Here is a 119,896-nt window from a genome sequence, read left to right as displayed (position 1 = left end):
AAGCAGTTGGCAGGGTTCAGACATCAATCCTGGTCTCCTCACTGTTGGAGCCATTTTAAAAGGCCAGCAGGTAGGTGAGAAACAGCAGTGCAAACCGCAGACAGATGCCTTCACTTCCCTCTTGTCTAATGCATAGGTTGGGACTTTTACAGGCCTTGTAAAAATGGCTCAAACTGTATTGAAGCAGTTTTTCCTCAGTGCCTGCTTCACACATCTCCAACAAATGGAATTTTCAATTCGTCAGGAACTTTACCTTGAGCCCAGATGTATTTGCCTGCTTTGAACCACAGGGCAATGAGCTGACAATCAGAAAACAATGGGGCCACCTTCAAACCAGTACAAAGGGTAAAGAGGACATGGACACATACTGGACTTTATAATCAAACTACACCCAGTAGAACTTTGGTTCAATTCAAAGGTCAAATGCTTTTTTGTCAAGGATTTCATATGCAGTAAAGCATGCTGGGAGTCCCACGTTCGATTAATTAATGTTTCTGAATGTTTCTTGAATCTAGGCTGCTCCCCTTGCTGAACTCAGAAAGGGATGCATTTTACAGTTACCTGTGATTGTCTTTTAAATCCAGTCAGATGAACGAGTATGTGATTATGTAAGAGAATGGAAGATTCTCATATTCTCATATCTTCTCATTGTCATCATTTTACGAGTTATCCAAATGTTCTTAAAACAGCCCTAAAAACAACAAAGATTTTTCTTACCCAGTTGACATATTCAAAAACAACCTATGAATGAATCATCCAATGAATAGCAAGCTTTTATACAATTTAATCATCCATCAGTGAGTTTACAGGGAACAATACTTTCTCGGGCTAAGGTCACGTAATGTATCAAATAAAAGTGTCACATCTCATTCTATTTCAGTTTGTATGGCCCCACAAGTACTCGGGTGTAGTTAAGTTTATTGAAATACACTGAGGTGACATTACAGGAGATTTTCCATTCTATCCACGTTTCTCATTGCTCCCTTGAGGGCATGCATATGTAACAGCTTGTGACTTGCATTTTCAATGTACGTAGGGGAAGATTTGACTGCTTATTGTATTGCTTGCATTACACCCCAGTGCTGAATAAATGTGCTTTTGGATTTGATTAATAGTCTCACAGCATACCATGTATTGATGAACAGCAGAACGTTCAACAAATAATGAGCTGTGCGGCCATTTTATGGGACGATAATCAGTCATATCAAGTTGCATCTGTGACACATATGGGACACCTCTATGTAGAGGGGTTTTTAAAGGCTACATAAGCATTGTGTAACATTCAAGATGTCTGCATTATGCTTATAGACTGTAGATTATGTTTATGAATTGGTAAAGCATGGCCCTTTCTCATTTTCTTATTGACTTATGTCATGCACTGGCCACTCTAAGCTAAGGATGAGGCATTTACTAACAGGATAACAGCAAGCGTAACAATTGATTTTTAGCTCTGTAACTTTCAATCAAATGGTGCTTTTAATTTGCATATTTATGAGCTCCCTAGCTTATATGCTGCTCTTGCTATTAACAAATTGGTAGGACAATGATGGAGCTGGAAGGTGACGCTGTGGCTACTTATGGGGCAGCCTGTAGCCATGTGGTTAAGGTACCTGAGTGGGACCCGGAAAGTTGGCGGTTCAAGCCCCGGTGTAGCCATGATAAGATCTGCACAGCTGTTGGTCCCTTGAGCAAACCCCGCATTGCTCCAGGGGGGATTGTCCCCTGCTCAGTCTAATCAACTGTATGTTGCTCTGGATAAAAGTGTAAGCTGAATAACTGTATTATTAATAATGCATTCCAATTACCTAGCCACACATGATCTCAGCAGCTCTTCCCAAATGCAGTGCTAATGTGCTCTATTCTCTATTCCATTTAGGATAGAGCAATCAGCCATTCTGCATCTACAGCCCAAACTGCATCTAGTTTGTTACTTTATTGCCACGCCACTCATACTGCATATCTTCCACTGAGTATGTTTTCATCGTTGTCAGACCCGAGATAGCATCTAGTGATATTATATCATAAAATGGCTCGGCGAGCACCTGCGACCTTGCTTGGTCAATACAAGTTTTGAAAGATAAATTTAAATATAAACATATAAATAAATGACTTGCTCCTGTTTTTGGAGCGTATGAAAAATTGTATCCTGTCATAAACAAATTTAAGGCGCAAACAAATGCCGGTAGTGCTTGTTTTGAAGTGTCCAATTGAATTTTGGAGTGTGCAAACCGGTGCTCTAGCCCAAGGTGTCATCTCACCCACAGGGAAACACTTGGAGTTCCTGGGCAATACGCTCGGCAATGGCTCTACTGCTTGCTGTGATCAGCCTGCGAGACATCAGGTCAAACGGGCCACCTGGAACACAAGCACAGGCGTGCACCAAAGCTTATCACAGTGCAAATCTTGGGGTTAAGGTCTGCTGTTTTTTTACCCTTTTGTGAAAGTGAGTACCCTCAAAAGAACTAACAAACTATCATTTATAGCCAAAGTAGAGGTGAAGTTCTTTGGCATGCGATCCAAATTATATGGCACCATGTGGTGTTTGGCTTACTGTCATATCGCAAGCTCACAAAACCATAGTAATACATGACACTGTGTAGGCAAACTGGTGAAGCTCTGTGGTTTGGGTGTGCCGTGGTCATGTCATCATGTGTGTATCGGAAGGAATCACCCAACCTCCCAATTTTTCCTGTGGTGTAACAAATGTCCCTCCCATTTTCCTCCATCCCTCACTCCAAATTGACTCTATAGAGCCATAATAATGACAGACAAATGGATTTCAAATCTGAAAATTGCTAAGGCTTGATGAATCATGGACCACTGGCGTTCTATTTTCTTGGTGATGTTTATAAACTGCACTAGCGGAGGCAGGAGCAGAGTGGCAGTACCTCCTGACTGGGTTATATTTGTACAACCACATGAATCACCAAACAGAGCCATTGCATTAAGCAGTGGCGTTTCTTAAAAGGATACAGACTCCAACATGTCTAAAACTTCAACACTCATTGCACACTGATATGGCACATTATTGTAGACAGCACTGTTGCAATCCTGTTGTTATATGATATAGGTATATATCAAATACCGCAGCTAAACTGGTATATGTGCAGTGATGTCAGTTATAATATACTGTACGACATTCAGTCGTAATGAGCAGTCATATCTCCAGAACAATTTACTCAGTCTCATCACGATACTTGAATTTGTAGCACTGATTCTATACATAAAAAATAAAATGAGAATTTGAACCATGTATCCAAAGTATGTATTTGGTCTCATAGTACATCTGAATACTTGTATGTAATAATAAAGACGTTTTCTTGTGTGCAAAAGTGTCTTTGGTATTTTTTGCACACTGCAATGGAATACCAATGATTTTCAGAATCCAGGATTTCATGCTCGAATATCTCGTTTAAGCTTCTGGGTATGAAGCTCCACAAAAGAACAGATTTTTTTTCTGCAACCACACAACTAGGCATCCATAGTGATAGCTGTATAGAGCACACCACCTCAAATTCACAAGTTAGCTTGTTATCTAAACCAAGCAGGTAAAATAATTTGTGAAATCAGGTGTTGTAGCGCACAGTTGAATGCCTGCAGACACTGTGGCCCGCATTTGAGTAGCGCTGCAATAAACCTATGATTTCAGTTCAAACTATGATACATTTTCCTGGCAATTAACAATAAACCACAGAAATGTTCCCAGAAATAATGAAATTTGTTAGCGCATTCTGAGTTAGAGGGGACTCTTTAAATATCTCTTCAACTGTGGTCTGAATTGGTAATAATAATTGTTTATGGATGACATTTCATTTCTGTTTATCCATGGGTGACTGTCTGAAGAAATGTATCGTTTTATTTCTGTGGATTTAGATGGGGTTAGACACATCGTGTTTCAGTGATATTTTTAAATCAATGTGAGGCATCCAAATCCCAAGCAAGCCCCTCTTGGACTTTGTCTCCTGAGCTGCACAGCAAATCCCTCAGTTTCAGGAACCTTTTTGGATGAGCCATCTTTGTCTTGACTCAATATACAGTATTCTGTCACATTGTAGTTCGATTTGGAATGCAGTACGTTTCTGAATCTGGCCTGCTAGGCTTACGTGGTTTTATGTTCTAGTTGTCAGTTAAGTTAATGTCAGTGATTTGATATACAGTACATGACCAGCCTGAGTTGGCCACACATCAGTTAAGAGCTGAGAAGGCATTTTCATAAGGAAATACACTTTTAATCTGGTATTTTTGACCATTCATAATATTTAAATAGTTACTGTCTAGGAACATAGCCAAGGCACCAAAACACACGACAGCCTGCTGTTTCATCATATTGTGGCGAACAGTATTTGGTCATCTCTATTCGAGGAGCTGGCTGAGTGGTCATGGCCACAGTCTATGAAATCATTTCTAAAAAAAAGTCTAAAATAGCCTTTTTCACGTTTTCTCAGAAATTGGCAGCTTTTTATTTATTTATTTTCATGTTCTGCCAGGAAGATAACCCCATTTCTCTTCTCATCAACTTGTAGTCAGTCCCATGCATCAAGTACCGGCTCATCATTGCTGAGTGGTTTGTACTTTCCTGAGTGACCTAATGGCTTATAGTAAAAATAATATCTATTCTCCTGTGCTTTGAGGCACAGAATTGAGATAGCAATATGAGCAGGGTACCTTATAGTTTTGTGGGCTGTAACGAGATTAACATTTCATTATTGTTCTTGTGAAAATAATTATATAAAAATAGCAGTTACCTCTTGAGGAGGTGGCACAGGGAACAAGTTGATGCACAGTTAGACATGTGAAAAGCCCTACAGTTAATTCATCGTGAGAAGGTAATCGATTATGTAACCCATGACTTTTGAAACCAAATAGCATCCTTGTCCAAACTCTGGGTTAGCATACTTGCAGGGCAATGACACGCTCAATCAATTGGGCAGCTGTAAACATGACATATTCAGCGGTCTGCAGCTGATGTCCGATAGCACTGTCAGGCTACTATTGGTTTGTGTTCACTTTCACGGCACAATTCTGCATTATAGGGACTAAAGCAAAATCTTTGATTTGTGTTGCCTTTGTTAATGGGGCGGTAGAAAAGAATCATAGGTCATTTAAGTCTGGACAATGCCCGCTCGCATGTTGGAATCAGCAGGACGAGAACACTTTAGAGTTATGAGGCCAGGTGGTAAACTCTGAGTCACCAAGGATGTGCTCCCAGATGCTATTTGTATTCAAATCACTGATCCTGCGGCAGCTCCCATAAAACTCTTAATCTAGCCTAGCACAGAGTGTAGGAGCGATATCCAAATGACTGCCACATAAATCAGTCTTGGGCTCTTTGAGTAGACTTTGGAGAAGTCTGTGCAGGTCCCTCTGAATGCTCAGCTTAAGAAACGCACCATCATTTTAAACATATAATAATTCAATACAAGGGGAATTCATTGATTTAGAATACTCTTTACATTACCGTTGCTTTTTAAATGGATTCCTCAATCCTTAAAATCGTCTATGATTGAATTCTGTTATTACTGTTATTTACCATTGTTTTTGGGCCGCAGTTTCACTCATCTGCGCATGCTCATTTGTGTCCTTGATCACATGCACAACGAAGAAAACACAGGGTAAATTACGTGCCTTGGCAGATGAACCAATGAAAAACGCTTGGGTGCAAAGAGGGCGCAAAGATGTTAAAACAACATCTACATATATCTTTGTCTGTGTGCTAGAGAGAAAAAAAAAAAAAAGTAAATAATATGGAGCATAGATTGAACATCAGTATATGAGCGGAAATATTTTTAATTTGCTGTCAAACATGAATGGAGTCCAATGGGAAAATAGACTTTTTGAGCAAAAATATAGGTATGACCATGGGGTGACCTCATATCAATTGGTGAAACTAATAGCTTGAAAGCTAGCCCCTTGACCCAAAAATGCCTGAATCCTCAGTGCCTGCACACTCGCTCCACAGCATTGAGCATCCATTTGGGAGGGTGGTTAAGTTAACACAGTGCGAATATACGGGAAGGTCGACAATGTTATGAATGTTAAAATGTAAAACTGGTGAAAACATAGGGGGAGAAAATGGGGATTGTTAGCTCCAGGTAAATACTTAGTTGATTACCCTCACTTTATTATACATTTCTCTGGATAAGGGCATTTGACAAATGCCTATAATGTAATGTAACGGTGTGAAATTGGCTTGGGAGAGAAGCTAACAACTCAAGATGGGCATGGGTTTTTCAAGAGGGGCATGGGTTTTCGACAGAGCCATGAAGTAGGTGGCAGTGTGTCTGCACCAATCTACTTTGTATCCGTTGGATTGTTAGCTTTGTTATATGTATGTTTGGTTGTCTGTTTCCTGTGCGTAATCATTAAACACCCTTGCACTGAAGTGCTACTTTGAAGCTGTGGTATCTGTTGAAGATTTAGAATTTGTGCCTATGGATCCTCACCCTAGGTGTGGGTGTGACACGTTCCTACATCTTTCTGTAGTAGTACAAGTTGCCTTTTGAGATGGAAATACTTCAACAAAGGAAGTACTGTTTGTCTGCACCAACAAAGTGAGAGAGGGTCCAGTTCCACTTATGTGCTGACGGCCTGCGTCATCCCATATAGTTTCAGCTACACATACTCTTCAACCCTTAGCTACATCAGGGTCGGGCTAAACCAGGCTTCAGTATTGACATACTGTGTTTGTTGTGTTCACTGTGGCTCTTTGAGGGCTTTTATTTAAAAGTGTGATCCAGTCATGTGTAAGTAAGAGCTGACTGAGACCTAGTAAGAGCCTTTTCAGTTTTCAATTCAGGGCAGATAGCTTTTGATAATTGAATTCTGCTGGTGTGAGAAATTTTAGAGGGAACTTCAACCATTTTACTTTTACAATTTTAATATTACAACTTAAGTAGGTTTAAGTAGCAATATATGAAATGCTCTTAGCAACACTTGTTTGTGCCAGTTTAATAGAAGCCAACATTTCTCAGTTACAGTACACAGATATAAATTGTAGTCACTACTATCAACTGGTAATAACTTCTAAAAACAATCCTCTGTCAATGAACAGCATTGCATTTGTTACACATTAGTACCATTGTAATAACCCAGATAAAGCCACCACTGAGAACAGAAGGCTATTATCAGTTTCTTTGTTTTCTAGTGCTTTCTACCAAGAGTTATCGGTCACAGCAATAACTGCTCTTCAATTCAGTTTAAAATGACTTTCCATTACCCTGCAGGTAAGAATCATCCGTTACTGTGTGTTTTTAATATTCCTTCAATGTGCAACTGAGCATGTAATTTATAATATGTGTAAATCCAAATAATTCATGTTTTCTTTATTGTGCTTTTTCCAGACATAATTTACTATGCTCCCATGAGAGATTTTAGCACGTCCCTTTCAAAAAAGGTGAAAAGGTGATGCAAAGATGATTTATTGCCCCACTATTCCTGACTGTGGGCTGGCAGACACATTTGGACATATTCCAAATGATCCCATGGAATTAATTTTATTATTAAAATCACACAATGTTTTGGTACAAAGTGTTAGTCCACTTAGTTAATTGAGAGAGAGAGAGAGAGAGAGAGAGAGAGAGAAGGGGTACATTCTTCTTTAGTTAATGGATCTTATGAGTCAGTGCAGTGGCACAGAGATGTCACTCACAGCTGGGTGTGAATTGTTCAATGTGGTACTGTAGCTTCTTGGCCTGTTTGAAGGCAAAAACACACTTCAGAGTCAGTGACTTTATAATGTGAACAGGAGACATTTGATCTATTTTAAAGCACTAAATTATTGAGAAAAGACATACCTTGAATGCAGTTGCCTAAAGAGATTGTAAGTAATTCAATAATATTTGCATGTAAAATGATCTTATATTACGCACTGTAATGCAGATAGAAAAATTAGTGTAGCTCACTTACCACTATTCCATAGAACAGTGATTTTCTATAAGCTATACATGCTGCTCCTAACATACCTCAATCACCCCTCTCCTGCCTCATGTCCTATTGATAGAATAAAAAAGGGTTTCACAAAAATGAAGGCATTTACACAAATATTTTAGAATTCAGATACTGAAGTTTCAATCCACTGTTTAAATGGGTTATTAGTTGATGGCTGCCCAGTTACCATTAATTTGAAGATTTCAAACATTTTCATTTAAAAACGCAAGTATGCATAACAAAAAGTATATCAGTTATCTTTTCCCTATTCATCTATTAAGCCAAATGAAGAGAGGCCATTCAAAAACAATTCTATTCCAAGATTCTTTATGCATCAGGCACCTCCTCTGTTAACTTGGAATAATTAGGCTATTAAAGCGGAGGTTTTTATGTTCCAGTCTGTGCACAGCCGCATTATAAGCACCTGAGTGGACACATTCCCCGGTCCCCTGTGCCTTCAAATCAAAACAACGGCGGTGAAATGACAGAGATGTGACCGCTTCATCGACGCGAGAGTGCGCTGCAACTTCAACACATTGCATCTGTAAACTGTTTAGACAAAGTCAGTGTCTCAGAAATATATTAGCAATAAGACAGCAATAAGGTTTGATTTCTGTACCTTCAACAGGATTGCTTACTTCTCATTCAAGTCCTTGCTCTGTCAGCTCCACTGTCATTTGTATAATGTCACCGCTTGCTCATTGTCAATTTCATCCTTATGTTTCCTGTGTACTTTTTGGTACCCTTGTAAAGTGAATGTTTCTTCACTGACAATGAAGAGGTGTTGCAGAAGAGGGCCAACCTACTGGACAGACAATAGTACGATAGGGTAGATTTATTCTGCATTGACCTTTGGGACAACACTGCTTCTTCTGTTAAAATATTAAAGGCTTTCTGGGCTTAATAAACTTGTCTGGCATTCTTTAAAGGGATGTGCTTGCTGTTTATTTCATGTATATGCCAATACTGTATTGACCTTTATTAGACCATGTTCTTGCATATTACTACACATGGAGAATGAGCTCAAGAAAATGGCTATTGACTGACTGTCCTTGTGAAGCTATTTCTTGTACATTCTATATCTAAATATACATACAGACATTATAGCGCTCACTATACACTCAGTGAGCATTTTATTAGCCACTTATTATTGGTATTCTGCTGCTGTAGCCTATCCATTTAAGAGGTTTGGTGCACTGTGTGTTCAGAGATGTTCTTCTGCATACCACTGTTGTAATGTGTCGTTATTTGCGTTGCTGTCACCTTCCAGTCTGGCCTTTCTCCACTGACCTCTCTCCACTGACCTCTCACAAGGCGTTTTTGCCCGCAGAGCTGCTGCTCACTGGCTCTCAAAGACTGTTGTGTGTGAAAATGCCAGGAGATCAGCAGTTTCTGAGATATTCAAACTACCTCTCTGGCACAAACAATCATTCCATGGTCAAAGTCACTTAGATCACATTTCTTCCCCATTCTGACATTTGGTGGGAAAAATAGCTGAACCTATTTTTATAAATGTTGGATGCTTTTATGCATTTAGTTGCTGCCACCTGATTGGCACAACCAGTCATTTCACAACCAATCCCAATGGCATTTTGCAGGTCTACTACAAAGCCAACAGGTTTGCCAACTACTGATTTTGGTATAGCTACGTTGCACCATTTCTGTGTTATGGATATCCCTAAAAAATAAAAAATTCTGCCTTTTTTGCACAAAAAGAATAAATCCAACGTATCTCAACACAAAATCTCGACATTATGTCGTTAAGTAAGTGTAAACATGTGCTATTTCTAATGATATTACATTTAAATTTTGACGATGAATTGTCCATAGACTTAACATGGGGAGACACAATGCTAACATAGATCATACTAAACGAAAATGAGGCTGTTATGTTCAGCAAAGTTATCGTGTGCAGGTAGTAACGTTAGCTAGATGACATTACATAGCATACGGACAGTAGGCTGGCAGTAGGCAGTCTCACTGACTGTCCAAAGTGGCAAGCATTCAATTTGTGAAAACGTGTCGGATACAGTAAAATGAGGGCGGCCAAAAAGACATCAGCTAGGTCAGGGATATGGGATATTTCATTACATTACACAAGAAAACGTGTAATATCTTGCTAGCAAGATGTAACCTAATATGTAAATATCCTGTTGGCAAACAATGGGCGTCTCCTTAAGATTTGACTGGAGAAATGCGTTTCAGAGAGCAGAATTATACATTTTAAAAAGTGTTCACTGAGTGTATATTTAATGCTGTATCTGTAAAATGGCAATTGCTAGTTAAATGAAAATGAAATAATAATTGCCAGTTTCTTCCTTCAGCCGTCATCCAAGTCATGAGAGTTACGGTCCATTACAGTTCATTATGATATATTATTCTACAATAAGGTTAGGGCTCTCATAAAATCATTGTGCAGGACCTTGCTGTGATGACTCGGATGGTACTTATAATGTCATGGGTAAGGCATTACAGTGGTGTAATTGTCCATGGGTCATTACACACAAAACAACTTGGCTCTCCTCACAAATACGATCAGAAGGATGAATACTTTGTGTGGACATGGCTTGGCATCATTTTGACTGGATCCTCAGAGCGACCTCCTATTCCTAATTTTGTGTATGTGTGTGCACATGTGTGTATGTGTGTGTGTGTGTGTGTGTGTGTGAGAGAGAGAGAGAGAGAGAGAGGTGAGGGGGTGAGCAACAGAAATATGCAGCAGACAGCATGCTTAATTAACAATGAAGACTGGAGGAGATAACTTCTCTGCATGGATGCATGGTTGTCGTCAATATGGTGAAAAGGGCTTCCAAAATTATGTTTATTGCACAGACGATAACTTCCTGTGTGTCAAAGTGCTGTGCTTGATTAAATCGCAAATTGAATTGTGTGAATAGTTTATCAACCTCTCAGCTACTGCACTATGTCTTTGGTCAATGGTCACTATTTAACTGATAGTCATGATTTGAGCCCAGGCAATATTCTATTTTGAGTGCAGTCAGGCAGACAATATCACACACCCCCAAATGCTCACATCCAGTTTAAATTCCTGATGACTGATAAAATCTCCTCGACAGCCACAGTGCCTCATTCTGCTTCTGCTTGTCAGTATTTAATTGGACTAATTATTTGCTCCACTGACGAGTCCTATTACTTCTGAATGTCAGGGGCCATAGCTTTTTAAAATAGATTAATTTGGGAAAACAGGAATTTAGGAACATCCTCTGATTAACATGTTGTGCCTCTAACTAAAACCATGCCACACTGCTGTGACACAGCTGTTCCACTGGCAAAACAATTCACATCTTTCCTTCAACCTTGAGAAGCCCTGCAATATAGAATGGTCATTGTCATGGGGGTGTACTTTACTTCGTATTACTTAGCTTGGAAATATATGGTCAATATAAACTGTACCCCAGACACAGCACTAACACAACAAAATGCCTGAGTGTATCCATAAAGCAGCCAGGACCCGATGAAACACAGTCCATAATGTGTGTGTAACAGATCATCCGGCAGAGGGGAATTTTGCATGTCCTCTGAACAACCAAGGATGACCTAACTAGTCTGTGATTTAATGAGAACTTACCACACTCACATACCACACACCAATGTTAGTGTCAGCACTGGAGACAGCTCTATATACTGTATGTAACTGCTATGAAGTCCAGTAGCTGAGCACTGCTATTGCGCCCTTGGGCATGGTACAGCACAATTCCCATTGTGAAGTGGTCCAGCTAAATCCCAGTAGCAAGAAAAGATTAAATAGAAAGTTGTTCTGTAAAACAATCTATGCAAGCGTACACTGTCTTCATTCATAAGGTACAGAGACAGGATTGAACATTTAAAAACTTAGTATGACATCCAAACTAGGTATATACTTGTCTGAAGGTTGTGGAACAACATTTGTATTTGTAATTCCAGCACAGTATGATGACTCTTGGATTATTTGGCTTTCAAGTTTTGAGTAAGAGTAGATAAGATAGGGAAAAGATGAGAGAATACATGATCTCATGATTGGTTGTGGTTGAGGCAAGTTTCCCCCTCATCACTGTAAAGTGCTTTGACTCAATTCCAGTTGTTACAATATGACTCAAAAAGTGTACAAGATACAGATAGCAGCAGAGCTACTGGAAAAAGTGAAAATGAAAAGAAGGAGGCAGCTTGGAGTGCCTGCTGAAACACTGCATGTGATAGAAAAGAACATTTTGACAAATAATTTATGCGTAGCTGTGATATGTGCTGATTCACTGTGTGATACCTGCGTGCTGCCATATTGTTTACCATAGTTCGATGTGGTTGGGGCCATCCAAACTTTATTGACATGTCTTGGTCTTCAGACTGATGAAGCATATGTTCTTAGCAAATTATAATTTTATAATGATAATTTTTAAAGATTTGTTTTCTTTAACCAAACAATTAAAAATTGGAATTAAAATACCAGGTTTCATTTAAAATAAGCAGTGCAGAAATAAGAACTTTCCGCCACAGGAGGAGGAACTGAACAGTAGCCTATAGGCTATTGAGTTCTGAAAGCAAAACCAATGGTCCATATGTGAATAGATTTGGTTTGTGTGTGTTTGGTTTTGTCAATTAAAAAAATAAAAAACCTTATAGAACATCACAGCATGATGACTGTTGGATTAGGTAGCTTTCAAGTTGTCATTTAGAGTGGATAAGATAGGGAAAATATGCTATTATTAGAGAAGACATGATCACATGACCACAACAACAAAATGCTTTAAATTTAAATAGCCTTCACATTCAGACTAATAATATTCATATACTAAATATAGTAAGGTAGTATTTGGAAAGTAGCAAGATGGATGTATAATTCTTTGTAAAAACAATATGGAAAAAATATAGGCTACTTTAAAAGTATGAGGTCAGGGATAGGCTCCATACTGTAACGTTACATTCCCTTCAATAACAAAATGATAACTACAAAACCTTATTTCATAACACAATGTTTCACTGACAAACATGTGGCTAACTGCATGAGGCTAATGCTTTTGTTCTGCAGAAGTATGAATTGTATTGTATCCTACAGATCATCTTGTATATACAAAAGAGGAGCTACGAAATGTCTGAGGTGGCTGATGTCAAAAACATGCAAGGACCCGCTAGATCATTTCCCTGAATTAGGTCTGCGTATTGTGGTGTTCATGAAAATTCTATTTCTACTTTCTAACGTTGGAGATGTGGCTACTTAAGAAAAGGAATTATATTCCCTTGACATAAAGTTTGATATATGATATAGGCCTCTTGGCACAGGCACCGTCAATGATAGGGAGTAGCTACATTAAAGAAAGTAGCATTCATTGCATAGCGTCCAGTCGCGTTGAGGAAGAGGGAGGGGAATCAGACAACTTGCACAAGGAAAGCTAAAGGCTATAAGCAAGAGGACACGTAGCTTACACTTGTACATTGTCTCCGGAAATGGGATGCATCTCCAATGGCTTGCAAAAACTTGATATAAGCTTATTGTTATTTAGGTAATTGTTTTTCATGATATGCAAGAGTTCGTCGAGGAGTAGCCTAAGCTATTCTTAACACTGAGCGGATCAAGATCGGAAAGACAACTTCGGGTAAATATGACGTTAAAAAGCGAAAACGCGATCAGATGAGCCTATAGCTATGTCAGTCTATTCTTTTAGTTTCAGTGGATTTTTACAATATATCATGCATTCGTATTGTTGTTCAATTTCTATCGCTTATTTGTGAAAATGACTCACTAACGGTCACGTCCTATCCAGTACGTAGCTAGTTGAGTGCGGCTTGGCATGTTTTGTTATTTTCTTGTCCCAGCCCTTTCTCAAAGTGGAGGCTGTCAGTGCCACGTTTAAAATTGCGTATGCGCTGGACTGAATAGGAGACACCGACGACTTTTAATAATTTAGGACGTTTCAGAACCGCTATAAGAAAGCAAAAGTTAAAAGGAGGAACACCGTAGTTCATTAGCGTTTCTGCTGTACATTTGGAATAAATAACGTCAATAACCAGGGCATTTCTCTTTCGGGGAGTGCACGGCTTTTTAGTTTACCGAGAAAACTTGACAGTCAGGAGCGCCCAAGCTCCTCGCACAAGAATGTTGGACTGAATGCTCAGGAATGGCATCGGCGGTTTTCGAAGGCACGTCGCTGGTGAACATGTTTGTCAAAGATTGTTGGGTGAACGGGATCCGGCGGCTGATTATCAGCCAGCGAGGCGAAGAAGAGGAGTTCTTTGAAATCAGGACCGAGTGGTCGGACAGAAACATTTTATACCTGCACCGGAGTTATTCTGATTTGGGAAGGTTGTTCAAGAGGCTTGTGGAATCGTTTCCCGAGGACAGAAGAGACCTCACGAAGTCACCCCTGATTGAAGGTTTGTGCATGTGTTATAGTATGTATCAATATGCTCAGAATATTGAATATCTTAATTTTGTGGTCAATCCATGATGGCACGTGCAACCAAAGTCAGCAACTTGGAACTCATGCATTGATAAAGCAGGTTTGAGTTCGAGAAATGTAGTGTTCTGATTACCACCTTATAATTAATGCACTAAATATATAACATTATATTATTAATTACATGTCTATAACACGTAATATTATTGGTTAATCTGTTAACTTTAATCTGTAATTTACCTTACAGGGGTGTCATTTATTACAGTGTGTGTTGCCTATTGAATAGGCGATTAAAATCAGAATTTCTATGACGTCAATTTAGGTCAAATATTGCAGGTCATAGTCTCCTATCAAACATAGGTCCATCTTAATTCAGTTCAAAATGTTCACACGATTTTAAATACAAGATTTTATACATAGGCTATCCTTACTATTTTTCAGTAGGCCTAATCAGATTTTATGAGCTAAGACTTTTTATTATTTATTTAGGCATATTTTTAAGATACTTCGAAAACAAAAAGAACGATAAAAACCAAGACTTTATTTTGTAGGTCCTCTTCAATGCCCATAACACGATGGCTATTCAGCTGCTTTGGATTTGGCTTTATGTTTTCCACTGACGACAAAACATCTCACAATAACATTAGCTTACCTCTATTCTATTCCGGTATAGCGTGTATTTATAGTTCAGAGAGTTCCAGTCAAAAGTTGAGAGAACTTCTGCAGAAGGATAGTATGTCGCCCTCTGTCGCATTATTACGGAACTTCAGAGCTGTACACGTCCAATTCCGGCTTTAATCTCCTTTCAAAAACGCTCTGATGGCATGGTGATAATGCTCGGTTTGATACAGTATAGCTTCCGCAAATTCTTTTAGGACGGATTACGCCCCTTATATGGAAACAACAAAAGGAAAAATAAAATGCTTAATGTTTTTTTCACACTGTGGCACTGGTTTCCTGATTTGAAGGATGACAGCTCAGACTAATTGCTGTTTTGTAGTGAGTAATTTATTTTGTTATCATCCCAGAACATCCCAGTCCATATTTGAGCACATACTGTCCTGCAAGTCAAGCCTTTGACTAATGACCTATCTTTGTTACCTACACAAAAGAAAAATACTAGAGAGGTTTTGTAATTCTTGCTCAAGTTGAAGAATATAACAATTAATGTGGTCATCTGTTCTACACCATGGCATTTGAAAGTGTCCCCAAAAACTGCTGTATCACGTTCATTTCATATATTCACTCATGGTAAAAATGTACTGAAGCTCAATTGGCAGCAAATATAACGGAATATTAGCAACATCATATAGGCTAAATATATAGGATATCTGCTTTATCTGAGTAAAGAGAAATATTGAATGTACTTAACAATACAGTAAAAAGTACTGAGATCTCAGTATTCAGATTTTCCTTTGATAAATGACACATTTGATCCCTCTTCTTACAGAGTTACATTAACACATTGTACCCTGTAGCTATGGTTTAATTCAGTAGGCAGTGAATTGCTGCTGGGTTTGTCCAGGTTTTAGTGTCAGCATGCATTCCATGCAGACTCCTATAACATGGCCCACAGGAAATATTGTCCTGAGGTCCATATGTGTACTTATTCAGTAGGTCTGTGTTCAGAGCTCAGCTAATAAAAGCAGTTACTATAAGATTATGATTTAGGGGTAAAAGGGCAGCATGATACTTAGTCTACTTTAGGGTTACACATGCTTTCTTTTTTTTTACATCAGTGTTGGCATAGCCACTGACTAGCAGGAATTCCTTATCTTGAAATGTGCAACAAATGCAACAGCTTCAAGCGTTCTCTGCTCCAAACAATACAGTCAAAGCTGTTTCCATGCAGCTAAACACCATGCTAGCTAATGGGAGTGACACAAGCAAGGAAGCAGCAGTCGTTTCTGGCTGCATGTCTGGTGTCTTGATACACCTCATCTGCCTTGTGGATTGTGCCACGAGTCTGTTTAATAGTTTAAGATACTGATTGAAATATGGATTTAGCTCTTGCCCCTACTTGGTCCAGGGTGGCAATAGCTTATGTCCTTCTTGTCTGTTTGTGTCTGTTTTTTCTCCCTCATGGATAATGGATAAAATATATAATTTACACACAGTAATGATGAGATAAAATGAGATAAAAATGAGATAAAAAAGTTAGTGGATGAAGATTTGCTGTTTTCTTGCCTCTGCTTTTGGGGCAGCTTGTTTTTCCTGTTTCTGTGCAGTACCAAGGAAACGGGACAGTTTGGAACTGATGTCATTTGGTGAGGCCAACACATCAGTTTGGATTAAAGACCCAGCGTAAATTTAGCTCCCTTCCCTCCTCAGTGGTACGCCCTCTTGGCGGGTGAGCTGAGAATGAACATCAGCTGAACGTTCACTGAGTGGTTTTACTGCTGAGCTGGAGGATAACAAGTTTGTAAGCCACAAACATACTGTAACTATGAAACAGACGCATAGGAAAGGCTCAAGATAAATTTGATAAGCTATTTGCATAGCAGATACCTTCTCCCACGTATTGCATCATATGTCATACAGACAAATTCTAATAAAGCACCTATTTTGGTAAATGAGCATAAATTTACCCCAGGGAGTTAAACATTGAGACTGATTGGAGGTAGAAAATTGCTGGAGTATTTGTGTTGTTCGTGTTGGCTTTGTAGTGACAGTATGTGTTGTTAGAGCAGGCTTATGCATCAGTAGATGACTAACGGCAGGAACATGCCTGCTATTCGTTTTACAAGCATTGAAAAACATTCCGAGGCACCATCTGTGCAATTGATTGATGTGAATCGATGCAACCCACTGAATATGAAATCATATTATTTAGGGATGCACCGATCGATCAGCTTATCACTGGAATCGGCTCAATACGTTGTTATGACATTGTATTGTGCAACCTGAACTTGAACAAGACATACACAGAATGTGAAGAAAATGCAAGCTAAAGCAAAAAAATGATATTCCCTTTACATTCAACAGTGTATTGCCCAAGCACAAGTATGAAGTGGCATTCAGGGACACCAACTGATTTATCTTTTTTGTATCAATGAAAATCAAATGTGCAGCCTTTTATTATTAAACATTTAACATTAAACAGCCATTTTCTGTGTTGAAATCCAGGGGTTTATGACAAGTAACTCAGCACATTCAGTGGAGCGAACAACCCAGCTTTTTAACTGATAAGATTTTCGATCTCCTTTAGTCCTGGGGTTATTTAGTCTGCGTATGATAATGTTGATACAATCGGCGTTTTCCCATTTGCTGTATTTAGATTTTTTTTAAGTAGCAAGGACAAGTAGCAATCTTCATTGACAGTGTCTATGCATTGCCATATGACCTGTTGTGTAGTAGGGAAAATGCATTGACGCCACTGTGCTGCTAGATTAACAAGGGTCAGATAATACGATGTTACTGTACTGCTGAGACGATACTAAAAGGAACTAGATGTATTTGAAAGTCTTTCAGTAAAACAGTGTGTCCATCGATCATGTTTATGATAAACAGGGTAAATACAATTCTTTCACTTTTACTATTACTGTGTAACTGCCTGGGTTAAATGCTCCTCCTGTACAAGACATTAATGTAGGATTTGATCAATTTGCTTGTACTATAGTTATTAGGGGGTAACTCTTATCCGCAAGGCCTATCTATGTCACTGCAACTTTTGCATTTGAAATAAATCCTTTCAAATATGGAAACAACATTGGTATTGACAGATCAGACTTCAGAACTGGCCTATACATTCTCCATTGGTGTACCCCTAATGCCAGGGTTAATGAATAAATAATTCAAGGTTCTTTCTACAAAGAGTTGATTTATTAAAACATACTCACAATCACTGAAAGGTAGAACACAATGGGCTTTAATAGCATGACATATTAATAATTTAGGATACATTTTTTGATTGCCTCATTTGCAGTACCAAAGGACAGAACAATGCCTGGAATTTATGATAGTTTGTAGAGATCTGCTGATGGCCTTTTTGGAAATGTATAAGTTGGTCGCTCTATAGCTATGATAAACATTGATATCCTTTGTTTAGTCGTTACCAGGAATAAGAGACTTCTTTAGGATAACTGGAGGTCAGAATGAGATAGCCCTGAATTTCACCTGAAAAATCTGGGCTAAAACCACTGAGATGCTATTTTATCCTTGGGCAGAATGCGATTTAGATAGATAATAAAGCTATGCTAATTCAATGCATTCGAATGTTATTTTAGATTTTAAGCATTTACAATCGATCAGCTTATCACTGGAATCGGCTCAATACGTTGTTATGACATTGTATTGTGCAACCTGAACTTGAACAAGACATACACAGAATGTGAAGAAAATGCAAGCTAAAGCAAAAAAATTATATTCCCTTTACATTCAACAGTGTATTGCCCAAGCACAAGTATGAAGTGGCATTCAGGGACACCAACTGATTTATCTTTTTTGTATCAATGAAAATCAAATGTGCAGCCTTTTATTATTAAACATTTAACATTAAACAGCCATTTTCTGTGTTGAAATCCAGGGGTTTATGACAAGTAACTCAGCACATTCAGTGGAGCGAACAACCCAGCTTTTTAACTGATAAGATTTTCGATCTCCTTTAGTCCTGGGGTTATTTAGTCTGCGTATGATAATGTTGATACAATCGGCGTTTTCCCATTTGCTGTATTTAGATTTTTGTAAGTAGCAAGGACAAGTAGCAATCTTCATTGACAGTGTCTATGCATTGCCATATGACCTGTTGTGTAGTAGTGTGGTCGCTCTATAGCTATGATAAACATTGATATCCTTTGTTTAGTCGTTACCAGGAATAAGAGACTTCTTTAGGATAACTGGAGGTCAGAATGAGATAGCCCTGAATTTCACCTGAAAAATCTGGGCTAAAACCACTGAGATGCTATTTTATCCTTGGGCAGAATGCGATTTAGATAGATAATAAAGCTATGCTAATTCAATGCATTCGAATGTTATTTTAGATTTTAAGCATTTACATGGCTTTTTGACAAATTGCACTCACTGACCAAGTTTGTTGTTGTCCTGCTCTCCACCACCACAGGGAGAATAATTGGTTGGAGGAAGTCTGTATCTAACAGCTCATAGCTCAGAGTTGGGCGTGGTGCCATGGTAATTGTAAACTAATTTGTGGTATTGCTTAATCGCTTCTGAACTAATTACGCCAGGGACTGGGAATGTCTGACATTTCCTCTTAGATAAATGATTTTTCTCGTAATGAAAGTAAAGGTCTGGACTGATTCGAAACCGATTCACGAAGGACTAGAGCGTGATTGAAGAAAGTAATCAATGGTGAAGAAATTTGTGTAGTGGCAAGGAAATACACAGGGCTGCACTTGAAATTCAGCTCACAAGATCTGAGTTACTGGAGCCTGGGACTTCAGCTGAAATGTGTTAATCAAATACCAGACATCAGAGAAATGAAGTGCCACTGTAATGTGTGCAAATCTCTGTAATAACATGCATATACTCAAATCTGATGGCGGATTTCCAGATCTGAAATGATGTAGCCACACCAAAAATGCTCAGAGGCCTTCTTAAATTAATAAGAATACCAGGAATTGGCAGGTGAACGATGGTGCTGTCCCTTTCATGTAGGACTGTAGTACCACTGTAGTATATTCATAAAAGTCTAGAAAACAATATCTGCAACATTAAATATTAGTAACTACACCTGTAGGTTTATCTTCAAAAACTGAAGGTGTTTTTACTGTATGTATGACTGTTTACAGAACATGATGGTAGAGCATGATTGTATTATTCTTTAAGACTATGGGCCAGATTTACGTACATTAAAGTCGTAGTGCAAAAGGCGGCAATTGCATGAAATTTAGTCAATTCAATGGAATACATAAACAGCCACCCTTTATTTGTGCGATCCACCTTTAAATATGTATGCATTAAAGAGAGAAGCTCACCTTGCGATAACTCGCCTAGATCACACGCATACTGCGGTCCTAGCCCTGTGTGTCAGTTTGATACATATGATGCATGTTTCCTGGGCAGAATGCGTTATATGTGCTGAAAATCTTGAAATCATCGCAAAAGGCCCTATGTTTCCTTTGCAGTGTTACACTTCAATAATTTAAGGCTAGATACTACTTGAAAACACTTTATAGTGGAAGATGAAGTGACACCCCTAGGCAGTTTGGCAAGCTATTTTTGTGTATTTGTTAGCATGATATTCATTGTGTGCATTGATTACATCATTTTGTGTGTATAGCTTGTGCGTTTGTTTTCTTTAAAGGTACAATAGGTAAGATTTCTGTGTTAAAACATTGTTACAAACCAAATCCCTTCCTATCATTGAAAAAGACTCACTGACATATTGACTCACCCTCTGCCTGTGTTTATATTCCTGAAATTCGGATTTCAAAATATGCAGTTGATGGCCCGACATTATATGACTGTACAATAATTCATGCTCATTGGTTGAAAATTGGTTCTAATTGCCACAGCTAATGCTGTTTCAACATCAGCGGGTTTACAGAGAAGGGGGAGGGATAAACAGTGTTGTGGTTTGGAGATGTTTGTTGCTGCTATTCCTCTCCTGACTGTTAGAAGTCCGAAATTACCTATTGTACCTTTAATGTACCAGTGGAACTGTGGCCTTCTGTGCAACTCATTAGAGCCACACATTCCACGAACAGCTCATGCGCATGCGGTGACGCGTCCGTTCTTCACATTTGTCATGCAGGTGACAGGAGTTAGCCGATGTGCAGCTAAACATTGACTCTATATTGGTTTACATCAATCATTAACCAAGTGTGCAGTCTGTCCAGTGTGCACAGTGACATGGAGCTGTCTGGTCCATTAGCAGAGATGACCGTTGAGATACATGCTGTGGCAATAGTGTAATGACCTCTGAATCATTTGGAGATTTGTTTTTCTTGCACAGTCACTTGCATCTTTGTACTTGCACCCACGTATGGTTTCATACAGTGCCCCAGCTCTACCTCACCCATGATTTTTTCACAAGAAAATGCAGTAATGTACAGGATGGAACCCAACTACTGTATAGTCTTGGACCAGGAGCCCCATAGACTGTATTGCAGTGTTGGCTGTATTGCTGCCCCGGGATGGGAGATTTTCAGTTGGCTGGGATGATAGTCCCTAATCAAGTGGGCACCTCCAAGTCCACCTGTTAAGCCACCCATGAGTCTCTGTCTCATGTCTGTGTGAGCCAAATTTGGAATTTGTAATGTGTTAATTGGTAGCAGACATTGCAAATATTTTGGTGTTATTGTGAAAAAAGGCAATATTGTACGGAGTGGTGCCACGGTGATGCTTGGCTAAGGCCTTGATGCAGGCATCAGTTCGATGCAGTTGCACACCGAGGACCAGGGTCCTGCCAAAGACACATGAGGGGGCATAATTGGCGAGGGACTCTGCAGGGAGGATTGCTGCATACAACAACACCCTGATCGCCTCGGAATCACGGTATGGGGCTTGAGACAATGCGGCTTGAAGAAGGCGTGTTGATCTACTTCTGGCTGCTGGGGGATGGGGTCGTAGAGGTGTTTCCCCAACTAACATAAGCGATTGAAACCCCATGAAACAAAAATGGGGGGGAAATCAGAAACTAATTAAAAAAATATATTGTATTGGCTCAAGCAGGCACAACTCAACTTGTTTCTCTAAAACATCCATCTTGTTTCTTAATAAAAAATAATAATAAAGTAAACAGAACATACACAAAACACAGCACACAGACAAAATAAATGACCTACCGTACTAACTAGCTACATAGTAAACGTTGTCGCTGTCATGCATCCATATCATATAGCTACTGATACAAAAAGTCCTACATGCAGCCAGCCTACTAAGAACATTAAACCACTGGATCAATCTACGTGAAAAGATTTTGCACCTGACTACTTTCGTTTCTAGTCTGCTCACTGATTTAAACAAAGTATAGACAATACCATCAAACTAATAATTACAAGTCCATGGATGCTGAAGGTCTACTATACTGTAAATTAACATAAATAACTTTTATTGTTCAATTGTCTGATTTACTGACAGAACACCTCGATCATAAAAAAAGCACCTCTCCATCATCATTCGTTAAGATTGTGGGGAATTTCTCAATTCCCCTAGACCAGCACTATGGTATCCCAGCTGAAGACTGGCTTATACTAACATTCGGTTTATACTTCATAAATGAAGTATATTTGAAATTAGACAACAACCATCGTCAATTTCGGGCAACATTATAATGTTCATGAACATTCTGCAATTTCATTTGAGCGACTGAGTATTAACCAGCCTTAACCCCTTAAGTAATTTATCGCATCTTTTCTTGACTGAAGAAAAATAAAAAGACTGCCTGGCTGTGCTAGTTGTACTCCTGCAAGGCTCAGTCTTGCTTGCTAGTGAAATGTGGTAAACTATACTGCTTTATATAACCACAAAACATTTAAATGATGTATATTTGGAGTTCACACATCATCAGTTCATCGAAAAACATTGGTGAAAAAACATTACTTTCATGGTGCTAAAACACAGATTTGTTAACTCTTGATTAAGTTTTCAAATCGTCCTGCCACTCACTCATAAGAAGCAGGTTGCTAAAATAAAATGAAGTACATGAAAACAAACCCATAATTTTTGCGCAAATGCAACTATACAAAATCCCCATATTTCAACATGACAGCACGTTAGTTTGTGCCCCGGTCTAGCCTGTTGTATAAATTATTCAACTAATCTTACAACCAAATATATATATGAAGTTAAGGAAACTCAATTAAATTAGAAACAACCCTACTATATGAAACACATGTTTCCTTTAGCACCCTGGATCCAGGAGATGTAATTCGTTTTGTCATTAAATTATGTAATTTCTCCTCCACCACTGCCACCCATTGTAATCTAATGAGGCTTGATAAATCAGCCTTGCTGTCTAGCTCAGACATTGGCCAAGCGGGTTGAAATATGGTTCCGTGTGGGCTTTGGTTACATTAGAGAACATGACCTTACCACTGCAACAGAAATGCATACAGCATTTTCAGCAGTTATTTGGGGAAGTTTATTTTGTGAAATGATGTGCTTTGTTGCTCAACCATAGCTTTGGTTGCTTCTGCTTCTCCTTTGGTGGAAATATAGTAAGCCTAGTAAGGTTCAGTGTAGTTTATATTCAATTTTCATATTCAGTGAATGTCAGAAAAGGCCATAACCAAATTAACTGAGTAACATTTTTCAGTGGATACAGGACTTAGCTACCAATGAATGCAATAAATGCAAGTATTTTATTGATATTGATACCAAGTGTTTCACATATATGAAAATAATGGCTTATTCCTTTTTTGTGTACTTAGAATGGAGCTTTTAGCCATGCAACCAAATGCAACCTATTGAGGAAAAAGCGCATTACAATGCAGGGTTTCTGTAAGATGCTAGTGTGTTGGGCCTTGTTAAATCGAGCTCTTTATTAAGACCAGAAGCTGGCCGTTCTGAAACCGTAGTCTGTTATCTGCTTCCCTGAAATACAGGAAATGAAAAATGATAATATTTTTTGATAAGCTAAAGTGGTGTGAGTACTTTTTATCATTTGAGATCAGTTTGACTACATTAGTTCTCTCTCTTCAAGATGCTATTATATGGTGAAACAGCTAACTCTTTAATGCTTTTTAAAAGGCATTGAACAGAAGAAAGGTCAGGACACATTGTGAAAGAAAAGGTTGTTTTGTTGCAGACCTTCCTGTTATGCCCTCTTTTTTCTTGCAACACTGTTTTTTTTTTTTTTTTTCAATTATTGCTGCCATGAATTTAGCTCTATTACTTTGACCTTTGCTGGAGACCTTTGGACCCAGATAGAAACAGCATTAATGACCAGTGATGGCTGAGTGCCATGCTATAGTGTGAAGAGTGACTACCTCTCTCTCTGGCTTTGTGTAGCACAAAGATATGTTCATGGTCTCATAGTCTGCATTTTGGAACAAAGGCTTTGTGTCACAAGGTATTTGAAGTCATGATATTTATGACCTTTTTGAATTGCTTGAAAGCTTTTGATGTTGATGTAAAAAAGGCTGTCTTTTGAAGGCTGTTGACTATAGGCAATTGACAAAAATGTTTCAGGAAGATGGATTTGTTCTTGTGTAAGATAAGGACTGTTGAATGTTAAATAAATTGAAATAGGCAAACAACAAGAATAGATTGATTTCTGGTTTGTGCACGTATGGTTCCACAGGATTGGTGAAGATTAAAGAAGCCAATGACACTGAAGTCAGGCTGAATGAAGTGGAGAGACTGCTGAAAAATGCTATCAACATGCCCTGGAAGGTGGGTGCCTCAGCTGTACTTTTCATATTTGTATAAAGACACAAACACAGAGGCATACCCACACAGGCCCTCTCACACACACCTGCACACGCTCACACACAGGTATACTCACACACATGTACAAGCATAAACGCACTTGGATTATTCTGTATTATACAGACAGTTTGGTTACAGTCCTGGATGGACACACATTGACTACTGTACATTCTGTGTCTGCATAGCGTTTAAGTAGTTTGAAAGAAAAGGTGCAGTGATTTTTCTTTTTAGTCCAAGACAAAAATTATGCCAATAAAGTATACCTTAAAAAGAACATGCACTCTGCACATTGCATTCTGTGTATTCTCTAACCATGTACAGCATGTATGCATTAAAGTCTGTTATAAACATAATTCTTTTACTGTGATATCCTTTTGTGGTGCTTAGTTTTCCAGGTCGGAGGTGGTTCTGACGTTTTTTGAGAGATCACCATTGGATCAGGTGCTAAAAAACAACAATGTTCACAAGATCCAGCCATGCTTCCAGAGTCCAGTGAAGATATCAGGCATGTTCAAGCTCTGTTTGCCTCTGTCTTTACATTATCATTCTAAAATGTACCAACATACATGTTACAGAAATAACAAGTGCACTGCATATAAACAGTGCTGTAATTACTACATGGTGAAACCCTGACTCTGAGCTTTGACCAGGTATGAATTGATTGATTACAAACAGAGAAAATACAATATTAAAGCAGGAAAAAGACAAAGTGACCTCAAACTTTTGAACGCTAGTATATGTATAGAATAATTGTATTTCAGTTGCATTCTCTCGTATATGTAAAACATATACGAGAGCACAATAAATAAACAGCATGTGTATGTAATAGACCTGTATAGAATACACCTAAGGAAATAACAAAAGGTCAGTTTGATATACACTCAGTGAGCACTTTATTAGGTAGACCTGTACACCAGCATGTAATGCAAATAATCAGCCAATCATGTGGCAGCAGCTCAATGCATAAAAGCAAAAAGACATGGTCAAGAGGTCCAGTGACTTTGACCGTATAATGATTTTTGGTGCCAGACAGGGTGGTTTGAGTATCTCAGAAAAGATATGCTGGGATTGTCATGTACAACAGTCTCTATAGTTTGCAAAGAATGGTGCGAAAAACAAAAAACATCCAGTGAGCAGCAGTTCTGCGGGCAAAGACGCATTGTTAATGAGAGAGGTCAGAAGAGAAGGGCCAGACTGGTCAAAGCTGACAGGAAGGTGACAGTAATGCAAATAACCACACATTACAACAGTGGTATGCAGAAGACAATACACAATGTGGAAAACCAATAATAATAATAAAAAAGTATAATAAAGTGCTCAGTGAGTGTATATATACTGTATACGCTGTAGTGTATAAATGCAGTGTGTTATTTATGCTGAAGGATTCTGAATGTTATCTGTTCATTCGTGTTGGCTTTCCAGTAGTATGGTTAGCATTCGCATTGCCTTTTACAATGGAGTGATTACATTATATGTAGATATTGGCTGTATAAATCTGTATAATGTATAATATATGATATGTATTATGTATAATCTCTGGATTTCACATGTGTTTTCACAGAGATCATGAGATCAAACGGCTTCTGTCTGGCTAACACTGAGACCATTGTATATGATGAAAGTCTGCCACATGAAAAAGAGAGACCCTCATCCACAGACTCAGCTGAACACGTGTAAGTTATGTGTACCTCTCCGCCATTATGAGTGAGTGATTTGATAGCTGCTCATGAATATACAAAATTATTTGTTAAAGAGAAATGTTATCCTGGACATTGCACATACTTTTCTGTAGCTGATTTTACACTATACCCTCAGTTATTTATATTTCATTTCGAATTTTGAACCACATTAGATACTTGACTTTGCTCAAATATACAACCGTGGTTTCCAACTGGGTTTCTGAACATACAACTCCCGGGTTCTAGCTGTGTTGTCAATACACCATGCTGCTCATCCAATCTGCTGCTCATGTTTTTTTCTGTTCCTTTCATTCAAATTAATTGATGTAGATTTTGCCTGAAAATCCTGATGACATTTAATACTTCAGGAATACAACATAAAATGGCATGTTGTGTGTGGTTGGCATTCATGGAATTCAGTGTGAACCCAGGGTCCCCTCGTTTGCAGGAAGTGGCTCAGAGCTGCATTTCCTTCCCTGGGTGTGAACAGGAAGTCAGGGGGAGCACTCACAGTGCATTCTCAAAAGAAATTCAGAATGTCACCGATGCTTCATGGCATCTCACTGTTGTTTGTTTAGGCCTTTTCGTGCTATGAATTCTGCTATTCAAGAGTGTCTTGATAATTTGGTGCTTTTCACTTGTTTTTAGTTAATATGTCAGACAGTGAATGCCATTTTAGGCTCAGGTTTCTGTGTCCAATGTAGTCAGTACATTTCTGTATTGTTTCTCCACAGATTTGAAAATGGCGATGAGTTTCTAACTGAGCCCAACAACAGTGATGATGACCCAGAGGCCTATGTAACCAACTTGTCTTATTACCACCTCGTACCCTTTGAGACAGACATCTTGGAGTGAGGGCCACACCCTCACCTGCATAGAAAAAGGTCCAGCTGTGCACATGCTCAGTCCAGCTGCCGATCCCAGCTGCTATACCTTGCCAACCTTGCTGCCATTGCGTTGCTTGCCATTCGGGGGTTGTAGCTAGAGGGTGGAGAGGCATTCTGGACATCCAGGGCTGTGTGGAGATTGTAGTCTGTGACACCAACCCTGAGTCACTAAGCTCTGCCTATCCTCTCAACAATACGGATGAGTCCCCAACATCTTTTTCTCCATAGCCAACGTGCCTCATCTGGTCATCGACTCATGCAAACATACATAGACGTGCACACACACAAGCATGTATGGAAAGCAGTGCCAATGTTATCATCTGGAACAAAACCAGTGGCCTCACATTGCCTTTGGGCCAGTCACTGGCTTCTTGTTGAATACGTTTGGGCAAATGAAGGGGCAGGATGTAGCCTTGTACTGTAGCTCTTTACCGCATCATGACTTCAGGCTCCAGTGTGTGTTTCTGTTAATCTGCTCTTCAAGTGCCTATTTGCAGTATCAGTTTAGACATGGGTGGGAGAACATACTGGGTGAGTCACTTGCTTACCTGTTTTGTTTCAACAAAAATTTTATATTTGGTTTAATGTAAAAAAAAACTACCTGGGTTTGTTTTGTGCACCAATTAATTATAGTTCACATTTTATTTAATGTGATGCCTCCTACAATGACAAAAAAAAAGCTTTGTAGCGCAAATTGGAGAAGGGATTATTAGAAATGTAGTACATCAAGTGATCCCACACTGTTGGGTCTGTCTTCCTCTGGATTCTCCTTTCTGTCTTGAAAATGTAATACAGTATGTTCCGGCGGAGTGTGTGGGATCCCAAATGCTGTTGGGAGTGTGGGTTGATCCTCCAGAGGGACAAAATCCTAAAACCTATATCCACCAGTGCCAAGTACCACCAACATGGTGTGAACGAATATCAGAACAGCGTTGGGATATCTGGCTTCTCACAATAATCCCGTCAGTCCTGTTTTCACTTGCAGCACAAAAAACATTCCCTGTCCAGCCTGGGAATTCTCTACACAAGAGTGCCAATAACAAGAGATTTCTTGGGTTCCTGTCTGTCAGGTGACTCAAGGCGGTGCTGTTCTACTTCGCCGTCTTGCAAATAGAGAAGACTAATTCACACACAGAAAAAAAACTTCTGAATCGGAATGCTCAATTTAAAGCCAAAAAAATGCGCTGCCTTATTCTGATAAGTATTATGTGAGATTTTTGTTTTCTTGTGAAAGCCCTGCTTCTTCTACATCTATAGTGGGAGCTGAATGGGAATTTAGCTTTTGTGAGAACTGGCTGATTATGCAAAAGCTTCCTTTAAGGCTTTGGCCAAGAAAGCTGTCTGCAGTGCCAGTGTAGGGTCGATACACATACCCCAGTTCTATAAGGACAAGCTGCTTCTTTATCTGTGGAAAGCACATGTCCATTTTGGCTGGCAAATGAGTACATAGGTAAATTGTTTCATTTGCAAAAAAAACTAAAAGCGAGCTTTTCGGTATGTGAATGCAATAATGACAAGTACAATTGTCAGTGTGATTGGGGCGGTTCAGTCCATTTTTGGTTTGTCCGTGTCCTTCGACCATAAAATTTAAACGAGTATGACGTGTTTTCTGTAACCACATTACGGATTCAGCAGCACAATGCTACAATGGTATGGAAATGTATTGAATAAACAAATGATAATTCCAAGAATATGTTTACATAGTTACAGAGTTAAGGACAAAGGACAATATGGGCAGGTTGAATATAAGCCCTGCTGATTAATACAAGAAATTAAAAGATGATGAAGTATTAGTTGGACAGCCACATGGCCCATCTGACATGGCAGTTTGTGGTGGGTTGAGGCAGGTTCTTACTGGACTATTGTGACTTATTTTTCATTGAAAGATTCTTGGTGGTTGAGGCCTACACAAAGCGTCTGCTCAAAGTCTGTACCCCAACTGCCGTTTTTGCTCCATTTCTGTGCTGAGCGGGGCTTCCTTCTGAAGAAACCGCCTCTATCAAAGCAATGTACACTCAGAAACTTGGCACTGGACCCCCTTGCCTGTCCTCGCTTAGTCTGTTTAGTAAAGCAGTCATGTCTATTCCTCACTCATGAGAAAGAGCTGCTCTCTTTCCATGTGAAAACATTCCTGTTTTTTCCACAGATTACTCCTTCCTTTTTGGCAGGCGACTGAGAAGAGAATCAAGAGGCTCCCAGTATATGTGTTAAAGTGTTATTTGAAAAATCCATTTGGGTAACTTGTGTGGAATTGAAATTAAATACTGTCTGTTGTCTTCATGTTCTGCGGTTGAAGGTGATATCCCAGTGGAAATTTCCTGAGGATCCCTAGACATGCTGCTAAATTCTGCTTGAAGAATTAGGTCTTTTTCAAGTTTCTCTATCCACTGTTACTGTCAGCTAGTCATGCCAAAGGTCACACTGACACACGCCAGTTTTCAGATACGACTTTGATTTTCAATATAAAATACATTATAATCAAAGTCAAACCTGACTTCTGGTAGTGTATATCGGTGTGACTTATCAAACTGAAATCCAGCACAATGGATTTAGATGTTGAGCCCTAGACCACACAAGCTTACAGTTATTAATAGGTTAATAGAATAAATGGACTGAAATGAGATTTTATACTAAAATTGTAATTTAATATAATGTCAAAGATATTTATTTTTGTAGTTACCTTACTGATGACTTCAAAACAAAAAGCCTTTATCTTCTAAGACGACGTTGTCTAGAATCAATGTTTCTGCGCCAGAAACATTGCATTGCAAGCTTGTTGCAATATTCGGTAATTTAAGGGATGACTGTGTGTAGACAGAATGGACTTTGACACGTACCATTTTAACACACTGTATGACAGACATGTAAAGCATTTCAGTTCAGTATTATTACTTGTATAAATACAACTGCTCAATAATTTTGTGAACCATTAGTGTGTAACATATCTATTAAAAGTACATTCTAATAAAACAAATGCTTGTTGTCGTATCATTGAATCCTCCCTCAACTGCTCAGATATGCCACAGTATTCTAAATATTTGAACCATTTTATAGGCATTCAAGCAATGCCAGAACTAGTAGCTAGAAAATGGTTTTAAATTCCTCTACTTCTTGTTTGTGTCCTGTGTCACTAAATCACTCACAATCAGAAAGAAATCAAATTGGAGCTATGGTAGAACTCTTCCATTAGTCACTCTGTAGGCAGGTTAGAATGGTGTTGAATTAAGTGATTTCTCATTTATCAAAAATATGTGAATAAAACACAACCGAAACCCTACCTTTAATAAAATGCTTTTCGGTTAGATGGAACAGTTGAATATTATTAAGAGCTACATGATCCTGTTAAGGCAATACTGCCATCTTGTGGTTAATTATATTATGTAAAACTGAGAAATTCAATTTCCAGCGCTTCTTACTCTGTGACAGGTTAAGCCAGGGGTGTCAAAGTAAATTTCCAGGGGGCCACAATGTCTACAGGCCTTTGTGGTTTCGTTTCAATCAGCTGCCAATTAAGGCCTTAAGAACAATGTGTGATGACTCTTTTGCTTATAACTGATGCTGAGAACACCCCCATAAACCAGCAAGACACTGTGGCCCTCCAGGACTAGAGTTTGACACGAGTGGGTTAAGCAGTTAATTAAAACTGCCAGCTTATTGTGAGACTCTTTGTCCATTGAGGATCTTACACACACACACACACACACACACACACACACACACACAGAGGTGCGCACACACACTTGCACACACAGGAACAATATAATGTACAAAACATAAGAAACACATTTTCAAAAAGGATTCATTGTCCTGATGTTTTAAAAGGAAGTTTGTTATGATGAAACCAAATCACACAGTATGCAAAATGTTACTTTAATGATGTGATTGGAATGATCCTTCAATTAAAAAAAATGCAATTTATCTTTCTCAGTAGGCCACAGAAAACTAAATTGCTATTATGCCTGATCCAGTTATTTTCTCAATTTAAAAATAAATAAATAAATGAATCAACCCATCATAAGTATTCATGTACTGAACAAATGTCAGCAAATAACAGCATTGTACAGCATCTCTATTACTATACTATGCTAGAGCAGGTTTCTTCTACGTATGTTTATTGGTACACAGGCATTTTAGGAATGAAAGAGATTAAGTAATGCAATCAATGACATTTATGAAATAACAACATTAAAATCTCATGTTCACACCACCTGGCTCAGTGATTCAGCTTTTGACATGCATCCATCCCTCTATGCTGTATTTTCAATGCTGCATCTATGTTGTCTTTCCTCCTTTTGCACACGTCTTTTCACTTCAATTAAAAGGCAATCATTTATTATTTAAAATGATTTCATCAATGCAATTTACGAGTAGGATTCCAGAATGCCTCTCCACCCTCCAGCTACAACCCCGAATGGCAATTTGAAAACATCCCAGTAAAGATATCCAGAGATTTTTTTGTTACTCAGACTAATAATTTAGGGCAGTACAGTTAACTCATTTACCTGGTTCTTGGATGTAATGTAAAAACAAAAACCAGTAAACCCTGTGGCTTGCTAGGGCAAGCAAAACCCTGCTTAAGGATGTAACAGCAGTATTATAAGTGACCACAGAGATGACCACCAAAGCTTTGAAGGTCTCCTGGCAACCGGGTCCTTACTGCAGCCATCTCGGGTGACTGCTCCGACATTGGCATGAATGAAACAGGGAGGCCGTTCAGTTTGACTGCTTTGTAGGCATTGATTCAGGTTACTTCGATTGATGCACTAGTGTTAGCAGATATGTTAAGGAGGTTGGGCCATTTTTTTGTATGAATAATTTCTCTGTTGACGTCCAATGGTCCTAATCCTTCAATTGTTAAATAATTACTTCATACTGTAATGGGGGCACGTACAAATTCACCACTGCGTACCGCTATGCCTACAACACAGTATGCCTAGGTAGCCTATGATAAACGAGCATAAGCTGATACCGTTATATGGATTAACTTTGGCGACAATTAATGACGCCATTCTATTATGGAAGGTTATTGAGGCGTCATTTTCGTAATTTCTTATACAATGCATTTCAAACTTAATTAATGTATCTAGTCGATAACTTTTTATTATAAGCTGAATGGCCTCTTTCCTGATTTTAAAATTGTCTTCCTGTTAAACGTTTTTCGGCGCATGCTCACGGCGGTTGCTTTTACTTTCTGTATTTCCTGCTTGGTGTTTCCACTCGGAAAGATGGCAGAAGTGAAATCCACATTGGTTTGTGCAGGTAGCGTTCGCTGGGACTTTTATTATTTTTTATTTCTGTCAGTTTATTCCCGAGCCATCAACTGTACGTCCTGTGTGTCCGTACATGTATCTTTCTGCTGTTCATTCATTGTATTGCCTTTGTGTTCGGCTGGTATTTCACGAGGTTGAATGCTGTCTAGCTCGCGAGCTAGCCAGTAATTGCAGAACCTAGCTAGCTGGCAAGCTAAGGTTTTTTTGTTAACTTATATCTTAAATAATTGACAATGCGTGCAACTTGAATATTTATCACACGTTTGTCTTTTAATGCAGTGATTTTGTTAAGCTCAGCGGTCTTTGCATTGGTTGAAGATCTCGATGACACGTAAGTGAACAATACTGAATTGTTACTATAACGTTAAATTGTGGCTAATAAGATTTACTGTTTAATTGTCTGTCCTTTCATGGCTTCTGTGCTATACTGAGATTAGTATTAACAGCATGCGTTTTGTTTTATTTATCCAATACAAGCAGGGAATGTTAAACTATTGCCTACAACTTGTGTAGAGCACCTCCATGCCCTTCATCCCGCTTGTCACTAACAATTTTTTTATTTGCAACCCTGAGCTATATAATAAATTCCTTGTATTAATTCAGGCTCAAATGTATACTGATTGAAACAGAAACTTATGTATATGGTGTCACAGCTTCAAACATCAGTACACACTCATTGTACATCATTAAAGTCCACAGTGGTCAATTAATAAGTTTTATTTTTATTAATTTGATTTCTTCTCTGATAAAGTGAAGCGGAGCCATTTTTTTTTTGTCAGTTTACTTTCATCATTATCAAATAATATAAATATAAAAAATGTGTCTTTAGACTGTGCCAATAAAAAGGCTTTTCAACTTGTTTTCACTGGTGGTAACTTGGTAACAATCAGCAAGTGTTACAGTAAATTTACTCTGCATGAGCAATACTAATACAATGTTTTCTTCTCACTTCATATTTCCAAATTTAAGCCATTATTTAACATAATATTTTTCCATTGCAGGTTTAAGGATAGCAGGATGGATGACGTGTGGCTAGTGGATGTAAGTACTGTACACTTATTGATGACCCAGCTATCTGGATAAGCACACCGCGCATTTACTCCGGCCCTGTAGTTCAGTTCATCCCAAACGGAAGTGACTGCTGGCTGCTCTGTGTGTTTAGGATAAGAGAAGTCATGCATACCGCGTTTATTCCCTGTCATAGACTAGGCGCTTTGCAAAGCCAGCTGTCCAGTTGGCACTGATAACAGTTTAGACTGATGTCTGCCTGGGTGAGCCGGCCTGACCAATACAAAGAAGTAGACTGGCAGGTGAACAGACAGACAGACATGCATGACAGGCTGATGGCTAAATGGGCACTCAAGGATCAAAGTGGGCTGGAACCAATAAATATGTAGATTCATGTAGTGCAGAGACCTGCAGATTTACTGAAAGACCCTACAGATACACAAACATAGTCTATGGCGACACAGACAAGATGGATATTCCGACTACAGTGAAAGCTGTTTCCGTTCAGTGCGAGTTGGTTATGTGTTGCAGTTCTATGCACCTTGGTGCGGATACTGCAAGAAGCTGGAGCCTGTGTGGCAGGAAGTGGGGGCAGAGCTGAAGGGATCTGGATCACCTGTTCGCGTGGGCAAGATCGACGCGACTGCCTTCGCTGGTAAGTCTTTGTTTAACACAATGGCAACATTTCTGTTCTTCCAGAGGAAGAGGATAAGTAACAATAGGGAATACGTTCCTTGGGTGGTTTCTTTCCAGAATTCATTAAATTATTTTTTTATTTGTAGGCTTGCAGGATTCATTTTTTTAATTTGAAACAAATGTTCAAGTATCTTATGTTAAAGACGTAACCCTGCAGTTTTGCTTGAACATAAACATGCATTTATATAATTTGCTATGGAATGGGGGGCCGGTTAGGCTCGCAGGAGTATCTGTAACATTCTCAGTTGTTTTAAGAAGTAGCTACTTAAGAATTTAAGATTATGGACATCTTAAGGTGTCTAGTCATGACTGTCACAGGATTGCGTATGTCTAAAATACAGTTACTGGGTATGGCTTGCAGTAACTGATGGCATTAGTGGGACTGATTTGGTTAAATTGGTATAATTCTCTCTAATAGGTAATTGAGAATTGGCTTTAGTTTTGGCTAGGGAGTTGTGAAGTTCTGCTTGTGGGAGATTTTCCTGTGCAAATCCTTTAATTGTACTTTCTGTGAGATAACAAGGTTAATTTTTATCTTGGACAACATTGCATTGGATCATCCTGTTTTTTGTCTTCTGTAATTCTAAATCCTCTCAAGTCAACCTAAGTGCTAGGTAAAGCTCCACCTCCAAGACCCTGAGAGACGTTCTGTCTTTCTAGCACCTCTGTGCCTGACACAGAATATGGTTCACATAGAAGCAACTTAACACATTCTTACATTTTTTGCCTTCAATAAATCCACTAAGTGGAATATTAAATATTTAGGGTTTTTACTGTGATTAATCTTGAGTGTAAACAATGGTCAAATGGAGCACAAATGGAAAATGCTTTCCATGGTTATTTGCCTAGTGTTAGGGAACACCTTCACAGTCCATTGAGTCCACTTGTCTCATGATAATAATTTCTGTGCATCTTAATCCAAGATCATTTCACTTTATTGCTGCTGAACTTTCAGGCAAAAGGCTGAGCAATTGGCATGAAACCCTATAACAGTGAGAACACTAAGTATTCAAAATGTGTAATGTTCTGGGAGTTACAATCCTTCAGGGACAACCAAATATTACAGAATTATATCTCAGTCTTATTTGGCTGTTAAATGTAATCTGTTAGATATAAGCAGAATATTACAGATACTAGGATGGCTAAGCATGAAGAAAAAACATTGACAATTCTGAGGTTTATACACAATGAATGTGTCAAATTTCTACTTTTCCTCATTTCTAGGTGTTGCCTCAGAGTTTGGAGTGAGGGGCTACCCAACAATAAAACTGTAAGTATTTATACATTAGCTGTAAGAATATGATTATTTTAAAATAAATAATCACCGGTGGTGGCGACAAAACTGGTCACAAGATTTAATTTGGGTCATGTTGGCTTGTTGTATCGATTCCTTTTTTAATTATGAGAATAAATTCAAACTAACATCAGTGAGAGACTACTTGTATGGTTCTATGTTTGTGCTACGCAGTTTGTTGCCTGTTATTTGTTGCTGTTCTGTTGATGTTATTAAGCCCTGTTAAACCTGAGTATTATGCAATAGCCTGCACATATGTGGTTTAATAACCTGGTCTCTGTGGATGCTTGCACCTTGCAGCTCTGGGATTTAAGTGTTAAAGCTAAATGGGAAGTGAAATAGAGATCTAATTTCATTTGCAATAATAATAATAATTATTATTATTACAGGACAACTTGGAGCATAATACATCTCAAATGTATTATTCATTGTACATCGCTCTGGATAAGAATGTCTGCTAAATGCCTTGTAATGTAAAAATAACAAATAAGCAGTACAAAATAAAACTTAAGATAGTACTAGATGCCGTAGACATTGAAATTCCACAAAAGCTATATACCTTTCTTCAGAAAGGTTATCATATCAAGTGTTTTATTGTCGCTCTGACTAAACCCTGACTGAAAAGATGGGACACAATGTTCTGCCATGAAGTCATTAGTTGTTATGGTCTAATTCCGTAGTTGTAACCAGATCATTTTTGCATCACTGTGCTCAACACTTGACAGGTGTTGAATAATACCGGTGTGGTTCATAAAGTATTGTCATGGGGTAATTGAGTAATAAAGCCTTTGAGAAAGGCTTCCATTTTCATCCTGGTTCATCAAAATAGACCGCTTGTGTACTGCTGTAACCCGAGACAACAGTCCTTGATGGATTTGTAAGCCACGAGGGTCTACCTGTAACGACAGCAACGGCAGCAGTAGCACAGGGCACCCCTTCCCTTAGGGAACCGCTGACCCTAACTGTCTTTTAATTCTCGCTGTTGAATGGGAAAAAAAAACACAGACACGTGTCATATGTCATAGTTGCATTACATTACAGGCATTTGGCAGATGCTCTTATCCAGAGCGACGTACAATGGCGTGCAAATCGAACCCAGGGACAAGTGTGATGAGGACCCTAGAGGAAAGTACGATTCCAAGTCCTAGCATGACCACATAAATACAATTTGAGCCCTTGAAGAATACAACTACAAACTAGCATACCAAGGCTGCCAAGGCCAAATGGAAAAAACACTGGCTTGCCCCACTAATTGGGCACTGTGTAACTGCACAGAGCCCTATTCTGCCTCACGGTTAGCTTTTTGGCAACTACTGTCAGACCAAGACTACCAATTTTGCACCTTTTGGTGAACGACAAACATTTTGTGGCAAATGAGTCATGAGGAAAACTTGTACCCAGGTATGTTTCCAGTGGTTTGGAGGAGGAAGGATGCCATCCGTTTCAGTTACAGTGCAATTAGAAAATACCCTTTGATTCAAATTCCTATTCTACTTCTTTTTCCTTCCGTCTCTCTCCCTTTGCTGACATAGATTAAAGGGGGAGCTAACCTACAACTACAAAGGGCCCAGGACCAAGGATGACATCATTGAGTTTGCCAACAGAGTAGCAGGGTAAGGGAGTTTGTTTTAAGTGACTGGTTTGTTTCTTTTTCCAAAGGACTGTCCAGTTATTTGCTTCTCTTTCTTCAGTTATACCATCAGTCTTTCCCTACATCTCTTCACCTTGGGACATTCGGCTTCCCTTTTCATTTTGGGAACACAGTACAAGTTTAGTGTGCACAGATGACTCTCGTGAATCAAACTTTGTACTACTATAAAAGTGATTGAAAAGAGAGCTTTGCCCAAATAAATTGTTAGTGTATTTTATTGATCCTTGATAAAAAGTCCCTCAATTGATCCCTTGGGTTAAAAAAACAAATGTTTCTGTGGTTTTTAGATACCTTATTTGCGGTGTTCTGCATCAAAAACATGGCTCTTGTCACAGCGGATCCTTGATAAAATCCCTCAATTGATCCCTCGGGCTAAAAAACAAAGGTGTCTGTGGTTTTTAGATACCTTACTTGCTGTGCTCTGCATCACAGATGAGAAGGAATGGTTATAAAATACGCTTTCTTTTTCTGATCCATTTAGTTAAAGAGCATACTGCTTTAGACCTGTGTCATTTAAAAATGTAGCGGGGGCAATTGTTCAATAGGCTACAGGTTTGCTCGCTATCTTGGTTTTCTAATGAATATCAAGGTATCTAAACCTGCTATCTACTGCTTAAACACTAGTCTGACCAGCTAGCTATCTGTCAAGCTAGCTGTTAGCTACATACCATTATCCAACTGTTACTTAAATGCAATACTGCCCTCCTTGTTCAGTTTTGCTTTTTTATTCTTTCAATTGAATACTGCACTAGAGAAGAAACTTTCTAAAACGGCTGAAAGATTCTGAACAACAGAAAGTTTCTTAGGTGTAGTATTAAGTACGACAACTTTTTAGAGGTCGATGAAGAGGCTAAATGTTGTTGCTTTGCCTTCTCTGTTGGTGTACTTGGGCTTGAAACTTGGGACTAGTGTCTTCATCAAAATCACACATTAAATTGCATTCTTCATGAAAGTCATCAAAACAATTGCTTGAGCTAGCCATGTATCATAGGCAATAATACTGGCAAGTTACAATTGCTGGAGAAATATGGCTACTGCAAGCAGTTCTTCTGATGACTTTTATTCTTAATTTAATTTGTAATGTAAATGTATTGTCTTGTCTTAAAGCAGTAGAGACAGCAAATGTTTAGACGTTTTGAACACTAGCATATTAATTCACACATTCTGAAATGTTCTATGTAAATAGATATAGAGTTCCTGGGCCTTGTGCTTGGCCCTGAGAATTTCTGTGTGTTTCTTTGTTTCCTTTCTGCCAACAGAAAAGGAGACAGAAATGCTTGGATAAAATCTATTTTATTTGGCTCCATGGTGGTGGTATTGCAAATTTTCTTTGGAAATGTTTTTCTGTTAAACCGACATCTGCAGTATTTTTGATCTTGCATTTAGTGATATGAAATATCACGATATAATATAGTATAATGTAATATAGCCTATATCACATGAAAACGGAATGTGAAAAGTCTTTGAGCATTTGATTTGCCACCTGTAGTACACTGTTAGTAATAGTAATAATAATTATGATGAAAAAACAAGGCATTTATTACAAATAATGAAATCAAACCTCTTAAAAGTGAGTTTTCAGCTTGCTTTTAATTTTCTTTTTTGGTGCCTCCATAATGTCACTGGTGTTAAGGGAACATAATCTGTTAAAGTGTATATTGTTCTTGAGTCTATTCGTGCATTACAAACCAATAATAAGACTTTTAAATATCAATTATAAAACTCTGTGAGAGCCAATGCAGAGAGGGGAGTTTAGGAGAATGTAGCCTATGGTCTCTCTAGTTCGTCTTCTGAAAGTGCCATTTTGAACTAAATTCAGTTCAGTGGGTTTTTTTGTTTTGAGAATCCGAATCCTTAAAGCCGGATATTACACTTGTCAAGCCTACTACTGTGGTCATGAAATCATGTCTTAAGCTCTCTGCATAGGCCTGTGAAAGGCGCAGTCTGTGTCTTTCTGTGACTGAAAAATGAAAGCCAGACGCGGGAACTCCTTGGAAATGTTGTTTTTAGTGAGAATGCAGTCATTTACTGTAGCTATTTTTCTTTTGTAGTTTATTTGTTACTTAAAAAAGGAGATTTGAGTGGATCGATAATTCCGAACAACAGGACTAGAAGTTGTTATTCTTAACTAGCTTTTTGTAATTGCAGTTTTCAGACAAGGCAGGAAATTTTAGGATTGTTAATAAAGGGAGATTACAATGGCTAAGATGCTGTCTCCCGTGCATTCAAAAACAAGTATGTATAGGATGAAAAGAGCATGCCATTCCTACTAGCTGGCATATTTATTGAGTCATCCATGGTGCCTTCTGTTCAGTGCAAACCCTCTTACATTTACAACAGTAAGGCAGTTTTTAATGAATAAGTAATTAGTCATAATGATATAATTTAAATGGTCATTCCTTACTTGTACGTATTGTTGTTGCTATATAATTTCTCTTAATCTGTTTGAATGAAATACACGGGCTCGTTACAGGCAATTGATTGTTGGATTGTAGCAAATTAAATTTGCTTAGACTTGTTACTCATTCTTTAAAAACTGTTCCTAATCCCTTAGCTAGTCTTTAGGAATAGTCAGTAAGATATGCTGTGTTGAATTGGATATTTTCTTTGCAAAAACCATTCGGATGGCATTATGTAGTACATTTACTTTCACATTGGTAATTTGGTATTTCAATTAAAACTTAAATTATCTGCACAGCCAACTGTTGACATTTTGAATGCTCATCAGAATTTACATTTCTGAATATAATAAATAACTGACAATTATATGCTCATTGCTCATGCATTAGACCAAGAGAATGCCATCATCTAAAGAATGCACTGATTATGTGCAAATACTGGAAAGAAAGAAGTTGTTTAATTTGTATCAAAACCGTAAAACATTTTCTCCAGGTGAAATTAGGTCACTGCCAGACGAGGAAGAGGTTCTGCTCTCCGTCTGGTCGTCCAGACGTGCACGTTCCATAAAGTCCATTAGCAGGCCGCTAATTCGGTCTCACCCTTCCTCCGGCTTATCCCAGGCAGTGTTCGGGGAATTAGAGGGCTTACGCTGAATTCCAGCCCCCTGGCTTTGAGCCCCGGTTAGGGTCTGCTTCGACAGGGCAGGGGGGTTGACTGAATCACAGTGGGTGAGAATTTGGATGAAAGCGTCTGCTAGATAAAATGTCATGTACAGATGATGATGATGCAGGAATAATGACAGCTTTATCACAGTTTAATCTTGTTCCTCGCTTTTTCATTACCATTCATCCCGCTAGAGCCCCCCTCCCCCTTACACACACACACACACACACACACACACACATACACGCATTTCATATTTCACCATACTAATCAGGTCATTAGTGTACCACATCAATATCTCCTGCTTCTCTGAGTTCATTACTCCATTTTCTGTGGTGTAAGTGATTAAATACTGAGCATTTTCATGTACATTTTTCTTATTTTTATTTCTTATCTTTGTTTTTTCATATATATATTTTTTTTTACATGAGTGTGTATTTCTCCCTGCATTTTGACACCTGTATGTGCCTTGAGTAAATAAATGCATGCTCTGTAACGTGTGCCCGAAACTCAGTACTGCATATCACCCCCAACGGTTCAACTGGATTCCAATGTTGACACTGAAAAGATGATTGCTGATGAGGGTGAAGTAGGATTAGATGGGATGGAGTGAACATAAATCCTGTGGAAATCTGTACTGTCCTTGAGGCTTTCAGCAAAGGCAGCCTTTCCCCCATAGAGCACTTCCAGCCCTGTAACTGTCCACTTCTGGGCAATCCCGCTCTCTGAAATGCCGTTTCTGCCTGGAAAATGTACAAGATTTATTACTCGACCTGACTTCAATTTGTCTCAAGCTGGTGGGTGAAAGTGCTCCGTTTGCCTTGATGTTCTCAGTGTCTCCACTAGATGGTGCTGGGTTTGTACAAATCGCTCCGCACTGTCTGTCTCCAGGCAAAGGCATCTCAAGTGTTTGACGAACATCATGTCTTCCAGTTTTCACTCTTCCCAAGATTACGCCGTTCGGTTGGTCGTTCTTTAGATAAGAAACGGTCTCATGCCATGCACAATAAATCGGCTGTTTTCAACAATCTGAGCTACACATATTTCATTTAAAGGACACAGAGGAACAGAATAGAACCCTCGTCAGAGATTTCTTTTGTGTGCGTTTTCTTTATAGGCCAGCAGTCCGATCTCTCCCAAGCAAGCAGATGTTTGACCATGTCATGAGACGACACAACATACTTTTTGTTTATGTTGGCCGGGACTCACCCCTCAAGGTATGCAGCTGCAGCTTCTGGAACATTCAGTAGGTCAATTAAAACACAGGAGTACGATTGATACGTACACGATTGTTAAGAGATTACTGTCTACCGTTTTAACTACAGTACACCTCCTTCATATGCTGCTTTATCACGGGTTTGATGTGCTCCAGAATGTCTGTTGTGCCACAGTGCTTCTCTACCAATGTGGTGCTGGTTACAGCATTGTGTGAGCTTTGACTGTTTGTCAAGCAATGACCCATAAGAAGAAGGGCTGAAATATAATGCTGGTTTGTTCTTGTAGTTGTGTAATAAAAGTATACGCTGTTGGGCACTAAAAAAAGAGCCAATTTGTGTTCTCTGACAGTCGAGCAAACAGCCGCTACACGGTCTATGTGCCGGGAGAACCTTTTTAGATTAGATTATGGCCGTATTTAGAGTTTTATTACATTATATTAGGCAGGGATTCACATTCAGGGCAAGAAAGGGATTTAACATCGCATTAAAGGGAGGAAGCGATGTGTGAAGGTGTGGGATTGTGAAAAACCTTTTTGTAATTTTAAATACCTGCTTCTGGGATCACCTCGGGCCCAACAATCTCTTTTTTTTTTTTTTTTTTCATTCGGCATTTTGTTGCAAGTCTAATGCGGAATCTGAAAATGGGAAAATGTGTTCTCTCTCCCAGGGGCTGTTCTGTGTCTACATCGTAGGATGTAGGATCAAATGTACTTTTCAACTGATCACAGACTAATTCTGACTGGCGCATGTGTAAGAACATGGTGGTCTTTTTCATCTTGAATATTTCAGGGATGGATTAGTCTTGATCTCAACTTAATGTTAATGTAACACTAACAGTGGGTGAGCGTCATCCTAGCTTATTGCCGGGTCATCTTGCTTATGTTTGCTAGTATTCCTTTGCTCTTCTCTGCATATGCATGGTGTAGAGTAGGGCTGCCACACCCTGTTCCTGGAGATCTACCATCCTGTAGGTTTTCACTCCAACCTTCCGGACAGTAGATCTGCAGGAACAGGGTTGGGCAGCCCTGCCGTGGTGTCGACATTAGCTTGCGAGTGTGTAGAAGGGAAATAAGCTGCAAGACATTTCAGACAGATTTCATTTGTTTTTCCATTGCTTCATTCTGACCCACTTGTCTGAATTTGAGAGGTGTTGAGTGAGGAATGGAACAGCCGAGACCTGACCTCGCTCAACGCTCTCCCTCTTACCCTTCCAGGAGAAGTACATGGAGGTGGCCTCTGAACTCATAGTCTACACCTACTTCTTCGCTGCTTCTGAGGATGTCTTGCCGAAGGTGAGGTCAAGCGCTCTGAATTCATTACTGCCAAGGTGCTTTCCCCTAAGGTGACCTGGAAGAGGAAGGCGGGCTCTCATCTTTCTCCTCTTAACATTTCTTTTCATAACTGACCTTCATCTTCCGCGAAGAGAAAAGGGACCTTTTTGAAAAGAACAGATTTGACTTTAGTTGACATTCGACATTAGGAGCCTTGGTGAGCAGAGATGGAAGATGACAAATCTGTAAATGAATGTCGAGTGTGAGTGAGTATTTCTGAATTTAGGCAATTAAATACTGATGTTTTGCTGAGAAGCATATTGTAAAAAAAGAATTATACCCTCCTGGTAATGTATGTGTCAGTGTTTAGAAGCATTCATTTGTTTTTTTGTGTTCTGTTTGTCACATAACTGAGCTCAGTTTTTCAAAGGGTAAGAAATCCAATAATGTGCTTTGTCAAGGTTGTGTGAATGTTTTATTTTTTTTCTTTATGAAGTGCTATTCTTTCTTTTTTTTTCTTGTTTTCACAGCCACAGATGTCAGGAGAGAATATATTAACAGCAAGGGTTCTTGGCAACATTTTTCACAACATTTTCTATTGGCTAAAGCAAACACTATTGAACGTTTGTATCTTTGGTGAAACAGTTTCTCTCACAAATATATTAGTTCCTAATTAAGGTCAGGAACTCACACTTTTGTTGTAAAAGCTTGCCTGCTGTCATTTGGTCAATACTTCACTATAAAAGCTATCAGCATGGATAGAGTCAGGAAAATACAGTGGAGGTTTAGCCATTTTAAAATGAAACGTTGTGGAATGTGATATTACCATTGATCCGTTTAAAGGTCATTGATAAGGACTTGCTTTAAAGCATCTAAAATGTCATCAGCAGTGGGAAAAGCTGAACGCTTTATCAACCCCTTCCACTCAGAAACGTGCTTGATTCGTTCACTGATACCTCGCAGGTAACTCAGATTTTTGGGACAGAATCTTCTTTACTGATTGCTTTGGGGGAGGGAAAATAAATTGATCCTTCTCAGGCATGGGAGCCACACAACTTGATTGTGCCAAGACACTGACGGCTGTTGATTTGAACTCACAATTTGGCCGCCTACGGTTTGCTGATTGAACAACTGTAAACCCAGTGATCACGCATGACGGTCCAGAATTCATGCCAGCAATGGAGGGCTGGGTACAATTTTGATAGGGAGGTTTTGGGGTTTGACTGGAACAAATGGTGCAAACCAGAGGCCTCAATAAGGTACTCTACTGGTTACAATTTGCCACAGTGTCCTTTTCCTCTCACTACAGACTATTGTCAATGAAATGAAGTTGGCACGCTGGTCTGAATGGCAAGTTTTTCTGGCCAGTTGTCTCAGAATTGTTTGAATTGCCTGAAATTGCATGTTATCCTAGTCAAACCTCCCAAAGTAGAACACCCGTCTGTTTTTCTGGACTGAAGTATTATTCAGAACTTCTGTGGAAGACTAGTTCTTAATTTTTCTTGTTTTTTTTTTTCCCGAAATGGCCAATTTGATATTTTCATATTTTTTAATAACATTTTTAAAGGCTTATTTTGAATGGCTAAGTGCTTTTTTTACGCTCATCCCACAGCTGCGACCGGCTCGGTGCATTAATTTGTGGGAAATATATTGCGTGTGTTCTCTGAAACGCGTGCCGCCAGCCTCTGTTTCTCACCCAGTGCACCATCCAATCTGTGCAGTCATCATGCCGGCAAAAAGCGAGACTGATGCAGCCGGTTATTAACGCTTCGTTTATGGGTTGAATCAGCAGTGATTTAGCCACAGATATTTCCAGCTTGGTAATTTTGACAAGTTGATCGTTTTTTCCCCCAACTAAAGGCTAAACATGTATTTATTGAATGATTTATGTGCTTTCAGGAAGTTACAATACCTGAGCTTCCAGCAGTTGTCGTCTTCAAGGATGGCGCCTACTTTACTTATGATGGTGAGTGAGTGGTTTGATTTAATCTAATTTGTGCTGTAGTGATTGCTTGGATGTGGTAAGCTATTCAGAAGAGCTATTCAGAGTTCTGAAGGATACAATATTATAGGAATATTTGCCATAGGCGCAGCATTTATTGTATCTTGGTTGTTTAATTGTGTACATTAATTTCCGGTGTGGTACACTTGCAGAAAAGAGTGTGCCTGCACATGAATTTGTACTTTTCCATTCATTGTGTTCTTGTTGATGCTGCTGAAGAGTGCTGACACCTCTCAAGAGGCAAAATTGCATTTGTGACCTTTCTGACATTTCAATAAATGACAATCAATGGAAAAATAAGTCCGTTAAACTTTCTTGGACCGTTTTATTCAGTTCAGAGATTTTGCCCTTCATGTTTTCTTATCCGAATTCTTCACTGTAGAATGCATTTTCAAGTTGTGGGCATTAACAACTTGAAAAGCATGCCGTTTCTTTTCTCCCTCTTTTGTTGTGTACTTATTTATTTTTTAATCCCTAGACGAGAACAGTTCTCTCTCATGGCTCACTACATACTGCTCTTGTGTCCTTATACAGGGTTGGCCTGTAGCGTAGTGGTTAAGGTGAATGACTGGGACATGCAATGTCGGTGGTTCTAATCCCGGTGTAGCCACAATAAGATCCACACAGCCGTTGGGCCCTTAACCCTGCATTGCTCCAGGGGAGAATTGTCTCCTGCTTAGTCTAATCAACTGTACGTCGCTCTGGATAAGAGCGTCCGCCAAATGCCAATAATGTAATGTAATGTAATGTAATACAGTACAGTTTATAACTCCTTGGCCATTGTTGTGGCTTCACTCTTTATGGGCACATTGGCTGAATAACATAAAGCAGTAATGTGGGTTTAGCAGGCTGGCCATCAGCGCATTTCAGAGAAGCCATGTTGACCAACTTCAGAGGTTGGTCAAATTCAAAGTCAGTTTCTGTGGTGTTACTGGGTTGAGCATTGGTGAAAACCAGTCCTTATGTCTGGAGAGTCTTCCCACCAAAGGTGAAATTGTCAAGAGTCCATCCCCAGAACTTAGATTCAGTGCTCATATTTAAGTCCAGTTGAGACCAGACCTGTGGCTCAACCAGACATTAAGACTAAGCAGGAGACAGTCCTCCCTTGGAGCGATGCAGGGTTAAGGGCCTTGCTCAAGGGCCCAATGGCTGTGTGGATCTTATTGTGGCTACACCGGGATTAGAACCACCGACCTTGCATATTCCAGTCATTTGCCTTAACTACTACGCTACAGGCCGCCCACATACTGGAGCATGGGTTGAATGATCTGGCTTGAGATGCCGAATGATCCATGGAAGATCACGTGAGAACTGGGCAGTGGCTTGCTCTTTGCGTGAGAAAGGGATATTAACCAAGCTGCTTCTTTTGTGGGGAAAAAACCCCCAAGAGCCTAAGTACTCTGGTCCCAAAACGGTAGAAAGTATATAATAGTCAATTAATAGCTGCATGACATTTATAGTCCTAGCTTTTTAACATTCTTGGACGGCATGGAAGCATTGTTAACATATAGAACAAATGTGTCTTTGTTGCAAGCTCCTGATAAGACGTTTTCCTGGGAGGTCAATCCATTCCCAGAGATAATGCTTGGATGGCCACAGATATGGAGAGAAAGTTCTGGCAAACATTTCTACAGTCCGTCAGTCCCGACCTAGCACAAGAAAGGCACACACCAGCTTGGGCAGCAATTTCAGTGGGGCGACACTTGCCGGAATACGAACTGCCCTTTACACTGTGCCATTTGAGCGACCAAGTAACGGTGTGACAGCAAAGTCATTATTCGCCTGTACCTCCCCGCAAGAGTCTGGCTGAGTCTAGCGCATGAGCACCAGCGTGAACTCCCTCTTATCACCCTGAACATCGCCTCTCCAGACCCACCTGTGAGCCAGGCGGTAGTGGAAGGAGAGGGCGTCCAGGCAGAGTGCCATCGTGAAGGGGCTCCAGTAATGGGAGTTCGAGACGCGGGGGGAGCGGTGCAACACGCGTAGCACAAACTCCAGCATGCCTCCCTCCACAAGCCGGGGCGCATCAGCCTGCTCCACCTGCCCGTTGCGGAAGAGGACCTTCCCCTTCCAGAAGCCGCGAAGAGAGACGTCCCGGCAGCAGACCCGCACCACGAACACGGCGCTCTCCGCGGAGTCTTCCAGAACCCGGATGCGCAGCGTGTCCGGCCCTTTACGCGCCGCCATGGCGACCGGGGGGAGGGGAGGGAGGACGAGCGATTGGAGAATGGGTGGTGTTGGGGGAGTCTGAAGTGGGGCTGGTTGCAAGTCGGTTTAATCAAGCTGTACTGAATCACACTGGAGTATTTTATTTCTGCATTTACTTGGCACAGCTGCTGTTGTTGTCAAAGGAAATGACTGCAAACCTGTTTTTTATTTCTCATAAAGAAGAGGAAAATAGAAGAGTGATTGTTAAATGTACATTTCTTAAAACAATTGATACACATTTATAGATCAAAAAAAGTAGCAGACCGATAACATAAAATGTACCGTTAAAGTTGCCTTTCAAACAACCAATAATACTGTGGGATACGCCGTTGAGAATTATTCTTCATATTACAGTCCTTAATAGCTGCTTGATAAATGCATGACCAGGCATCTGTAAGACTAGTTTTAGTTTTGAACTTGCAATATTGTACAATATACCTCCCAAATTTCCAAGTGCCTTTCAGCACTAGAGCTGTGTAGGTGGAAATAATTAATAAGAGGCGATTTACAAACCAGTTTTGTTTATGCGGTACTGCATCAAGTCTAACTGGCTGTCACACTGCCCAGAGCATTGCATGATTACTGTACCTGTATTCAGTTGAAGATGTCAGCTAGAAGCAAGATTGTCCTGTAGTAATCCCAGGGCTGTCTCATGTCCCTCTCAGAACTGTGAGAGCGACTGAATCGGGCTAAACATCCATCGGTGGAAGAATATGAGCCTGGCATTTGCATGCGGTAGTCGCCCAGAGGGAACAAAGTCATAAAAAGCCCATTAAATAGAGAGGAGAGTGAAAAGGGAGCTTGATAAAAAAAGTTGAAGTGCTGCGACATGGCTATGCTTCCTGTTGCTCCACTTTCCATAATGTGTCTCTGCACTTGGGGCTCAAACCCCTATCGCCTTCCCTCCAGAGCTCAGTGGTATTAGACGGTAGCGTGGAATAGTGGTAGGAGAAGCAGACCCGTTAAGAGAATAATTCCAGGTGGTTCCACAGGTTTATGTCTTGGGTAATTTCACTGCTGGGGTACAATAAATGCGCAACACCACATGCTCCTCTAATCTATCATATCATATTTGTGTTTTATCACATTTATTTTACTTTGATTACTACAACTTTCTCTATTCAGTTCATGCAATTGCTGTACGGATATGATTGTACTTCTCATTACATTACATTCTCCATCCTATTTCATGACTGTAGTGCTACAGTACTGTGCAGAAGTCTTTGGTAGTATTTTATAATAATGATAAAGAGCGGTAAACAGTTAAACTAAATCAAATCAATATTTTAATCAACAAAGACCTACAATGCAGAGTTGCCAGAAAGAATGACCTTAACACAAAATTAAGTGTCTGAAGTATGCAAAAGAAAACACTGAGAAGCCTGAAGTCTTTTGGAACAATGTGCTTTGGACTTACAAAACCAAAAGTGAACTTTTTGGCCACCACCAAAGAAGGTTGAAGGGTGAAGCCTTTGTAGAGAAGAACACCTTGCCAACTGTGAAGGGTCCATTATGCTTTGGGGCTGTGTGGCAGCTGGGGGTACAGGTAATATTGTGCGAGTGGAGAATGGAGTGAAGAATGGAGGCCACCAAATATCGAGAAATTCTGGAAGCTAATGTTCAAAAGTCTGTCCAGACATTGACGTTGACAATGATCCGAAGCATACCTTGAAATCAACCATGAAGTTCCTCCAGGAAAGACAAATGAAGGTTTTGGAATGGCCACCACAGTCCCCAGACTTGAATATTACTGAAAATCTGTGGAGAGATCTCAAACATGCCATACATGCAGATAGGCCGAAGAATATTTCTGAGCTAGAGGTGTTCTACCAGGAAGAATGGGGGAAAATTCCAAAAGCAAGAATTGAAAGACTCCTAGCTGGCCACAGGAAACATTTGCAAGCTGTTATAGTTGCCCAAGGAGTTACAAAGTACTAACTGACAGGGTTCCCAAACGTATGCACAGGGCCTTTTTCCTCTTTTATTGTTTTGAAACTTTAATAAAATATAATAAAATATAAAAATAAAATATAATCTCAATGTAATCTTTAAAATGGGAAGAAACACATCATGTTTAACGTTGTACCATTTAGAGGTCAGTTTCGCTTCTGTTCACGTAGATATTAATTGTAAAATGCTTTTTGACCAGGGGTGCCCACATTTTTGCACACTACTGTATGTGCAGAGCATGCACTCAGCTATCTGATGTACATGGATTAGAAAGATCAGCTGTTAAGCGGAGCAGAGAAATAAAATTAAAAACCTTGTGTATTCCCATCTTGTATAAACATCTTTTTAAAATGTACTATGATATACCAGTGAGCTTGACTCTCTGACAAAATGGAGTAGCCCAGGTGGCGTAAATTCAACGTGACACAATATTGTCAAGCTTGGGTTGTTTTGCAACCCGCTGCAAGAAGATGCAAAGTACATTACGGCGAAACCTTCTCTGAGATTCAGGTGCTTTGTGAAAATTATGCCTCATTGGCCCTTGAAATGCATCTACTCCAGGTTTGTAAAGGTCATGCATTTTCCAGATTAAAATTTCTATTCAGAATATAATTATTTAGATTTTGTTCCATTTGCAGCTCACTGCACCCAGCATGGGGAAAAGCAAATGAATGGCAAACGTGAAGGGGGGTGTTTTGAAAACTGCTCCAATTTGACCAACAACATTTTTGTCTCCTTTCTGGATACCTTTGCTTTGAGTTTTTTAATTCATATGCAGTCAGATTATCTGTGAGGTTATTTGCTATACTGCATGTTTTCTGTATTTGGGCATCAATCAAAGGTTATAGGCACAAAAGGACTGGTCTGAACAGATCTATTTTTGATTTTCCACTTGCTGTTCTTTGTGAAACAAATTCAAAAGGTTTTTCAGAGATCACGCTGAACTCTGCAGGACTGTAAGGACAATAGGCCAGGGGCTAGTGAGTCAGCAGGGGGCTGTTCAGAAACAACTTTGCCCTTTTCTAATGAATACTTACAACACTGCGCAGAGTGTAATTTGTCCTAGAACCTCAAACTTTACTAACACTGGGAGAAACCATTTGTCCCACGTCTTGACAAACAAGAGGAAAAAACCTCAAAAGGGATATTGTGGAAATCTGCAGTTGTGCAAGGCTTTACTGTATTTTTGCAATTTTAGGCATGCTGCCTATTGACATTGGCTCCTTGAAGGCTATTATTCCTTAAAGGCACGACCGGTACGGCTATTCATTGATCAAATGAACCAAAGCACCTGCTGTCCAGAGTCATTTCGCAGAGGTGGTGTTTGAGTTGGCAACCGAACCCCCGTCTGTGTAACGATCAATGTTTCCTTCCACTTTACATTTCACAAGGCAAATTCAGCGCTCTACCGCTGAGAGACATTTTTTGCATCCTGCCCTGATAAGGCAGAATATTGAACCGCATGGGGTGGATTAAAAGGTAATAAGATAGCCCCAGGTCTAATTTGGTTTTATGGGATCCACCCGGCTTATTCACCCAGGTGTCGTGTGCTGTTATTTGTACCTCACCAAAGGAAAGCCTGCTAGCAGCGAGCATGACTATACATCGTGGAATACGCTGTAGACATTGAAATCCAGCCTGTTTTTATTTTTATTCCTGTAATAAAGTGTAATTGTTTTTCCGTAACCGGAATACAAATGTTATGTCTGCTAGTCACTAGGTCTGCAATGGAAGGCTTTTGATGTAAGTGGCATGCAGATTAATTTGCCTGGGTAAATTGAATAAATGTCCTTGCATATTGTATAAAATAACAAAATAACTTTTGTTCATTATGTTAGTAAGTAGGCCGACAATGCACGCACACACACATACATGCATGCGCGCACACACGCGCGCACAAACGCACACACACACGCACACACATACACAGTGTATACGGTCTGCTTATACTCATCCTGAATTCTGTTCCTCTCACATTTTGCAGGAAAAATTTGGAAAGTCACTGCCTTCCTATCTGCTCATGCCTTGTTTGTGGAGCTCTCTGCTCTCAATGTTTCATTGTTTTGCAGAATTACAGTGAATGATATCGCAGCCCGCAGCAAGGCTAAATGAGTTTCGGTGGCTCCTAATTGAACCTCCACGCAGCAAGAAGAGCATTTAGTAGCACTTCAAATTTGCATATCGCAACCATTAGAAACTGCAGTGGCAGACGATAACCGAACATAATTGCTCTTAATGTACTTCCTCCAACATAACTTGTTGATTGAACAGAAAGGCGTGATTGTTGAGCGCACGAGAAGCATCTTTCATCTGCTATAAGAAAATGAATAGATTAAGTCAATTTTTACACTTGTATATAATGGTTTCGCGCTCCTTGCATACTCATTTCCAAGGAGTGATTAAGCATGACTTCCTGCTGTATTGTAAATAAGTGTAACCTCTTGAGCTGCTGTGTGGCTCGTTCTGTAAAGGCCCCATATTGCAGTGTGTGGCTGAGCCCCGCGATCTCTGATAGAATCTGGACCGTTCCAGTTCCGACTGGCTGTTCACTCCATAGGGCAGAGATCGGAAATTCGTGGGCTGAGAACTGCTGGTTTTCCACCCTCCCGTTACCTGAAATTTAGCTGTGAAGACAGTCTGATCTTGCATGAACTTGGCGACAGATTGTTAATCCAATGTTCAGAATTATTTTGGGAATTGGACACATTCAGCGCCCTGTTGTGCGGCAAGTTTATGAAAACACGAAGAACACAACTGCATATACTTAGGGCTGCACAGCTGAGACGCTCTGTAGTCCAGGTACGGAACACAAGGCTAATGCAGGTGTGCTGCGAGAACAACCTGGCCTGATAAACAGCGATGGCTGGGCAGTTACCGAGTGGCCGGGCACAAAGCGGTGATCTTTCTGTCGGCTCTGACTGCTTAACAGGTGCGCCTCCTCTCTCAAATTAATGCGGGAACAGGCCCCCCCCCCCCCCCTCCGGGGCGCTCTCTCTGCCAGCGTGCGCCCCCCCTCCCGCGCAGGCAGCCGAACAAGTGTTCTCTCCTCGCCTCTTGCGCCAAGCCGGGTTCACCACAAAGCCGTGGTCGCAAGCTTCTGAGCTGGCGGAGACAGAAGGGAAGGAGACGGAGCGGCCCGAGAAGGCGGCAAGGCCGTGTCAACGAGCGCTGTTCACAGCTCGCCGTCTGTGACTTCCACAAGCTTTCCAGTCCGTGCGAGGAGCCCAAAGCGCCCGGTGTTGACATCCGTAGTTCGTATTCAGGAATGTAAAAGCCGGAATGATGTTCTGATGTGAAGTTTGAAGCTACATGGCCACCCATTCCAGATGAAGTCGAAATCTGTTGAAATCTCCTCACAACCAATGTCCTTTGTTACCCTCGTCCTTTGTCTATGATAAGTACAGCATAGAGAATGGGTTTTGATACAGGAGTCAAGCATTTCTAAAAATGGTACATGATTTTTTAAAAACTGAACATCTTATTTGTTTGCCTCTTGTTGTCGGTTCTTCCAGATAACCTTGAGTGGTTACATAAATTCTCATAGATTCCATAGTAACCAAGCTGCGGTTTCAGTTAGTCATCGGATGCCCTCCAAGAATGCTTTTAAAAAGAAAAAAGGCTTTTGTGTTTCAAGGACGGAAAGCATGTTTTTTTTTTTTTTTTTTTTTTTAGTTTGCTTGTCATGCGTAATACCCCAAATTCACTTTCTGTCCCCAAAGGAACTATAAACATTTGTAGAAATGTCTCTCCTCTTTAACAGAATGCATTGGAGGTTGTTCTGGTTCAGTAATTTTTCATGCTTCTCCGAAAGGGATCCTTTTGTGAGGAATTTCTGAATACGTTTCACATGGTGATTTCGGTTAGAAAATTAAGAGATTTATTAAGCTAAGATAAGCAACACAGAATTGAATGCACAATAATTATGTGTAGCTTTATTTAAATTAAGCATACATGTATGGATGAAGCAATGCAAGAACTGCATGGGTAGAGTCCTGAAGGCTTTTTAGTCCTATATATAGTACATATTTTTCATAGATACATGCACACGCACACGCACACGCACACACAAACATATACATACACATACCACATACACATACTTTGCAAGGTAAATCATCATCTTTAGGATGTTCGCTTTTTACTGTCTATAACACTGGGAAAATAAATGCATTTGTATCACATACTGTATTTTGTTTTTCAGAATACCAAGATTCCTCTCTCTCCAGCTGGATAAATAAGGAACGCTTCCTTGGCTATCTCCAGATCGATGGATTCGTTTTGTACGAACTAGGAGAGACAGGTACAATGTGGCTCATCATATTTGAAAGCACATGACCACAGCGCTGTCTCTTTAACGGATCAGGTAACGCAGTATCACAATCCGGTAACTTCCGCAACACAAAGCCTCGGCAATGAAGGTCATTTGGAAATGTTCATAACTTTGAAAGTGATAAGAAAGTACACCAAGTTTAGGAGCATTAATTAACCGGAATTATATCCTTATTTGAAATGAATTGCTCTCGGTTTGTAGCTATAACGCTTAAAGATAATAGCCAGTAATAAAACTGGCAGTAATTCAGATCTCAGTAGAGTGTTAATTATCTTTACTGCGTTGACATTCCGAGCAAGTTTTTTTTTTTGCGCCCCGCTATCATAAAACACTTAGCGTTGCCGCTGCTTCTTTTCGCCCAGCGGTCAACAGCTCAACAGTTGTTTCAGTAGTCCCAGGATGACCCATCATGCACAGGTCAACAATTCAACAATTTCAATGAGTTCTGGCAAACCCGGTGTGCGTGACTGGCCAGCAGGGGTTGCTGTTGCGCAATGGGACTTTGGTCTAAAGTGCAGCATGCAAGTCCATTTACGTCTTCTAGGTTCAAAAGGGCTCGGCTTAATTAATTAATAGGTGCGTCTCGGGCGTAACTTGCAATACACCAATCAGTAGGTCAGCTTCCATTCCCTTTAAAGCCGACTGCCATGTTGGTCTCACCTATGTATGCACATTACCGTCTTAATATTGTGCCGTTAGAATGGCAATGAAACCGCAACATCAGTTAAGACCAGGTTTTGGCTGGTCAGAAAGCAAATGCTTTCAGCTGCATCAAAATACACTGACCATTAACATGACTACACCTCAATTTAAGACCACCCGGCCCACACAAGTGCATGGCTATCTACTATTTTACAAGTGTAGGCACTGAATCATGAAATGCCATGGCCAGCACTATCCTTACATTTTTGCTTTGGTGTTATAGGAGTCAAATGAGGTGTAATTCTGTGTTCTATTTGCGTACACTACAAGATTTGTGCCACACCAATCTGGAAATCTAAGGTTTTACTGTACATTAAGGTACCTTGGTAACCATAGCCACGGCTAGTCTGTGGGGAAATTGGTAGGTTTAAATTGTGGTGCAAATGAACAGTGGAGCCATGTACAATTGCAGTACCTACCTGGGAGCTCTGTTATGCTGTGTTTCTCTTGGAAGTGAACAGAACTATAAATGGAAGCACTACAGCAAATGTGGTTTAAACAGGCCTGAGAATTAAAAAATTGTCTTGCAAAAGTCAGTCTCTTCACAAAAATGGTTTAGCAAAGAAACCAGTCAACCTGAGCAATGGAAATGTGGCTCTGGCTTCAGCCTTCCACTACCAGGATAGGTCCAGGGCACTTTTCTCTGTCAAGAGCACTGGTCAAGTGCTTTCTATGTTACCCACGCAATTTTGTAGAGCATGTGCGTGAATCTCTGTGTGGTTATTTTTTTCACGTCCTTGTTCCTTAGTAAGATTACATTACATTAATGGCATTTGGCAGACGCTCTTATCCAGAGCGACGTACAGTTGATTAGACTAAGCAGGAGACAATCCTCCCCTGGGGCAATGCAGGGTTAAGGGCCTTGCTCAAGGACCCAACGGTTGTGCGGATCTTATTGTGGCTACACCGGGATTAGGACCACTGACCTTGCGTTTCCCAGTCCCAGTGTCCCAGTCATTTACCTTAACCACTACGCTACAGGCCGCCCCATAAGATAATTTTGTCGATAATTATAAATCACTTTGTTTAACAAGTGTACAACACTTACCAAATTTGGCCACAGTGAAACCTAGCACGTCCATTTTAATGCACTTGCAGGTTTTGAGCATCTAAGCATTGTTACTGATTACTCAGAAATTCACACGGTTCCTGTCACAGTGGCAGAGCAGAACGTGCATGAACCGCTTCTATATCAACTCTTAATTATGTATTCAAACAAATACTGTACTTCTAATTTATGCCATACATTGCTGCAAGTCAATTTATGGTGTATTATTTATGTGTCAGTGGTGCGAGTCGCACTGCGTTTTTGCACGCTAGGAGAGAGCGTCAGTCACAGCTCATGGGGGAGGGAACCGAAGAACAAAATGATGTTGGTACAAATGAATGTACACTCGCAGCTCTCAGGATATGTTTAACAAGCGACGCCCTAGTTGCCCTGACATTACCATCAAAGCCCTGCTGCATTGTGTCATTAGCAGAGCACATCAAGGCAGGAATAAACATTCTGCTCTCCGTGAACGTCTGAAAACGAAGCGCCTCATTTCTACCACTAGGAGGCAGACCGTGCCACTCAAAGTTCCCGCACATGCCTAGAACGGAGCCCGAATAGGCCCCTGAATAGATTTAGACAGATTTATTTAAAAGTTATTCCGTCCACATAAGTTTGTTACACAGCGGGCGTTTAAACCTCCCAGAGAGTGTGAACTGGATTTCGTGTCTGCTTTTTGCTTTTTTTATTTCCCCCCTGAAAAAGGCTGATGTAGTTAGAAGGGAAGAGTGATTAATTCATTGTGCCGTAATTCCCCTTTGAGGTTTATTTTCTCTTGATAGGCGAGATGTTCCTTGAAGCCATTTATCTCTTTGCTCTCTCCCTTCTCTCCTTGTGCCAGTTAAAAAGGAAAAGGCTTTGTAATGCATTTCCTTTACAACAGGCAAATTGGTGGCGATGGCAGTTGTCGATGAGAAGAACCTGACGGAAGACAGCATCAGGTATAAAGAACGTTTAAAACCGCAGCTCGTCTTTTAAACAAATTAGAAACAAGAGCGGCTCGTGGGAAACTATTGCTCGCGCGATTATGGCTTTCTGCAGCCTCCAGCTGCGGCTCGTTTACTAAATTTCAGAGCTGAATGATTTACAGCGATTGCACACAATCTGGTCAACTTCGTTTTAATAATTAAGTCTTTATTTAGGCTGTGGATGTATGTTCTGCATTGCTCATCATGTCCCTCAAGGCTGTGTACTTAACTTATTGCTGATGTTGTCTCCTGTCCTCAAAGGTTAAAGACGTTGGTTCAGAGAGTGTCAACTGAGTACAGAGATCATTTTACCAGGTGAGCTCATTTTTTGCCAGTTTTACCACACAGGGTGCATTGTATGCTAATGTTGCTACACAGTAGTTGACACACTGGTTTTACTACATACAGTACATTACAGTGTATGACTAATGTTGCTATACAACATGTCACGACACATAGTATATTACAGGCTTATGTTGTTGCATGCCACATGAAACACCAATTTTCCCCACACACGTGACACGCCGATTTTTCCACATAGAAGTGCTTTAGAGTGCATTGCAACATTTAAAGCTGATTTGTATAAAGATGGAAAAGCTAAAGACTAAAGGAAACTGAAAATAATTACTTCAGTATGGGGTAGAGATACTCGCACAATACCGTAATTATTGTCATTGACCTTGCCATCTATGGGTATACAGTGAGTCTTGGGACAAAGGCAATTTTTTGACTTGCCTCTGTACTCGTAATTTAGGATTTGTAATCAAACGATTTGCATGTGGTTGAAGTGCTGTGTTTATTAATGAACATTTTGGTTTCAGCAAATGGCAGCACTTTATACGTGGTACCCGGCTTCACAGGTCTCATTAGTCAGGTGCTTCAGTCACTTCCTTAGTGCAGGTATAAGAGAGCTTTCAGTGTCTAGTCTTGACTCTGGGCTTTTAGTTGCCTTTGGTGTTTGGAACCAGGGGATAAGAGGTTGTGCCTATGAAAGTCAAGAGCCATTATGAGCCTGAGAAATAATATGATAAAAATAACTTTAATTGTATAGCACTTTTCGAGCATACAGCACAAAGTGCTTTATAGCAGTGAAAAACAAATACCTTAAAAATAGACACAGTGCCATGAGAGACAACACATTACTAAAAAGCAAATAAAAATATGAAATCAATAATTTTATAAAACAAATAAAATTTCTAAAGACAAAATGGACAGAAAAAAACCTGAGTATAATAAATCAAAAACATAGCTTCTATGTAATTCAATTTCATATAGACACCCCACAGAACAGCAGAGGGGAAAAAGGAAATACTATCCCAAAGCCCCCTGATAGCACATGAGGTAAACGACTCCCCAGTGGGGAGAAAAACCCTCAAACAGTGGCAAGAAAAAACTCCCTGATGGGAACAAATCCTGAGAGGAACCCGGCTATAGGGGGATACCCATCCTCTGCGGGCCTAAATATTGAGTTGTCCGCATAGAAAAAGAAAGCACTCGGTTAAGCTCAGTAATTGCCATGAATTCTTGCCTTACTGATGAAAACTCCAAACACCTGTCCGACAAGTCAGACAAACTCCTCAGGAGGCAGGTGTGAGGGTGTCAGAAGACGTTTGCAGAGGACTACAGGCTACACTGCAAGATGCAAACCACTAATTAGCCCCAAAAACACGATGACCAGGTTACTGTTTGCTGAGAAGTACCTAAAAGTACCAGCAGAGTTGTGGACAGATGAGACCAAGGTTGATGTCAAGCGTGATGTCAAGAGCAATGTGGAGGCCAAATGCCCAAGATCCATCAAGAGCAACCACTCCCCCTTCTTCTATCAAGCATGGCAGTTGGGGTGTTCGGGCATGTTTGTTTGACTGCCACAGGTGTTGGCTGACATGCCTTTATTGACATTGTAAGTGAATTCTGAAGTGAACACGACCATCTTAATAATAATCTGCTCAGGTACCAAATGTCTCCAAACTTATTGGACAGTGCTTTATTCCACATCAAGACAATGATCCCAAACATGCACCTGTGCTCTGTTCTTAATGATGTTCCAAAGGGTTTATTTTGGTAAGCCTATTGTTTGATCTCCATCTCTGATTTTGTTTTATTATTTCTCAGCCTCCTAATGGCTGCCTTGACTTTCATTGGCACAACTCTGGTCCTCATGTTGACAAACACAAATAAGAGACTCCAAAGGCAATCAAAAAGCCTAGAATCAAGGCTAGATACTGAAAGCTCTCTTATAACTGCACCAAGGAAGCAACTGAACACACCTGACTAATCAGAAACATCTGTGAAGCCATTTGTTCCAGATATTATAAAAAGTGCTGTCATTTCTACATGGTGAAATCAAAATGTCTAAGAATACTCTTTAATAAAAACATTTTTTACTTTTTTATTTTTTAATATAACCAGTAAATTAAATTGTAATGTAAATTGTTTATTTACAGATCTAAAATTGAGTACAGAGCCAAATCAAGTCTTTGCACCAAGACTTGAAAATGTATAATGAGTATAATGATGTGGGATGCATATACCATATCAGGAATATGCATCCCACATCATTATACTGTAAAACTACCAGAATCCTTCAATGTTTGAACATTGTTGTGTTTCCAATTTTTTTTTGATGTATGGTGATTATGGTACAGGGTACTTATGGTATCTCTCTGAACCATCCCGGGTATCGCAGATTTTGGTCATTTGATCATACGCTTAAACTTTTCTAATGTGAGATGATGGAAGGAGGCAGGGAGGAACAGTGAGAGAGGAAGGTAATGTAAAGAGAGTAATGACTGCACACAAGACAATCCATCTCTCTCTTGCTCACACACAAACACGCATGCAAACCGCCTCAGGGTGACTTTACCAACGAGAGAGCCTTGGGGCCGGCTCTTCATCACTCCTCGCCCAGACCACGCAACGGGTTTTTTTAAACGAGCCTTATTTGTCAACAGCAGCACCGGGTCAACACTTGCACTTCTGTCTTTATTCCGTGCGTCAGCCTAAGAATGAGGCAGGGTTCACGAGCCCGGACAATGTCTTTTGGTTTGAAAAACGCCCCAGGCTGTCTCATAAACTAGGTTTGGATTCACAGTGGCACTGACTGGTTTCCACAGTGGCCGGATTGACACTGGACTTGGAGGGGCTTAATGCATTTTGTATTTACTGAATATAAAATGGTGCAGACCAAAATCAAATGCATTGTGGGTAACTCCGGTGGGGGAAAAATGTTCCCATTTTGATGAATGTTTACCTATGAGTGCGGTGTCGCTCCTGAAAGGCCTATAATCAAAGTCTTTCATAACTGCAGAAGAGTGGTGATAATATCTAAATCTGCCGAAGTTGATTGCGGCCGACGTCTGTTTGTGCTTTTGACTCCGCGCTGGAGTGCGTGGAATCGTAATGTGCCGAGGGTCTTGCTGGCTTGATCCTGTGCCATTGGAAGACGCCTCTTCCCAGGGACCATCCTGAGCCCATCTCAGCCCTTCGGATTTCCCACAATGCACCGCGGCTCCTGCTATTCTGCCCCAGCACAATGCAATACAATGAGTCTAAAATTGAATTTCTTCTCTGCCTTATCATGCGGGGGAAATCTCATGGCATTTTTCAGAACAGGAAGAAAGGGAGCGTTTCTATGAGGGTTGCCAGTAAGCTATGGGGGCTTGAAGCACAATGACAGCAACAGCTTTGTCTCAGATGGCAAAGGGGAAAAGATGGGAACAATTAAGTAATTTTTACTTTGAACTGTGAAGAAAGAGGTAGCTGTTAGATAGGACGTATGGTCTGATTGCCAATTCATCCAGCGCAGAGCAGAGCTGACCCGATTTGGCCGAATTGCCGAACCTGAAGTGGACAAGGAACTACAGTGCGTTCCGGGGTTGTGTACCTGACATTGCAAAGACAAATTTTCACAACTCTCACAACTCCTTGTACAACCTCATGTTAGTTTAGGTTTCATTGCCTCAGAGGAAGACAAATACACATCGTCCATTGGGTAGTAAACGTAGTTCTCCAAAAACCTGGGATGAACGTTTTTGAGTAGTCAAATGCTGAATACCTTACCTGGGGTTGTGTGACAGAAACAAAACTGTCTTTTACTTTAATAAAGCCACCCAAGCCTTTAATATCATCATAAATATTAATAGCAATAAAATCAGCCATTGCCTAATGAACTTCATGTTGTAGCATCAATGTCACATGACTTATTTGATCAAAAAAAATGATTTCAACATTGACATTATTGATGAATTGATGAGTTTTAGGTGCTTTTATTACTGATGTATAGAAAAATGTTTTGCATTTATATCATAGTCCTGTAGCATGATGTATTGAGTAGTGGTTTTGGTTCTATCTCTCCAGGGACATTCAGTTCGGCCACATGGATGGTAATGACTACATCAACGGCCTCATTATGGGGTGAGTGTGTCCGGATTCTCTCCAGCTGCCATTTATCTCACCCCTTCCCCAGGCTGTATGAACAGCAGTCGCAAGAAAAGCAAAGTTTGCTTTCTGTTGGCCTCGCGAAAAGAAACGCGCCATCCGCACAAGCCGTTAAGATGCAGTTCTGTAGATTCTCCGGCCAGCTGGACAGCTCCTGTTTTTCACTAGCCTCGTCACAGTTAGCAGCTGTAGCTCACGGCATCTGAAAAGAGGGACACAAAGTTGAACTTCGTTCTGTGTGTTCTCAAACAGGGGCTAATGGCCTTGGTGTGAAATCTTCCTGCAGCTTTTCAAATGAACAGGGGAGCCATCTCCCTAATGACCTGCTCATCCAGCAAAAGTCTGGTGTCAGGCTGTTTTGCTTCCATGCATGGCAGCCCCCATGCTTGGACCCATGCTTTTTAATTAGAAGTGTCCCCAGGCCTTGTGCCCTCGGAAGGCAGCAAGTGTGCAAACCCTCGGTCCCTGAAGGCGTGTGTGTGTGTGTGTGTGTGTGTGTGTGTGTGTGTGTGTGTGTGTGTGTGTGTGTGTGTGTGTGTGTGTGTGTGCGCGTGTGCTCATGCCTGTGTGTGTGTGTGCACATGCCTGTGTGTGTGTGTGTGCACATGCCTGTGTGTGTGTGTGTGCGTGTGCGTGTGCGTGTGCGTGTGCGTGTGCGTGTGTGTGTGTGTGTGTGTGTGTATATAAGCAAGCGAGAGAGATATTTGTGTTGCAGTGTGGGCTTTCTGGACCACGTCTGGTCAAACTGCTGAGAATAAATTGCCTGCTACAGAGCAACTCCAAGCTAGTCAGTGTCCTCTGTTAATTCAGTCCCTCGGGAAATAAAAATAAAACTGAAGCCATTTTCCTGAACTCATTTTATCATGGAGATTATTCACTGCACTTGTGGTGGGGGCATCGCTGCCTTGTAGCTTATAGTTCATGCTGTTCAATCTAAAGATGGAAAAAGACTAACCTAAAAAAACAAAAGTGTAACCTAATTCAAAAGCATAAATATCTGTGCATTTAGGACAAGCCCACCTCCGCTGGGTCTTTTCAATACCAAGGATAATTTATCACCACAAACACAATCGTATAAATAGCAAAAGTGAATGTTAACGGAGCAATTAATCTATGCAAAATATAAAATGATACGAATATAACCATTATGGTCTGCATTAAGGGAATGTTTTAGTATTCATTTTATGTACAAGCAGGCAAATTAGCATGCTCAGTCAGTTAACCCTTGACTCTTATATTTTATATGTTGTAAAATGCAAAGCAAGTCATGAAACATGATGGCATGTTTTATTAGAAACACATTTGCATTCTGTAGCTAATGGATGAAAAGCCAACCATTTATTTCAGCAGGAGTATGAATTTATTTTTAGAAAGTTTCATATTTCAGTCCTGCTGGGCCTTCATTAAAAATAATAGGCTTAGCACAATGTTAAAAATGATGACATGTAAGCATGAAAATATTGTTATTCTAATTTTGCTTATAATTGTCAAGCTTCAACTTATCCTGTGTCATTCAAAATGTATACAGCATTTTCATGATGTATCCTATAGAAATATGGATTTGTTAAGATTGTAGTAGTTTAATCAGTCTGGGCGGATTAAACTTTTAAAAAGGACACAAGCTTTCTTTTTCTGTCTTAAGTCCTACAATATTTTAGTCATAGATCAATCTCATTAACTGGTTATAAACCACAACTGCTGATGTGGTAGATAGTCTCATTTAAATAAAAAATAAACTTGGGACATAGATTTAAATCCAAACCCTCCTTTAAAATGGCTTTTATTCTAGATTAATCAGCTCTTTATTTGGCCCGAAATCTTGATGTACTTTAACGACCAAATAGCCCATTATCAGCCAATTCTGGTCTAGGACAGAGCAGTTAGGCAGTGCTGCACTCTGTCTGATAGTTGACAGCAGTAATTTGTAAAGGTCTACTCAAATGTTAACAGAATGCTCCTTCAATTCCCTCCACAAATATGACTGCAGCACACTGTTTGCATAAAGATAAGAGGTTGTGATCTGAAAGACCATCTTAGTCTGTTCACCTGGGATGCCTTGAACACCTTGCAAAGGAGAAATGAGGTGATGGTCTGATTCCCTGAAGTCACTGCTGTTGTTCAGTTTGATTGTCGAAACTAAATATTAACTATTATATTGGCTATTCTTTTGAGATGTGTCTGGATGATATTGCAGTATACTATTGTACTATTGTAGTGGTGATTGTGTATAATGCCTTGACCTTGTGGCAGAGTGGGGATCTATAGTGCCAGAGGTGCTGCTGATTATTTTTGTATTTATTTGACATACAGCTATTGTGCAGAGCAACTAACAAGGCTGTTGAGAGAAAGATAAATGCCTGTACAGCGCATGTCATAAGGGCAAACGAGTACAGCAAGGTCGAGGTAGGGAGGATGTTGTTGCCCTTGGAGTTGTTTGTTAGATTCGTTTTGGTGCTGTCGGAACAGTTGGTTTTTGAGTTGCCACGGCTGAGACTGTAAGGCATTTGGTTCCCTAATGATAAAATCGGATGAAATGTTGAATTGATGCAAGGCTCCCGACTTTTAATTGTTGAGTAATGCAGAGCAAAGGATACTGTGGCAATCCGGGGCCCATTCATATTCCCAAATGAGATCCATATATAATCATTGCTATCTGGGCTGTCATTGCAATCCATGTAAATTGAATGAAGAGGCAGTTATGGCTGCTCTAACTTTAGCTTTTGTTCCCTCTGATGGAGATACACAAAAACAAACTTTAATAGTATTGACCAAACCAGTTTAGAATGGTTGAAACCTGTTTATAAAATGGCTAGGGGCTGTCCCCATTTGTTGTTGTATAAATTCAGTAGTTTATTCAGATGGAATATATTCCATCTCTTTGAAAAGGCCTTTTAGCTTGCTAGTTAGCCTGCTTAACTCATAGCTAACTAATATTTAACTTATTTACTTTTTACCAGCGTATGAAAATGTTTTTGCAGCAATCATTTTAAGTTTAACTAGATTGTATTGCAAATTAAATAGGTTTGACTAGCCTGCAGCTTCTGGTTTACCTTAGCTGTTTAAATGGCCATTTTTATCGTGCTAGCTAAGTAAATCAGATTGCAAATGGGAAGATTTAAATATTTATTTTTTGTGCAAGTTCTGAAGGATAGATTTACAATGCTTTCACACACAATTGTTTTAAGTTCAATGTGATTCAATAAACATTAAATACATTTAGGTACATTACTGTAGATGCATTTTTGATATAATAAACAAGCTATTGTTATGGTGCTTTCATACTTTACATTTCACTGAATGTTGTTTCAAGTTATATACCCTCAACATGTACATACAAGCTTGGTAGGTAGCAAAAGATTTTGTGGCTAATCCTATATTGTATATATGTACCATCACCATGATTACCATAAACGGTGCTGCTTTATTCAGTGAATTGGAACATGGCCAAGAAAAAGTGTCCAGGTCAGTATGTTGGGTGCAGTTCCAATTATTCAGCCTTTTTTGGATCCAGTGGAATCCTTAATTACAGTTTGTATAATTGATTACACTAATGAACGGGACTAAACTGCTGTGTTGTGATAATACGGGAACAAGCCTATACAGTCTATGCATCTTAAAAGTTTCACGTGTATGATTTGCACAACATTTAAATGTTGCCACAACATTTCAGTGTCTAAGCAGTGCTGGTCTGAAATAATGTTCTGGAACATTCTAATTTCCCAGTGAAGTTGCAGTGCCCTCCTTCATCATTTTGAACACATCCAATGAGCAGTACTTCCTGCCCAGTGGGCCGTTGGAGACTATGGATCAGCTGCTCAGCTTCATCAACAGTGTGCTGGATGGAACTGCTCAGGTCAGGTCTTCTTCTGTTTGCAATTTTTTCACGTACTGTGAAGTTAATTTATGCTTTGATTTCTTGAGGTATTTGATGATTTGCAGATTAAACTTTAGAAAGAAATTAAGTAAACCTTTTTGGAGGAAGGCCCTTTTTGCCCCTGCAAGAACAGCTAAAATTGAATTAAAGGACAGTTCTTCAGTGTTTTTTTGTGTGCGTGTTTGCATGTGCTTGTGTGTGTACGTGTATGTGTATATACACAGTTTTTGCGCTGTCAGGCAAATCTAAAACATCCGAAGCATATTCAAAACAAGTCTCCCTCAGATCTAAAGCTTGGGTTATTTTAGCTTCCCGATAACATAATGGTCACACCGAATAAACAATTGACCATTCTCTGAACATCACTGCCAGCAGACAGTCGCTTGTCGGTTTTATAAATGAACATGAATTTGAAAGCCGTGTCCTGGAGTGAACGGAGAGGACGTGGCCTCTTTTCAGAAAAAGCTAACGCCTGTTCTCCTTTCATGAGTAGGCCCAGGGAGGGGACAGCATATTTCAGCGTGTCAGAAGACTGGCTTACGACGCAAAATCCACAGTGATGGTGAGTGCGCCCTCCGACTCCCAACGATTCGGCCGCAGCCGTAACCGCCAGCAAATCACCTCAGATCTCGCATCGCCCCCTCGTTCATACATATAAGAAAACGCCTTGGTTCCGGCCTCACGCCCGGACGCTTTTCATTTTCCAAACCTTGCGGTCAGGACGGCGGTCCGGAGCGTCTCCCGGGAAGGGTGATAAAGGGAGGATGGCCGTGGTCCGGCCGGCGCCTTCCTGGCCGAACGCGTGTTTGTCATAACAAAAGGAGCGGCGGCGTGGGCGCACGTGAGTCATGTGGAAACGCCACCCGTCCTTACCTCATCCTGCCGATCGGGCCTGCAATTACCATCAATCTCAGCCGTCGTCTGGAGGGCGGGCGCGAACCCCCCCCCCCCCCCCCCCCCACGCTCTCCGCTCTCTCGCTGACTGCTAATGCGGGCGTGCCGCTGACAGGACCCGCTGCATATTCCAGCGACTCACGCTTTTGTCTGAGCCGCTCTGCGGCACGTACGACGCGGGTAGCGGGAAATAACCGCCGATATAAACGCATGCAACAGCGCTGTGGGTACTGAGACCGGCTAACATGAACTGAGACCGGCTAACATGAAATGAAGAACCCCCCCCCCCCAAAAAAAAAAAAAAACGGAAGCCGTGTGCTGAATGTGAAAAATTTGTATTGGAAAGCTGTTAGATTATTCTTCGCTCTACAAAACACGGGGAGACAAAAGGCGCTTTCTCATTTCCTCCATCACAGGAAGACCCGGAGGAATACAGGAGGGGAAAGCACTTCACTGCAGCAGAGAGAGGCTGCTTGTGTCCTGCTTTCACACCCGGCTTAAACACCAGGGAATAAAGCTACTCTTACTATTCTTGAGGAAAATGCACTAGACCAAAAAATGTCGAAATTCAGTCGCATGTAAAAAGGCTGAACACGTCCACCCGGTTGCTAGCTTGGTTAGCAACAGCGCATTGCTGATGATACCTACAAATATATAATTCATGCAAAAGATGTTGGATGTGTCGCTCCGTGATAAGCAAGTAAACAACTGCAAACGCTACCAGAAAAATAGCCCTTTGTGAAGTCCGTTCTTCCAAAGGAGACCCCTCGAGACCACCTTTTCTAGCCAACATGAAAGGAGCTACAGGAGACCTGGAAAAGCCATATGCTAATTGCTTTCACCTTCTCACCTACCCTACCCCTGCCTTTTATTCATGGCAGACCATTCTCTTCCCATTTCATGAGTGTGAATATAGGATAACGTACAGAGCGGTAAGTTCCAGGCATACGGGACCAGGTGGGTACGGTGTGAATAAAAACTTGAAATGAACAGGACTGTGGCAAGATATGTAAAGGCACCTAGGCGGGTACAATCTGGGGAAATAACATTAATTATCAGTTTTATAAGGCTGAGAAGGCAGTTACTGATTCCATCAGTTGTTCTGATGGATAAATGCAGATGGCCATGTGATAAAATGTCTGGTTTAACTGCGTGGTACTGTACTATTCTGACTGACTTTGGAAAGGTGCACCTTTGAGACACATTCCCAATACCTGTGTTTATTTGTCATGCCTCCGTGAATGAATAAGTGAACAAGCTATTTGGGAATTCCTTTTTCATGCTGAAGCCCACACAAAAAAACGAAACCGTTTCTCATTCTTTTTAGTGGCTGTTACATTAGCTTTTTAAAACACAAGGAGAAATTAATATAGTCAATAAAAAATGCATCTGAGGTGAAGAGTCATCAAATGGTATCCCTACGGGATGCTTTGGAGCATTATTTTAATTATTTTAATTTGTTATTTAGCTGACGCTTTTTATCCAAAGCAATTTTCAGTTGATTAGACTAAACAAGGGACCCTGGAGCAATGCAGAGTTAAGGGCCTTGCTCAAGGGCTCAACAGCTGTGCAGTTCTTATCGTGGCTACACCTGGGCGTGAATCACCAACCTCATGTACCTTAGCCAGTGGGCTACAGGCTGCCCATAATATCTTCGACTGCAATTGGCTAGCACAGGTGCCCAGGTTGAATGTATTTCCAGGCACACCTGGAAAGGAGCACCCACTGGTCTCTCCTCTCGCCCCCCGCAGTCGGTGTTCCAGACCTCCCCGGTGCTGGGCTGCTTCCTGTTCGGCCTCCCGCTGGGCGTGATCAGCCTCATGTGCTACGGCATCTGCACGGCCGAGACGGACGATGGCGCTGAAGACCTGGAGCCGCTCAAGAGGGAGGGCCTGACGGACGAGGAGGATGATGACGAAGGCCAGAGGCAGCCCATGGAGCTGGAGGGCCCGGGGGGCGAGGGCGAGGGCGAGCCGCAGGAGGAGAAGTCCCTCGTTGACAAGAAAGCCGATTAACGCAGGAGTTCGCTGTTAGAACGGGCTTAAATTCAGTAACGTGACTTCAAAATATCAGTGCTTTCCCAGTTCCCCCCCCCCCCCCCCCCCCCCTGTAGTCTCTTCCCCAACCCCTACCCAACCCCCTCGTTCAGTTTAGCTTTTTATTTCCTTAACTTTTACTTTGGGATCGGTTATATCATTAACCAGGCAGGGCCGAGCTGACTGCCACCTCATGGCCACGAGGAGGAAAAGGAAGCAACGAAAATGAGGAACAGGCTTTGAGAAAGAGTAGGACTCTCTCTGAGGAGCTCGTTCCTAGTCGTGCTTCACCGTGATCTGTGGGGTCTTTGTTGGAGTTTCCACTGGAGAGCATTGCAGCTAGCGAAGGTCCCAGATCGCACCATTTATTCCGAGCAGAGGTGTCTTCAGGAAGTGCTTCACCTTTGAATTAATGAAGCTTCCTCGCAGGGTGTTTGACACTCCACCCGGGTCCTGCTGAGTTGCTATTTTATTGTCCTCGTGGAATCCGAAGAATTCTCTGGCTGAAGATCAGGGCTATATTTCGATATAGACGCCTTGTGAAAGCGGTTATTGTGTGAAGCTCTCAAGGCCAAACAACGTAATCTGTGGTCACGGTTGTATTTTGTAATTGTATTTTTATTTATTTGTATTATTATTTTTGTCAGTCAGGCCTAGTTGAATATTGTGTTAAGTCACCCATGCAGAAACTATGTTCTATTTATTTTTCTTGGAAGCTAATGAATCAAACGCTTAAAAATACTGAGGCAGCCAGTTACAAACAGGAAGGCTTTTGTAAGGGTTTAGTACAGTGTCTGCAAATGATTTCTGCTGTAGTTTGCAGGGGTTCCAGGTTATGAGGACCAACCCAAGATGACTGAGGATGATGAAAATATAAAACAAATTAAACTTTCCCAGGTTACAAAATGCACTGAATTCCAAGGCCAAGTTGCTGCATACAAGTTTGAGTTGTAGGTTATTATAAGTACTACTTTATAAAAACAAAAAGGAAAAATAGCAAGCACATTGCAATAAATATATTGCACAAATATTTCGTATCGTTGCTGGTTTTCTGAATCTCATTCTGTGGTTCTTGCGTAATAAAATAATTTTTGGATAAAAGACTGTTAGTCAATTAACTACCAGACAGTGTTTGCAGTTAATCAAACTGATGAATACCTATTTTCAACTGTGAAAGCCTTGCATCTGGACATTGTAGTGTCCTGCCTTTGGCTTATGGCAAACCTACTTTTCAGTATGAAAAATAATATTGGCAGTTTATAAGTTTGAAATAAAGGTTATCCTTGTTCCCCTGTTACATAGACCAATTTGTCCAGCAAACACAAGGCTAATATTTTTCCTCTTGACATCCCTCCTCAGCATATTCTCACCTTCCCTTATCTCTCATTTTTGCTGACTTCTCTGTTGCTTTTACTCTCCTACCGTCACTGTCCCTACGGAAAGAAAAAAACTTTTTCCACTGTAACAAATTTATCGAGCGCTAGGCATTTTATTTCCTTTCAATTTATTTGGTTTTACCTTGGGCATGTCAGGTCTTTTGTGTCTAGTGCCTTGAATGTCTCCGTCTGACCTTTAGAATTGGAAAAGACAAGAGAAACTGAGTTGGGAGTTTTGGATACACTGAATTTAAATGACTTGGCAAGTTCTCGTTTGCGCTGCTTTCCAATGGCTGATATCACAGATGGTGATATCTCAAGCATTTACTGTTAAGACAGGAAGTTGACTACCACAGATACATTCCTATCACAGAAAATGAAGTTCATTTTAATTTGATTTGTTCATCAAAATTCATCATGAATTTTATTTGTTCATCATATTTGTTTTGGTTTCAATAAAGAATAATCAGTGTGAATTGTAAGCTTCAGAAATGTGACCCAAATGTACTATTTAAAGCTGAAATTTGTTTTAAACATTTACAGGAATGGCAGCTCTGTGAAAAAAGAGAGCAGGGTTTTCCAAGTAACACAGCTGAGCCCATTTCTTCAGTTCTGATAAGATGCGGACGCATGAATATGCTCAATTTCCTAGCAAAGTAATTTTACAGATGAATTACTCTACAAAATGAAATACTATTGTTACATCTCTTTTAGGAACCTTTCATAGCATAGAGGCATTTCTTGCAGCTTGTAAAAGGTAATTCATAGCTCATTTAACTCATTTAAGTGCAAATGAATCTAAGTATGGGAAATGAGGAAGAACCATGAACTAGCTAAATTGGCTTGGAACATTATTAACGTTAAATATGAAATGTGACATTGGCAAGTGAATGTGATTTGGTTTATGTACTAATTGCTTTGATTTAGAATAAGAATCACTCTGCCACAAACTTTCAATTTGTGGCAGAGTGATTTCTTTCACTGGTCTAAGAAACCTTTGGGCCAGCTAGTCTATCTTGTGGTATGTTTATTTTCTACAGGTTATAGTACTGTGCTGTATTACCAGGTAAGTTGCATACACTTACAGCAAGTGGTTCAGCGGTTAAAAAGTCAGTCAAATAAGAAAGCTATGCGTAAGGTAAAGGGACACACAATAGTGAAAATATGAGTAAACTTAGTAGAATTGGTTTTATAATATTAATGGGGCAAAGCATTTGAATTATTTTGACATTAGACATGGTCACTTCCTTCTGTCCCATTCTTAGGTCTTCATTCTCCCCAATTTTGTTTGTGGACAGTGGTGTGCACAGTACAGTAATTTTGAAATGTGACTACCATGTGTACTAAACTGGCATGCAATTTTGTGGGATAGATTTAGTGTGCCGTTTTGGGAGTTCTGATATGAGAACACATATTTGGAGGTCAGCTTGAATGCATGTACTGTAAATCATGCTATTTATCCTTGCTGGCTACAATTTCATGAAAGATAATCACATGCCTTCACTGACTGGCAAAAACAGTATATAGCTTTGGATCAGGCATAAGTGCATTGGAAAATGGAACATTCCACTCTGAAGCTAAAAGGTTCCACATTAATTTACCTTGATACCTTCATTAATTACCTTGCTAAATTGAAAACTTGCATTCATGCATAATTCCAAACTTCCTGCCGTAATTTGCAATTATGTTGATGTAATTAAAAGTTAAAAGGAAAGGTATATGTAGGTATTTACAGTGCGGTCTGTAAGTATTTTGACAGTGGTACAGTTTCTGTTCTTTTGGCTCTGTACTCCAGCACATTGGATTTTAAATAACGGTGATCCTTGTAGGAATTGGATCCCTTTTTATTAAATTTTTTCCATAGGTTTTCCATAGGTTTATACATAGTCCCTCCATTTTAGGGGACCGAAAGTAATTGGACAATTTTCTTTTCCACTGTTTCTGATTCGTCAGGCGTATTCAGTCACTTCCATTGTGCAGGTATAAGAAAGCTTTCAGTATCTAGTCTTGTTTCTCAATTTTTGATTGCCTTTGGAGCTAGAAATAAGAATAAACAGACATGCGTCAACCAATATGCTTACAAAAACGTTTGGAACATCTTTGAGAAGACAGAGCTGGTAATCACAAAGGACATGGTGGGCCAAGGAAGACATAAAGTTGATAGACAAGTTCAGTGACTACTGTCTGCAGAAGACTAGCTAATCATTGGTAATGTAAGTGCTGATAGCAGCATCAGATTGACAGAAGCATCTTATCACTCAAATTAAATCAAATGCCTCCAAACTCATTGGACGGTGCTTCATCCCACAGCAAGGATGTGATCCCAAACATACACCAGTGCTCTTAATTATTTTCCTGAGAGTTTGTTTCGGTAAGCCTATTGTTTAGCTGATGTCTCTGTTTTTTTCCGTATCATTTCTCTGCCTCATAATGGCTTCCTTGACTTTCATTGGCACAACTGTGGCCCTTTTACAAATGCCCATATCTAGAATCAAGACTCGATATTAAAAGCTTTCTTATACCTTTACTCAAGAAGCAATTGAGTACACTTGACAAATCAGAAAGAGCCGTCTAATTATTGCCCTAAAATGGAGGGACTATATGTATAAAAAGGGGTGTAATTCCTACACCAATGACCAAATATGGCTGTAAATACCAAATTAAAGTCTGCAGTTTGACCTCATATTCATATTATTTTATATTCAAAACCAGTATGCTGGAGTACAGAGCAAAAAAACACAAAATGTACCACTGTCCAAATACACTGCACAGTACTGTAAGTACTCTCTCCATTTAGTAATGAAGTACTTTCAAGGTAATTCAAGTTTAGCAGCAAAATTACTAATAATGGAAATAAATTAAATGAATGGTAATTCAACATTTATTTTACAGAGAACATGGTGTTATATCAAGATCAATATTCAATCAAAGCTCAACAAAACCAAATAAATTGAACTCACTTAGGACATAAATCATCATACGCAATACTTTAGGGCCATGATTTGGCTTTATTTAAAACCTGGTGGATTTATCTGGGTGTCATGGGTAAGGCTTCACCCCCCATATAGCCATGTACATACAGTATATTTTGCTTCTCTTTATAGCTAGCCCTGCCCATTGTACAAATATAAATTTCCACCTCAGTCATGAGCCCACATTAAAGTGGAGACATTGCCAATGATAAAAATAGGAAGTAGCAAGGGTTTACATGTTGCAATAAATGTCTCTAAGTAAAATGTGAAATTCTCAATTAAAGCACAAAGCCGGAATTTAATGGGTTGTCTTCAGAGAAATGCCCTAGTGTTACAATGCATATACTAAAATGGCTAAATTGTAGACTGTTGTTGTGGTCAGCCAGCTGGCTTGCCATGGAAGTCGATGCACACCCACTGCTGACAGTGATGGCCGGGGCTCTCTCATATAATTCCTTCATGGGTAAAACCACAAAGGCCAGTGTGCTGCTACATGCATATACATCTGTTTTACATTTGGTAGCATGCTTCTCTTTGTCTCCACCCAAACTAAAAAAAAAGTAGTGTATATATAAGAGCAGCAGAAGGATTTCAGGCTTGTAAACGGAGGAGACCAGAGAAAAAGTTAATAGAGACAATACAATGTTCTAGCAGTTCAGCAGAAAGTTTCATATTTAAAGAAGCACTGTCACCCTTTTTTTGGATTTAATGCTTAAGTTATGTGTGTGCCGCCAGTGTAGCCGTTTCCTTGATATGGGGCAAAACATATCAAAACAAACACGTCCAGTGAGTCACAGATAATGTGTCACAAAACATAATGCATCGCACCCTGCTGTGTATGATGCTGCATAGCCACAGACCGGTCAGAGTGCCCATGCTAACCCCAGTCCACTGTCAAAAGCACTTACAATAGGCACGTGAGTGTTGGAACTAGACCTTGGAGCAATGGAAGTAAACTGCCTGGTCCATTGACTCCCGTTTTCTTTTACATCATGTCAATGGTCGGATACGTGTTTGCCGTTTACCTGGGGAAGAGATGGCACCGGGATGCATTGTGGGAAGAAGACAAGCCGGTGGAGGTGCGTGTGATGCTCTGGGCAATGTTCTGCTGGGAAACGCTGGGTCCCGACTTTCATGTGAATGTCAATTTGACACGCGCCACCAACCTAAACGTGATTGCAGACCAGGTACACCCCTTCATGGCAACAGTATTCCCCAATGGCAGTGGCATCTTTCAGCCGGTTAATGTGCCCTACCAAACTGCAGAAATTGTTCGGAAATGGTTTGAGGAACATGAGTTCAAGATGGTGCATCCAAATTCCCCAGATCTCAATCTAATCTAGAAACAACTAGTCCAATCCATGGCAGCTCCACCTCGCAACTTACAGGTTTTAAAGGATCTGCTGCTAATCTCTTCGTACCAGATACCACAGGGCACCTTCAGAAGTCTTGTAGAATCCATGCCTAGGCGATTCTGCAGCATGCAGACGACTGCATATTAGGTAGGTGGTCATAATGTTTTGCTCATTGGTGTATATGAATTATTAAATATACCACTTAGTGCTGTAAGGGCAATAAAGGACGCAAGTGCACATTGTCCCCATGGATAGTGAGGAAGATGGTAAGGAAACAAACTCTGGAAGGGTTGCATGAAGACAACCCTTACCGAGCACAATAATCAAAACCAAGCATCTAGAGTTTGCCTAACCTCATCGGAATTATGACTGTTCTGTTTTTTTTTTTTTTTTTTTTTTTTTTTTTTTTTTTTTTGCATGACCATTTCATGTTCATTCAGACCATTGATCCCATGAATCATGTCTTTATTCCATCATAAATGCTGCTCATTACTACAAATAGTCCAATCTCCATATCCACTGAAGAAGTGAAACGCTACCATCCCTGGGCAATGCTAATGCCAATTGTGTACTCATGCCGGTCTGTCGGCCATCGTTAGCACTGTTATGGTCCAGATTCAAAACCAGAAGGTGGATGGTGTGTTGTGTGTTCAGAGATGCTCTTCTGCATACCACTGTTGTAACATGGTTATTTCAGTTACTGTTGTCTTCCTGTGTGCTTGAACCAGTCTGGCCATTCTCCTCTGACCTCACTCATTAATAAGGCATTTTCGCCTACAGAACTGCCGCTCTCTGGGTGTTGTTTTTTGAAATTCTCTGTAAACTCTAGAGACTGGAGTGCCTGAAAATCCCAGGAGTTTCAAAAATCCCAGGAGTTTCAAAGATACTCAAACCACCCCGTCTGGCAACAACAATCCTTCCATTTTTTCCCCATTCTGTTTGATTTTAACAATAACTGAACCGCTTGACCATGTCTGCATGCTTTTATGCATTAAGTTGCTGCCACATGATTGGTGGATAAGATATATCCATGAATGAGCTAGTGAACAGGTGTACATAATGATGTATTCTTTTACTTGAATTTAACTGAAATAGTTACGTTAAGTGTGTGAAATACCTTGATAGCAGGAAATTACCAGTGTATACCCAGATGTTTTTTAAGGTGAAATTGTTAGGCCTTGTCAGTTCGGTGTGCCTTTTTTCTTTTGAAATGAAGAACAAAAGAGTGTAATTTTATCTTGGATTGTTTTTTTTGTTTTTTTGTTATTGCTTCTGTGTGTATTCTAGACACAACAAATGCTTGTTTGTCAGCATTTAGCCACAACAATATTCTTTCCAAACACGTCCTGGAGTGCTCCAATTCAATGCTTAGCAGAGCCAGATTAAGTGTGTGCCAATACCCTCTGTTTATTTTCTGCCACAATAGTTACAAGTCTCAGGTGATGGGATCCTCTGGCCTTGAGCCATCCTCCTACCTCTTTTTATAAGAGTCAAAGCTGGCATGAATCCTTTGCCAGCTTTTAAAATTCAGAATTACATACAGACACAAACCTTATGTGGATATGGAATTTTGATGGTTCACTGAGTACACCTCTGCTTTAAAAATACAGTATAGATGGTATTTGTCTGTCCTCTTGCCACAGTTATGTCTCTGCCAACTTGTTACTGTTATGTACAGTCCATTTCTTTATAAGTACTGTACACAGGGAAGGAAATATTTTGTAAGGTTCATGAATTGGCATTAACTAATCTAGTTGGATTATTTAATTATTGTTGGATAAATACATTTATTAAGCATTAACGTTTAGTTAGTTAATGCATTTGTTACCAACTAACTAATGTATTTGTTATATGAATATTTACACATTAGCAAACCATAAGAATTTATAATTAGTTAACCCCTTAAGTATCACCCCTTTTCTTGACACAACCTTAGAAATTACATACCTAAAATAAAATGATTACTATACTTGAACCCTTTTGACTACAGGCATAATCTCTTCTAAAAGGTAACTCTTTGGGGTTTGTTCTTCCAAGAGTCAGAATTACTCCAGATATTCCTAAAACAAATTTGCAGAGGCTTTGGCTGGATACAGATTATTGTAGCTGTGGCTGGTGCACTTAGAAACACAACAGAGCCAAGTCACAATACTGGACAAATCCTGTTTCAAATTTGAGGACAATATCAAGAAAAATGCGCATGTTGTAATATATGCTTCACTTATTAGTTAACCACTTATTCTAGAGTTCATGCTGCTCTCCATCAAGTCATGCTGTAGTGTGTAAGTGAAGATTCAGCAAACTTTAATACTTAACCATTGTTTCTTCTGGACAGGCATAAGACTTATGATAGCAGTGCAGTATATATGCCTTTTGTTGTAAGACACCATGTTGTTTCATGCATTATACACCGTTAGAAACATAATGTCATTAGCTAAAATTCTTTTTAGTCATCACTCATAAAATGCCTATAGTCGGTTCTCCCTTTCTGTCACTCACACCCTAATTGTTTCAGTTTCCCTTGTCTTCTTACTAATCTACTAAATTTAGATCAGGATTGGGTAACACATTCTAACCATGTGTTCATGTTTCCTTACGTTTCTTGTGCATGTCATTTACTAATTTACTAACGCTAGGGCAGGATAGGTTTATTACTAATGATTACTAATTACCTTGTTAACTTGTCAATCCTCCACACCTGATTTCCATTCTCATGCTGCTCTCAAGCTAATTGTCTACACCTGTCTACACCTGCATTTAATGCTCAGTTTCATGTCATGTCTTGGTGAAATTTTTGCCTCCTGTTCGTCAGTGCATCTCTTGAGCGGTTATACCAAGCCATTGTCTACCCGTTACGATCCAGGCCTGTTTACTGACCAAAGATTATTGACTTCTGTTTTGTTGACCATTGCCTGCCTGTACCCGAACTTTGCCTGCTGTCTTTGTGCTTTTGCCCCGCGGAGCAGACTTCGGTCTTGACTCTTGCGCCGTCATCGACCCTGAGCCTGCCTACCGTCCACCTGTACTTCTGCCTCGCTGACAGCTTTCCTGGCTACTGGACCTTTTGCATGGTGTACCGATAATGAGACTGCCATCTCCCTCGGTACTGTACTTTGGTTTTGGCTGGATTTTACTTGTATGAACATTGCTTGTTTTTTTTACTACGCTCACTGGATATTCCCTGAATAAAGCCCTGATGGGACTTTATTACACCCCTGTTTCTGAGTCGTGCATTTTGGGGGCAACCCCCCACGCACCCGTCTCATTTTCTCTGCAACTACATTACAAATACTGGTCCGAGACAGTTGTACATGAACTCATTGTATTCGAGAGAGCCTATACCAAACATGTATAATTTATTTTTTAGTACTTTTGTAGCAGTATACAATGGCAAAACGACAACAATGATAATTCCTCCAGAGATATTCTAAGTAGAAAATGGACATTCTATCAATGAGTTAGCACATTTTTAGAATGATAAATTATTATGCATTTGGTCCACTGGACACTTGTGAAAAGGACACTGACATTACCTTATTTCTTTGCTAAAGAAATGGCATCTTAAAATAGGTTATACAGATAGAACCATGAATTTTAACATCTTCAAACAGCATATCCTGTTACCATAATGATTGAAAATTGTGCCCTGAAAAAAGGAATGAATGCAAAAAAGCCTAGCCCTGTTGAGACTTAAGGGGATTACCATTAACAAATACATTAACTGACTTTTTCATTTCAATATTAATTTATTAAATTAAGGAATATGAAGTTAACTTGCTCGTGAGGTCTAACAGTTAACGTTATACTTACAGCAAGGTGTTCTAATTTGTGATATGAACATTTTCCTTTTGTGCCCAGGCTGACTTACAGTACTGTACCCGGAGTGTTCACCCCTGAGGATGGTCACACACATGTAGGCGTCGCTGAGGGCTATTTTTGGGACGACAACCTGATTGTTAAAACAGCTCAGAAATCTGCTTTCACAGCTCAGGGACCCAGATATTTCATTATATGCGGATAAGCGCACATAAAAGTATTATGGATTCTGCTGGCAGTATTTAAGCTTCTGCGCTCTCACACACACATGCACATGTTCGCATGCATGGGCTGAGAGCTTATCAACTCCTCGTTCCTCCTCGTCTCATACTGCCGATAAACTACAGGGTTTAATATGCTCGACAGTTTAAGATGCTACAAATCTTTGCCTTCTGCTAGGTAATGGCTAGCAGTGAGGAGGGTGGTTGTACTAAAGACTAACCTCGATGACGCACGGCGGCATGGAAACACGCCCTGGTGATCTGCGAGTCTCTAGACGCTTTCATCTCACATCAGTGTCGGCACGGATGGCCCAGGGCACATGCACCTGTACGTGTGGCAGCGAATGCTTGCATCTCCCAGACCGGCTCTTACATTGATAGTCATTCCACAATACGCCATAAGCACTAGCTCAACACGCCTTGACGTTTTGAAGCATCTGGCACAGTTAACATGCGACGCAACTAAAAAAAAAACATGCCTCTCTCCATGCGCCTCTAATTATTCTGTTGTTAAGGTTCAATTATCCAACCCATTATACAACTGTTCTTATCATGTCTTATTGCTGAAATCACCTAATGGAAAACTGTAAATAACTAGGGGGGGCATAACCTTATCTCCTCTTTGGCATTGTTCAAGAAAATGTGACATTCGAATTGTCACTTCTTTTTCTCAGTAATTTGGAGAATAATGACATCTTGCCTTCACTCTGTTGAAGCATCCTCGGGTAATCAGCTCCTAGACAATGTGTGCAGTGCCATGCACTTATCCTCCATATACTCCATAGCTGCATATATTGGGTGATAAGAGATGCTCCATTTCAAGAGCTTTTTAATTGGACATGGCAACCCTTTAAATAGAAACAGCGTCTTGAGTCATGATTGTCATTCTGAGGTCTTTGTTTCCAGATTGTAAGAGCTTACATTAACAGGTACACTGGGAAGCAAATGCGTATGAGTAGATAGATGTGAAAGGTCAGAATATAAAAATGTGCTACAGTTACAGTTAATCCACCTGTTAATACTCAGATTATCTCCTCAGATAAGATCAAATACTGATGAAAGCTGCTCAGAGCCCATATGTTAAATTATAAACCCAATGTTAAACTATCATTAAGGTCCACAACTGGACATTTATAGATGAAAGGTTTGATGTTTTCCCACAGCTAGGTTCCCCCACACTACAGTTTTTCATTAAATCCATTTTCTGCCTAGAAGCTCAAAAGAACATTTCTCCTGTGTGGAGATTTAGCCCAGAGGATGTGAATAGATACCACAGAGCATTTGTACTTGAGCTTTTAACAGCCAGGTTGGCAAAAGCCACTTCCTGCCACATTTACCACTCATGAGAAGCCATCTAGTGAACATGCGGCTCCAATACAAGCTTGGTGGGCCTGCAGTTACTAGGGAAAGGCACATCCAAGAGCGAGAGGTGAAAAGCACTCTTATGCGTGCTGTGTGGCCAAGTCCTGAAATCTGTCCCAGAAGAGAGGCTCCACAATGTGAGCCCTACTGGAATCGCAAGGTCCTGGATGATCAACCCCCCCGCCCAAACAATCATGCTTAGTTACTGGGTACATTTGTCACTGTCTCCAATAAAGAGTTACCATTCCTGCTTGTGAATTTTCTGCCTGGATGTTTGTATCAATCAGCAGGAAGCTGAAAAGCACGAGAGGTGAAGACAATGGAGCAAATGTTTTATACCTGTTGGGAGATCTATTTATGTGTCCGTAATAAAAGCCTTCATGGAAGACATTGGAGAGTAAGGTGAATTGCCTACAGGAGTACACAACGAAATTGATTCTTCAAGTATGAAATGGCCTGCCATCATCAATAAGTTTCCCATTTCTTCTCCTTCAAGACAACTGCCATTGGCTGTTACATTCAAGCCACTTCACTGACCCATGCCCAAGGGTGTAAGTAAAAGAGATAAAGGAACAGAACTGTGAAACACTGCAATGGTTTATGAGAGTGTCACATTTTTAGCAGCTTGCCTCACAATTTATTGCCTGTTTACAGCCCGAAATCTGAAGAACAAAGTTAACTTGTTTCTGGTGCAAAAACGTAAGAAGAAATCCGACCATCATTTAGAGAGCATTGACTCCTGTTTCCGTTACAGAGCAGGTAATGCGAATCTGTCATTTCAGATGCGTGCAGTTGTTTATTTTCAGTCTGAAAAGGCCACTGGTTTGGTGTATCGCACCATATTATTCATGGAAATGGAAAGATGATTTATGTGTCTGAGGTGATTAATATGGAGCTGGGATGTCTGTTCGGTAATCGCTCAGCGGGAGAAACCAAATTAATTCACAATAAAAGTGCACATTACAATCAGCTCAGCCGTTGATTTATTCCTCCACCCAATCTCCTTTGCCCGGGCCATTTGTCTTTCTTTTCACAATTAGACAGCCTTATTCTGGAGTTCATCCTGCTCTCCATCAAGTCATGCTATAGTGTGTAAGTGAAGATTCAGCAAACTTTATTAGTTAACCATTGTTTCTTTGGACAGGCGTAAGACTTACGATAGCAGTGCAGTATATATTCTTAGTTTTATAAAGGACCTCGTTAAAATATTGTATTATTTACTGTAAATTGCTCAGAAATTGCACAACCAGGTCATTCTCTTCATTAGTCAAAATCTATTCATTACACAAGCACAAAAATGCACAGCCTTTGACTGATCTTAGTAAATCACAGATTGAGTACAGCTGCAGTTTTGAGTGAAGATCTTTCTCTGATTTGGCTTAACCATACTGGCCTCAACCGCCCACCGTAGGAGATCATAAAAGCCCTCTTTTAATTTTATTACAAGCTTATGATGCTAAGAGAAAATCTCCGTGCCAGTTTACTGTTGCATCTGCTCTTTCAAAAACAGATTTTCTGAGAAAATGTAATCCAAAGCTGTGAAAAACATGATTTTACATAATGGGCAGATGACCATGAGTGACTGCTCGCTGAGTGTTCTAGCTCTCTGACCATGATTTCCAGACTCAAAGCAGAAAAGATCTCTCTACAGCTTTCCTAAAGTCAGTTCTTATTTAGTACATGCAGTAATCTGAACAAATACACACACTTATGTTACCTATGAATTTCTAATGTCAAAAAGTGAACTTGGCAAAATCTATTGGAAAAATAGTCTTTTGTGATTGGATGTGCTAAAGAAAAATAAATGTTTTTCTTTAGCACATGCTGATTACTTAAAATGCACACACTTTAATCTTTATCCTGCCAATATATGCATCGTTATACACCATTGTATAAAGTAGCTTCATATAGAAGGTTTTATGTCTGCTCTATAAACTGCTGCTCACAATGCCTTATACTAATGTACTAGTAATGGCTTTTACAGAGCAATAATATGTTAATTATGCCTCTATATTTTGGCAAAAGGATGAATTAACAAATTCCAGATGTCAAACTAAGTTCTTTGGAGTTTGATACAGAGCTGTCAAGCAGTTGATAGGCACGCAATCTTCACTTTCGTCTGAAATGTTTTCCTTGCGAGTGAACAGAGTATTTCTTGCCAGAGCTTAAGAAATGTATTCCACACCAGGTAAGCCTCACTGATCATTTTACAGAGATTCCATCACAGATCGGCCTGCTAATCCAGAAACAACCTGCAGAATGTTTCAGCATTGATGGCCGTCTTAGCATTGCACTCTTTTGAAAAAAATGTCTGCCCTGCCGAATGTTTTCATTTATTTTTTCAGTTCCCTCCTGTGGAGGGTAATAGACATATTTCCCTTTCTGTTTGGGTTACGTTGTTTAAATTGTTTATGAACTGAAATATATTTGCTCATTACATTGTTTTTCCCAAAGGTGTTCTCATACATTCTACAAACAGATAAAAGAGATTCACCTGTAGAGATTGCCTTACAATGATAAAGGAATTAAGGATGACTTAAATGGATGACCCGCAGAAAAAAGAGAGACAATCCTCCCATTTGTGAAGGAACCTGTGCCCGGAGTGACTATTTCACAACCGATGATTGAGCGTGTATGTTTGAATTAGGCTAAAATACAGCATAGTCTTGCCACTTCCTATGCAACAGTGTCCTTACAAAAAGCTAGCAGAAGTCACACTTCAATATTATTATTTCCCCTCTGTCCATGTCACACAATCCTGTTAGACAGTGTTCCAAAGTGTCAAACACTTTTTGTTCAGGCTTTTTATCCGAGCTGGCTGGCTTGGCCCAAGTGACCTACATAAGTATCACCGAAGCGAACTGCCTTACTTTTGTATTTGAGAGTTATCAGGGTGATTCATACACATAGAAATAGCACTGCCTTCGTAGGATCCTCAATTCTGGGCAATGGGCAATGATTGGGCAATGACTGGTCATTATTTCTCTATAATGGGCATGATACAATAGCTGTTCTGATTGCATCCCTCAGCATATTTTGTTTCCGTAAATAATTATGCATTCTGAGGTTTCCTGAAAAATTTCATATAATTTGGCCTTATGGAGCCAATGCAAATTTATATTTTGCCAAAAGCACCCCCTTCAGGCCATATTATGTGTGCCTCTGCACGCTTTTCCACAATATGGGTATTGATTATCTCCTCAATCATGCCACAATCATGCCACAATGCCACAATCCAAGATTGGGCAATAAAAAATAGAGTCATAAAAAACAGCACAAAAAACTGCACAAAAGTTTTCTGACACAGTAGATTGTCTGAGCCTGGGCCTGGGTAGATTTCCCCCCTACTCCACCTCATACTTTGTTTTTCCCTCTACAACCACTCCGCCCAGCACGAGCAGTTGCCTAGTAGTGAATAAAAAGAGTAACTCCGTTCTGCAGGTTGTGTTGAGTCTGGGAGGTAAATTGATGTTTCATTGTTTTACACTCATTGGGGGTCTGTAATATTGTGTAAATCACCAGCAATATGTGATAATGTTTACAGTGTTAACTCGCAAGCAAACGATGCAACTTTGGCTGAAGCACTGTGAACTAGCTCAGCCGTCGCTATTCAGCCCACAACTGTGTCATCGTTATTGCCAACGTCAGCAAATGGACATTAAATATTTTTGCATTCATTAGCCGTCTCCTACACTTCCATGCGTGCATTCTTTTACGAGCACCATTCATGGTCACTTCAAAAAGTGTCAGTTGCATGGGTGTCATACATAATAAATTTATAGCCATACCAGACGTGCCTGCTGAATTCCGAGCATTGGGAAAGGGGTGAAAATAGCAAAGGTGGAAAAAAATTAATAATGATAAGAATAATAATGCGAAAAAACATTAGGGGTCCCTAAAACATCCCTGATGTTTGCCCCCTAATAATCCTAGCAAAAACAATACAGGCCCTACACTTCCCTAGTGCTTAGCCTCCAAATGAGGAAGTTGATCATGCTAGGGGAATAACTGATAGAAATTGATTCTTTTACATGGCACACTAGCCACAAAACCATCAAAAACACTGTCATGTGTACACAAATGTGTTATACGTATATATGGTCCAAAATACCTACTATGTGTATATACACTGACACTTTCAGTCAGCCATTCGATATAAAACTAATAAAACAGTCCTGGCATAATCTTGCTCTTAAAATTCAAGCCATGTCTTCTCTTCCTATTTTTATAAAAATGCGGTTTTGTTTTTGCACAAGTCATGTGTGTGATTAAGGTAATAATATTGCACTTATTTTATAACACCATTTTTTGAAATATACTCATTCACTCATGTTTTTCTTACCCCAGTGAACGCCAGAGATGAACAACTCAATTGGTCATAAGCCGTGAGAAGGACCAAGAAATGTAAACAGCAAAAACTTTATTCGCTTCATCCTAAATGACACATCACATAACCCTTGTTGAAAGTATCTGCTTCTGTGCAAATGTGTGCAATTCCATTTCGTAAAGGTTTCTGTCTTCATTTTCCCCCCTTCAATTTCATTGATCGTAAAGCCTGCTTCACCCATAAAGCAAAAAAGGGCTGAATCTCAAATGTCAACTCTACAATTCAACTAGACAACCGTATCTCCCCTGAATCAAGTCCAACCTTATGAATGCTTATCAAAAAATTAAATTGCCCCTTTTCCCCACTGCAATTCCAGCCAAGGTGAAGGCACACATTCTGACACCAGATGAAACAAACAAAGTCCCTGTAAATTTCCATTCAGGTGAGTCAATAGTGTTTTGGATTCTTGGGAGAAATGCAAATGATTACATTTAGGCAGCGTTATTCCAAAGTAATTAGTACAGAAATTATCTCAGTTCTGCATTTCAAGTAGTCCTCACCCCTGCGGTGTGGTGACTGGTGTCGAAACTCAGGATAAGAGGTAAAGGCCTTTAACTATACCAGTCTGCTGTAGTGGTTACAGCAGCTGCAGCAAGTCTACAGTAGGTCAATATACAACAGGAATTATCTATTATTATTATTATTATTATTATAATTATTATTATTATTATTATTCCATTATCTACACACAGGATGTAACTTCCATAATTGTCCTCCGGTTTTAGCTGAATGTCTTCCCTCTATTTCCGACTGCATTATTATTTTCTTTCCAGTGACTGGCAGGCTTATATCCTGACATGCCATTATATTTTGAACCCCTTCAACCGAATGACATATGTAAGGCAACACTTTCGGATTGTTTTGTTCTTCTCTCGGCACAATCCGCAATATTTCTACCCTTTCACCTTTTCCAGATGCAGATTACGTTAGAAATAGTAAAGGCCTCTGCTGTGCCTCTCTGAGCTCAGATGCTGGGCAATCAATAAAGGCAACATCTCAAAGCAGTATGATTAAGCTTTGGTGGAAAAGCTCCTCCGCATGTTTAACAAAAGGATTGGGAATTCTTCCCTGGCCTTTTATCCATCTATTTTCATTAACAGCGAGTGGGACAAGAAGAAATTGGCGAATATTCAAGTGGGAATATCTGTAATCAATTATTAAGTCCACTGCTTTGTAGATGATGAAATACTGTGAAGAATCCAAATGCTGGGAGACGTCCTAGGACCTCCACCGTGACAATCTAGGACAAGTTCTGTGAAAAGACCAAGAGGGACTAATTCACCTCAGAGTGATGTACCATCTATGTGCAGCTGGAGTCTTGCAGCTGCAGATGCAGATAAATTGTGCATGTCTTCCCCCTTCAAATTAATGATGAGAATTATCTCTATTTATTTTGGCATAGGTTTGCAAGCTGTGAAACCGATCTGCCTTTTTTCTTAGTGAACATTGGGCCTCATGCAAGAACATCTGAACGTCGGTTTTATATCAAGATGGCAAGAGAAAAAGCTTTACGTGACTTTGAAAGAGGGTTCATTATTTATCGATTTTATATTTTTATTTGATCTTCAGTATTGTATTGTCTTATGGCATTGTGTCTTTTTTTATGGTATTTATTTGTCACTGCTGTAAAGCACTTTGTGCTGTATGTTCGAAAAGTGCAATACAAATAAAGTTATTATTATTATTATTAGGGCACGGATGGCAGGAGCTTCAGTCACAGCAACTGCTCAACTGGCTAGTGTTTCAATATGAACAGTGACTGAAGTGACATCTGCAGTTAGATCTATGGAAAAGACATCTGCAAATTAAGCTGGAAATTCTGGTCGAAAGGACACATTCAATGACTGTGATGAGTTCAGTGGTGCAAAAACCATAGGCACTGGTCTACAGAAATACAGGCCTGAATGCTTGACCCTTACTGGTGCTGTTATGTTGTAGGGGTCATGGTTTGGGTCCACTTCTTCCCTTAGAGGGAAGGGTCACTGCAAATCAAGTTATTCTGAATGATCACCTTTATCCTATGATGATATATTTCTATGCTGCTGGGAGTGGTCTCTTCCCAGATGACAATCCATAGCCAGGGCGCAAGGGGTCACTGAATGGTTTGATGAGTATGAAAATGATGTGAATCATTTGGCCTTCCCAGTCACCAGAGCTCAACCCAGGTGAACATCTATGAGAGAATATCTTTTGGAAGAATGGTGTTCCATCCTCCAGTAGAGTTCCAGAAACTTCCAGAAAGTAAATTGAGGTAAATTGAAACTGTTCTGGTGGCTCATGGCCCAACACCTTATTAAGACACTTTAATTTGGTTTCTCCTTTAATTTGTCACCCATCTGTATTTCTGCCATTATGGACAATTTTTATGTATTCTGACAGGATAATATCTTTCCTTATTATTTCATTGATGGCACATGTGGAAGTGTGACAACGTCAGATTAACAGTGTCTGTGACAGTGCCAGGGATATTGTTAATTCACAGTTGAAATTTGACAAAAATAAAGATAAACATTTTCACAATTACATATATGTGACAAAACATGATATGCACAGGGTGTCTCGGTGGCGCAGCCTGTAGAGCACTGACCGCATGCTCATTGTGAGCCGCGACGTCAGCGGTTCGAATCCGACCGTCCGACGTTTGTTGCATGTCTTCCCCTCTCTCTCGCTCCTGTTCTTCCTGTCTCTCTATACTCTATACTGTCCAATAAAGCTGAAAAAGGCCTAAAAAATTTCTTTAAAAAATAAAAATAAATACATAATATGCACTAAAGCAATATGCACAAGTTGAGACCAGTCAAGCAATCTCAATGGATATGGATGCATGAAAAATTCTACGTTTTGCTTTAAAATAATTTGGCAATAATGAGAAAATTTGAATGCCTTCATTTTCTTGGTTACAACAAAGCTTCTATTCCCCCTTTCACTTCTTTAAGAAACGACTGAGAACTCTTTTACAAACTGTCAGCTCATTCAATAAACAACTTATCTGCCATGTCATTGCATTGTCATTTGCAGTCATTAGTGCAGTAAAAGTGTTATTCCATTTCAGTCTGTTGTTGATTTTGTGTGGTGAGGCTTCCACAATAAACAATGCTGTCATCAGGCATACAGACAGCACAGATTAATCCAGACACCTGCATTAATGAATTTGAAAAACGTTGTCCTAAGCTGACAGATATTAACTGAGGCAGGCTTGTGCCCCAAGGGAAATCAGTGGTCGCACATAATCAAACATAATCCTAGCCATTCCCAAGGTTCAAAAACTTCCTTCAAGCCTGTCATGGACATTTTTTAAACCATTTCAACTTTCAGCATTGCTAGCAGTGGCACAGAAGATATATTTGAAACGGCAGCATTCAAAGCCAAAAGACTTCATCAATGATTAATTTTTGACATTACACAAAAATGCTTCTGGCATATTTTCTTGAGCGAGTATTTGAAGTGAACACATTCCCTGAGAGTACACTGCATTGCAAGTTGGTATCTGGAGTGGTTGCGTAGGTCCTTACTGAATGCTATTGACCACCATTCGACCTGAGAATTAGCATCATCTGACTGAGGCAGAGCTGTCTGATTTACATTTGGACTGTACCCTATCCTTGTCTGAAGATGCTGCTTGACTGAAAATATCACTCACAGAGTGCTGTATCAGCCATCATCAGCCACAACTATTTACTTTACTCTGCTGCACCTGTCTTTTCCCCTATTCACTCTCATTCATGTATAAGGGCAAGTTGGATGTTTGCCAGTCTGTAGTACTATCTGTCAGTCTAGATCAGGGGTCGGCAACCCTGGTCCTGGAGAGCCGCAGGGTGTGCTGGCTTTCGTTGTTACTCGGCATTAATTGATCAATGAAAGCCGTTGATTACACAGTTATCACCTCACCTGGTTTCTTGGGTCTGAATCGGTTGCTTATTTTAAGGTGGAGACGAAAGCCAGCACACCCTGCGGCTCTCCAGGACCAGGGTTGCCAACCACTGGTCTAGATAGACCCAAGTGAACAAACAGTAAATCAGCTAAATTTGTTTACTTTCTAGCTTTCTAGCTATTAAGCAATTTTGTGAGAATGAAGCAATAATTACTCCATCCTTATTCCATCCCACTATGCTGCAGGAAAGACAGGTAACAGGTAATTGCATAATTATACTGTAATTGTTTTCTGTGTTTGCTGCTGCAATCGTTGCCACTTCTATGTTTTCCAGTCAGGACTGAAGAATCTGAATTTGCAATCACCACTGGTGAGGAGCGTCACAAACAAACATTTTGAAGTCATTAGTATGTGGTGCCGTGTTCGGCTGTTGTTTGATTCTGGCCAAATTTGACATCTCTCACTGAGGAAGGTAAAGCAAGAGGACAACGTGGATGGGCCAATGAGATGAAAACTCAGTCTGCACCTAGTGCTCATGGAAGTTGTAGTAAATGGTAAATGGTTGGCGTTTATATAGCGCCTTTATCCAAAGCACTGTACAATTGATGCTTCTCATTCACCCATTCATACACACACTCACACACCAACGGCGATTGGCGGCCATGCAAGGCGCCGACCAGCTCGTCAGGAGCATTTAGGGGTTAGGCGTCTCGCTCAGGGACACTTTGACACAGCCCGGGCAGGGGATCAAACCGGCAACCCTCCGACTGCCAGACGACTGCTCTTACTGCCTGAGCCATGTCGACCCTGTACCATGTGCCATGTGGTATCACTGCAAATTGACTTACAAATTACGTTATATCAAATAACTGTTTTCATGGAATATACTACTGAAATCTCAACCTCCATAGTGGATAGGATGCCACTGCCAAATTCTGACCTTCTGATTGCACAATGATACATCATATTTGGGAGCAGAACAGCAGTACCCAAAACCGTCTGGTCTCACACATTCCTACCTTGTGGTGGCACTTTCAGCCTCAACTTAAGCTAGAGCTGATGCTATTTCAACCGTCTCTGGTGTCTTTATCTCTGGAACAGGGCTGAACTCGATGGTGAGCACTTCTATTATTCATTCCATTCTGTAGTAGCAGAAGTCATGTTTTATTGCGAAAGCAAACAACTTGGCTTTCATGAAGTTGCCTTGGCTTTGTCAAGTTTCCCCCTCTCCTGAGACTGGACTGACATTGTTGAATTTTGCTCCTCCTTTTCTCATGTTTGCTACCCTCCACTGCAAGTCACAATCAGTCTCTGTGTCCACAACTATCTTAAGCATACCATCCCCCCCTCAATCCCATCCCATCCCCATCATCCTTGGGGAAACTGCCTGCCATAAACCTGAAGAGGAGCTGTCAGCATCAGCCTGCTCTGGGCGGTATTATTCTGACATAGTGATAGTGTACAGGAACAGATTATCGACATCAGAACGGGAAGATACCTATTCATAATACTCCACAGAAAAATGGTGTTCATGACAGAACAGTGCCTGGGGCAGACTTTCACCACAGTATTAGTGTCAGCAAGAACGCTGCATTTAATTTCCTTCTGCAATATTAAAACTGGTAGATGCACAGCACGGTCAAATATCTTTATGACCCACAATTCAATAATACAATCAAAGTGTCAGTCCTTCCTAGAGTCACTATTTCTGAATTTTTATTTTATTTATTGTTTTTGTTGAAACTCAATCGCTAAAAACAAAAGAATGGCAGCAAAAATGTTTTGCTCAAAACAGCAAAAAATTTGTCGTTAAGATGTCAAATAATAATTCCGTAACACCTACATCCTTCATGACTTATTTAGCTAAATTTACATAATTTTGGCTTCAAAGGACTTCACAGTCTTTCAGGCTTTGTGAATTTTTGTGTGAAAAAGTTTTGCGTATTACAAAAATTACAGGAAAAGTGAAACACACCCACCTGTCACATCATCATGGCTGAGACTGTAGTACCTTGCCACAAAATAATTTGTGCACTTTAGTCATGGTTTGCATTTGCATGTGGGCTATATATAACTGGTTTGACTCAGAACAATTTGTGTTAAAACTACTTTTTAAATATCTCAGGACCTCAGTCTCATGATTTTCTTGAGAAAGATTAACACTACCCACACACAAGATCAGGGTGCTACAATGGACCCAACGGAAGAGAACGTGTCTCCATTGGGCACTTAGTAACTTAGTAACTTGAGTTTATCTTGATTTTAAACGGCTCAGAAAGTAATTTCATGGAGGATACATGAAAGTAATACTACATTGCCAAATAAACAAAATAGATTGGCTCAAGAATGTTCTCATGGATTTTGATTTACGCGCCACTTTTGAGAGCTGTCTATAAAACTATTTGTCATTTATTTCCTAATACTCTGCTCAGTACATTCTCAACAGGCAATTATACTCAGTGCCACCAGCAACCTTTGAAAATGACAAAATGTGCTAAACACAGCTAGAGTGCATCAATCAGCTGAATACAAACAAGGAGATGAATATTTATCCCGTAATCAGGTTCATCTGAGGTGGACGGACAGGAGTCCTCGGGCATGAAATTTATGTCAGCTCAAATCACCGTCACTCTGACCACCCATGCAGCCAGAGATGGCATCTTGTCACTGTTCAAGAGCAAGGCAATAGTCTGACTGAAAAATGTACTTCAGTCAGTGTGCAATGACAAGGAATTAAACCAATCCATCAATACTAACCATTTGAAAAGTCTTACCATTAACTAATGGGCAGGGCATATGGTTAATCATCATGACTCTTGGATAGTGACCCTCCCTTAATACTGTATTCATTCCTTGTTATAAATAATTAATAAGTCTAATTTGCATATCCTGATCAAAACCTTTTCTGGAACATCTGCTCAGGCACAATTATATTATCTCTTTAAAAACAGAGAAATGCGTGGCCTCTGGGTAAAATGGTTGCAGGCTAAGACGATGTTGCTATATTAAAATGATACATTTAAAGCAACAAAAAAAAAAACAATAACTGAAAACTGCTTACAGCCCCAAGCAAGAAGAGTCCCTTCTATGAACTGTGACTTTACTACAGAGAAAGGACAAATTTCACATAAGAACATTGCTCATGCATTTTAAAATACTAACTGAATATTAGCTGTCTATAAACATTTTATATACATTAGTGGAAGTACTCCACATAGATAAATTGATGAACAAAGATGCCTTATTTTTTTGACATTTTAATTTGCACTAAGCTGCATAAGGCAGATGGCTAACTCCAACACATATTCCCATTTGCAAACTTTCCGTTTTTATTCAAGTGGAAGCGACATGTCTTGAATACTGTAATAAATAGTTAGTAAAGTTGCACTTTAAATTAATTCAATTTGCTCTGCATTTAAGATTTAGTTAGTTTAGGACTGGAGCTGAGTCCTTGCATGCATTTGAACCATTAAATATAATCTCTGTCACCTCCATATGCCATACACACAAAAATATTGATTTCCCTAAGGAAAAGGTGGCATGGTATTTAATTTGACATTCACAGACCCAGTTAATATCACGGTTTGGAGTGGATGGAAACATATGCAGTAACTGTGTGGATCTGCCACTCATAACAGAATATAGCCATCTCCTCAGAGCCCCAACCCCCAACAGTTTCTCCTTCCTCATTAATTAATGTCTACCAATCCTCTCAAATAGTATCTTTTTGGAAAGAGATTAATGCACGCCATGTTCATTTTAGTGGAAATATAATAAAAAAACAATGCAACTACATTGTATCAGCATGCTAGCTTAATAGCTACTAGCTGATGCTGGGAGTATCTTGTTGTCAGGTGCCCTTTGAGATAGTAGCTCTCTGACTCCGGTGTCGGAGGCATCCACCTCTACGGTGGACTTTCTTTCAGAATCAGGCATGGACAGAACATGGGCAGAAGTAAAGCGTCTCTTAAGTTCTCAAAAAGCTCCTGGGGTGAACGCAACTTTCGTAGAAGTGAGCAGTGCGGTAATTCCGTATAAAGCCCCTGAAATGTTGTAATTCCTTCTGGCCAGTAGGTGTAGGCCAATTCACACTGCCTTGGTCTTTACAGGGTCCATCTCAACTTGATCTCTGGAGACCACAAATCCCAGCTTTAACAAATAATTGGTTTTCCAACAGGCATTGCAGGACCTGATAGCCCTGGATGTGCTCTTTGAATGAGGAGGAGATGATCAAGATGTTGTCCAAATAAACATAGACGAATTTAGAGATATCAAAATGTTGTTGATCATCGTCTGGAAGATGGCTGGCATGTTAGTCACCCTGAACGGCATAACCAGGTATTCACAGTGCCCAACAGGGGTGCTGAACGTTGTCTTCTACTCGTCTCCCTCTCTAATGCGAACCGTTGGCGTTGCGTAAGTCAAGTTTAGTACAGAACTTGCTGCTCTGGAGAGAGGAAAATGGGCGAGGAGATGAGAGGTTGGGGTTGGTTATGTCATTGGTTAGTCGATGCAGAGGTGTAGTGACTTGCCTTTCTTTTCCACAAAGAAGAACCCCACTCCGGTGGGGGAAAATGAGGGATGGATGACACCGGAAGCCAGGGATGTACTTCTCCATGGATTTAGTTTCCGGTGCAGACAGGGAAAAGAGTTGACCTCCTGCGGGTGTGGGGTCTGTTTACTTAGATGTGCTAATTAATATGTATATGATGTTAATATGTATATGATGCTTCAACTCGAATATATGTTGGTATTTTTAAGAATAAATAGACAAGATACAACTTACTTCTGAACCGAGTATGGAATAATAAGTTTAATAGCAGAGTGCAAAAGTACTACTACCTACTGGTAGTTTTTTGGAAACAGTACTGTAATAAAGGTGAGACGGGTGCATGGGGGTTGGACCCAAAATGCACGACTCAGAAACAATAGTAAAATAAAGTCCCGTTAGGGCTTTATTCGGGACGAGTCCCAGGAGCGTAGTCAATACAAGCAAAGTCCATACACGAAGATCCAGCCAAACAAATACAAAACAAACAAAAAGCACGGTGCCGAGGGAAGAGGCAATCTCGTAGTCGGTAGGCGTGCAGGGAGGTCCGGTAGCAGGAGAGCTGTCAGCGGGGCAGATGAACAGGCGGACGGCAGGCAGAGGCGTAGTCGTGGGCGAAGCGGGAGTCGAAACCATGAAACAATCAGCGGGGCAAAAGTACAAAAACAGTAGGCGGGGACGTAGTCGAGAAACGAAACGAAGGTCACAAAACAGAAATCAATAGTCGATGGTCAGTAAACAGGCGTGGATCGTAACGTGTAATCAAACAGTAAATAATGCTCAAGAGTTGCGTGAAAAAACAGAGGCAGACAATTTCGCAGTGAACAGTAGCGCGACTGGGCTATAAATGCAGGTGTAGACAGGTGTAGACAATTAGTAAGAGCGTAGCAAGGAAATGGAAAACAGGTGCGATGGATGACAAGTTTAACAAGGAGATTAGTAATCGTTAGTAATAAACCTATCCTGCCCTAGCATTAGTAAATTAGTAAATGACATGCACGAGAAACGTAAGGAAACATGAACACATGATTAGTCTTGTTAGTTTCTACCCAATCCTGATCTAGCGTTAGTAGTTTTAGTAAATAGACCAATAGAAACATAAGGGGAGTGAAGGACAGAACGAGAGAGAGAGAGAGAGAGAGAAAAGGCGGAACGCAAGTTTTGCGGAAAAACATGTAAAAGTGTATGCATAACAATGACCAGTTAACGTAACAATAAACATACATCGAAACATAACACAAAGCGAAACTAAGACGATAATCACTCAACATAACCAGGTAATATAATCGTACGAAAACATAACTAGACATGACAAGAAAATAAATCGTAACAAGACATAACTAGACATGACGAGAAAATAAATCGTAACAAGAAATAAACTAAACAACATGACAAACCTAGACTAACATAATACATGATAAGACACTACGTGACTAAGACAACATGAATAAACATAAATCAACATAAAACATGGTGAGACAGACCTGAAACGTGACAAAAGGTCAGAAATCCAAGCAGCCTTGAAATATTAAAGCAATATATGCTGTTGAATTGCTTCCTTTATTTCAGATCAACTTCAGCCATGATATATTGCCGAAAGATTAAGAAAGTAATGGCATTATCCTCACATGAAAAAAGAGGAGGACACCGAAACAACAAGCATATCTCCCATGGTCCCTTGTGGTACTTCACCCTTCTTCCATTTTAGACTGTTATTGTGCTCTGCTTCAAATGATTGACCTTTCTTCTCAGGGCTGCTTGTCCTTAAGACCTGCCTCCCTTCAGCCAGTTTAGCAAGGCAATCTGATTGTTCCTTGTCAGCAATTAGCAAGAAGAGCACCAACCATGTATGCATGTATTTATAACAGTTTTGACTGCACTGCATTACTGCCTGAGTCTTTTTTTCTTGAAGTTCTGCTTGCTCTTCTGTGCCACAGCCTTTTTTAATTTTGTTCTCCAGGGGCGTAGCTAGGTTTAGGAAAGTTAGAGGTAAAGGAAAAGTTGAGATATAATTTTAATTTCTTTTGGGGTGTATTTTGGGCAGTATGCACATCAGAGATTGTGGGCTAGGTGCTCACAGGGTAGCAAGTAACCTATTGTTATAGCCAAAAACTGCACAAAGTTTAACCATACTTCTCTAGTTAATAATCAACTTAAATAAAATCCACTTAGCCTATAAAGACACTTAGCCTACACAGACATGTTTCCGAGCAATCTTTTGCATATCAGAAAAGAGGACAATAGACTACAGGCTACTGCTTTCAAAGAAAGTAGTCTACCACAGAATTTCATTAAGCTAATACAATGTTTTGCAATCGGTTACATTCTCTGCATGTTCAACATATTCATAGGCTATTGTAATTTTATTAAAGAAGTGAGTAACCATGAAGTAGAAAGGTTTGTCGAAGTGACTGTAATTGAATATATAATAGCCTACCCTCACTGGTAATTTCTTGGATATTGATATTAATGATTTTCATTTTCTCGTGCTACATTTACGTTTTGTTGTAAAAGTTGAAAAGTTTTCTTTTAATATTTATTATTTAATATTTCTGTTCCCCATGGAATTGATGCGTACTTAGGTTACATTTTCTAGGGCAGCTGAATATGCTCTATGGGGGGCTAAATCCTCCCCAGAAAGGGTCTAACTATGCCACTGCTGTTCTCACATACACTTAAACCAATGTCTCATTCCTTAAAAAACAATGATAGTTTATTTTATCCATTTATTTCAGCTATTCACTAGGGGGTTTTGAACCAGCATTATTATTTTCTGTTTCATGAGCGATTCACAGTACACAGGACTGGGTGGGAAATGATTTCGATGAGTGTAAAAATATTAGAAAAAATACTGTTTTTGCATAGGGTATCATATCTTGTTTTTGCAGTTATTAAGTGGCAAATAAATGTGTTTGGTTGAATCAGTAGAGAGTTCTCTAGTCCATCCACATTTGTCCCCTCAGTGCCAGTGGTACAACTGCTCTAACTCTCTTTACATTTCACTGAGCTCCTCTCCCATGTGTGGATCACCATTACATTACCATTACCAAATTGAGTGAGCAAAAAAAGACAGACCCATGAACACTGTCACTCACGGTCAAGCAAACCAATCAAAATGTTTTACCGTGTTTGTCCAGTGTTTAGTCATGCAGTAAGGTACGCCCAAAACAAGTCACCCAGCAGTGATGCACTCAAAGGAAATGTGTATATACTTATCGAGATTCTTCCTCCACATCTGAAAGAGGAAGAAAAATGAGACATGTTGCACAGATCATTAGATCATGAAAGAAAGTTTGGCTTATTGATCTAAGTAGGGCCTTCCAGGTCACAATTGATCTGAGGGCTTGCTTTTTGTTGTTTATGTTGTCAGTGGCAGGCTCTTGGTCTTATTTTTGGACAGGTGGTGATCGATAAGAAACCTCTCTCATGGTGGCACTGCACTTCCATAAGGACGTCACATGCGTCAGAACTGCACACTCAATAAGGGCAATGGTCCCAGGGGAATCAACGGCCAGAGAATGTAGGTCAGTGCTGCCGCTTGCCTGTGAGTTAACAGTGCATTAGAGGACATAGACGGATGCGTTGTGTGCTGTTACATGCCCTCCAATAGCCAATCCATCCCTATTCTACAGGCCCATGAAAGCGGGATAAAAGATTCAGCTGACCCAAAATTGCCACAGAAAGGTGAACACAGACAGTATCCTCAACTGCATGTTTATCAGGGACCCAACCATAACAAAGGCATTTTCTATCAGATTTTGGCTGCAGATATAAATACCCATGTGTATTAAGGGCTACTCTTCTCAGAAATCTAGAAGACTTGTGCTGTAGATTTCAAGTTGCACATTGTCATATTGTTATACTCAGCTGTGCAAAATCCTTAGGAGTGTAGTGATCACCTTGATCCATGCCTCTTCTGAGCTTTGCATGTCTTCCCCAATGGTGACAGAGGGCACGTCTCTTCAGAGAAGCTCAGTTACATTGTTTAATTTTGTTTAACGCATGGCTGTGAGCAAACGGGCCCAGGCATCTGATTTGCAAGTATAATGTCATTTGTATTTCAACACTTTGTCAGATGCATGGGGGGGAAAGTTGTGAGAGAGTGCATGCTATTGCCTTAAATAGGAACAATTGGCCAATTTCCACTTCAAAGGTCGCAAAAGTCAAGGTGACTTCTGAACACATCAAATAGTGATCTATTTAACTGAACCCCCACCCTCTTCCAACCACTAAGGCAGGAGAGTGCTGCACAACAGAGTAACTGCATAGAACATTCTAGAGCCCATGACACATTGCAGTTTATGGATACAATATAATTAGCATGAATTCATAAAACGTTCATAACATAGCATACAGTACAGTACATGTGAGATGTGAGATGTGAGATGTGAGAAATGTGAGAACCAAATTGCTACATTATATAAGTGCACCCATAGTGTTTAAGAATGTCCCCTTTTCAGGGACTACATGCCAGTTAAGTCTTAATTCTGGTGAGAAAAAAATATTGTTTTAATTTCTACTTAAGGATATATTAATGTAATTACAATAATTATTTTGATTATTACCATCTCACCTGCAGCAGCTCAGTATGGTTATGTTTATGGTTTGCTACAATTTCTCCATAATCTGCTGCAAGGATTCACAAGTAACTTCTCCATATTTTGGGAGGGTCAAGGATCAGACAGTGGAATTATTCATTTTGTTGAAATTTGGAACCTTTTTGCACTTTGCTTTTGGTTTGCATGAACATGGTCAACAGAATAAAAACTTCAAAAACTTCATACTGACTTCAGTACAGATGGGATTTACTGCTTCTATGGACAACATATCTTCTTGAATGTTAATAGTCAAGATATGAAAGGATGTGAGAGAGAACAGTCAAAAGGAAGGAAAAAGTGGTAGAAGACCACATTTAAAAAGCAACAATTTATGCAGATTCCATATCATCTTTGCTTCCAAGCTATCCTTTAGAAATGAGAGTGATGAATTAGTCAAATATGCACTGGATCTCCGTTGCATATAAAAAACCTGGTGCAGGTGTGTGATGACTAGGGAGGTGCCATGAAACCAGGCATAGAACTGCTAACTAACCCACGTAAACGTATATGCGTATATACTATCACACCTGGCAGAGCAAAGCTCTTTTCAAATAATTATTACAAATTAATGTGCAGTAGATAAGATAATAAGCAGAACCTACTGACACTAAGCTCCTGGCTCTTTTCATGTAATTCCGGTAATACTAGAATATGAACAGTGTAAGTATTTCGACAGTAGAATAATTTCTGTTCTTTTGGCTCTTTCCAGCATATTGAATTTGAAATGAAACAATGAATATGAGGTTAAAGTGCAGACTGTCAATGTCTTGAGGGTATTTACATCCATATCCTTTTATCCTTTTTCTAGATAGTCCCCACTTTTATGGGACCAAAAAATAGTTTTTAGTGAAAATTGTTTTTTGGTGCCCTCCTCTTTGGAAGCCTCAAATGACAGGAAATTAAATTGATCAGCCCTAACGCTAACATCAGCCTGCTCTCCATCAAGGTATCAGTACAGATCTCTGACAACTGCTACAGCCATGTATAATACCTACTGTACATCAAGCAACATGTGCTCACCACTGGGCAGATTGTGGATTTTTTCAGGGGTTTGAATCTTAAACAATCTTAGAGTAGTGCACTGTTAAGTGTATTGGCAATTTTTCATATTAAAGTTAGAGGCAATATACTTATTTTGCACTTTTCTAAAGCATGCTTTATTTCCAACATGGGGGGAATGCGTCATATATGTCCCTAAAAATCGTTGCAAAAGGTTTAGTACATCTAAGCACCTTTTCACCTTAATGTTTTATGCTAATGTTTTTATGTATCCATAACACAGAAACATAGCAAAACCAAAATCAGTAGTTGGCGACCGTTGACATTGCAGTGGACCTGTGAAATGGCATTGAGAGTGGTTTTGAAACAGGTGAGCTATTGAGGTTGAAAATGTGCTATTTTGAATGTAAGTGCTACCACGCTCACTGTAATACTGTACTGCTGGTCTTATTAGGCTGTATACATACTGTAGGCATAATTTCTGCCAGGAACAGTAGGAACAGGTTCCTGCCTCTTCCTCAACAGGCTATTTTTGTTCCTAGTTCTTTTTAAAAATGGCAAAAATTAATTTCTTTTTTCTGGTGAAAATGTTCTGAAAATAACTAGTACTACTGGGACCATACAGAAAAATGCTTCTCCTCCAATTATGTTAATTGCCACTCACACAGCCCCTAGAGATAAGAGCTTCTGCTGCCTATATGTTCACATACCGTGGGCTCCACAATTATTGACACCCATGCTCTCAGTCATTATATTGTCTAGTATTTTCTGTCCATTTCCAGTCAGGGAAGCCAATAATTCTGGAGCCCACTGTTTATAGTTTTTGATGACATTTGGTACTTATTGGTACTTATTTTGCCTCATAAGTAAATAAAATCTATAGCCTACATAGCCTAAAGTGGTGTTACCCTAACAAAGATGGACTCCCAGTAATCCCCCTCCAAAGAGGGCAGAATAAAAACAAAAACATTTTGATAATAGTCTATAGGTAACTATGCCTCCAAAAGTCTTATTATTCTAAACTAAAGTGAGAAGAAATGACAGAGGAGATGCGCACAGAGAAGTAAAGAGGGGATTGGATCTCATTTACAGCTCAGTTTATGAGAAACAGTACACTGGTAATTTAAGGTCTGCATGGGATTAAAACTACTGTATGACAGGACTCCAATGGAAAGTAAGTGGGAAAACGATCTGAGCTATACATCTTAAATATGATAATGAATTAGCAGAGGTTGAATTAATCCATTCAGATGTTTCCGCTGGTGAGCAAGTCATCGTCACAGAATATTGTTCTGTTCTGAGACAGTGAGTCTTCACAACTATCATTAAATGTAATGCTACTGTAAGCTGTCAACCACTGTGCCATATGAGCCAATCAAATTTTTCCTCTGGAGCAAAACACTGCGATTCTTTAAAATCGATTATTGACGCTGTAGCAAATTATGTCTCCTCCCATTTTTGGGTCTCACACAGCTAAGCTACATTGTGGCATTCCACATCTTCCAGATATCTCAGATATATGAAGAATGTTCCAGTTTTCTTGGCGCTGTACCCATGGCAAAAAGTTAAAACAAACAAGCAAACAAGCACAGGTCCCATGTCAACAAATTACTTCAGTATCTTTCAGATCCACAGTGCAGAGAAGTAGTGCAAAAATAATCAGGTCTCTCATCCTTTCCAAAACAGGCAGCTTGTTGGATCCATAGAGCTTTGCTTTGAAGTTTATATATATATATATACGGTATATATATACTCAGTGAACACTTTATTAGGTAGAAGACTTATTGGTCTTCTGCTGCCTTACCTATCCACTTAAGAGGTTTGACATGTTGTGTGTTCAGAGATCCTCTTCTGCATACCACTGTTGTAATGTGTTGCTATTTGCGTTACTGTCACCTTCCTGTCAGCTTTGACCAGTCTGGACCTTCTCCGCTGACCTCTCTCATTAACAAGGCGTTTTTGAACTGCTGCTCACAGGATGTTTTTTGTTTTTCACACCATCCTCTGTAAACTCTAGAGAATGTTGTGTGTGAAAATCACAGGTGATCAGCTGTTTCTGAAATATTCAAACCACCCTGTCTGGCACCAACAATCATTCCATGGTGAAAGTCACTTAGATTTCATTTCTGGCATATGGCCTGGAACGGTGCCCCCTATAGCATCTCTATGGTACAGTCCCAGCTCCAATGTGGAGGAAGAGTGGTTTAAGCCTTGGAAAAAACATCAGCATATCTAGAATACGCAGTAACTAATACTTAAGCACAACCAGATAATTAAACTGGAGGAAAACAAACATTTCAGGATTTCAAGATTTGGTGAGGATAGAGAGGAAACCACCCTATGTGAATGTTTAGGATCATTTTAATTCACAGCTTTTTATGTGCAAGTAAGCAATTTTGGGTTGGAAAATAATGAACAAACCCAAGATTACAGCTTGGCAACTGTATTTGAAAAAGTGCTCATTTGATTGATGGACTAATTTCTAACTACTATTTTACCAGAGTTAGTGATGATTGGCAGTTTCCAGTTTTTGGCCAGATAAAATTATCCAAGTCCAATAAATGTAAAACCTACTGGACATTCTAGTTGAAAGATGAATCTTTTGATTGGTAAGAGGGACCTCAAACTGGAATTCTGGAGGGCTGCTGTGTCTGCTGGTCTTTGACGTGCTCCTGCAGTTAAGTGCTTAATCAGCATTTGGCTAAAGAGTACACACTTAAATTGGCTGCCGATTGAAAAGAAACCACTTAAACCAGCAGAGACCTGGCACTCCAGGCCTGTAGTTTGAGAGCTCTGGTCTGGAGCCTAAAAATGGCTCAGACAATTTCAAATATGCAATTAATTTATTTTGTCTCAATAATTTGTATCACCCCAAATCACCCGCTACCTGGCTGGTATACCTATGAAGATGCAATAGAATGTTTGAGGCTTATAAACCGTGCCTAGAACGGTCCTCTCGGCACGGTTAGGATACCTTTTCTCAGTTCAGCAAAAGCGTTCATTTTGTAGATATTCACAGATTGGTTTTACATTTACGTTACTTTTGTGATGCCACACCCAGTCTCTTAAATCCAATTTTTTATGTTCACCCTGCTTTCAAGTGATGTCGTGTCCTTAGTTTTCTCAGAGTTGTAAATATATCACTACTCAGCCATCCGGCTCCTTCACGTTCGTATGATTTAAGGTCAGATAATTGAAATATGTATCTATGTGATCACTCTAGGACTTGGAGCAGTACTTTCCTCTAGGTTCTTCAATGCACTTGTCCCTGGTTTTTTTCCCCCTTCATTGTACGTCACTCTGGATAAGGGCGTTTGCTAAATGACTGAAATGTAATGTAATGCAATGTAAAATGACTATGTGTGGCTGCATGTTAGTTCCCGTCGCAATGTCTATATTCTAGGCTAGCAATCGACTAGCTAGTTACAGCAACCACTTTTGGCTATTTATGGGAGTTAAGAATGCAAATACCTCATTCATTCATTCATTATCCTAACCCGCTTATCCCGAACAGGGTTGCAGGGGGGGCTGAAGCCTATCCCAGCATAGGCAAAGGGCAGGAATACACCCTGGACAGGTCGCCAGTCCATCACAGGGCACACACCCCATTCACACCCACGGGCAATTTAGACTCTCCAATCAGCCTAACCTGCATGTCAAACCGGAGTACCCAGAGTAAACCCACACAAACACGGGGAGAACATGCTACCCACTGCACCATCCGTGCTGCCCTGAACTCTGCAGTACTATAGTTATCAAAGAATGTCTGTGAATTTCTAGCTGTGGTTCACTTATTAATTTATTGTATGGCATTGTTCATACAATGTCATACAATAAATTAATAAGTGAATATTTTCAACATTTGTTCATACAGTACCATTGTTCATACAATGCCATACAAAAAAATGAAAAAATGAAAAAAATGTATTTCAACATTTATATACAAAGGACACCATTGCTGGCACACTTTCATTATCACTGTAATTTTTCTTAGGTACATCCTAGTCATCATTTTGGCTGCACCACAGATGGAAAAGAAACTGTAACAGTTCGGACCAACATGGAACAGTGTGATGCAGTCCTGGCCCTGCAGTAGAAAAGAGGCACATTTCTATTGTATCAAATCTGCACTGAGAAGCTGCCTGCAGGAGAAGGTTCTGTGGCTAATGCGAATCTCAAGTTGCAGAAAAAAATACCCAGTAAGGCATTGAACCTCAAGGAGACAGATTATTAGAAATGTAGTATTTTTTGAGAATTGTTGAGAATGTATGCTCCACATGCAGTGGGCTGGTAAGAATCAATGAAGCAGCATCCATCTATAAGGATACATTATTAATGATCATGACTACTGGGACTGTGAATGGACAGACGTAATAGCTGTAATTTAAAGAGAACATCAACATACAACAATTTTTGTGACAGCGTAAGCACACGCAAAACAAAAAGGTGATGGAGGAGTAAGATGACATGTTAAAAAAACAAAGGGAAGTTGAATCACCTCCCAGTTTTACAGAGCGGTAAATGTCAGCCCACCTCCAGAACTGTGTGCAAAAGTCTGTTTTTCTATTTGTTTGCATTTGTCTGTGTTTGACCTTCAAAGAAGGAGACTAGCAGGTGAATCACCCACTGGAGAAATCTCATTAGAGTCGGCTCCGTTGAGACGGAGCGCCAAGCTCAGGCTCTGGAAAAGCCTAGCAATAATAAGAGGGGCAGAAGCTCAATTTAAGCTATGGAGGAGCTGCAGCCACTCACCTGATCACTTCTCTGCTCTCTCTTTAAGAGAGCTATCCATCAGAAAGCTCTACCATCAGAGACCCCAGAGTGTTAAGTACCCCGAGTGCCATGGGTTTTTCGGTCTTGTTCTACAAACATCTTTACTGTTCACATAATTTCCATGCCATTTGGCAGACTGGGAAAGAAAGATGCATTGTGCAGTCAAACGTGCTGACAGCGATCTGGGTTGCATCAATCATAAAAAAAAACATTGGTTTCTACAGGATTTATCTGTGGGGATGACATGACACACTTTTATCTAGACTCTGTGTCTGAAAGTGTAAATATACTGCTTTTGTCATAAAATAGCTTGACTTTACAATAGCATGAATAACTGCTGAGAGTGATACATTGTTATCTTAACAGCTTTTGAGAAATATTTTGGTAATTACTACTGCTACAATGCCATAATTGTTATCATTATTTTTATTTTGCTGTCACAGCATGCCACAGCTACCATAACATCCCTGATAGAATTGGCATTTTCCATTGTGACTACTAAAATCTGATGTCTTTTAAATGACATTGTAAGGATAAGTATAAGATTTCTTTAATTAAAAGAATTGGCCAATTTTGCGCTGCTTGGCTACATCTGAGCTAAAATTCAAGGCACAACGCAACACAAAATATCTGTCTTAATTCACCAGTGATCAATGAGTTTTGGTAGTTGATCCAGTTTGATCTTGTGAGTCTTGATTGCCATCAAGCCAGTGAGTTGGATGCACTTCACTCATTGTAAAAACTTGTTAAAGGTTGATTTTAAAGGTTTCATTTGATTAATTCTTCCTGACTTTTCAAGGACAGTGTGGCCTTTGACGACTATCCATGACTTTCCAGGAAGTAAATATTTCAACCACCTTTCAGGGCCATGGGAACTTTGATTGAAATGCAGGTGCATTTCATATGAACACAAGCGGCAATGGACTCGGATAAAAAAAAGGTCCTGGCATTTGCAACAGACTGGCCCTATTTTGAAATCTAACTCCAGCCCCTTTACTAACCTCTTGCACATAGCTATTGTAATGTCTGTCAAGCCTTTTGTGTCCAACACATCAAACAAGGCATCAACCATGTGAAACCAAAAATTCTGACTTATCCCAAAACATCAACAGACTAATCGGATGCACATGCATGACAGAAGTGCATTTTTTCCACTAGGCGTGTGTAGTTGTTGAAGACCGTCCAGAGAACTTAAATATTGTTTCTGTTTTTTGCGTGCCAGCATTAGATATTAAGGAAACCTTGTGAGTTTCTCAACTGTGCTAGATTTGTTTGTATTAGCTATTGTATTGTTGTACTCGGGGTATTCTTGCTGCCAACCATGCTATGCTAGTTTGTAAGTTGATGTATTCCTCAAGGGTTCCGATTGTATCCGACTTACCTGTAAAATCTCAATGCAAGAAATCACTGCAGCTTTTACTTGCATGTCTTAAAGACTTAAAAAACTGGATGGATGCTAAATTCCTGCATTTAAATGAAAATAAGACAGAGGTCATTATGTTTGGACATCCAGCTCAATTGGAGGACATTGTTGGTGCTTTGGGCCCCCTGGCCCCCAAAAATGTTCCTGCTGCGAAAAGCCTTGGTTTCACATTTGACAGTGCCTTTAAACTTGAGAAGCAAATTAGTGCTGTTGTCAAAGCTGCCTTTTTTCAGTTAAGACAAATAGCCAAGGTCAAGGCCTATCTTTCTCAAAAAGATTTGGAAAGAGTGGTCCATGCTTTTATAACATCTCGGCTGGACTACTGCAATTCTCTATATATAGGCTTAGACCAGTCCTCTCTCTGCCGTCTGCAGCTAGTGCAGAATGCTGCTGCCCGCCTTCTGACTGGCAAAAAGAAACGGGAACATATTACACCAGCACTGTCATCCCTACATTGGCTTCCTGTCCGTTACAGAATACATTTTAAAATTTTATTATTTGTTTTTAAGGCAATGAATGGTCTAGCACCTACGTACTTGTCTGAACTCCTCAATATGTATACCCCAGCTAGATCACTTAGATCATGCAATCAGCAACTTTTGGATGTCCCTATGTCGAGGAGAGCTAGGAGGGGTGACCGGGCCTTTGAGGTAGCTGGCCCCAAGTTGTGGAACAGCCTACCGCCACATATTAAATCTGCCCAAAACAGATGTTTTTAAATCCTTGTTAAAAACCCACCTTTTTAGTGAGGCCTTTATGTCAGACATAAATAGGGAATCCAGATAATGTACATGTATTTCATTTTATTTCATTTCATTTCATTTCATTTCATTTCATTTCATTTCATTTCATTTCTTTTTATCTCATTTTATTTAATTTTATTGCCTGGTTTTGTACAGCACTTTGGTCAACCATGGTTGTTTTAAATGTGATTTATAAATAAAGTTTATTATTATTATTATTATTATTATTATTATTATTATTATTATCTGTATGGTCACCCTAGGACTCAGAAACGTACTGTCCTCTCGGGTGCTCTTCACACTTGTTCCTGTGTTTGATCTGCACTTCATTGTACGTCGCTCTGGATAAGAGCATCTGCTAAATGCCTTGTAATGCCTTGTAATGACACAGGGCCCAGGGCCTCATATTCAAGTTATGTTTTCCTTACAGTCTCCCACAAACAGTAGTTAAAGCATGCACTGCTGTCTTTGGCTGCCTAAAATTGTAGACATTTCAGCCAACAAGAACTCAACATCCAAGTTGAGTTGAGTTGTTTTATTTGTGGCGCATGATAATATCACTAACAGTAACATTAGCCATGTTTGCTAGCAAGCAAAGAATGTCACATACATTGTTAATGTTAATTCATTTGGAATTGCATTTCATTTAGATCAACACGATCTAAATAAATTGACATTTTATTTAGATCTTGTTGATCTTGCTGTATGTAGGCTATATCATACTGTGATTCTGCAGTTCTAAACTATTATACGTATTATGATTATTGAATATTGAAGGGGCAGTTCACCCAAAAATGATTTTTCCATTGTTTACAGTATAAAGTTCTTACATGATTGTTTATTCGAGTTATTAACAGTAATCGAGAGCGGCAGAACTTAGAGGCAGGTGAATTTGCATTTGTGTGTTGCCCTCTAGAGCTACTGGGAACAGTTTGTGCTGTCTAGGTCCGTATTTAATCTGAGGCTCATCAATGCATGGTGTCTTAACAGAATGACCCATCCAGCAGCCCCTTGATATGTGATACATTGATAAAGTGCTAGCCCCTCTGCCATCTGCTTTCTAGACCACTTCTTGATCATTTTCTCTGTTAAGCATTTATCCTTCCATGCTTCCTTTAGTTCCTTTCTTTTTCTTCTCACAATTTCTGAAGGTTAATTTCTTCAAATGGTATTAAATGCTTGCATCAGCCATCCTTAACACGTTCTGGATAGCCTGGTCCCTCTACATTTTCACTGAAGCATAACCCTGGTCATAACAAAACCCATCATACACAGTGGGTCCCCAGAACTGAGTCTGGCAACCACTGCACTATTTTACCTGAGATTTGCAAATGTGCAAATGTCTGCAATGATGATCTCATTTTGAGGCGCTTATGACATTAATCCAAGCTTTCTGGCAGTGCTTGATAGTTATTATCACCCCGTTGCACCACTAGATTGAGTAAAGTCTTTTCATTACTAATCTCACCCTGATCAGCCCTTTCAGGGGAGACCCAAAGAACTGATAACAAACTGGGTCCCAGATGCGAGACCAAATCAATGGGTCGGCTTCATTAGACGCTAAAGCAAATGATACGGTAAGCTTACTAGGATGGAAGGGCAGCCAGGGACTCGTGGCAGATATCCAGCCTGTCTCTAAATGTAATTTCAGCTCCCAGCTAACCGAAAACAAGTTTGTGTGGCTGCAGTGATTGAAGAAAGCAAAACAGTGCCATAAAACTAAATATAAAGCAATCAAAACAGAAAACTAAACACAGAGTTCAGGCTTGTTTTGCAGTCTGTGGCATCTGCCTTTGATTCCCAGATGTCAAATCTGAGAGTCTATTGAAGAATATGTTGACAGTCTCGGAAGTAGTGCAGCGTATGGCAAATGCGGGAGATGAGAGGTTAGAAACTTTTGAACAGAGCCCCGTACCGTCCCCTTGATACTTGAACTTCAGTGATGAGCAGAACAGATGTCTCTCCCACACTTTGATCTCAGCTAATTATCTATAACTTGGGGAAAGAATATGAAGTGATATGCTCTGATTCTTCACCAAAGAGTCTGCTTCAGTTGCGGATAAGTTTATGAAAAGCAGACAGCTAGAGAGAATCTGTCAACATAGTACTTGTCATGGGCCTAGATTGTCAAGTACAGAGACTCAATTATATAAGATAATTCCTATTAGTTATATAATGAAGCAACACATTTTGAATGGACACATTTAATGAATCAAACAAATCAGTTGAAGGATGCTTGAGAAGAACGTGCTAATGAATGTATGTTAATCAGTTACAATAGATAAAAAGTGAGTTAGTAGAGTAAAGCCTGATAAATTGTTTAGACCAATAGAACAGGAAAAAAAAGTTACATTGTTGTAGCTCAATCAAAGATCTTAAGTCGGATAAAAGCTAACGCTACAATCAGTATGCATCACTCTTTCCAAAATACTGTAGAAATCTCAGCAAAATTCTTTAAAAAAAAGTCAAGGTCAGACGTTTCAGTGTCACATTTTCCGCATGAATAAAGAGGTAGAGGGTACAAGTTTAATCCAACGTAACAATGACTTCAACATCCACAAAGTAAACTCACACTATTCTTTTAAAAGGCAAAACAGAAGAATTTCCAGTTTTTTTTCCCTTCATGCAATATGCAATAGCATTCTCTTGTGTGCGATTGTGAGTCCTTCCTGAAGTGCCTCAAAACATGACAGGGTATTCTTCCTTTGAAACTGATCCTTTGGAGTACTAGGCATACCGCAGTGGGATGATACCTCAGAAGATGTAAGCTATAGACGTGCCGTACATGACATTTATTTCCAAAAATAGTTGTTCATCACCCACTTCTTCCTTGTCTGCTTTTTCAAGGTTTCTGTGATCGCTTACAAGTGAGCACATTTTCTCTTTGTCTGGTTGCCTTATTTTTCATTTTTTATATGTAGTTTATATAATATGACTCGCTATTAATCTAGGTGACTTAATTCCCTTGAAGGAAATACATAATCATTAATTTCACTTTCCACACACCTAACAACATAGAAGGTATCCATATGGGAAAGTCAATTTCATTTTAATGGCACGTAACATAAGCTTTTAGAATTCCTTCTGTAGGATTCATAACCAATTTCAAGGCTGTCTAACCCCTATACAAAGACCACAATGCATTGCTCTCCTTTTCTCTGATGGGTATTCCCACCATGTAAGACCTTGACATGTATGGAATTGTGTCCTTCTTGACATATTTCAGCACTGTCAATTCATCATACTGTACTACATTTGCAACTGTCAGTTAGAAAAAGAAAGACATACAAACACCTTTTTGTGCTGCAGGACAGCTGGAACATGTTTTGAAATGAATCATACAGTGGGAGCAATAATTATTTGATCCCTTGCTGATTTTGTAGGTTTGCCCACTTACAAAGAATGGAACTGTGTAGAATTTTAATCATAGGTACATTTTAACATTGAGAGACAGAATATCACAAAATAATCCACAATAACAACATCATATGAATTTTATCAATTTATTATCGTATTTTTGCATGAAATAAGTATGTGATCCCCTACCAATCAGCAATAATTCTGGCTCCCACAGACCAGTTAGTTTTCCATTAAGAAGCGCTCCTAATCTCAACTCATTACCCAAAACACCTCTCAACTCATTACATTGTTATGTAGCTGTATAAAAGACACCTGTCCACACAATCAATCAGATTCCAACGTTTCCACCATGGGCAAGACAAAGGAGCTGTCTAAGGACATCAGGGACAAAATTGTAGACCTGGGATGGGCTACAAGAAAATAAGCAAGCAGCTTGGTGAGAAGTTAACAACTGTTGGAGCAATTATTAGAAAATGGATAAACACAAATGGTAAATGGCAGGCATTTATATAGTGCCTCTATCCAAAGCGCTGTACAATTTATGCTTCTCCATTCACCCATTCATACACACACTGACAGCGATTGGCTGCCATGCAAGACCCCGACCAGCTCATCAGGAGCATTCGGGGGCTAGGTGTCTTGCTCAGGGACACTTCGACACAGCCCGGGTGGGGGATCGAACCGGCAACCCTCCGACTGCCAGACGACTGCTCTTACTGCCTGAGCCATGTCGCCCCGACAAAGTCACCACCAATCTCCCTCGGTCTGGGGCTCCACGCAAGATCTCACCTCGTGGGATATCAATGATCATGAGAAAGGTCAGGGATCAGCCCAGTACTACACAGGAGGAGCTTGTTAATGACCTGAAGACAGTTGGGACCACAGTCACGAAGAGAACACAGTAACTCAGTAACACACTACACCGTGAAGGATTCAAATCCTGCTGCGTGCGCAAGGTTCCTCTGCTGAAGAAGGCACATCGTCTGAAGTTTGCCAAAGAACACCTGGATGATCCAGAGGAGGCTTGGAAGAAGGTGATGTGGTCAGATGAGACCAAAATAGAGCTATTTGGCATCAACTCAACTCGCAGTGTTTTGAGGAAGAGAAATGCTGAGTACAACCTCAAGAACACCATCCCCACTGTGAAGCATGGAGGTGGAAACCTTATGCTTTGGGGGTGTTTCTCAGCTAAGGGGACAGGACGACTTCACCGTATCGAGGGGAGGATGAATGGGGCCATGTACCAGGAAATTTTGGGCGACAACCTCCTTCCCTCAGTGAGAGCACTGAAAATGGGTTGTGGATGGGTCTTCCAACATGACAATGACCCAAAACATACGGCCAAGGCAACAAAGGAGTGGCTCAAAAAGAAGCATATTAAGGTCCTGGAGTGGCCTAGCCAGTCTCCAGACTTAAATCCCATCGAAAATCTGTGGAGGGAGCTGAAGCTTCGAGTTGCCAAGCGACAGCCTCGGAACCTTATGGATTTGGAAAGGATCTGCAAAGAGGAGTGGACCAAAATCCCTCCCAAGATCTGTGCAAACCTGGTGAAAAACTACAACAAACGTCTGACCTCTGTGCTTGCCAACAAAGGTTTCTCCACCAAGTATTATGTCATATTGTTCTATGGATCAAATACTTATTTCATGTGAAAATATGATATTAAATTAATAAAAATTATATGATGTTGTTATTGTGGATTATTTTGTGATATTCTGTCTCTCAATGTTAAAATGTACCTATGATTAAAATTCTACACAGTTCCATTCTTTGTAAGTGGGAAAACCTACAAAATCAGCAAGGGATCAAATAATTATTGCTCCCACTGTAATGGGTAAACAAATTTATACAACTAAAAGCAAACATAAATTCAAAAGTTGCATATTCATTTTCATGTTTTTTGTGAAAGGGAATCTTAATTTGACTTGAACATCTGTCATTCCCTTTAGTAAAGCTCAGATCTGTATTTTCATATGTTCAGGTGTTTCCATGGACATTTAGTAGCAAAAGCATGAACATTAACACAAAATGAATTTAACTGTCCAGTACCTGCATTAATGAATTAAGTTCACAGACTTATAATAGACGTTTCGATAAATTGAAAGAAATGAACTGAAATGAAATGGATCATAAGTTTTCCCCTATTCCCTGCCTAAGTAATGGCCCGACCACTGAACTTAGATTTTTGACCAGAGGCTGCCCCTGTGTCTCCATTACCAGGAATTAGATTATGGGCCCTATCTACCCAAGGCCCAGCACCTCTCATCTCTCATCACAGGAGCCACCTGGGAATGTCTTCTCATTCAAATTAGATCACATGTCCCACGGACCGGTCTGACCCCACGATGGGGTGCGTCTTCAGAGGAACACGATGTTCTGAAGAGAGATTCACAAGCAGTTCTCGCTTTGAAGACTCCTGAGCCTCATTAGCATCCGGAACACACCGAGAACTCGCGTCAAGAGTGTAACAGAAGCCAGGCAGCCATGTGCGTGAGAGCAACAACACAAAAATACAGAAAACAAAACATCCCTTATTGGAACGTCCTCTGATAATGGAGCTCCTTGAAGAAGGCAGAAGGAGTCCTATTTATATTTTCATTGCGGGTTTCGTACAACAATGCATCTCGCCTCCGCAGAACCTTTCTTTCCCGCACAAAGGACACACCGTTTCCTCCTAACAAGGATCACAGATCTCATTACTGCTGCAGTTAAAAAAGGGGATAAAGATGCAGCAGGGGTAACTGACAACCCAATCTCTGCTTTTATGCAAAGATTTTTTGCCTCGGTTTCCTTTCTCAATTTTTTACGTCAACCGCTCCCTTCTTTTCTCATGTCAACGGCCGTGCCCGTGCTTGTGAATGCTCATATATATATATATATATATATATATATATATATATATATATATATATATATATTTATATATATATTTAAAATGTTATATTCTCCACTTCTGGAAATTGCGTTAGCTGTCAATACATTGTGTTCCCCTTTCATCCGTAGTCTGTAGGTCAAAATGAGGCTAATATATTGGAGAGAAAATTATTCCCTGTGCGGGTATAATTAATCCAAACTGTTCATTTCCTCTTCTGTTTTGTTCCCAAAAGTAAAAGGTTTGTATGCTAATGAGACAGACCAATGAGAATCATAATCAAATGGAAACTGATTTACATAAAGTAGCATGACCTTGCAGCACATTTTTTTTTTGTTTTGGTGGGGAGATGCAGAACACAGAATAATTCCAGTCTTTATCTTCTAATCTGACTAAAGATGGAGCAAAATAGCAATGATTTTAAGGACAAAGAAGTAGGAAAACAGAAAACAAGTATTTGGCTTTGTTGACGGGGGAAAGGATGACAGTGAGTTGATTACTCCTTACTCAAAAGCAGGGCACAAAACCACAAAACGCAAGAAAGGGGGAAGGGGGGAAATGAACATGAGAGAAAAGGTTAGAGAGGAAAGGGAAGCCTCATTAAACGCAGGAAAGCCTATACTGTTGGCAAGGAATTGTGTTCACACTTCGCCAGTGAGCGCAAGACAGCTAATGGCATGCTTTGCAAGAGAGCACCTTGCAAGGAAGACACATTGTACTTTAAGACGTATATGTCAAGGATCAGGTTTGGGCACACTGTAGGGAGTACTAGTTTTAAATTTTTCTGCATTCTGTGTTGGTCATAGGCTGTAATGAATCCCATTACTCACACAGTTTTACCGCTTGAAGCTAAATAATCACTCAGGCTAGGAAACTACACCCAGGCAGATTGGCCTGCATCAGCCAGTGGCATGGGGTTGAGATCCTATCAATAGGAAACTGAACTGAAACAAAAGTGCACCTTCTCTCCACCAAATAAAAAAGATATATATATATATAATGAGACATCACTCAGATAAAGGATGCTACTTTCCTACAAGGCCCAGTTTCAATGGGACAGTCTCAAGGACAGGAGTTGTTTTTTTATATTGGACAATTCACTGTGGCAGAATCTGCAATTTGCACTTGAGCAGAATCTGTATGCGGCTGTGTAGCCATTTCTTTTGTTTTCATGAAGTCGTACATGGTGTAGGTACACTCAATTTGCAGCCTCCAAACTTTGTATCCCTGTGGTCTCTCCTCTTCAAAAAAATTAAAAGGGGAGGGGGTGTATTTATTTCTGAAGCCCTTGAATAGGGGCAGAACATAAGTGAGCCCAACAAACCATTGCAGATTTAAGGGTCTGCTTAACTTGTAATTACAGGTCTTTCTTTAATGAACCACTGACATAATTTAGTCCAGCTGTTTTAAATAGCTCAAATCGTCATGGTGTCTCAGAGTTGTAAAATGAAATTAGTGATGCTCACTGCAATCCCCTTAGATTAAAGACGAAGAAGAGACAAAAACAGAAGACTGCCACCCCATTCTGGGCAAAAATAAATAATTACAGAACCGGAAGGCCCACATTTCCGTCTCATGCATTCCCTTCTTTGACTGTGGCCACCATTAATATCTCAACAAACAGGCAGCTTCCTCATCTCTGGTTTTATAAGAACACAAATTGCCCCTTTACACCCTCAATCCATGTGTTCAGATTTCAGGAATACAGAAGGCAAGTAAATAGACAGATAGTATCTGCAAAACATTACTGTCATCAGACCCAAGATCATATTTCATTTAGCTCACATGGAAATATTAACTTGTTTTAAGTTACTGTTCGCTTCACAAATAAGGTTATATTAATTGGCATTAACTAATGTTAATTGCATGCCCAAAATGCACTCTAGTTTTGTTTTTATAAGTAGTTACAGTTTTTTTTACAATTGCTAACAATTGAAAACTGTTCATACAACTGAAAATGCAGCTTGGCACCAGAGACCAGAATGTGTTTCCGATTGTTACACCAGAACACCAGCAGTGAAGTAGTATACAATTTTGTGCTAGTTTTTCTTTTCTTTTGTAATTAGCTGAAGTAGTACTATGTATTTTTACAAACATTCCATTACAAAGCAGAACGGCATCTGCATGGCATCTGTATGGTAAATTCCATACAAATTTACTATATGGAATTTACCACAGTATATGCAACAGGGGCAAGTCATAGAACTGCTGCAATAAAGGTTTTATTAGCGAACAATGTCAATAACAATAGTCAATAACAATTCACAATCAGAAGTGCAATCTGCATCAACCTGAATCAGTGCTTTGTTTCTATAACTATTAGGAAAACCCTTTTAGAGTTTTGAATGCATTTCAATATAGTATTTGTGGCTTAGAATATTCACAACATGGTCGACAAAGAGTTCTGTCGTGCTAACTGTGTGAAGAAAATGTGAACTTAAAAGAATGCGTGTTAGCAATTGTAAAAAACTGTAACTACTGAGCAGGCCCGGCGCCACGGGGGGGCGTCAGGGGGCGTCGCCCCCTCAGACGACACTCCCCGTCCCCTTTATTTTGTTATAAATACTTTTTTTATGTGCAAAATCTTATTTCAAAACATTAATTGCCCAACTCAATTTAACACAACTACTCAGATCCAAAGTAACAGTATAGCCTACATTTGCAAATCAATTTCATTGGTTGTTGGGGTGATGGGAGCTAGTTCCAAAAAGTGTTACATTTTGTGTGGAGTTGAGTTAACGTTCACGCAGTCTCATACTCTGTCATTATGACCTAGCACTAGTCTAACTGTACGGTTTTAAAATGGATATCCGAAAATGGATTACAAAGGGAGTTTCAGTTTCAAGAGGATCTACATCAGAGGACCCTGGACCAAGCAAAGCAACAACTGACACAAGCACACCAACAACTGTGGGAGAGCCGACGCTGTCACGCACTCCTGGGAGCCCTGCTAATGAGCTAAGAGCTGTTGCTAACAGTGGTAATGTGAGGCTTCAGCCTGGCGACCTTGGCCAAGAGAGTCCCGCCTAGCCAACCCTAAAGCAATATCCGAAGAGACAATTGAACCAAAATGACTGTTTCCGATCATTTGGAGGCACTTGGTACTGGGACAGGGATTGGTTGGAATATTCAGTGGAAGCAGATGCTGCATTTTGTTTTCCTTGTAGAAAATTTGGAGGCAACGATTCAGCTTTCACAACTGTGGGCTATTCCAATTGGAAACATGCTACGGACAAGGCTAAGAGGTTTGGCAGACATGCTAATAGCAAAGAGCACCTATTGTGTGTGGCTGTGTGGAAAGAGAGAGAGTAGCGATCTTCAACAGGCAGTGAAATTTCCATTCTGGTCAATTCTGAATTCTGAATTCTCATGAAACCGTGTGTATGTGGCTGGGATTGTGGACGCAATTACATTCCTTGTATTAAATGAATTGCCATTGAGGGGTTCAATTGATGCCATAGACAGCCGGAATGAAACGAGGTGTGGGCTTTTCCTGTCGCTTTTTGGTTATACCTTGAAACAGAATAAAGAATTTGCTCGGGTTCACAGTAGCATCCCTAGAAATGCTACATACACATCTCATGACATACAAAAAGAAGTCATTGAACTGATGGCTATGATGGTAACGGAGGAAATAGTCAGGGATGTCGGGGAGTCATGGTACACCGTCAAGGTTGATGGAACGAAGGACCCCATGGGTCACGAGAATGTCTCCGTTGTTATCCGTTATGTTGACGGTGAATTCCAAGTGAGAGAGCGCCTTCTGGCGATGTTAAGCACTGACAAGTGTGACGCTCTGTCACTCGCTGAATTGGTCCTCGAAGAGCTGACAAATGTCGGCCTTGACACAGGCAAAATACTAAGTCAGTGTTATGATGGGGCCAGAGTGATGTCGGGAAAGGATGGGGGCATGCAGAGGATCATTCAGAATAAATTACAGAGAGAGATCCCCCACATTCACTGTTTTAATCACCAACTCCACTTAGTGATCGTGCATGCTCTGTCCTCGGAGGACGCATTCCAAGACTTTTTTGACGTATGCAATCTACTGTTTCCTTCGTAAACCTACTGTAGCAGCACAGTATAAAGGCCCAACGCTGAAAAGATTGCTTGGGCAACGTTGGACCGGGCACTTGGACACAGTATCAGTAAATCACACACCACACTTGTTGAATTTTTGACTGATATCAGAAATCCCAGAACAACTGTGGAGGTGAAAATGGAGTCAATAACAGAGCCAAGTTTTTTGTTCTTGGCCAAAGTGACTCACAAGGTGCTTGGACTAATGGAGCCACCCAACAGAATGCTGCAGGCTGAGCGCAATGACCTGCTTACGGCAGTGCAGCTCATTAACAGTGCGTCAGATTGTGTTAAAAGATTGAGATCTGAAGGAGAATTCATGAAAATTTGGAATGAGTCTGGCAGTGATTGTGAGGCCCCTCCACCAAAGCGACAGCAACAGCCCCCTAAAGCTCTCCAAAACTACGTGGTCGAGGAGACTCTTGGCCACCAAGAGCAACGCGGTGCGAAAGACAGTTTTTGGCCATTTTAGACTTTACATTGGCAGAAATGGCTAGACGTTTCAGCGAACGCAATCACAAGTACCTGGAAGCCTTAAGTGTGCTGGACCCTGCTAGTCATGATTTTTTGAACACTGAAAAAGTGAAACCTTTACTGGATTTGTCCAAGAATTAAGTGGACGAGGCACAGTTCACCGTTGTGCGTCAGATTGTGACGAACCAGAGTGGCGAGACAATGACTTTGGGCCAACTTGTCTCCAGATACAAGGATGTCTTCAGTGCCATGCCTCTGGTTCTTACTGCCTTCAAACATGCACTGACTTTTGGGGCTTCAACTGCTATGTGCAAGAATTCTTTCTCAACGTTGAAAAATGTGTTTACAGAGCATAGACGTAGCATGTTACACAGACAAAAGCCTAATTTGATCAGGCTGGCCTTCGAGAATGACCTGAGCAGAAAATTTGAGGTGGAGTGGAAGGATCTACTTCTTAGGAGATTCAACTCAACACCAAACCGAAGACTTCAACTCTACTGATTTAAGGTAGGGAACTGGGACTTTTTTACTGTTGTGCTGGCGAGGGCTGCAGTCACTTAATGGGCTTTGCTTCTATTTAAGCGATATCTTTACCATTGCTACAGCAAATTGACCCTTGGTTTTGTGGCATTATTGGAACTGTTCTTGGTTTTGTGGCATTGTATTGAAATTATTAAAGAGGTTCATATACCATTGGGTTTTATCGGTTCTTGTGCGTACCCGCGGCGCTCTGTGTGCGTGTGTTTGTTATAATAGCATTAAGGTGATAAGTTGTACGCATTGGGTTTTTGGAAACGCCCCCTCTCCACATTTCATCGCCCCCTGACAGTTTAGAAGCTGGTGCCGGGTCTGCTACTGAGAACTCAATATGTACAGCTTTGTTTATGTATTTGTTAATTCCAATTCATATCGGAATAAAAAAACTTCATGTATGTGTTAATGGTTTACTAATTTTACGCTTATCCTGTGGCTTGCTGATGTATAAACTATTGCATTAGTTACTAGTTAGAAAATACATTAAATACAGTCATCAATAAACTTAATTTAATGCTAATGTTAATGATTATGTTAATGATTAATTAACATGAATCAATTTACTTACAAATGCATTACATTTGTAAGTAAATTGATTCATGTTAATTAATCATTAACATTAGTTAATGCCAATTAAACCTTATTTAAAGTGCGATCACATTTTCCTAACAAATGAGTTCAAATTGTGTACCTCACTTTTGTCTTATTTAACAAAACAAGTAAAAGAAATAAGATTTTATGTCTCAATATAAGACTAAAATACTTATTGAGTTATTTTGGCAGTTCAGCAATTGACCTGCAGAGGACCATGAGCATTTATATCAGCAAATCTACTCCATATCACTGTGTGCCTGCAGCTACTGTAAGGTGACCTAAGCACAAGTCCCAAAACTGATCCCCTGTCATCTTCCTGCAAGCCATTAATCTTCAGTTTATGGCTCGATTTTCACTGTACAGTTTTACCCTCACTCTCACCGAGCACTTTATTAGGTATTTATTTGACTTATTTTTAAGACTTATACTGCTGTAGCCTATCCACTTAGAGTTATGATGTTTTGAGATGCTCTTCTGCATACCACTGTTGTAATGTGTGGTTATTTGCGTTACTGTCACCTTCCTATCAGCTTTGACCAGTCTGGCCATTCTCCTCTGACCTCTCTCATTAACACAACTGCTGCTCATTGGATTTTTTTTGTTTGCGTGTGCGTGAAAATACCAGGAGATCAGCAGTTTCTGAGATACTCAAACCACCCTGTCTGCCACCAGCAATCATTCCACAGTCGAAGTCACTTAGATCACGTTCTGATAGTTGATGTGAACAGTAACTGAAGCTCCTGACCCGTATCTACCTGATTGTATGCATTGCACCGCTGCCACACAATTGGCTGATTAGATAACCACATAAATAAGTAGGAGTAATAAAGTAAAAATTTTCCTAATAAAGTGCTCGGTGAGCGTATAATTGCAACGAGAAAAAACGTGCACTGAATTTGCAGAGAAGGGGTAAAGTTAGGATGCAAGGAAAGAGGTTTAAAGGTGGTGGGTGTCGTGGAGAGCGGGCCACCATACCAATGAGTGTGTCTGACATTTCAGTGCTGGGAGAGCCAAAAACCAGCCTTGTCGCACTGATAACATTCCCACGGGGGGAGGTTGTGTGTGTGAGACTGGGAATTATTTATTTATTTCCGATAAATCCTCAAACCCCAGGGAGGATGGCAGCTGAACACATTGTGTTTGCGCTTTTTTTCCTTTCTTTTTTTTACTTCTTTATTTATTATCACTGCCCTACACCTGGACTTGGCAGATGGGGGTTGGGGGAATGGATGGAGTCATCAGCTATTTGAAAGAAAAGGATGATAAGCTTGCACACTCTTTCGGTTGCAATTTTGGTGGCATTGGAAAGGAAAGGCTCAGGGAAGGGCACGGAACTTACACTTATAAACATTGGATTAGTATAAACAATCAGAAACACATTAATAATATATTTTGGCAAAGTTGTTTATGACAGACTTATCACAAATTGGTGTTGTACTCAGTGTAAAAATGAACATAATTTTTTTGCCATCATTCCCCTTTTCAGCCTGCAATTTTCAATCACTATGGTAACAGGATATACTATTTAAAAGTGTTAAAACTCACGGTTCTATCTTTGTAACTTATTTTAACATGCCATTCCTTCAGCTACAACACTTCCTTATTTTGTAACATGTGGGTGATAAATAAAAAAATATGCTAACTCTGGGAAACATCGATAGAATGTCCATTGTTTACTTTTACTTTCTCTGGAGGAATTATCATTGCTGTCCGTTTCAACATTGTATACTTCTGCAAAAGTACTTATACATAGAAATGGAATTATCTACATTTTGTATAGTCTCTCTTGAACACAATGTACAACCATCTCTGCACATTATTTCTCATTTAGTTGCTGAGAAAATGTGTTATCCCCATCTGTGTGTAAGAAAATTTAGTATAACTTCAGCTCATCAAAGAACAGACTATGGGCATGTTAGTGAAGTTGTCGTGAGCCACGGCCCCTTGCCGAGCTCAGACCTCACGTTGCCACGAGCAGTACCTCACCAGGAGGTGTCTCGGGGATGAACTCTCTTTTTCTTTAAGTACTCCGAACGTCCTGGAGCCCTGGTAAGTTCTACTGAACTTCCAGCCCAGTCTCGAAGTGAAGGGTGTGATGCAAATCTGGTATACGATGTCCTGTATTCACTGTATTCCTCTAAAAGAACCTTTATCACATTTGATTATAGTAAGTTATACTTTATTATAATCAATCAAAAGAATAGAGTTATACAGCTGACAGGATATATATCATCTTTCAGTTTGCTGATCACATGCAAGTTACATATACCCCTTTAGCTCTTTCTAATTTACCTTTCCACCATGATGTTAAAATTCAAGGTACACCCCTCAAATACCCATCCTCTTTGGCCTTAGCCTTATCCTATAGCTCCCCCTTCCGGACGTTTAAAAGAAACTATTCCTAGAATATTATGTTTATCTAAACTCTAAAAACTTATCTACATTTTTCTACCTTATATAGTATCTTAATGAAAAATAAAAGACATAAAAATAAAAAATTACTTTTCCTGCTTGTACAAGTAATATAGATTATAATTACCACTCAAGCTTGATTATAGTTGTTCTGCGTTGCTCTTTCGACATCAGTCCTGTTGCCACAACTCTTGGGCTAAGTCTGCACCGCGTACATCACTCTGTTCTCCATATCCAGATCCTGGAGTGGCACGCAGAGGGAGCGCGCCACTCCAGCTTGACTACAGCTGTCCTGCGTTGCTCTCTCTTCAACAGCCCATAGATATCTTCTGAAGCAAAATTCCAAGATGCTTTTTTTCTTTCTTCTCCTTCTTTTTTCCTGCTTTTTTAACGTCTAAAAGCTCACTCCTTATATATCCTTAGCTCGTATAAAAGTGTACCTTTTTTTGATAAGAAATGTCCCCAGTATACCGAGTGGAAAGACATTTATCTCTTATGCAACTTTTTTCTCATACCTCAAAGGAAGTTTCCCCAATACCTAATCTCATGTGCCCCTCCGGTTGGGAGTTTCCACCATCTCAGTATACGAGTGGAAAAACACTAGCTCTTATGTAATTTTTCAATGTACCTATTCATCACTGGTATTTGTCTCCCTGTCATAAGGGAGGATGGACTCTCTCCAAACTTTGACTTCATACAAGCCAGAAGTTAGTGCCCTCCACCATCTCAACACACTCTTCAGGTGCCCCTCTCCGCGGCGCCTTAAGGGATCTACAAAGGACATCCAGCCAATAGCTGAGTGTAAATCATCCCCCAACTCCTCTACAGTCAGTCCTTTGAATCTATCCAATAAATTATCAGACTATAATCAGGAAGGCCCTTAAAGCCTCTTAATATATTGGTATTGACATCCCTTCCGTTTTCCTTATCTTTTTGCTTTAGCCAGGCATTGTGCTCCTCCCCTGTAGGGTTGGGGTATTCCCCGACTGCTCGCTCAGCATGTTGAATCTCCTCCAAGGTTATGCTGGAACTCATTCTATTAATGGCCTCAGTCAGAACTTTAACCTTGCTCCTTAGTACTCTAAATCTAAGTCCCCCGACTTCAGACTCCTCCGCTGACAAGTAGGGCTGCTCAGTAGTAGGGCTGAACCACATATTTTTCCTCTTACGGGCGTTCTTGCTACCAACGCAATGGCGTGTGAGAGGGGTTAACAATGCATTCCTTCCTAACCCATCCCCCGTCAATCTCTCATCAGGGGGGCCTAGGGCCGGGTCCTCGACAAAGTGACGACTAAAGAGTTTTAGCTAATGCATACGTTACCAACCTCCTTGACCTGTTGCTGTCTGAGGATGGCTGCAAGGAGATGGAGTTTGGGACAGAGAGGTAGGAGATGGCGACAGGTGCCTCAACATAGATTAGAAAAAACAATTTGTTGATATTGTCCTCACATTTGAAAGGGGATTTGTCCAGTTTTATGACTTGGCTCCATTATGTTTATAAACGCACAAGCCACAGCTACAGTAATCTGTATCCTGTCAAAAACAGAAAATATTTTCAGTGAGAAAAAACTTCCAGTTTCACTGTGGGCTTCAGTAATATTTGAAGTAATTCTGACTCTTGGACAACAAACCCCAATGAGACCAGGATTATGCCTGTTGTCAAAAGGGTTCAAGAACTATTTTATTTTAGTTATGCAATTTCTAAGCTTGTGTCAAGAAAAGGGGCAATACTTAAGGGGTTAAAAGGATAAGGGTTATACTGAAAGGCGAAGATTATTGTGCTCTCAATTTAAACTGAAAAAAAGTTATTTATGAGGACCATCATAATTCAGGACCACATTTTTAGTACCACTTGCACCGCAGTTTTAAAATTCTGCAGTGGCTCCTGTTTCCCTTTGTAGTTTTGACCATTTCAGGTACACCTTGGGGCTCTGCCATAAATCCAGGACAGGGTTTCTGAGGGTGCAGATTCAATTTGACTCACATTACA

General features: G+C 40.0%; 2 protein-coding genes across 2 annotated transcripts; both read left to right on the top strand.

Moving 5' to 3' along the window:
- The first annotated feature begins 13,310 nt into the window (after positions 1 to 13,310).
- LOC133127023 (PX domain-containing protein 1-like) lies at positions 13,311 to 30,187 on the top strand. The gene is made up of 5 exons (XM_061239614.1): positions 13,311 to 14,292; positions 24,520 to 24,611; positions 25,035 to 25,152; positions 26,209 to 26,320; positions 27,061 to 30,187. The coding sequence occupies exons 1-5, from the start codon at positions 14,037 to 14,039 to the stop codon at positions 27,179 to 27,181; spliced, it is 699 nt and encodes a 232-aa protein (XP_061095598.1). The 5' UTR covers positions 13,311 to 14,036; the 3' UTR covers positions 27,182 to 30,187.
- Positions 30,188 to 32,392: 2,205 nt separating this feature from the next.
- Positions 32,393 to 68,987, top strand: tmx3b (thioredoxin related transmembrane protein 3b). Its single transcript, XM_061240545.1, has 16 exons — positions 32,393 to 32,472; positions 32,763 to 32,814; positions 33,485 to 33,524; positions 34,023 to 34,146; positions 35,412 to 35,457; positions 37,014 to 37,094; positions 41,313 to 41,412; positions 42,627 to 42,704; positions 44,583 to 44,649; positions 53,045 to 53,143; positions 55,810 to 55,867; positions 56,156 to 56,209; positions 60,251 to 60,307; positions 64,055 to 64,184; positions 64,699 to 64,767; positions 66,851 to 68,987. The coding sequence occupies exons 1-16, from the start codon at positions 32,439 to 32,441 to the stop codon at positions 67,112 to 67,114; spliced, it is 1,353 nt and encodes a 450-aa protein (XP_061096529.1). The 5' UTR covers positions 32,393 to 32,438; the 3' UTR covers positions 67,115 to 68,987.
- Positions 68,988 to 119,896: the final 50,909 nt, after the last annotated feature.

The sequence above is a fragment of the Conger conger genome, chromosome 4 (genome assembly GCF_963514075.1).
Source record: "Conger conger chromosome 4, fConCon1.1, whole genome shotgun sequence".
Classification (NCBI taxonomy): domain Eukaryota; kingdom Metazoa; phylum Chordata; class Actinopteri; order Anguilliformes; family Congridae; genus Conger; species Conger conger.
This window is presented reverse-complemented; position numbering and strand designations above follow the sequence as displayed.

What these genes read in the sequence shown, in the direction of transcription:
- LOC133127023 (XM_061239614.1), top strand. Translation starts at nt 14,037, where the DNA reads ATGGCATCGGCGGTTTTCGAAGGCACGTCGCTGGTGAACATGTTTGTC. An exon ending in CTATCAACATGCCCTGGAAG is followed by an intron (nt 24,612 to 25,034) that starts GTGGGTGCCTCA and finishes TGTGGTGCTTAG; the next exon opens with TTTTCCAGGTCGGAGGTGGT. An exon ending in GAGTCCAGTGAAGATATCAG is followed by an intron (nt 25,153 to 26,208) that starts GCATGTTCAAGC and finishes GTGTTTTCACAG; the next exon opens with AGATCATGAGATCAAACGGC.
- tmx3b (XM_061240545.1), top strand. Translation starts at nt 32,439, where the DNA reads ATGGCAGAAGTGAAATCCACATTGGTTTGTGCAG. An exon ending in ATGACGTGTGGCTAGTGGAT is followed by an intron (nt 33,525 to 34,022) that starts GTAAGTACTGTA and finishes TATGTGTTGCAG; the next exon opens with TTCTATGCACCTTGGTGCGG. An exon ending in ACGCAAAATCCACAGTGATG is followed by an intron (nt 64,768 to 66,850) that starts GTGAGTGCGCCC and finishes CGCCCCCCGCAG; the next exon opens with TCGGTGTTCCAGACCTCCCC.